The sequence below is a fragment of the Pinus tabuliformis genome, chromosome J, assembly GCF_031772625.1.
Source record: "Pinus tabuliformis cultivar Carrire ecotype Pingquan chromosome J, CPIR1, whole genome shotgun sequence".
Classification (NCBI taxonomy): Eukaryota; Viridiplantae; Streptophyta; class Pinopsida; order Pinales; family Pinaceae; genus Pinus; species Pinus tabuliformis.
In genome coordinates this window covers 523,563,651-523,707,829 of record NC_142295.1, presented here as the reverse complement: position 1 = coordinate 523,707,829, position 144,179 = coordinate 523,563,651, and the positions used below count along the sequence as shown (strand labels likewise).

At 36.2% G+C, this 144,179-nt stretch overlaps 1 protein-coding gene across 1 annotated transcript; it reads right to left on the bottom strand.

Annotated features, from left to right (window-relative positions):
• Positions 1-44,591: 44,591 nt before the first annotated feature.
• LOC149228047 (uncharacterized) lies at positions 44,592-47,820 on the bottom strand. Its single transcript, XM_089375624.1, has 3 exons — positions 47,642-47,820; positions 46,150-46,279; positions 44,592-45,995 (listed from the first exon to the last, which is right to left on the bottom strand). The coding sequence occupies exons 1-3, from the start codon at positions 47,775-47,777 to the stop codon at positions 45,155-45,157; spliced, it is 1,107 nt and encodes a 368-aa protein (XP_089231750.1). The 5' UTR covers positions 47,778-47,820; the 3' UTR covers positions 44,592-45,154.
• Between the last annotated feature and the right edge of the window lie 96,359 nt (positions 47,821-144,179).

Genomic DNA, 144,179 nt, shown 5'->3' with positions numbered 1-144,179 from the left:
AACGGCAATTGGTCGAGTTTCTTGGTGTTTTTTCCAATTGAAATGTGCCAAATACATGCATAAGCCTAGGTTTACACAAGTCAAACACAGTTTGTTATAGTTAAAGCAGATTAGGAATTATTAAAGCATCCACAGAGGAACTCAAGAGCTGATTAACAGTGCCGAAAAACCAACAATCATTTTCGTCTTCTAAGTTTAGTTATTTCCTATTATTTCATGTTTTATGAGGTGTCTTTTACCCTCTGTGTAATTTTTCTTAATAGTTTTTACTTCAGATAGTTATGGAAGCAGTTTAATAGTTTGATAGTTTCAAAGATCAGAAACTTTTTCACAAGGTATAAAAAGAGGAAAATTTATAGAAAGGGGTATCCGGAGACAAGGCCATTGTATTCATGATATAATTGTTGAATAATGAAGAATCAAAAGTTTCCATGCATTTTTTTTTGGTATGATTTTGTTAATTATTTGTTATGTGCCATCTTATGTTTTCTTCCTTCAAGTATGGTAATGAAGCTGTAGGTCTTTATTTTCTTAGGTAGAGAAAGTTAAAGTTCCTTAAAAGAGTGCTCTTGTACTTGAAATTTTCACCTTTCTTTCTAAGTTATCGATAGTAGTTTCTGTGCAAGGCAGCATACTATTTTTAACTTCTCCAAGAGTCATAGATAGTAGGTTTTGTGTTAAATAGCATATTATCCATGATTCAGTTCTCACCTTCATAATTCTTCTAAGTTACAGATAGTAGTTTCTGCATAAGGCAGCATACTATTTTGAGCCTCTTCAAGCTTTATTGATTTATCATTCATATTCAGCTAATCAAATGGAATTCTAATATTTCCTGGTCACCTAAGTATTGAGAGTAAAAACCATGTCTCCAGGTCCTTCATTTGAGAATACAACAAACAATAAAGTGACAAATAAGTGACAACAAACAATAATCATTAATGTCTTAAGTGCAATTTCTCCACAACCACGAAATTCATTTCTTAAGGTACAACATAGCCGCTAAACATTTGATGAGCAAGATGGATGTTAATGTTAGGTTAATTAGATGGTTATTATTGTTATAACAATTTGATTTGACTATTATTGACAAATCTGGGAAAGAAAATGTGGTTGAAATTTTTTTGTCCAGTTTAACCTCGCCTACAAGTAATGAAGAGATGGCGGATAATAAAATTCCATATGAGAACCTATTTTCCATCTCGGTGCTTTCTCGTTGGTTTTATGACATAGAAAACTACTTGGTTGTTGGGAGGTTCCCTCCTAGTATATCATCCAGGGAGAAAAGCAAGATTACAAGGAAAAGCTCTCATTTCACATGGATTGGCGGCAATCTCTTTAGATTGAGACCATATCAAATTTTAAGGAGATGTGTAAGAGGGGAGGATTACTTTGACATCCTCTCAGCATGTCATGATGGGCCTTATGGAGGTCATTTTCCTGTAAAAAGGAAAACTTTTAAGGTTTTACAGGATGGTTACTATTGGTCTACCCTACATCAAGATGCAAGGAGATATACCACTAGATGTGATGAGTGTCAAAGGATGGGAAAACCCACACCCAGGGAAGAAATTCCCCTACAACCTCAAGTGGCATTAGAGCAAATTGAAAAGTGGGGCATGGATTACATTGGGTCAATGGATCCACCATCAGGACATAAAAAGTATATCATTTTATGCACTGATTACTTGACAAAATGGGTTGATACAAAGGAATTCAAAGAAACAACTGAGCATAAAGTGGTAGAATGTTTAACAGGAAACATCTTCTACAAGTTTGGTTATCCAAGGGATGTAGTCACTGATCAAGGAGCATAATTCACATCTAATTTGATTGAAGATCTCATGAGCAAGTACCATATCAAGAAAAAAGGCTTCCACTACCTATCACCCTCAATAAAGTGGGCAAGTAAGACGTCACAAAAAGAGAATTGGAGAGCATCCTCACTAAGGTTGTTAGCAACCACAGGAAATATTGGGTAGAGAGACTAGTAGAGGCCACCTGGGCCTAAAATACCACTTGGAAAACCACAACTGAATTCACTCCATATGATTTGGTTTATGGGAACAAGGGTTTTCTTTCTATTGAGTTTGAATATAACACTTTGAGAATGAAAAATCAGTTGGACTTACATGTCACCACAAAACAACAAGAAAGGTTGTTCTAACTAAATGGCTTAGATGAGTTCATAATGTAATCTCTCTTACACATTGAAGTCATACAACTACAAAGGAAGGTCTATCATGACAAGCATATCAAGGAAAATAATTTTCAAGAAGGACATTGGCCGTGTTATATGATTCTAGGTTCAAAGATTTTAAAGGGAAGTTGATGACAGGATGGTTGGGCCCATACCTAGTAGAAACGTGTCATGAAATTGGATTCTTCCATATTAGAAGCATTGATGAGGAATGAATTCCATTACTTGTTAATGGTTATAGGTTTAATCTATATAAAATAATTTTTTCTAAGAAAGAATTGATCAGTCCAGTTAGAAAAGAATTAAGTGTAACTGGGAGTTTCATAGCTTCTAGTTCACAACATTCCTATGAATTTGAAAAAATAAAAATAAAAATAAAAAGGCCTAGATGAAAAACTCTATGAGGAATCTGACGCCAACTCCAGGGTTGAAAATCTCTCCGAAGGAACTTGGGAGAAAAAACAAAAAAAGAAAAATAAATATCCCTTGGTGAAAACCTCCTTTGAGGCACCTCTGGAAGGCATATAAGTTGAAAACCTCCTCTCTGGAAGTCTATGTGTCTCAAAATAAATAATAATAATAATAATAATAATAATAATAATAATAATAATAATAATAATAATAATAATAAAAAGAAGAAAAGGAGAACATGTAAGAGCCTTATATCATGTTTTCTAACCTTTCTCTTGTTTTACAAGGTTGTACACCATGGAAGATTTCATGGCTACAGGCCAAAACCTAAAAGCTATCATCCATCCCTCCATCCATACATCTCAGATCGATCCTATCCATTAATATTGCTATCTCTCTCTAGCATCCCATCATCAATGAATCAAAATTTCACCTCCTCTATGTGATGTTATAGGAAGGACTTGTATTACTACGAGAGGTCCTGTAATGTTATAGGAGGGAGATACAAGTAGGAGAATAGACTAAAAAGGCCATTATGACTCTAAGAAATGATAAAGAGGGTCCTCCTATGACTTTTCTATCCTTCACCCATCACTCATCCACTCCATTTGACAAAAAAATTTCTCAAGTTCTCCATTGTGTCCTACCTTAAGAAAAAACAGAGAACATTATTCTCTATTTCTATAATGTCTACACTACTCCTTCATGACTCTAACCCTATCTTATTGTCTTATCATCATCTACCTCATCTCGCTCATGCAAACTAAATACTTCAAGGGGAGACCAAAAGAATGCAATAAGAAGAAACTCCTCCTGTAGTAGCATGTACAATCACAACAACAATCACTGATATTATTTTTCTTCCACCACTAGAAGGGATGATGAAGCTTTGTTTGCAACTATTAAGAGAGACCTCATTCTTAGGTAGGCTTTGTACCAACAACAATAGGTTCAACATCAACATCTACAAACACAACAAAAACAACAATCAATATATAATCAAGAATGAAGACATGCATAGGAAATATGTCAAAGAGGTCAAATCCCTTGATCATAATCATATATGGTACAAATCCAACATGCAAACCTCTACGACAGTTTGATCCAAAGGTAGGCTTAGGTATGGAAACCCTAACCTCTTCCCTCTACATAAAAATGACTAAAATGTGTTTTGAGCGAGTAAAGGTGTTTTAGTAGGCTGGAGGTGGCCAATGAACTTGGCCACCCTCAACTACTAAACTCAAGTGCGAGTTAAGTCACCCATGTAACGTGGAAATTTTAACTCAAAAAAAAGTGTTGTCCTTGAACAGTGGGGTGATAATCACGAGGAGAGGAAATGATTGTAGTTAGGGGGACAACAATCCAAAAGAGGAAACTTGTTTAATGAAATCTCACTAGAGCGCTCCAAGATTTTAACCAAAAGAGGATATTACCTGTTGGCTCGACTTCATTTTCACCATCACTCATCCCAAAAGTAGGTAGAATTCATATGATCTAGTGCATTGAGTGACCTAGAGTGCCACCGAGAATTTCCGAACCCTGTCTGCAAGTGCTATAGGAGAAAGCTACAGGAAGACCTATAATTGCAATAGAATGGGAGAGAGGAGCTACAAGTGGATTTTGGAGGATAAAAAGGAGTCATAGTGGCTCGACACTATCTCAAAACCTTCATTCACACGCATTATTTCTTTGACAATAAGTAAGTGACACCATGCTTCCCTGTTTCTACACACAATTGTAGGATACGTTTTCTTGAAATTAAGATCCTATAATGTCCAATTGATCAGTAGGAGGTATTTTTGAAGTTTTTTTGTGGTTTAGAGAAGATAAAATAGTTCTTTTTATATCAATTAAACAACCCATGTTCCTCATTAATAACAAGCACTTTCCCACTGTTTCATCACTGAGACTATTTGAATTTTTTTCAATTCCACACCTATATAGCATAAAGGAGTAATAAAGAAGAAATTGGGGGAGGATTTAACACAAGGGAACCCTTAGACACCAGAAGAATTCACCAACACCCTCCTATAATTGACATATTTAGAAGACACGAGTGTTGACCTAGGTTGTCATTGATGTCAATATGGCAATATTCTGGACACTAGAGGATGACATGAAGCCAAGGGGAAGCCGAGCAAATCCATGAAGAGACAGGAGGAACTATATATGCAAGGAGGTCTTTGAAAGATACTTCCAAACCAGAGGAGCAGATGGAGACGAGAGGAGCAGACAGAGCCACCAAAGAAGTAGATGGAAATGAGAGGAGCCACATTGGAGCAAGAGGAGCTACAAGAGGAACCATATAGAAAGGAGGCATATCAGAGTAAGAGGAGCCATATCGGAAGAGAGCTACATTTAATACATGCCCACGAAGAACCTACAAGAGGAGCCACAAAAATATATAATATAATATATATGCCAAAGAAGGGGAGCAAACAGGAGCCAAGAGGAGCCAAGAGGAGCAGACAGATCCAAGAGGAGCAAACGGAGGAGCCATATATATAACACACACACACACACACACACACACACACACACACACACACACACACACACACACACACACACACACACACACATATATATATATATATATATATATATATATATATATATATATATATATATATATGCCATATATATGCCAAAGAAAAGGAGACGAGAGGAGCAGACAGAGCCAAAGAAGAGGAGCACACAGAGCTATTGGTAGTCCATAACATTATCGGTAGCCAAAAAAAACCATATAAATATGCATTTAAGGCAAACAGAGGAGGAAGACTTCATTATATATGCAGATACACCATCGGCAACAAAAACTATGCATATATGTGTTTAACACTATCGGAGGCGCAAATGGAGGCTAAGGCATGTACATAGGCAAATACACTATCGGAGGCAGAAAGTGGACTTGAATTTTTTATGGACGGGAGTGTTAAGTCCTATCGGGTCCGGCACACAATATCGCATCGGGACTTCGGGAGGAAAGTCATACAATGTTAAGCGGCCCTTTACTTGCGATCGTCGATAGCGATTATCGCATCAGGATTTCAGAGCGAAGGTAATTACAGTGTTAAGTGACCCTGTGCGACTTGCGATCACCGATAGCGATATCGCATCGGACGACAGCCAAGGGCAAGCGCCGATTGCGATTGGAAGACTGAACCCAATGCAACATTATAGACGGGCTTAATATAATATCACGTCTAGTGGTGAATCGGCCATCAACCATCGGCAATGTCATGAGCTCGACTTATAAAAGACTTCCAGAAGCCACGATTGCCGATTGAGATAATGTTGTGGAGGAGCGGACCTGATGGGCATATAAAACATGCTTCAATGCAATATCAGATCTGCAAGTGGATCGGCCATTGGCGATGTCATGGGGTCGATATATAAAAGACCCCTGGAAGCCTCAAATCACCGATTGCGATTAAATTTGTGGACCCAATACAGGCATAGTTGCGGGTGAATTAATATTGAAGTCTGCCCCTTAGTCTCTTGACTGTTTTTATCATATTGCCTGTGTATTTGATATTTTTCGTGCGTTGGGTTTTTGAGGAAAAAATACATTAAGGAATGGTCCCAATATTTCAGGAGGCTGAATCATGGCGATTATGATTGCGATAGGATGTGGCTTTTCATTAAATGAAGCAGTCCCTGTGTATGCCTGCGATTATGAGAAAACAGGAGCGTTGTTACAATTTTGATATATGTGTCCTCTGCGTATGACTCAGTTTTTGCCATTGAATCAATGTGTCCTGTGAGCATGGATAGACAAAGGAAACAAAAAGCTGGGAAGCTGAAGAAGCAAGCGAGCACAAAGGAAATGATAGTGAGCACAAAGGAATTCTAAGAGGCGGTGTAAGCGGAAATGAATGGATGAATGCATGGGAATGTATAAAATAGTAAAAACAAAGGACTGTGGTGGCTATTGGTGTTGCGAAGAACCAGAGTGTGAGATAGCAGAAGCAGCAGTGATGAATGTTGTTGAAGTCTGTTGAACGCTGTGGAAATAATCTGGAGGAGATAGAGGCAGCGAGAGGATCCAGCAGAACAGAAAGAGGGCCGAAGGGCCAACAGGATAGCAGCCAGTCAAAGGGGAGAAGTAGCCAGTAGAGAACATAAGCTTGAATAAGAAGTTATTCTTTATGCAGAGCTTAGTGCAGCTAACAATAGACTGACTAGAGCTGTGTGAAGACATTATCAGAGAGCATGAAGGCTATTGGAGACTATGTGTGGGCAGTGTGCAGAATTGTAAAGACTCATTCATAAGAAGACTGGTTGTCATTGATACTGTAGTTTGGAGACTACAGTGAAGTTGTAAATAGACAAAACTCAGCAGAGGAGAGTTCTGAGAATAGAACATTATTATCAAAAGTTCCTTGATACGATTGGATTCCTTGGGGCTGGTGCCTCAAAAGCAAGAAGGATAGGAGTCCTTGGGGCTGGTGCCTCAAAAGCAGGAAGGATAGGAGTCTTTGGGGCTGGTGCCTTAGAAGTGAGAAGGATTGGAGTCCTTGGGATTGATGCCTCAGAAGTAGGAACGATTGAAGTCCTTGGGAGTTTGTGCTCCTAAGTCCAGGATTGGTGTCTTCGCGAAATAGAGTTGGTGCTCTAGAGGTTGGAGCCTCAACAAAGTCCAAGTTGGAGCTTGGAAACTGATTAATCATCTATATATTGTACCTATTTTACTACACAATTTATATTAAGAAAAGCATTTATTCTTGATGTTCATCTTGTGTTGTGAATATCTATGTTTTAACTAGTGAAACAATAGTGGGAAAAAGAAATACTGATTCACCCCCCCTCAATATTTCCAACAATTGGTACCAGAGCAGGTACCTTCATTCAAAGCTTAACAGCTTGAAGGTCGAACCTTAGAACACAAATGGTGAAGTCAGGGAAGAAAGTCTCCAATCCTCCTAAGAATGTGTTTCCCTCCACTACTAAAATAGAAGACAATCAATTTGAAGAGGCTCCAAGGCTCAATGGGAACTTTAATATATGGGAAGCAAGAATGAGGAATTTGTTGCAGACTCAAGGCATTGAAATCTAGAAATTAGTGATTGAATATAGTAGGATGGATAGAGAATCCAAGGAGTACAATGCAAAAGCAGTAAAGGAAATCTTGAATGGGCTCCCTAATTCTGTAAAGAACAATCTAGGAAAAGGTTCATCAGCAAAGGGCATATGGGAAAAACTTCATGATCTTCACTCAAAAGGAGCATTGAACATCAGTCAAGAAGATGATGGAAATCTAGAAAGAAATCTGGAACCCATCATAGAAGCTGGAAATGAGAATGATGACATCAAGGCTGAAGCAGACCTAGAAGATGAAGAGAATGAAAAAGACTTTGTAGAAGAAATCCTCGCTCAACTTATGATTGCCATGGAAGAGATTAACAATTTGAAAAAGGAAAATGAGGCACTTAAGAAGATAGCTCCAGTTGGTGACCAAGATCAAAAAAGAGAGAAATTTGACCTCATCAATCTTCAAATACAAGAAAGGGATGAAGAGCTTGCCAAGCTTAAGAAGGAATTTCATCAAAGCAAAAGGAAGCATCATGAAGAAGTCATATCCAAGAAAAATAAATTGAATAAAGCAAATAAGTAGGAAAATACCTTGTCAAGTCAACTTGAACAAAGGCACAAGAGCATGAACAAACTTGAAGAATAGATTGGTCAGTACAAGGTAGAGGTATCCTCCCTTAAGTCTCAATTGTAAGAAGCCAGGAAACAGGCATAAGGAGCTGAGAAGAGAATGGAGAGCAGTCAAGCAAAGAATGAAGAAATCTTCAAAATGAAGTCAGATATCATCTCCCTTAAAATAGTAGCAGCTGAAGCTACTCGTAGCAAGGAAGAAACTGAGGAACAACTTGAAAAGAAGAATAGTGAGTGTGAAAGATTGGAAGAGGAGATTGTCCTCCTCAGAAAAAAGGTTGAAGGGATGAACAAAATCTTGAAGAGCTCTCAAGCCTTGGATGACATGCTCAGCTGCCACAGATGTCCATCTGATAAATCAGGTCTCAGGTATGCAGGTGAACCCTCAAACATTAATGAAAATGCCTCAAACAAAAGAGATTTGAAGAATTCAGAAAGAAATGGTGATACTCCCAGTTCCAGCAAAGGAAAGGAGAAAAATAAAGGCTACAATAGAATAAATCCTGCTCCAAGAAGAAACCCGGCTCCAAGAAGAAATGTAGATGATGTCAAAGATGCAAGATGCAATGGTTATCATCAAAGGATCTCAAGGCAGAAAGGCTTCAGAAGTACATCAAGGAAACCTCCATCTCCTAGGTACCAAAGTTGATTTTTTGGTTATTGTTATTTTTTTTCAAACTTTGGTCACATGGAAAAATACTGTAAAGCATATCATAAAGATAGATGTTATGGTCCCCAACTATCTCATAGAGATAGATGTTGTAGTCTCCAGCAATCTACTAGAAACAATTTTGCAAGAAGAAATCATGAATTCTTATTCATGAACAATGTAGAATGCTTCAAGTGTCATAACATTGGTCATATGGCACGTGATTGTAAGTTAACCTGGGCTCTTACACAAGCTAGAACCATGCAAAAGAAGGAAGTTACACAAGTGTGGAGAAGGAAATACAATCCAAAAGTCCCTTGAGTTCTTCAGCCAACAACATATGTCGTTGGCCTGAATTTTGCCAATCTAAGCATTTTATGAGTAGACTCTGCCCAAAAGTGATGATGCATACAATTAGGGGGAGCCTGTAAGTCTTGATCACTATTGCAGAAGCTATTAATGAAAAGGGTCCTGATGAAATCCTTGTTGAACTATATTAAAAATCATTCTTTGATGAAGATCATGTCTCAGGAGCACTCCATTGAAGCATACGATTCTATAACCATTCTTTGGACTGTTGTTAAAGAAATAGGGAAAACAACCATGGTGCTATTATCACAGAAGATTATGTCTTAACTCAGGGATTTAATGTGAGAACAGATAAATTATGGACACTAATAGAGGGAGTCTTCAAACAAACAGATACATTTGGAATGGAGTTTGAAGTAAGAGCAGCTGGCAGCATATAACAAAATTGAAGCATTGCATGAAGATGCAAATCAACAGAATAAATTTAAAGGATAGTCACAGATTGGATATCTGAATCTACAGAGATATGTACAAGAACACAAGAAAAATATGGCTCATAGGAAGGAGAATTTTGTGCAATCAAGCATAACTTAAGCTGATATAGATCACTTAAGAAATATTGCAACAGTAAGGCACAACCCCTCACACTTTTGTCCAAACACAATGATGATTAAATACTAGATGGCAGTAACTTAAGAAGAAGCACAGAGACACAGAGGAACTCAGATCTGAAAAAAGATAGCAAGAAAGACAATCTCAAGAGCATTTTCTCTTGATTCGGACTATGAAGGTTCTCAATTCTGCCTATGGAGACATCAATATGGATTGAAGAATCAAAGCCTGGACTTGGACACTTGGTGTATGGCCGTTTGCAATCTAAATGAAAGAATTAAAGTAGAGCATCCTTAAGCATTGTTGAAGCCATGATAAAGCAGTTCTGAGAGATGAAGAGGGAATAATGTGCAAATTAATGATAAAACATCAATCCTTATATCTTGGGTAAAAAGAAGAAAATCACTATGACAGGGGGAGTCACAGACCCATGAAGATCTATCATTCATGAAGAACAGAAGAAGTTTGATAGGGGGAGTCCCAGAGCACTCCTTTGCCATTGATGTCAATGGGGGAGAGAAGAAGAATATTGCCATCAATAACAAAGGGGGAGATTGTTGACCTAGGTTGTCATTGATGTCAATATAGCAATATTCTGGATACTAGAGGATGACATGAAGCCAAGGGGAAGCCGATCAAATCCATGAAGAGACAGGAGGAACTATATATGCAAGAAGGTATTTGAAAGACACTGCCAAGCCAGAGGAGCAGATGGAGATGAGAGGAGCAGACAGAGCCAGCAAAGGAGCAGATGGAAACGAGAGGAGCCACATTGGAGCAAGAGGAGCTAGAGGAGGAACCATATATGAAGGAGGCATATCAGAGCAAGAGGAGCCATATCGGAAGAGCGCTGCATGTAATACATGCCCACAAAGAACCTACAAGAGGAGACAAACATATATATAATATAATATGTATGCCAAAGAAGGGGAGCAAACAGAGCCAAGAGGAGCAAACAGAGGAGCCATATATATATATAACATATATATATGCCATATATATTCCAAAGAAAAGGAGACGAGAGGAGCAGATAGAGCCAAAGAAGAGGAGCACACAGACCTATCGAGAGTCCATAACATTATCGGCGGCCAGAAAAAACCATATAAATATGCATTTAGTGCAAATAGAGGCGGAAGACTTGGTTATATATGCAAATACACCATTGTCAACAAAAACTATGCATATACATGTTTAACACTATCGGAGGCGCAAACGGAGGCTAAGGCATGTACATAGGTAAATACAATATCGGAGGCAGAAAGCGAACATGATTTTTTATGAATGGGAGTGTTAAGTCCTATCAGGTTCGGCACACAATATCATATCGGGACTTCGGGAGGGAAGTCATACAATGTTAAGTGGCCCTTTACTTGCGATCACTGATAGCAATTATTACATCGGGATTTTGGAGCAAAGGTAATTATAGTGTTAAGCAACCCTGTGCGACTTGCGATCGCCGATAGCGATATCGCATCGGACAACAGCAAAGGGCAAGCGCCGATTGCGATTGGAAGACCGAACCCGATGCAACATTATAGACGGGCTTAATATAATATCGCGTCCAGTGGTGAATCGGCCATCGACCATCGATAATGTCATGAGCTCAACTTATAAAAGACTTCCAAAAGCCATGATTGCCGATTGTGATAATGTTGTGGAGGAGCGGACCCGACGGGCATATATAACATGCTTCAATGCAATATCATATCTTCAAGTGGATCAGCCATCGGCAATGTCATGGGGTCGATATATAAAAGACCCCTGAAAGCCTCAAATCACTAATTGCGATTTAATTTGCGGACCCGATACAGGCATAGTTGCGGCTGAATTAATATTGAAGTCCGCCCCTTAGTCTCTTGGCTGTTTTTATCATATGGCCTGTGTATTTGATATTTACCGTGCGTTGGGTTTTTGAGGCAAAAATACATTAAGGAACGGTCACAATAGTTCAGGAGGCTGAATCATGGTGATTATGATTGCGATAGGATGTGGTTGTACATTAAATGAAGTAGCCCCTGTGTATGCCTACGATTATGAGAAAACAGGAGCGTTGTTACAATTTTGATATATGTGTCCTCTGCGTATGACTCAGTTCTTGCCATTGAATCAACATGTCCTGTGAGCACGAATAGACAAAGGAAACCGAAAGCTGGGAAGCTGAAGAAGAAAGCGAGCACAAAGGAAATGACAGCGAACACAGAGGAAGTCTAAGAGGTGGTGTAAGTGGAAACGAATGGACGAAGGCATGGGAATGTATAAAACAATAAAAACAAAGGACTGTGGTGGCTGTTGGTGTTGCGAAGAACCAGAGTGTGAGATAGCAGAAGCAGCAGTGGTGAATGCTATTGAAGGTTGTTGAACGCTGTGGAAATAATCTGGAGGAGACAGAGGCAGCGAGAGGATCCAGCGGAACAGAAAGAGGGCCGAAGGGCCAATAAGATAGCAGACAATCGAAGGGGAGAAGTAGCCAGTAGAGAACATAAGCTTGAACAAGAAGTTGTTCTTTATGCAGAGCTTAGTGCAACTAACAGTAGACTGACTAGGGCTGTGTGAAGACATTATCAGAGAGCATGAAGGCTATTGGAGACTATGCGTGGGCAGTGTGTAGAATTGTCAAGACTCATTCATAAGAAGACTGGTTGTCATTGATACTGTAGTTTGGAGACTATAATGAAGTTGTAAATAGAAAAAACTCAGCAGAGGAGAGTTCTGAGAATAGAACATTATTATCAAAAGTGCCTTGACAGGATTGGAGTCCTTGGGGCTGGTGCCTCAAAAGCAAGAATGATAGGAGTCCTTGGGGCTGGTGCCGCAAAAGCAAGAAGGATAGGAGTCTTTGGGGCTGGTGCCTAAAAAGTGAGAAGGATTAGAGTCCTTGGGGTTGATGCCTCAGAAGTAGGAACGATTGATGTCCTTGGGAGTTTGTTCTCCTAAGTCCAAGATTGGTATCTTGGCGAAATAGAGTTGGTGCTCTGGAGGTTGGAACCTCACCAAAGTCCAAGTTGGAGCTTGGCAACTGATTAATCATCTATATATTGTACCTATTTTACTGCACAGTTTATATTAATAAAAGCATTTATTCTTGTTTCTCATCTTGTGTTTTGAATATATATGTTTTAACTCGTGAAACAGTAGTGGGAAAAATAAATACTGATTCACCCCCCCTCTCAGTATTTCCAACAATGAGCCGTTGGATTTCTCTGAGTTGTTGAAGGGGTATGATGATGATCTTGCCCATGAATTTTCCATGGAATTACAATCTCAAGAGGAAGACAATGCTACAATTTCTATCAGATGGTTGGCCATATCTCTAATTCCTGAAACCATTAGTAAAGTGGCCACCTTGCCTCTAGGAATTAGATGGAGAAATGAAGACTAGAACGTAAGTGTCATAGCTAGGAAAAAAATGTTCCTTTCAAAAGAGGAGCTTGTGGAAGGAAAGAATGGAGTGATAAGATAAATTTTACATTTCCCTTGGGATGAGATAGCTTACCATATCCTTAAATATATATCTTGGGAAGGGAGATTAAGTGTGGTTTATTCCTACCACTTAAGGCTACCCCAGGAGCTGAGATTCAAGGTTTAATTACCCCTTTCTTAAAGACTTAGTGTCCCTCATTTCCTCCTACAATCAATCATGGATATGAGTCAAAAGGTGAGTGAAAGAATACACCAAAATTTATCTCACCATGGCCTCATCAAGTTGATAGTAGTGAATGCTCTGAACCACTTGAGAATCCATGTCATATGGAACAAATTCGTGGACATGGATATGGAGACTTTCATAGAAACACAAACCCTTACACAAGGAGAGACTCCAACCTCCAATATTAGAGGAAGAGAAGAAAAAATAAAGAAAGAAGAAGGAGCAAAGATAGAGGAGGAAAAGGCAACCTGAACAAAAGAGGAATAAATAAAAATAGAGGAAAAAGAGGTAGCAAAGATAGTGGAAGGAGAAGAAGAGATGAAAGGAGAAGAGACGATGAGGAAAGGAGAAGAAATAATAAGCCCTAACGAGAGTTCTCGACCCAAAGGAGCAGAAGATACTGAACATGAAGTAGCTGCAACATTAGCTACATTAGGTACTCCTATCAATTGCAAGAGGAAGTAATAAAGAAAAAGTTAAATGTATTTTAGAACCAGGAAGAGCACTAGAATTAGACACTCCTACAAATGTTCTTATAATTATTGATCAGTCACTAAGAAAAAACGAAGAAATAGGACCAAGTGAAGGAAATATAGAGGAGGTCACTCCTCCTAAAACGAAAACCAAGTCACCTATAGCACTTGTGACTAGTTCTACTAATAGGTCAGCCACCTTCAAGAATCCATGGACACAATCTGGCTTTGAGAAAGATGAAAAAGAGAAGCTATAGGAGGATCATGGTTTTCTATAGGAGAGACAAGGTTTGTCACGGGAGGGGCAAAGTCTGCTACAAATAGGATAGGGAAGCTACAAGAGCATAAGAAGGAGTTACAAAAGGAAGCCACCACCTCAAAGACTATTGGAAAATACCTACAAGAATCCTAAGAACCTAGCCCACAACCTAGCTTAGGGTCCTACTATATATTTATTGAAGGAGGAAGGATTATCCCTGAAAAATTTGCAATCCCACTCCTTTATGAGACAGAGATAGAGAGAGGCAGAACCCATATGTGGATTCAAATTTCTAAACCTAGAAATGTGGAGGATGTAGGCCTCATGGAAGAGAAGGTCATTGAAATGGGAAAATAGTTAAGTGATTTGAGAATGAGAGAGTCTACGATGAATGAGAAACTACATGAAGAAAACATTAGGTTTGAGAGAGAGGATGCAAGAGAAAGAAGCACAACTTTCCAGCATGGAAAGTCTCTCCATGGAAGCCTTACAATGCATAGATCCATTAAAGTCTTATGCACTCTTTCTCAAAAAATAGTCGCTGCAGCTCCAAATCAAAACATTGGCAAAATACGGATCTCTTCGTTTTCAAGACTACAGGTAGTAAATTCAATTTTGCAATTAAACTGAAATGGAAGACAAGGAAAAATTGGCTGAATTGTATATGCACAACCTCACTTTGAAAAATATGAATTTTTGTGATCCCAATTCAAGATTGCGATATACGCAGATAATGCCTTTAGGATCATGGATGACTCAAGAGGAGACAAGATCTGAGGAGGTTAAAAAGGTAATGAAAGAAAAAGAGAAGGAACAATTGTATGTTAGAGAAGATCTAGTGAGCCCTAAGGTTGTCATTAGAAATCATAGAATCATCTCCAATGATGCCACTTTAGCACCCAACTACATTGCTACCCAGAAGAAATCTATTCTACCCTTTGAAGAAACATTTTGGACGTTGGGAACAAAATGTCTGGAAGCCTACCAAAGAATATGGAATGCCTTACCCCACAACCTATAGATTAGAGAATATCACTCTCTTGAAAGGCTAAGGAATGCCTTGGAGGGACCATTGTAGAAGAGGACCATAGAGGGGATGAAAGTTAGGTTGATAGGACTCAAACTCAGTCCACCCTTGATGCTAGGCTTATAAGAAGCAAGAGGTGAAGCATAAGAGTAGAAGGAGTCGAAAGAGATAGAGAATAATGCAGGTTTTTACCCACAAAAGGGCACACCATCTGAGGAGCCTTGGGATGTCAGGGAGACCACCAGGGCCATGAAAGAGCTTGACATAGATCAGTGAGTTTATCTAAGGATGAGCAACATCTTAAGAACTGAGGGATGATGAGTCCCATCAATAGGTACATTTTGAAGATCATTATGCCATCCTTTAGCCTTAAGACTATCGTTCTCTTACATTAATTCAAAATTTTTGTTATATTATGCTTAGTAAGAAGAGTAAAAGGTGTTTGTCATATTATATGGCCTAAGGTGGTTTAATTGTAGGAAAATGAAGCATTTTTAGGATATTACTATGCAGGGTCTTGATGGAGACAACTAGGAGAGAATCTAGGGGGTTTGTCCACCTCCTTAACTCCATAAAATCATCTTGGGATCACGATATCCTCTCTCACTAGTTCAAATTCACTGGCAGTCGAGTGACTCCTAGTCGAAGTGAAGAACAAGAGTGAGAAGATCCACCATTTTCGAGATCAAGGAGGGAACAACTCCTACTTTCAAGGGAGTTGCTTCAACAACCCTTTTTGTATAAATGAACTCGAATGAGAGCTAATTAGGATTTGACGTTTTTGTTCATCTAGGTGTAGCTATTTAGCTTCAAGCTTGACATTGTTACTTTAAACTTTTATGTGATGTATTAGACCTTCACTTTTTGATAATTAGAAGCTGGATTTTAAGTTGCATATGAGTTAGTTTTAGAGGGTTTAGGCCCAACCTAGAGGCTTTGGTCCCTCTTTTTGTACTTATGTTTCTTCATGAATCCAAATAGTTAATAGTTTCTTTCATTTCAGTAGAGATTAATGTATAAAAACTTTTGGTTACAATCTATACATCACCTCTCTTGTGGGAGAATGAGTCGAACGATTCAAAACCACAGTCCAAAAATATTGGGTTTATTATTTCTCGGAATAATATTATTCTTTTCACGTTGTTTTACATATTTTTTTTTGTAGCTTAGAAGTAATTTTAGTGATTAGATCAGTTTTGTGGCAAAAAATAGATGTTATTTAACTTAAATTCATATTTTGCATCATAATTTATTTCATTTTTTAATGATAAATGGATGCATGTATGTGATCGACTGCAAGGTTTTGTTGATTTGCAGGGAAGGGAACCTTTACCACTTCGAAATTTTGTCCCAAAAGCCCATTTCATAAGTCATTTTTCCTAGTTTACTGAGAGCACTCATCCTAGTGCAAGACATGCCTCTGAAAATTCCTAAGCTTAGCTAAGGCCTCAAACCAACCTCGCTCCATTTGTTGCCACTTCCATCCACCTCTCCATACTCTCAACACATCATTTTCACCTTCAAAATCCACTAATATGCCCTCATGTAGCATTACATACCTTCCTGTATCATTAGAGTCCTATTGTAGCAATCTCCTATACCAAACTTGTAACATTGCTTTCCTTCATCATTTTTTATCTCCACTACAACTTATACCTATTCTAGATGAATAATGATCCCAACTATGGTTTCATGATCAGGGGAAGCTCCTAGGCCAATCTAAAAATTCTTTTTTTTTTCGCTACAAAATCATAGTAGAGTTAGTCATTCTATCATAGGTATGATGCAAATAGGTTAATGATTTATAAGCAAGTGTGAACTAGGAAGAAGGTACATGAAATTCTGATTAGTAGTTCGATGAATTTTGCAAGATAAAATAATTTCCTTTCTGGAAGTATATTTGGCAATTTGATGGATTTTGAAAGATAAACAAAAAATTATTTTTGTAAGTATATTAGCCTTTGTCCTTTCATGAATTGATTAGCTACAATTTACAAGTCAAGTCAATGGAATTTCCAGTTTGATAGCTAGGATTAATTTCCAATTGTACCTGTATCAACAACCTTTCATTCTAATTTGGTAGGAGGGATGGTCTCTAAGCACTTTTCATCTAATTTCATAACTAAGGGTGGCATGAGTGGAATCCTATCTGTTGTACATATAGATCTGTCACCTCTAAGTTTGTACGAACCTCGTGTTGATAATTTGAGTTGAGGAGCCCTTGGGAGTTGCAATATTCTTGGTGTAATACCAAGGCTCACCAATTATTTTTCTATCTTGTTTATTTGTCATTATTTTATGCAATTAAATATTTCTATTGGTTATTCTTTCACTACTCGAATCAATGACAATTATAAGGTAAAGTATAGTGTTGGAAATGGCCTTATTGGTTTTGATTCAAGGTCGATAGAGTTTGTGTTTTATTTCAGTGTGGTTACCCAGAAGAGAGTGTGTTTTGTGATTCTACTTATTTATTTATCATTAAAAATGAGGTAGCCTCTTCATGTAAAGGAAATGTCTCATCACTTGTTCGTTGCTCTTCTCACAAACATTATCAAAGTTCTTACTAGTATTGGATTTATAGAGCATTGGTATTACAAATAAATTTTTACATGATTCAATAATTGTGCATAGAAGATGCAAAGTATGAAAAAAATGTTATTCCATCAACCATATTGGTGTTTAAAGAGGGATAATTTTCTAAAATTGATTCTTGTTTTGAGAAAAAGGTTTACAAACTTGTTGTGAGAAACCTGGTTGTTCCATCAAAGGAATTTTCTAAAAAATTATTATGGTATCAAAGAAAGATAAATTTTTAAATGTCCTTTTTGAATCCCTCAGTCTTTTTCCTATTCTTGCAATGGCATTGGAAGGTCTATGGGTATCAAGTACATGCACAAATTAATAGGTGTCACTAAGCTGCAAAATTCAAAATCTATCACCATTATAGGTGATGTTGCCATAATTTCTAGAAGGAACGTCATTCATGGAAGAAATAAGCCAAAAATTAAATAAACGAGATCAACCTATGGTTTACCCTAGAAGATCTAGTCAATTATTCTCATAATAGAGAGAAGTGGGTGCATGGAATGAACAAATTACGATGAGAAGATTCCATGGTTCCACAAGTAGATCTAGTGGAACCAGATGCCCTCATTTTATGTCATGTTTTTCTTTGTTCCGCAAACATGTGGATGGTATTGTTCAGCTCTTTTTCCTATGGAAACATAAGTGTATGCTAGATAAGGATATGGAATAACTAAATTAGCAATTTCTTAATAGTGATGGGTGTGGGCCTCCATATGTATCTAGAAGTATTGTTGATAGAATTCTAATAATGAGCATCATAGAGTAGAATTTTTGTAATTGACATGAATAATTCTATCGATTGGATGGAAAAAAATCAGTAAACAAGTGAAAAGGGGTTTTTGGCAGTTGTTCTTATATGGTATGGCGACCTTTTAGATATATTTATTTATATGAATATTGGCAACTTTTATGGTGAAATCATATTGGAGCTATGATGATATAAAGATTAGAAACCTCAATAAGTGGGTATAATTTTTTTTATTTTTAATTTTCTACTCTGACAAATGACAAGTGAAACATGAGGATCTTAGAAAAATAATTAACAAATATGTGGGACATATAATAAAATAATATTTAGTAAAATATGTTAAGTATGCACATCATTCCAAAGGAGGAGGATATTTTTCATATTACGTGTTATGTATGTCTTGCTGGTATTTTTTGCGTTGCAATTTTTTTTTTTTTTTTTTTTTTATGTAAACATCATTCCTTAGTATGAAAAGTAAGAAGTGTTGTAGATGGAGGGTATTGTAGCTAAGATATTCCCCCCCATAAACTTTTTGTTGAGTGGTGCATTATAAGGCTTGATTGTAATGTGGAGAGAATATACAGTTTACATGGATACATTCCATAACTAGACTACTTATGTATATAACTAGCCAGTATAATGGATAATATCCATGCACCTGAGCAGATGGAAGTAGGTCCACATGATGGCTATTGAATCAATCCTCTTGGTTAGTTGATGTTAGGACCTAGAGTACAATAGCTTACCAATCAATTTGAGGTATCAGTGGTATTTTTTTCAACTGGTACAAGACAATAGTTTTTCAAATAATCAGGGACCATAGACATTTTTTGAGGTGAACGTGAGTTTTATTGTTATTGGATGAGAAAACCATGTGTTGGTTGTATGCTTCATTTTTTTCAGTGAAGTGGGGAGTTTGAAGCAAGGAGGATAAAGAGGTTCTGATATAGTAGATAAATTGGTGCTCATGTGATTGTCTTACAGATAAGAGAGCATATAAAACAGATACAAACATGTTTAGAAGAGAGAATAATGGTTGTAGTGGGAACATAGATTAAATGATGGTGGAAAATTTTATATGGTGCTTTGAATACTAAAATTGATTCATGACCATATTGTAGTACAATTCACACATTGTAGCTAGAACAAGTCTATATATAATGTATTTGATTTTATGTATTTTTCCTTAAAATTTTATGTACCTAGTATATCCATGAGTGGAGTTTATCGTTGAATGTACTTGAGTAAGTTATGATGCACACCTGATGAGGCATGTGTATCCTCGTGCATTTCATCATAATATAAAAACCACTTTGTAAGTGTAGGTTTCGAGTAAGGATAAATCATATGAGGATTATATGAAGTTTGTGAGAGAGAGGGAACATATGGATAGGGATTCTTGTACAGTGTTGTTGTTCCTTGGGAGTGTGATGTAGGAGCATCAAGATCATGGTTAAGGTTAGGCTGAAAAAACCAAGAGCATAGTTGAGTGTAAATTTATAAAACCCATAATATGGTTATGGGTGAGTCGTAAAAAACCCAAGATGATCCTGATGGTGATGTAAGGGGAGTTAAAGGTACCAATATTTGTATGAAAAAATGATGATTGAATGAACCATGCACATGAAGGACATCCTAGTAGACTATCAGTTGCAACACTGAGGTACCCATGCATTATGGTGGATGGTTGTTTCTTTATATGCACATCCACATTTTCATCATGTTTATAAAGACCAAGTTGGAGAATAGATAGACTTCACTAATTGAGATTAAGGAAAATATTCATTAAGGAGGATTCTTAGAAAATATAACTCCAACTTTCCATGTGTATGTTAAGTAACTTGAGCAGAAGTGTGTTCCTAGTTTGTAGGAGGTCATTAGATTTAATTAGGCTGACATATGTTTTCCATCAACTAGATTACTATATTGGTGTGAGGCTGAGAGGTATACAAAACTAATTAATTATGTGATCAAGATAGTTTCTATCTTAAAAAATCATTCATGTATTCATATTTTTACATTATTTAATTAATGAAAGTGTACTTATGAAATATGAATTAAAATCTCATTCCACTTGAGAGATAATAAAGACTATATGAACACTACATCCATGAAGCATTTCCTGATGGCTCTGAAATTTAAAATCTCATCATTCAACACGATAATCTATACCTTATTTGAAGCATTAAATCCATAAATAGAAAGCTTACAACATTTATAATTAAAAAACTTTTTAAAATGATATAAAACAACAAATTTGTGGATCAAATGTTTTCCTCAAATAATGTGTTATCACAATTTGACATTTTATCTTAAAGTTTGAGGAACTCGAATTGTTTGTTCAATATTTTACTTTTTTTTTTTAATATTGAAAGTGTTGACAATTAATTCATCAGCCCTATTTTAAAATTTTTATAAGAGAATTGTTGACAAATCAAATGACAACGATATGGTCCATATGCTAAAATGAAGGTGTTTCCTGTAACACCCTTCCCACACATCTACCCAACTAACTAGCACTCTAGGGTAAACATGTGACGAGAGGCTACTATGATTGGATTAGAGTTCCTATGTGACCTTAAGGAAGTTGAATCGATGAAAAACACCAATCAACCTATCCACATCTGCAACAAACCCTTAGGAGACATGTCAGCCACTCAGAGATCCTGTCCCTGGGTCCCACTGATGTTTTAGACATCCTAAGCCTTATTTGATCTCATGCTATAGGCATGAGAGAATCGAGAAACCCAAATTCCCTCTCACAAGCTTGCCAGCTAGCATCTAGAGACCCAATTTTCTAGTGTTATGCCAGTGTCTGAGGGGTTTGAGCGACTTTTTCAGGCCCAGAGCCCAGGTCTCTTCCTAAAATGGAATGATAACTTAGGAGCGATAAAAGAATAGGGAAGCACTGATGCAAAAGAAATAAGTTAAGAAATACCTTAATCAGACCCCTACTCGCCATGACAACCATTTCATCAAACATGTTGCAAGAATGTAATCTATACATGTATCCAACAAAATTAAACATAGGGATCTTTTACATATCTGAAAATCGTTAAGAATTGTTGCTTCCTCATTTCATTTACTTCATTACCATATATTAGGCCATATATACATTATCCATTCATTTACAACTAAAAACATGCTGAGAGCCATGCATAACTATTGCTATAAAATACACATATAACCAACATAATAACATAAAAAATAGTCATGAAAGTACAAACATATAAACCATATATAATCCATCAAAATTCTCGTAGAAATACAAGGAGAAATAACCCTTCATTAATGATAAAAAATGCAAACCCAAGATGGGACTTCCACATTCCACCCAACCATAGAATTGCTGAGCCAAATCTCTCTTCAACCATTGACCCCCATGCAATATTCCAAGCTTGAATGTGGGACTTACACCAAAAGAACCAACTAGGGCATACACGAGGCTAAACCACCTCACCCTTATTAATAGAAACCAGGCTTTACTGTAATCCATTCGGATTACTAGGCCAATGTAATGAACACATCATAAAAGGCTTTACTATGATCTCTGCCCAATCACTAGGACAAACAAGCATGAAGGCCACCAGATTTCTCCACCTACACTGAGGGGAATTTTCCTGCCTCCTAGTCTCTCAGGCTTTACCACAATCCAAAATCAGACCACAAGGCCCTAAATCAAGACCCACTCACTAAGCTTTACCACATATTCCAAACTCGAGATCACTAGGGTCAGTGGAGAGAAAACCACCTCTTGGATTTACCGTATAGCATGCCATTCACTAGGAAGGATTCCTATGCCATTGGAGGCAACACAAAATCTGACTTTACCACAACCCACTTCCCAGTTTAGGGCTTGCTAGGCCATTTTTTTATCATTTTATAGATCCACCTCAGTCAGCTTCAAATCCATTCGCCAATCCAGCTCAACCAACACATAAGAACACCATCACAGCATGGCTATCTGAAAATGGCAAGGCTAGGCTAAAAACACTATTATACCTCGAAAAACCCATGCCATAATAGCAAAAGAGCCACATGCAATACCATCCATGCAAAATCTAGCAAGGAAAATACACATGAAAATAGATACCTACAATGAATCTTGTTGTAGATGTTTAATCCTGCCTTTCCCTGCTTGACGTTTGCTTCCGCTTGCCTTCTTTTCCTTTCTTGCTCCAATGCCAAAATGCTTCAAGAAAATTCTAAGTGTCCACGGGTGAGTGAGAGAGAGAGAATAATGAGAGAGCTCCAAAACTCAATTGACAAAAGGTTACCAACTGATCCTCATAAGCCTTTTTATGAATGAGGCCTCTATTTTCTTCATTTTCCATTATATTCCTTTAATTTCATCCTCACATGCAACATGTGATATTTCACCACCCTTTTCTCCTAATTTCCATTATTGTCATAAATAAATGTGCCAAACATGCCATTTTTCCTTTCCAAATCGTTAGCCATTTCCTTTCCAATTTCCTTAGGAATAATAAACCAAATGAACACCCCCTAGGATATATTTCACAACTTTTAGCTTGGAATAAGTGTCCCATCAATTGTGGTTATTATTTTTTCCTTCATTAACTTTTATTATATGGAATTTTTACCAGGGCTATTACAAAATCCTCCCCCTTTAGGAACACCATCCCCAGTGTTAAACCACACCAAGACCTCAGTAAAACCACTGAAAATAAAACATATTGCCCATGGATATTCATAATATAGCTCGATGCAGTATTTACAATGATCACCTTGCTGAAAATAAAACCAACATAACAACATAATAACATGACACCATAATGACATGACACCCATAGTGATTATTGGAGCTTTATAACTTAGCTCATCATAGTATTTACATTCTTATACATATGTACATATAGAAAAATTATCAAAACATATACTAGAACATATACCAAAGCATATAACAAAATCACACCAAAACATCAAGCTAAAACTGCTTTGCCTCAACTGGGAAACAAGGAAGGATACATAGCCCACATCTGATCCACCAACTCCCATGTAGCTTCATTAGGCCCAAGGTGCTTCCATCACACTTTAACTTAATATATTGCTCAGTTCCATAGCATGAGAACCATTTTCTCGAATATACACTGATGGTCCAGCTGGAATTCTCCATCTAGTTCCACCTGCAATACAGGCCACTCAATGACATGATCAGCATATTTAACATACGTCTTAAGAAATGGTACATGGAAAACATCACGGACATTCACTTTCATAGGCGGTGCAATTCAATAGGCTACTTGCATAATCCTCTCAACAATACAGAAGTGTCCAAAAAACTGTGGTGCCAGCTTGGCACATGATCCAATTTTTATGAAGATCTTCTTTGGTTTGATGTGCAAGTACACCTATTCCCCCACCAGGAACTCCTTGGAAAACTTGTTCCAATATGAATATCTATTCTGTGTATCGTTTGTTACCTTTAGACTTTTCTTGATCACCTACATTTCCTATTCCATGTCTGTCAACATCTCTGGTCCAATCAACACCCTATTAACTGGATCACTCCAACTGATGGGAGTATTGTAACTCTACCCATACAATGCCTCAAAAGGACTTATCCTCAATGACTCCTAATAATCTTTGTTGTATGCAAACTCAACCAAGGGGAGATACTCTTCCCATTTCCACTGTTGATGCATCACATACATCCTCAACATGTCCTCCAATATCATTTTTACCCTCTCTATCTCTCAATCTATCTACAGATGATAAGTTGTGTTGAAGGCCAAATCTATACCCAAACCTGTAAATAACTCCTTCCAAAACTTGGAAGTGAACTTTGCATCCCTATCTAACACAATTTTATTTAGAACACTATGTAGCCTAACCACATATCTGATGAATACATGTGCCACGTCGTTAGATGAGAATGTGGACTTCATTGGAATTAAGTGTGCAGCCTTTTTCAACCTATCCATAACAACCATGATGGAATCATGTTGTCTCACTGTCCTCAGCAACCATGCGATGAATTCCATCGAAATGAGTTCCAATTTACACTATGGAATTGCGATTGGTTGTAGCATTCCTCATGGATGTTTACACTCAAATCAAAACACCTAGCCATAAACTTTGCTACATTCCTCTTCATATTTGGCCAATAAATAAATTTCTTCACTGCAATCAATGTCTTCTAATAACTTGGGTGACCTGAATATGGTTTCGCATAAAATCCCCTAAGGATCACCTTCTTAAGCTCACTTTTATTTGACACCTATATCCTATCTCTGAATATGACCAATCAATCTGTTGTAAGACAATAATCCATACCCTATGAACCTGCACCTATACCTATACCTATACATGTACTTATGCAAGCACCCTGCTGCAACCTACGTACAATCCCCATATACCTGACATCCTGCAGACCTCCCTGTAATATCATATCTTATAATTCTTTCCCATACAAGCTCATAGCTTCTAAGTGATTTACATGTACTTGCCTACTGAGAGCATCTACCACCCTGTGCTCTTTTCCTTTAATGTATCTGATCTTGAAGTCAAACTCACTGATCATTGTCAAGCATCTAACCTATCTGTCATTTAGATTCAATTGGTCAAACAAATACTTCAACCCAATATGACAAATCATCACTAGAAACCTCCTTCCATGAAGATAATGTCATGTGTTGGGTAGTTTTGCTCATGCTTGTTTAGTTTTCATGACTCATAGCATACCACCTATCCATGGTGCATAAGGACTCTACCAATTCCTCTCCTGAAAGTATTTGTGCACACTACAAACTCTTTGTCTAAATTTGTAATATGTAACACTAGTGCATGTGTCAACAACTTTTTAAGCTCCTCAAAACTACCCTTGCACTCCTCTATCCATTTAAACTTCTTATCCCATGAAATATCTCACCTCATCCACACTCTTAGGACCTACCCACTCCATGATGGCTCTTATCTTCTCTAGATCTACTGCAATTCTCTCCTTGGAGACAACATGCCCCATGTAATGTACGTCATTGTGAAAGAAACTGCGCTTGATAATCTTAGCATACAATTAATTCTCCCTCGGCAACCTCAACATAGCTGCTAAATGTTCGCCATTCTCTTCCTCATTTTTAGAATATACCAGTATATAATCAATGAACATAATAAAAAACTTATCCAAATATGGATGCAACACATTATTCATCAAACACATAAACATAGTTTGACAATTAGTTAAGCAAAATGGAACTACAACAAACTCATAATTATCATACCTAGTCCTGAATGCAATATTATAAACATCCTTCTCTTTAATGCATAACTGATGGTATCCGGATGTCAAATCGATCTATGAGAACACTTCTGCTCCCTTTAGCTAATTGAATAAGTCATCAACACTTTGCAAAGTGTACCTGTTCTTGATGGTCACTTTGTTCAACTATCGGTAGTCAATGCATAATCTCAGAGATCGATATTTCTTCTTCACGAATAATATCAGTGTGCCCCAAGGTGATATACTTGGCCTAATGTATCCCTTATCCAACATTTCCTTCCACTATATCTTCAACTCAACCAACACAGGTGTGCCCATCCTTTAGGTGCTTTTGATGCGGCAGCTTCCCCTGACACTAACTCAATAGAAACGGCTACCTCCATGTGTGGTGGAAACTCTATAATGTCCTCAGGAAATACATCCTAAAGCTGTTGCAAAACAACGTACCTTATCAACAAATTTCCATCCTCAGCCTCCTTACCCTTGTCACTACAAATGTCTACTAAAAATAATATACATTGTATCCTGTGACTACACTTTACTTGCATAGCTATCACCATCATAATTCATGTGGCTTTCTTCTTACACTGTAAGACTCTTGGCTCCCCATTGTCATCAACACACTCAATATATTTTTCATAAGATTCTACCTTGGTTCTATGAAGATACAACCAATCCATGCCCAAAAATGTATTTTATGATCCCAACACTAATACATTCAAATGTGCTTCCGTAGGCATACCATTCAAATCAAATGCACAAGATCTTACCCAATGATGAAGTCACTTATTTGTACTTGAGGAAAATGCACTAACCAAGACTCTACATGCAACTCCTTACTCAAACAACACTTATCTACCAAGTCAGGACTAACATAGCTATAATTAGATCCAGGGTCAATCAAAATAGAAATATCTTAATCATAAATCATATTGTCCATGTCAATGACAGATGCATAACAATCTACTTGCGTATTGTCCACTGCTACATAGATATGTGGTATACTCTGACCAACATCCCTCAAATTTTGTCCTCTTGCACACTATATATCTGAGCCCTACCACCTTGATTTTGTGGACAATCTCTCTTAAGATGCTCCTTACCACATGTCCAACACTCCAATAAACTAGTACCAACACAGTATGTTGTGATTGTGACCCATGTCCCGGTCTAGCTGCATTAACCTCTTTTGTGGTGCCATAATTTATTTTTCATCTGCATTCTGAAGCATTTTTCTCTTAGGCTTCTATTTTCCTTTACTTTTGTCTTTTCCCTTCCATCATTTCTGAGATTCATTCTTGCACTTTGAATGTTCATAGCAATTCTTCAATTTCCCAATAACTTCCTCAAGTGACTGAGGCTCATCATACTCAATCTGATATCTAAATGCTAATGGAAAACCACTAACAAATCACTGGACTTTAGCCTTCTCATCGGTAAGATATAGTGCATACCTCAATAGCTCCAGAAACTTGGTCATGTACTCTTCGTCTGTCATTGCTCCCATCTTTATCTCATAGAATTCTTTAGCCTTACTGTCATAATACCTTTTTGACGAGTAATTATTCTTGAAAATCCTCTTGAACTCATGGCAACTCAAATCATCCATCTCGATTTCTCTGAACCGCTTCACATCTTCCCACCAAATGTTTGCTTTACCTTTCAATATGAAGATCACTAGTTTGGCCTTCATGTTATCTCTGTAATTATGCAACTCAAATAATTTTTTCGTCCCAAGTATCCAAGCCTCTGCATCCTTGGGCCTCTCAATATCTCCACCAAAAGTGGGTGGCTTCACTTTCTTAAAATCATTGGGAAAGTATCACCTATCATTCCTCCTATATGGATGATAGCGATGACGACCATGATTTCTATTAGAAACAGAAATAGAATAGTACCGTTATCCATCAACTCTTCCATTCAGGGTATCCAAAAACCTTCCATCTTTCACCATGTCAGATCTATTTGACATGTGTCTACTAGGAGACCCACTGCCATATGCCCCATTAATTCTATTCTCATGTCGATGTATGATCCAAAGTGGCCCTTCTCATTGCAATTCTGAAAAACTTTGAAGAAGTATAACATTAACCTCTTCTTGTTTCTCTTGTGCCTATATAATCCTATCATTCTCAGCCTTACAACTCCTTATTTCTTCTTTCAGGCTTCTCAATGTCTCTTCCAAATCAGAAGAGTGCCCCACACCATGCTTCTCATCTGATGCATAGGGAGATTCTATGTAGTCTACCACCTTGCTAGCTATTTGATCTCTTTCTTGTAATGCATAATATGTCAGATAAACCAAACCACAATAAATCAATGTACCTTAGTATAATTCAAAGAAGATACCTTGTCTACAATATCAGCAATCAACGTGATACATGTATAGCATAATCATAATAGCATATAGAAATACACAAATAAATATATCAACACATAAACATATTTCTAGTTAGGGTCTAATCATAATTGCAAGGCCATATGAACAATGCATGTTATGACATCATGCATGGAAAGAACCATTATTCCATTGTACACATTTCCACATGAAACTATCAACATGCATAAGCAATGACTAATCAACTACTCATACGGATAAATGCATGTAGTCGAGCATAAATGATCAATTATTTTAATCAACATACAAGACTGATACTTGTAATCAAGATATTCAAGAATTCACCTGATATACAAGGACGTAGTCAAGTGATATATAATCAAGATGTAAGTGACATATAATGATATGAAACTAGTCATATACTAATAACGATGCATTCCTCAAAACCAATAATCAAGTTCCTAATGACAACACTACTACCGTCATGATCAACATCAAGCAAATGCAACAAGAACATGGAATGCAAGTGTAAGAGACACATCATGCTTGACAAACACATATCCCATCGGGTCCGAGGAGTGAGCCATGCTATGATACCACTCTGTAATACCCTCCTCCCACATTGACCCAAGTAACCATCCAAACGGGCTAAACATGAGACAAGAGGCTACTATGATTTGATTCAATTTCCTATGTTACCTTAAGGAAGTTGAATTGATGGAACACATCAACCAACCTATCCACATCAGCAACGGAACCCTCAGGAGACATGTCAGCCACTCAGATATCATGTCCCTAGGCCCCACTGATGTTCTAGGAATCTTAAACCATAGTCGTTGTCATCATATAGGCATGTGAGTGTCCAAAAACCCCAAGTCACTCTCACAAGCTTTCCTGCCAACGTCTAGAAACCCAATTTACCATTACAAGCATCCCCTAGATTTGAGCCACTTTTTTGGGCCCAGAGCCCATGTCATTTCCCAAAATGGAATGATAAATTAGGAGTAGTAAAATAATAGGGAAATAATGATGTAAAAGCAATAAGTTAAGTAAGACCTTAATTATACCCCTACTAGCCATGACAAGATTTTTGTCAGACATGTAGCAAGCATGAAATCTACAGGTGTAACCAACATAATTAAACATATGGATCTTTTACTTATCTGAGAATTGCTAAGAACCATTGTTCTCTCATGTCATTTTTGGCATTACCATCTATTAGGCCATAGATACGTTATCCATTCACTTTCAAGTAAAAAATTGTTGAGAGCCATACATAGTTGCTGTCATAAAACACACATATAACCAACATAACAACAACAATAATACTCATCAAAGTACAGCCATATAGACCACATATAATACATCAAAATTCTCATAGAAATACAAGGAGAAATAATCTTTCATTAATGATGCAAAAACCAAACCTATGATGGGACTTCTATGTTCCACCTGACCATAGAATGGTTGGGCCAACTCTCTCTTCAACCATTTGCCATTGTTCCATATTCCAAGCATGAATGTGGGACTTAGACCAAAAGAACCAGCCAAGGCATAACGAAGCTAAACCACCTCACCCTCATCAATAAAGACCAGGATTTACCATAATCCATCCTGGATCTCTAGGCCAACTGAATGAACACATCACAACAAGCTTTTTGTGATATCTACCCAATCACTAGGCCAAACAAGCATGGATGCCACCAAATTTCTCCACCTACACCGTGAGGAATTTTCCTACCTCTTAGTCTCTCAGGCTTTGCCGCATTCCGAACATGGATCACTAGGTCCTAAATCGAGACCCACTCTCTAGGCTTTACCGCGTATCCCAAAACCAGGATTACTAGGCCTAATTCAGAGCAAACCACACTCTTGTCATTCACTGGCAAGGATTCTTAGGCCATTAGAGAGAACACAAAATCCACCTTTACCACAACCCTTAGTACAATTCAAGGGTTATTAGACCATGTGTTCTATCATTTCGTAGATCCACCTACCTCAGCTTCTAATCGATCAAACAAGCCAACACAACCAACAGATGAAAACCCCATCACACCATGGTTATCCAGAAATGGAAAGGCTAGGCTAAAGAAATTGTTACACTTGGAAAAACCCATGCCATAAAAATAAAAGAACCACATGCAATACCATGCATGCCAAATCTAGAAAGGAAAATTCACATGAAAATCGATAACTGCAATGAATCCTATTGCAGCTTCTTGATCCTTCCTTTCCCTACTTGATCTTTGCTTCCTCTTGCCTTCTTTGCCTTTCTTACTGCAATGCCAAAATTCTCCAAGAAAACTCTAAGTGTCCAAGAGTGAGAGAGAGAGAGAGAATAATGAGATAGCTCCAAAACTAAATTGACAAAAGGTTACCAACTAATCCTCATAAATCCATTTTATGTATGAGGCCTCTATTTTCTTCATTTTCCATTATTTTCCTTCAATTTACTCCTCACATGCAACTTGTGACATTTCACCTCCCTTTTCTCCTAATTTCCATTATTTTCATAAAAAAAATGTTCCAAAAATTCCATTTTTCCTTTCCAAAGCCTTAGCCATTGCCTTTGCCAATTTTGTTAGCCATAATAAGCCAAATGAGCACCATCTAGGATGTATTTCCAAAAATTAAGCTTGGAATAAGTGTCCCATCAACTGTGATTATTATTTTTTCCTTTATTAACTTTTATTACATGGACGTTTTACGAGGGTTATTACATTGCCAAATTAATAATCAATGTAGCCTATTATTCAGTGACAGTTGGCACTGACAAATCGAATGTCAACGACATGATTTGATGATTTCTCCAAAGTGCTTTGTTGATAGTTGATATGATTCTCTCCCAAGCTACGTGTCTAGTCATCATGAATTCATTACAGGGGAGTGACAAATGTGATCATTAAGCAATACGACATATATTTTGTTATCATTCCAACCAAACAGGAAAAAAATTAGTTTCGTCATGACTTAGGAGGATCATTTATGTTGTTTTCATTCCAAATATTAGTGCCACCATTCCAACGTCGTCTACAGATTTGTGGCCTATTGTTAGCAACCGTGGGAAAAGGAGGTCATTTCTAGAGAGGAAAATTAGGATGCCTTGAGATCCTAGAACCCGTCCCAAAACTTTGGGAGCAATTTTAGCAGGCAGGATCAGAAGAGTTCTATCTCATATCTGATGGCTATCATAATGGAGTGGGTCAAGATTTTGTAGAGGGGTTCGATGGGGAAAATGTTAGCGTCACTGTCATTTCCTTCCTAGTCACAAATGGAACAATTTAAGAGGAAACATGCCTCCTAATCAATGTAGAGTGATGGTTGAGGAACCAAACTCTGGCATGTATTGACATTCCATATTTTCTCAAAGATGAGCACAAAGATGAACCCTGACAGTTAGTTGTGCAGAATTCCTAGCTTAAACAAGAGTGGCATAAGACTCTGAATGTTACTTAGAAATATTTCACCCGCAAAAGGTGGTACCACATAATGGGTATGTACCACTATAAATTTGTAGCACACATTTCTAGGCAAGTGTGTATGAATATGATGTATTCTTTGTTGTCAATATTGAGAAAGATGTTGGCTAAAGTTTGAGTTATGTCAAAGTCATATGTTTTTCATAAGGCCCTAATTAATTGCTATTTTTTTATCATCAAAGAGGATAAATATAACATACGAACATTTTATATTTTGTGGAGGCTTCATCGAGACAATGAACCCTAATCTTGAAACTAGCAAACATAGGAAACATAAGGGTTTTGTTAAAGTTGTTAAAGCCTCAGGGGAATCCTCTTCCATTCAAACTAGAAGTAAAGGGAATGTGTCATAACATGAAATGTCTATTCCAATACCTACATTAAAAAGGATTTATACAAGGAAGGAGAAAAGGGCCATTAGAGTGAAAACCTTGTCACCTCCCTAGGAACCAGAGCAAGATGAGGTTGCCAACGCTCCATAACAAATGCCTGTAGATGAACCAATTGAGATGGCAGAAAATGGACCTAGTGAAATAGGGGAGGTTAAATTTGACACAATGTAGGGGAAGAGGAAAATGGAACATACCCTAGTTAAAATTTATAGGATTTGAAAGCCCCATATTAAACCTGTAAGCAAACTTAGGCTTAAGTTTAAACTAAAGAAAAGCCACGGCCTAGTATATCAGGTTATTGAGTTAGATGATTTAGCATTAAAGGTATGGTGATAATGAAGGAAAAGACTTCTAGTTCAAAGAAGCAAAAGAAAGGCCCCAAGGTCAAGGGAAAAGAAACTAAAAGGGTGAAAGTAAATCAAACAAATGAGGTAAACATTTTACTTAGGGTAGTAGAGCAACTCGAATGAAAACTTTTGAACCATGATGCCAATTAATTTTTCAACGTTCCTTTTGAACGTTTTACAAGGAGCGTTGGAAATTATTTTGTCAATGCTAGTTTGTCATGTTTTGTGCTGACAATTGTTTTTTTAGTGCTAGTTTTGCTATGTTTTGGTAGCGCATTGCAGGATTAACTCCCGATATATATTGCCAATTATTTTTCCAATGCCTACATGTTTTGCAGGATTTTGGCAATGATAAAAAGATCAATTTTGTTAGGTTTATCTACAGGATATGTTTACAGATTTGATATCATTCTTGAAGATTAGATAAGAGGTCTAAAGAGATGGGTTATTTTGAGCATAGTAATTAATTTTTGAGAATGATTGTGAGGCATAAAATAGAGGATTGCCAAATTTCATGGAAAAATATTAGTAACCTATTTTCATTCCTTTTCATCAATAGTGTACGAGTTACAACTCCACTTTTTATTGCGAACAATTTTTCATACACCATGAAAATAGGAGACAACGTATTAAGCATTTATGTTTTGAAGACACATATTAGTTTTATTATAAGAGATAGGATATATTTTCTAAAAATAGTTTGTAATTAAAATTTCCTAGAAACATGGATTCGGTTTGTAAACGGTTCTCTATAAAGATATTCCATAAGACAGAACAGCGGTTCGTAATTTTTTGAAAAAAACCACACCTTGTGTTTACCTTTGATATTAATACAATTTTCTATAGGCATGTTTACTTGTGCAAATTTTCATAGATTTATATGCGAATGGGTTTCTCTCTGTTTTTATACTGTGTTTCTTTTCTGCTTAGCTAAAATTTTGATCATTAAGTCTTTAGAATTTGGAAAGAGCCATATAAATTTGAAATCTTACTGAATGCTAAAATTCATGTTTTTCAAGTTATTTATGTGTATTTCATCTTCTATATCATTAGCAAAAAACATACAACTTTGTTTGTGGTATTTATTTTGCACTTTTTTCTACCATACCTCAATGATGATTTGCCTAAAAAACTATAATCTATATATTTTTCTAACTTTGTTCATATTAAGTGTGGATAACACATTTTTCTCTCAAATACTCCATGCCAAATGGTCGTTTATCAATCAAATACTCCATGCCAAACAGTCCCTTTCTGTCCATTCCAAAATAATTGCATGTGTTACCAATTAAATCTTGCCAATGAGCTTAGTGATCTTGAGTGGTAGAATTAAAGAGATATTGTTACCGGGAATAGTGTCTATGCAGAACTGTTAATTCCACTAAGGCTGTAGCTACCTTAGAAACAAACAAAGTAAAACTACTTTCGTTTTCCTTTATGAAAGATAGATGAGAGAAGAATAAAAGAGACCAACCTCTATCTTGCGCTTGGTTCTTTGTTTGATTCCTCTCTCTTCTGATAGTCCTTTTCTACTTGCTTTCTTGTATACCCAGCTTCACAGAGTACCTGTAGAATCAAAGCAGCATAACACTATACAAGAACATAGATCTATTATCATAAACAATTTAGGATCAGATGTAAATTGACCATACAAATGCATAAAAAATGAATCACACAAGAGTATGGAGGAAAACTTGAATAGATTTTTTGATAATAAAGAAAGAGCCAAGAGAGTTACAACCAATTGTTCTGACCCAGCATCATCCTCTCAGCAAGTAAGCCCTTATTCACCTCATGAAAAGCTTAGATCACCCAACACTATGATGTTGCCTGAAGAAACCAACAACAATTCCTTACAAGATGCAAAATTCCTGCCTCCGGATCTCTGGGATGAGGGATCCATATATAGATGTCTGCAAGGGAGATGAGTTAGCTTGTGATTTGATTAGTGTCTTCCCTCTTATAGTTTTTAATTACACTTGGAGATTGATGATCTGTTATTCATCCCTGGTCAAATTCAGAGAGGCAAGTGTCACAGGAGAAGTTTCTGGAAGATTCCATGCTTCTCCACCTTGCGGATTGACCCTGCCATTTCTCTCTTCTCGCCCATCGCACCCCATAGAAGGGCTTTTTGAAATGAAAGGCACCTACTGCGTGTATTTAGGTGAGATGCAACACACTTTGCCTATGGAGTAGGTGAAATGGTCCAGTTTTGACCAGTTCTGAGCAGTTTTTCATGGAGAACTTCTGGGAGAAGCTGTAATCAGTTGACCTTGTTCTTTTAGGGGTTGGAACAACAACTTTAGGGACTTAGGAGCCCTTAGTTTATGGACATTTATGCTTTGGGGTTGCAGTGCCCAAAAATGTCTATAACAGTTTCCCCCTAAAGCATGAGGTCGTTAATCTTTTTGATGTCGGGTGAAATGCTTTATCATGAGGATCCGAAGTTCTTTCAAGCTTGAAGGAGACCTGTAATAAGATACAATACAATACATTATCTTCATAATATTTTCATGATCTAGTTGAGGCGGGCATTCCCATGCTCAACTTTATAAATTCATTTTCATGTACATAGGATAGACAATCGTTTGAGTGTAGACTGATGATTTTGGTAGAGCCATCATCCCTTAGATTGGATGATTATCTGTGCAACAATGATGTACATTTGATGTCTTTATTTTCCTGAATATATATCGTAGCCCGGCTGGATGAAACTAGATCCGAGGTCTTCAATCTCGTTCGATCTTCACTCAAAGTACAAGTCGATCCATGTGAGAGATGTTTTGGAGTCGAACATGGAAAGACATCGCCTGATTACCAACCAATGGTGTAAGTTGTTAACAGGCACGAGAGGAATCACCGATAATGATAATGATCCTCAAGGTACTGCAGTACATTTCACGTGGTGTGAATAAGGGACTTGGCATCGAACACCACGTAAAATCTTTCGGTTGAAGGCCATTGATGTAAACCTGTCGCCGGAAGTGAGAAACTTGCCATTGAGGTATGCAAGCTTCAAAGTACTGAAAGGGGTGTTCCTAGATCGACTTCCTGGGTAATGAGCTGATGTCGACAAGAAGTGATCCGTCATAGGAGGGCATTAATGAATCCCACATCGATGACACGGAACGGAGCAAATGATTTTAATGGAGGTGAAAACGATATGGTGATATAAGGTTCAGGGTGGCAATCATGAAAGGATGGAGCGTAAATGTATTGCAGCGGGTGAGACACAGGTGGATTCTCTGAGTGACTTTTCTTGAACATATCGGCGACACTGACATGATGGATTGGTAGCATTAACCCCAAATGTGGATGGTGTGATGTGACCATGGTGATGTGACCAGTGAATGGAACAACCCAACCCGACTTGGATGCGGAGTGAAAGTGTCATGTTCAAGAGTGACTTGCTACCAACAAAGTTTCTTCAAGTTTTCTTCCCAATTTTTCCCCAGTCATTGCTGACCAGTACCTCTTTATTTTTGTCAAGTTTGAGGACGATAACATATGCTTGTTGTATAATTTGCCCTTCGGGCAAACCCATCGCTATGTTTTAACGAGCCTAGCGATAGTGAAACTCATTCTTGTCTATTATGGACAAGTTTTATCGCTATTAGGTTTTAGTGAGTTTAACAACAAAGATAACTTGGTCCTTTTCAATTTTAGAGAAACTGAAAAGGGACGTAAAGGAAAATCCAAAAATCCTTTTTCGTCATCTAATTCCTTAGGTCCGAAAAAGTATAAAATAATACAGAAGGGATGAATTTTCGGTACTTTTAACAAGCCGAACAAAACAAGCGCTCGATATTTTTGTGTAATAATCCCTCAGGTCCAAAAAGATTAAAAATCTAAAGGAGGGATAGCACTTTCGGTCTCTTTAATGAGATGGAGAGGCCAATGGCTCGGCAATATTTTCATATTTTACGATTCAGTTGAAAAGAGCTTAAAGGAGACTCATCTTTGAGGAACGAGTGATAAATTCAGGTAGCAGCTGATTCGAGGTAAGGTTTGAATTTCCCAATCACGGCAGTGTTACAAGGATGGCTAACAGGATCACTCTTCACAGCTGTTCCTCAAAAGGGGTAAACAATCAAGTGGAGGTGAATGATCGGCCAATACAAAGTGGAGGTGATGATGAGAACACGACCAAGGCTTCAAAGGCTGAAGTACTACATTCAAGATGGTTATTTACCGTAAATTGGTTCATTTTTTAATGAGCTTAAATGTTGGGGGAAACATTTGCTCATTGGTTATGTTTATTTTTAATGAGCATGAAGTCCGTGTTAAAACTGCTCGATTAATCCAGTCGTATAATAAGAATGTCTCATATATAAAAACGACATTATTTGAAAGTTTTGCCCCACATCCTTTCTTTATGAAAGTTAGGAAATGACCAATCCTACGAGTTTAAAGGAGTAGAGGACCTACAAATTTAAAAATATAAATGCTCGCTCTTCGCTTGCATGCCAAAAGGTTTGCATGCCCCTAGGTATAGAGACATAGAGTTTCAAGGTTACCTCGCAACTTCGCAGACATAACATTTGTTTTACCGAAAAGGCCTACCTCTTTCAGGTTACCAAAGATTGTTCTATTTGTACCATAAACAAAACACCCCTTCAGCGATGTCTACTAAAATAGACAAAGGCGAGTGGCTCAGACGCCTCCACTCACATAACTTTGACGAGGGAATCTTATTCCAGTCTAACCCCATTTTCCAATTACGGATGGGAGTGTCAGACTAGTCAGATATCCTTCGCGGAAACCTATGCTATACCTGAAGTTTTTCCTGCCGAAGCAGACCAGGGTGCATGCCCCTTGGGTTTCAGGCGTGTCCCCCGAATCACTCGCGGTCATTAGGTGGACGGACTGGGGATTGATGAGACATTCCTTCCATGAAAAGACCATTCAGGGATGGTATATGACTATTCGCTATGCGTGAACCGGGGAATGAAAGCCGGTCTATGAGCTTGACCACTCTTCCTTCGTGTGGAAAACACATTACTCTAAAGAGTGAGGATACAATGGCTCCCATGCAATAAATATAGTCTCGCCCAAGGAGTAGATTATAATCCAGGGGTCCTTGGACTACCATTACGTTCATGTGAATGATTTTCCCTCTCAATGTTATGGGCACATTGGGAAGGATCCCTAACGGTCGACTAGTTCCTTTTTCAAAGCCTGTTAAATTTCTCATCTCAGGCAAAAGCGATGGCCAACCAAGCGCTTTCCAAGCAGTCGAGGAAAGGATACTCACAGAAGCCCCTTCATCTATGATGGTACCAGCCATGACCATTCTATATATTTAAGCAATGATTAGAAATGGTACACTAGCCGGTAAATGGGGTCTGCCTAGTTAATTCCAGTCGAAGGAAACAACCAGGTTTCTTGGAGGTGGGACTGAATAGACGGCCGGGTACGACTCTGACGAACTTCCTTCCTGTGGTAAAGGAATGGGTAAGTTGCCCCCATGTTCTTCGGAGTCTGTGCTTATGAAAAGAATTTAGACGGTGTCATCCTTATTCTCTTCGATGAGTGTATCATCTGAAGATGGAACCTCGACCTTTTGACTTTCCTCTAGCGTGGATTCAGATGGTTTTTCTTAATTGATAGATACTTCGACCAACCACAAGGGCGTGTCAGCTGAGTATTTCAACTAGTCATGGACTAGGAAAGAGTTTTTTATATCCAAGAGGGAGTCGTAACGGTGAAACCGGACGGTCGTCCAAAACTCTTTTAGCCTCATCTAAGAAGGGACAATGGTGGACGGCGTGATCGCCTTCACACAGTTTACAAGGAAATTTGCATTTTCCTTTCTGTCCAGGGGCTTCACTTTCACTAGTTGACGGTGTATTTTCAACATGATCATCAGAGGTTGACAACACTGGGTTGTGCAAACGAGGAGACCAGTCCCTTGAGATTTGAGGGAGGCAAGGACAATCTCTATGATAGTGGTCTCCTTTGCAAATGACACATGGTGATTTAGGCCTCGTTAGTGCAGTGCGTGGATTTTCGCTAGACGACGCTTGGTTGCCCCTTTTCGCCTTTGGCTCCTTCTTCTTCTCTTTCTTCTTCTTTTCCTTCTTCTTCTCAAGAACTTTATTCTTGGCTTTACCAGCTTCATCAAGCGAAGAGGAAGAAGGAGAGGAAGAAATGGACGAAGTAGAGGGTTGGGGGGTAATTCTTGAATCATCTAGTTGCTGACTCGATTGTTCAGGAACCGCGGTGTTCTGAACGACAGAGGTTGAGAAGAGCCATATGGGCAAGCCGATTGTCAATCCTGGAAGTGACAATGTGGCTATGTGGGGTGCACCAACATCTCCCCAAGAGGAGAAGGGACTAGGATTTCCTCCAAGAGGAATTCCTTGGTTAGCGGACTCCATTTTCCTCAACCCAAGACCAACGTAGGAAAGGTGATAATTATTCCATTCAAAATAAATTTTAGACGCTTTGAAACAACTTGTTTTTCCAATTTTAAAGAGTCGAGAAAAAACAAAAGATGACTCTAGTAGCCTTCGATTTTTAATGAGCCTGAAGTGACAAGTGCTCAGATGGACCTTTTCCGTTAAGAAGTCTAAAAGGGAACGAAAGGGACTGCTCTGGAAATCTAGACAGAGGGATTACCAAACCAATTGCAAAACTGCAGAATACTTTTTATGGTACGACAGTCAATCTTCCCAAATGTTGTGTTCGGTGCATTGCGATCGATAGGGCGACAGACACGGCTTCCTATGGATAAAGGATTAAGCCTGTTGTGGTCTCCCAAAATATACTCGACGGTACGTGGGAGCACAAGTCCGTACTAGCACTTATCGTCTCAAAGTGGAGGAATCACCCAACCAACAGTGAAAACAATAGTTACCAGGCTTTACGATGCCAGAATGTGTCTCTAGCCTAGACTTCTAGATGTTGTGCGTTAGGTTCCAAAGCGTTGTTAGATTCATTAAATTTATTTTATAGTTGATCTTGCTTAAGAAATTTTCCTTTCAGGTTCACCGCATGATGTAGAGGTACAATTCCTAAAATGCAATCTAAGATGATAAACAGTCGTTTAATCTTCTTTGTGCAATGAAAATCCTAGCTACTAAGGAAAAAGAGATAATATTCTTTCAACAAAGAGAAAAGATCACACACTATATGCACTGTCCTAAATCAAACCAATCAAACAGTCTAAATGCAAATGCACATGCATGTATTTTTTTTCAGCCTTCTTAATATGTGAATGATAAAAGGAAAGCTAATGTGCAAATCTGAATTATTTTCAAAGTGACAATTACTAACAAGTTTCTTTTCAAAATCAAAATGAAGACAATGACAACACTTTGTGATTTGGAAATGAAAACTTGCTTTGGACACTATAAAAACTACAAATTTAGATCAAATACAATAGTAACAGGGTAATTGACTATCAAGAGCAATCAGACTCTCTTCTATGACTGAAAATGACACTTGCGACACTCTCAAATCAAGAAATGACAGTACAATTACATTACTTCTTTGTAAAGGAGAACTGAAAATGACTCAAAAAATACATAAAAACATTTACAGTTCTTTGCACAATGGAGGCAGAATAACAATAAGGGGTTTCAAATAGAGGTGTATTGACTACAGGCAGCAAAACTCTTGAATAGATCTAAAAAGAGTGAACACAGAAACCAAAATTTAGGAACAATGCCTAGTCTGATCAGCGCGCATGTAACACAGTGAAACTGAAATGCAACGCACCTACTACACTCCAGAAGTGCGCTGAATTTGAGATTCACAGAATAGACAGTGCGCTGGACCAGGGACAAGACTTTGATCGGGTTCTGGGCCACAGTTTGCAGTTCAGTTCAGGGATTTTGGCCGAGCAGGTGGTAATCAGTAAATCAATCACAGGGGTAGATCCAAGGAGGTTACTAGAGCCACCACAAGGGCAATTAGAGAGCTTGCAAATCAGTTGTTTAAATCATAAACAAAACCCGGAGATTGACTGAAGCAACGTTGATCTACTTTGCACTTGCATAGCAAATGTAGTTTGAAGGATAGCTCGCTTGACTTCAGGCTCCATCTGTAAGTTTATAAAGTAAAAAAATGTAGATGAACAAACAATCTACTCGCTCCCCAGCGCAGTCACCATTTTGTTACCGGGAATAGTGTCTATGCAGAACTGTTAATGCCACTCAAGCTGGTAGCTACCTTAGAAACAAACAATGTAAAACTACTTTCGTTTTCCTTTATGAAAGATAGATGAGAGAAGAATAAAAGAGACCAACCCCTGTCTTGTGCTTGGTTCTTTGTTTGATTCCTCTCTCTTTTGATATTCCTTTGCTACTTGCTTTCTTGTATACCCAGCTTCACAGAGTACCTGTAGAATCAAAGCAACATAACACTATACAATAACATAGATCTATTATCATAAACAATTTAGGATCAGATGTAAATTGACCATACAAATGCATAAAGAATGAATCACACAAGAGTATGGAAGAAAACTTGAATAGCTTTATTGATAATCAAGAAAGAGCCAAGAGAGTTACAACCAATTGTTCTAACCCAGCATCATCTTCTCAGCAAGTAAGCCCTTCTTCACCTCATGAAAAGCTTAGATCACCCAACACTATGATGTTGCCTCAAGAAACCAACAACAATTCCTTACAAGATGCAAAATTCCAGCCTCCGGATCTGTGGGATGAGGGATCCATATATAGATGTCTGCAAGGGAGATGAGTCAGCTTGTGATTTGATTAGTGTCTTCCCTCGGATAGTTGTTGATTCCACTTGGAGATTGATGATCTCTTACTCATCCCTGGTCGAATTCAGAGAGGCAAGTGTCACAGGAGAAGTTTCTGGAAGATTCCATGCTTTTCCACCTTGCAGATTGACCCTGCCATTTGTCTCTTCTCGCCCATCGCACCCCATAGAAGGGCTTTTTGAAATGCAACGCACCTAATGTGTGTATTTAGGTGAGATGCAATGCACTTTTCCTATGGAGCAGGTGAAATGGTCCAGTTTTGACCAGTTCTGAGCAGTTTTTCATGGAGAACTTCTGGGAGAAGCTATAATCAGTTGACCTTGTTCTTTTAGGGGTTGGAACAACACCTTTAGGGACTTAGGAGCCCTTAGTTTATGGACATTTATGCTTGGGGTTGCAGTGCCCAAAAATATCTATAACAGATATCCCTCTCCATATTGAAGGGTCAACCTTCAATCTCTGAAAGTTTTTTCAATGATTTTCCTTCCACAACTTAAGAAAACTCCTGAGTGATAAGATAATGCATACAACTAAACATCAAATTTTAATAGTTAAAAAAGGCTTAAAGTTCACAACAACCCATAAATAATATTCATATTTTAAACCTATACCATAAAAACAAAAATAAAAATAAAAAAAATAATAAATTATTAAAAAAATAAATAGTGAATTTTTTATAATTAAAAGATAATAAAATCTAAAATAATATATATATATGAAAATAATGAAATTAGTTTACATAAGAACAAAATTAGGAAATTGATACCTAACCAGATAAAAAAATTAACGAAATCTCAAGTTAATAAAAATTTATAGAAGCGGTGAATCAATCGAAATCCAAAATATCAATAATATTGATAAATATTCTAATAATAACATAAATTCAATCAAAGCTAATACAAATATCGAATTTTCACTGCAATGGCTTTCGCGATTATCAACATCTCGGTCCATCAAAGACAGCTTGTAAAAGTTAAAAAATGTTTTGGGTAAAGATTCAACATCTTTGTCGTTCATGTCTTTAATTTACAGATGTAAATGTAATGGAAAGATGGAAATAGAATTACTAGTGAATTCCTTTGTGCTTCTTCAAATGTTTTAATAATAAAAATACTAACGAACTAGAAATTTAGTTTTCTAGAAATCTGTATTTCAGATAAGGACAAAATAAACTACAACTCGCATTTTTCCAGTTTGACAAAATAAAATGCAATTCCCCATTTCCGCACTTTTTTTGCGGGCCTAACATATCTCTAGATATGTACACTTTTTAACTTATTGAATAAGATGGAGATCTTTATGTCATTTAAGAGAAGCATTTAAGTCTTGTAAAGGGAGCAAGGTGCATCTTAAAAAAAATGGGAGATAGAAAAGTCTTAGGAAAAGAAATGGAGAATCATTATGTTGAAAGGAATTAAATAAGTTGGTTGATGGATAGGATAATTTTTTTTTACATTGTAAAATTAAATTTAAGAAACGTTTTAAATGAAGTGAATTTCCATATATAATGAAAAACAGTGAGGATTTATATTATTACTGTGAAAAACGTTTTAAATGATGTGAATCTCCATATTTAATGAAAAAAATTGAGGATTTATATTTTTAGTGCGAAAATAAAGGATGTACATAAGAGGGATATGTCTGGGAGAATCTTTATATGGTATATATTATCGATTTTATATACATGTTTTTCTGCATAGCCATTTTCACAATTGGATTTTTATAATAAAAAATGGTCACTTGAAAAAAAATGTATGTAGGTTTGGAATAAGGGAAAAAATGCATAGTCTGCAAAAAAATGGTCACTTTAAAAAATATTTTGTATGTAGGTTTGGAATAAGGACAAAATGCATAGTTTGTAAAGAAAAATGGTCACTTTAAAAAATATTGTGTATGTAGGTTTGGAATAAGGACAAAATGCATATTCTGCACTGCTTGCATACAAATAACTACAGAGACAGGGAGAAAAGTACTATGACAAGAAACACCAAAAGAAGCAGGGAGAAAAGTAGTAGGACAAGAAACAAATAACTACAGAGGCAGGGAGAAAAGTACTATGACAAGAAACACCAAAAGAAGCAGGGAGAAAAGTAGTAGGACAAGAAACATCGAATTTACTCGCATGCTAAAGGGGATTAAATACATTGGTGGATGGATGACATAAGTCATTTTTGCATTGTAAAGTAAGAGCTAACAAAGAATTAAAGAAAGTGAATCTAAGCATATAACAAGAAGCTAAGAGAATTTATATTTTTATTGTGCAAAATAAAATATATGTAAAAAAAAAAATATTTTACACACATCTCCAAACTTCATACACTTGTTCTACACACCTACTTCAACAATTAGAACTTTTATAAATAAAAAGTATCACTTAAATATATATACATAAAAGTAAGTTTCGGAAAAAACAAAATACAAACCCATATTATCAACATATCCATATACCAAAAAGGTATGCACCACCAGTATTTGTAACTAATAATAAGGTCTTTGTGAAAATGGTGTTACATTGTCTTGTAAAAGGTATTGGTAGCATATTATGGCCTTGATATATATATATATATATTGAAAATAAAGTTATTTTATTTGATAAGTTATGTATTATTTGATTGATGTTTTGTATATATTGTTAATGAATTAATTGTAAATATTTTATATATTTTAATTTATTTGTTAAAATTTATTATTAGATAAATTTCATATTATTATATTTCATAATTTGTTTATGGTTTATAATATTAAGTAATTTATAATATTTTCTCATAATAAAATGTACTTAAATTGACTTATAACATTTATATTGTAAAATATAATAATAATTTTATTTACCATATTTAGAAATAATAAAGCACTATTTAAAATGAAAAGGTACCTCATGATGATTGTTACTGGGTTGTAATGTTATATTATAAGTTTGTTTAACCATAAACCTCCATACCTGTCATCGAACAACGTTTTTTTAAAGAATTTTAAAGATTATAAAATAATTATTTTATTTATATTATATATAAAAGTATATAATAAAATTATATTTTAATTAAAAGTTAACGGATTAGTAATCAACCTTAAATCTATTGCGTATTGCTGTATTTCTAACCACGTGGAACTAGTAAATTTAAACACTATTATATTATTGGTTTATATTTTAATATTTCATTTTGATACTCGTAGATAGTTATAAAATGTAAAATGTAACTTATCTAAAACAGAATTACATAAATGAGACAGTTGAAAGATTAAAGGAAAAGCCAAATGGTCTATTTTTTTTGGTCTGAAAACATGAATTTAATTAAAAAGTAAAAATACAAAACAAAAGATAACATTTAATAAAAAAGGAAAAAACAAAACAAAAATAACATGAATACAACGCTTGAAATATAAAATACATGAAATGTAGGGAGGGAGCACCCTTCGCTGATATAATAATAATATATTTTCAATTCTATTTAAACCAAAAGACGCTATTGTCTGGGACAAGTTTTGCCTATGTACATTTCAATTACTGCTACAATGTCCAATGTAAAAGAATATAGTTCGCTATCAGTCTTTGAATAAATTTTCAGTATGTACACATAACATCCAAAATTAGGTGGCCAACCTGTTTTTCCCTCTTTGTCAACTTTTCTTGGTAGATTGTGAAGCATCTAAATAAATCAATCCAAAATCAATAGCATCCAAAATTAGGTGGCCAACCTTCTTTTCCCTCTTTGTCAACTTTTCCTGGTACCTTGTGAAAGCATCTAAAAATATCAATCAAAAATCAATAGCAGGGATGGAAAAGGTCAACGGTGGCTTGTTTGTAGAATATGTGCCCACGCGCTATGGTTCTCTGCAACAGAACTACGCCAACGGTACAGAACCTCCATCCCCAGTTGTTCCTTCGAATAAAAATCACAAATAAGTGCACTGTCAATGAATGAGCAAAAATAATTATTATGCGCCTTCAAGCAGTGGGAAATGATAAGGCACGTCACATGCGGACTGTCGAATACTCTGGAACATAAAACCGTGCAAAGAAATTTCCACAACACATGCTCTTACTGACTAGGGAGTGGTAACCTTATACATTGATTAAGGTCAGGAGTGCTGTCCTCCATTGAATTTAACAAGTTAACCCAGTAGTTGTTTTCGTCTTCCTGTAGATCTATCATTGCTGCTGGCAGCGACAAGGCTGCTGTAGTACAGTACAGATGATCATTCTTATCAGGATTGCTGGATGGCATCAGAATGGGCATTGTATTCCAATCAATAATTTCTGTCTCAAAAGCTGAGGGCCGCTCCTCTGTCAAGGATGGTGCGGTGCTGAAATCATTTCCGTGATCAGTACTGATGGGTAGGTCTATTCCTTCTGATTTCTTTTCCAGGTCGGAAAATTGTAGAGACCCTTCTGAAGACGTATTATACTCGGTAGAATCATCCCTCGACCCTGAAACGAATCCCTGATTGATCTGGTTCTGCAAGATATGAAGCGATCTTAATGCATCGGGCTGGAGGAATTGATCAGTTGAAGTCGAAGTCAATGATCCCGTTGGATGTGCCGACACCTGGTTGTTATGTGTGCCCAATAACTCCAGAATTTGGAGTAGCTGCCACGAGTAGTGATCAGCACTGCTAGCATGAACATGATGAGGAATTATATTCAGATAGTCTCTGGCAAGTTGTCCTAATTGAGCTTCGACCAATGCACTGTTCAATCGAGCAGCTATGGCAGTCGAAGACGACGCCATGAAAGATGATAGCATATCTGGCGTAGGCAATGAACTGTGGGTAACTGGATCGATTCCCATCAATAGCAGTTTTTTTCTCATTTTAGTGTTCCAGTGATTCTTGATCTCATTATCCGTTCTTCCAGGAAGATGTGATGCTATAGCAGACCATCTAAAATTCAGAAAGCAAATTAGAGGAATTGAATATTTTTGTAGGAGAAGAAAAGCATTTGCAATATTGTAAATGAATCCTTCTAAACCTATGCGTGGAAAGTGTAAAACAATAGAATTACATAATAGGGTAGGGGTAGAAGTTAAGGCATTACTTATTTCCAAGAGCAGCATGGAGACGAATGATGGTAAGATCTTCATGCATGGAGAAGGCTCCACGCTTGATGTCAGGTCGCAAATAGTTCGCCCATCTTAGCCTACAGCTCTTTCCACATCTGGATAGTCCTGCACCCGAGACCAAAAGAACATCACTTGAGCTCGCCCCTATTAACTCAAAAGCTAGCCTAATTTTATTCTTTATAAGTAGAAGACATACTAACATATTTTTGATATTTAATAGGAAATCAAAAATAGACAAGGAAAAATATATTTTTTAATTGATCTGAGAATAATTTTGAGAGAAATTACATTGGTAGATTTAGGTGACGAGTTTCGAACCAATCAGTGTGATTGATTATTGAGACTAGATAAACCACACTAGTTTGAACGGGTTGATGTAAATCTAGCAATGTGATTTCTTCAGAAATTATTTTTAAAGCAAGATATAGATCACAGAAGATTGAATTTGATTATATTTTTAATTTTCAAAAATACATTTTTTTTAATTGCATAGCAGCATATTTGATAAACTAGCTTAAAAAAAAAAAAAAAAATATGTTAAACTTTAAACATATCTCTAAATTTATATTATTAAATTTTGAAAATAATCTAAAATTTATAAATTACTAATATTTACTATATATTTTTTAAGATGATTTATATTATTCATTAAAATTTTAATTTTTTTTCAAATCAGTAAAAACATTATTTGTTTTTAATTTTGAAAATAATCTAAAATTTATAAATTACTAATATTTACTATATATTTTTTAAGATGATTTATATTATTCATTAAAATTTTAATTTTTTTTCAAATCAGTAAAAACATTATTTGAAAAAACATTTTGAAAGTGTATTAAAAAATTTAAAGACATTAAGATTTAGAAACCTCACAAAAATATTCTTACAATTCAAACCTAGTGCCAGTAATTTACCATTTAAATGTTTATGTGCAATTGTTTGTAATCCACAGATTAATTCCACAAATCACAAACACTATAACTTGAAGAACACTTTTATCAATTTTATATTACAAACACTATAACTTCAAGAACACTTTTATCAATTTTATATTAGTTTAATTTTATGTTTTCTAAAAATAAATTAGAAATTTGTTGGAGTTAAAAACTTACTTTAATTTATCATATCATTGACAAAATCAAAATTTAGGCCAAAATTGTATTTTAAAATTGAATATAAATGTGAAGGGTTATTAATACAACTAGTTGAGGATGGGTTTTTTTAGCAATGTCATATAAGATCAAACATCAGGGGTGGTTGTGTCAGGAAGGATGGTTGTGCCCTGTGCTAGGAGAGGAAACATGGTTAAAATTTTTAAGCAAATAAAAGCTGATGTAGCATAGGCCTAGTACAATCACCCACTTTGATTGTTTATACTCCCTGGATAAGGGCTCCTCAAGCTACAGTTCAGACCTAGATAATGACACACAACTTACACACAAACAAAAATTGAATATAAATAGATACCTGCAAGTTTGGGAAGGGCGGGCCAATTGCCCAGGCCATGGCGTTGAACATGGTCGATGAGCTTCTGGTCCTCTTCGGCCGTCCAGGGTCCTCTCTTCAGTCCTTCATGATCACCACAACAAGGTGATCGTCCCATGATTAGTTTCTTAACTGCCTCTCTACTTTGCAACTGAATAATTATAATTTCCTTCTCGAGCTTCCTGTCCAATATTTGGACATATATATAAGAGCCGTTACACAGGCGCCGCCCTAATATATTGTCACATGTTGCGTATAATGTTTGGAGTTTGATTGTATGGTTGGTAGCATCGAATCTTCGGGGCAGGCCTCTCATCGTTCTTTCCCACCATAATGACAACCCAAATGACATAACGAGAAAGATTTTGAAGAAACCCAGAAAGAGATGATCGTTTCAAACAAAATTCTGACAACGATACTTTCAATTTTTTAACGGGAAGCCCTTCCTAATTACTACGACTTTTCTGCCGGGATGTCTTCTAATTTCATACGTTGTTACCTAATCAACCTGAAAATAATGTCTTTGTATAAATGAATTTGTTTTTTTCTTGTCCGTTTGCCTTTCTTACTCGGAAGTATGTGAGCTCATCCTTTGAACTACATTATACCCAATCGAAGTAATTTGTCTTCAGACTTTAACAAGTGATTACTGCAACCAAATCATCCAGTAAAACTATAAACTCGAACAGAAGAAACTATAAATTATGAACCGTTGACATAGCGCTTACATATGTTAAAACAACATTCATTTTCATTCGAGAATCTCCACGTCAAATTTTACCGAGTCAGTTGTTCCAAGTTCGTATAAAACAGGTTTATACCAACTTGCTTAGGATAAATAATATAAAAAAATTAACTTGTTGGCAAATAATTGAAAAGGGTTAACTCTGAACCATTGACTCAGGTTTGCGTTAGTTAAAACATCTATTTTCATCATAGATAAATTCTCACCTAAACACACCTTTACATTAATTTGGTTTAAATTTAATATAACTAAAAGGTATTCCTTCCCCAAAGCTTACAAAATCCCATCGACATCCTAAATTAAGTACTCAGATCTTTGTAGCATATGAGTTCACATTGATTCGTTTATTATCGTTAATTAAGAATACTTAACTAACTGGAAAAAGAAATAATATATATTTAATTTTGATTAGTATATTTTCATAGTTTTAAAAAAGACTAGAAACATTACACAAATAAAAATTTATGAAATTATGATTATATTAATGATGTACGGTTCACTTGCATTTTATTGAGTTGGGAGGGTCATTCTACAACTAATTATGACTGAATGTGTAAGTTCCATTGTCTCCTTTAAAATAGAAATAAAAATTATGTTCTAAATAGAATAATAATGTCGGCTATAATAATAAAAAAAGAATATGTTGTAAAGTAATTAGAATTAAAAAAAAGTTTTAGTTTCATGTTTAAATCTTATAGTTTTCGAAAAAAATTGTACAAGAAATTTAAATAAACTATTTGAAGGCCTATGTTAACTAATTTATGTAGATATCAACTTCATATATATCTATATATAGAAAAAAATTGTTAAAATAAAATATTTTAATGTTATATATAAAAAATAGTCAATGTGGGTTAGCAATAAAATATTTTAATACTAATTAATGTTGACATATACTTAAAAATGCATTAATAACAAAAAATCATTTTAATTTGCGTGGTAAAATGTTTACATGATATGTAAAATATTTTAATGCCATTTACTTATATATTATATATTGTTTTACAAAATTTATGTATATATCATGAAAAATTTAAGTTTTTATGATTAAAATAATTATTTGGTCCTATATATACTCTATTTAGCATTCAAAAATACAATTTAAACAATGAAAAATAACATTGTATTTTGTACTCTAAAGAACTTTGCACGTGAAGAAATTTGATCTCTCTTGACTCATGTTAGATTCATCCCTCTTAACTCATCTTAGATATGTACTTAACATGAATCTAAGCCACTGAAATAATCTTCAATCTTTTTCTTTATTCACATTTTTTTAAACTTCTTGCTACTAAAAAGAGCTATAGTAACTAATCTATAGTTAAACAGAAATAGATTAGAATTATTATAAGCAACTATTTCCTTATTTGAATTAAAGAACAATGATGTTATTACATTCCTTTTGGAGTGTTGTTAGTACCCACAACCTCTTTTGAGGCAAAAGTTTAGTATCTATTTCATTTAAAAAAAACTTATAGATAGATAAAAATGAGTGGATTCCATAATTGGCACTTACAAATCCCAATTTACTTAATTTCAGTCAAGTTCAATATTTGAACTTGGCTTCTCCTAAAAATTCTATATTTTTGGCTTTAACTTAGCTCCCTTTCTCTAGAATGATAAGTTCTAAGATGAGGACAATTGGCTCGTATATTTCCTTAAAGATGACATGTCTTTCACCAAAATGTTGAAATTCATGTGTTTAAATTTCTTTCACGTGACGATGATTTTGTTCAAGAGACCCTTGGTAAGCTCGATCTCAACGCAAATGTTTGAATGAATGTATAAATATGCACCAATTCTCTCGAGATATAATTTTATGTAAGGACCCAAATTATTTTCAATATCCTTACAATTAATAAATACCCAAAGAAAATATTGGTAAATTGTGTAGAGGTGAAACAAAAGTGACAATCTAGTAAACATAGTGTAAGAGTCGAATTTATGAAATCAAGGAGCTATAAAAAATTGTTCAATTTAAAAAAAATATGTATTATTTTTTAACAATTTCCCATAATCAAATTTGTCATAGAATCAAACTATTTAAAATCTTAGTGGATAAATATATAACACAATTTTATCAAATTCAAATGAGTCCAATGAAGCAATGGTGATGTAGGAGGCTAATACAAATCCTTTTCATACCCTGAATTGGAAAATTTTAGTATCCATTCGATCAACTTTATCACTAAAATTGGTGTGGATTCCCAAATTGACACTAGAAAATCAGGGCTTACCTTAATTTGATCAAGCTTGGCATTTGAATTTGGTTCCTATAGAGAATTTTCTTTACTTAGTTTTTATTTGGCTCCTTTCTTCCTAAAATGATGATCTTAAGCACGGAGACAAGTTGTAAATTTCCTAGAGGACAACCTATCTTACATTACAATCTTGTGCTTAAATTCTTTCTTGTGAAAACCATTTTATTTAGAACACCCTTAATAAGGTCTACAGTAGCATCGATACATGCACATGTACACAAATCAACTATAGCTCTCTCAAGTTCTAATTTTATGTAAGTGCTAAGAGATATCCAATTTTCCTAAAAACTAATAAAACAAAAGGAATGTAATGGAAAATTCCATAGATAGACTCAAGCTTGCTCTCTAGTAATTGAGATTATTATAGGATCAAATTTTGGGAACTAAAGGCTCATAAAAATTCTATACTTCCTCCTTGTAGCTAGGGATTGTGCTAAAAACAAGCTAGAAAAATAAAATCCTTGGAGCATAAAGAGCCTCAAATTTATTTTTCCAAAAAATACAGTTCAATAATCATAAAATATTTTCCATATAATGAATATAAAGGGGTTACCTTTCGTTTTGTGATCACTACCAATGGAACTCTTCATTATGCTCCACTATCTAAGAACTACGAATAGGAAATTGTTATGAAGCATTTTTATCTATAGATATATTTATTCAAATTCATAAGTGATGCAAATTTGGGTGTCAATAGCCAATCGATAGTTGAATCGCTTCATAGGTTATAATAAAACATCATATATTTTTCTTCCAATTTTTTTATAGAAATGCAATGTTGATAAAATGTGTGACTATTAATTTAAATATAAAATTCATCAAACACTTAGGCTTGCAAATATTCTTTTATATATTTGAGTAAAAGAATTTTATCAAAAAATTCAAAATCATGTCTTTTATAATCACATGGTAGCCTTCCTAGGCTCCCTTAAATAATATATAAAAACATTCTTTAGCTCACCAAAAATGATGTCAATAAACCTTTTTGGATGGTTTCTTGGCATATGACCTACCAAACATCAAGTTCACCACCTTGGAGTTGTGAATAGGTTTTTCGTTCTTCAACGATGCTGATTTTGCATCTTTATATTCACCTCCATTATCCATTTCCTTTGGAATTATCAAGGAATATAAATCTCACTTGTCATGTGCCTACTAAGGAAGAATGTTTCTCCTAGTTTGTAAGAGGTTAGATCTAGTTATATGTTTCTCCATTAACTAAGAGGTTAGATCTAGAAGTGTTTTATAATCTATAGTTTCCATATCTAGTTGATTATACAATCCATATAGTTATATCTTGAAAAATCATTCATTCACATAACTAGATTAACTTATAGAATATTAATGTTTTGAGTGTTCATATATTTTCTTAGCTGGTTGATTATACAATCCATATAGTTTCCATATCTTGAAAAATCATTCACATATCGTAACATTATTTGATTAACAATGTGTGCTTATAGAATATTAATTTTGTATTTGAGTGTTTTTGGCCTACTCCTAATGTGACGGACTATGATCAAGAAGAGTAAAGTAATTGGTTGTGTGTGTTCATTTTTCCATCACTTAAGTCTTTCTTTCATTCGATACTCAAGAATTCTATACAACATCGTGAAGATTTGAAGAGAGTGATGAGAGGATTGATATGTCGTTGGAGTTTCTCATAGATGAGATTATCTAAAACATGACGTTTTTGGAATGTAGCAGGAATCTTATAATAATGAAAAGGGGGTAAAATTTGGAAATATGTAGAGCCAAATATGAAAATAGAGCCAAAATTCGTAAGGAAGGATCAACCCTAGATTTGTCTTGGAGTAAAGCTTATGGTATCAGTAAAGATAAAATAGATGGAGATAGAATTGTAATCAAGTTGAGCCGAAGGGTGAAACGCTTTCTATGTTTTTTTTATTCATCTCGTTATTCTCATTATTTCTATGCCTGACCCTTTCACATTTTTAGTTTGATGAACTTAAATCAATAAAGAAATGAAAAAATTATAAGGTAAAGTACTCCCTTGGAAATGGCCTTGCTGGTTTCCATTTAGGGTCGATAGAGTTGGTGGTTTTAATTTTGTTTGGTTATCAAGAATAAAGGGTCATTCTTGATTCTATTTTTTCATTTATCATTCAAAATGAGGTAGGATCTTCATGTAGAGGTAAGGTCATATCACTTGTTAGTCTCTTTTTTTACGAGGATTATAAAAGAACGTACTGAATAATGGATTACTAAAGAATTGTTATTAAAATAAATTTTGTATATGATTAAAGGTCCATCCATAGATGTTAAAAATATTGAATAAAATTTTATTTCCATTAAACATGGTGATGTGCAAAGAAAACTAATTTTCTAGAAGTTTTTTCTTGTTTTCAGTAGAAGGGTTACAAACTTGTTGTGGCCAATTTTGTTGTTGCATCAAAATAATTTGCTAAGAAACAATATTATGATTTGAAAGAGAGAACATTTTTTCAATGGCCTTTGCGAATCCCTAAGTTTTGGTACTATGCTTGCAATAGTATGGGAAGGTGAAAGAGTCATCAATTACAAGCATAAATTAATAGGTGTAACTAAGCCGCAAACTTTAGAACCTGTCACCATTGAAGGTGACATTGCTATAATTGTTGGAAGGAATATCATTAATAGAAGAAAAGATATAAAAATAAAAAATATTGAGATCAACCTAAGGTTCAAGCTAGAGGAGCCAATCAATTACACTCACTATAGAGAGAAGTGGGTGCATGGAATGCCAAAATTATGATGGGAGGATACCACCAATCCATAAGTAGATCCAATAAACCATAATGACATAATTTGATGTCTTTTCATCATCTTCTTCTTTTATGCAATCATGTGGATCACGGTGTTAATATATTTTTCCTATGTAACCACAATTATACGCTACATAAAGTTATGGACTAACTAATTTAGAAATTTCCTAATGGTGATAATTGTGGGCATTCATCTACATCCAAAAGTATTTTTTATATAATCATAATGGTGAGGATCATAGAGTAATCTATATCCAAAAGTATTATTGATACAACGATAATGGTGAGGATCATAGAGTAAGATTTCTGTAAATGACAAGGAAAATTCTATTGATTGTATGCACCAACATTAGCAAAAAAGAGAAAGGGGGATGTTGGCAAGTTCTCTTATAAAAACAAGACAACCTTTTACATCTATTTCTTTATATGAATATTTATAGTTTTTATGGTGAATTTGTCTTATAGTTATAAAGATATTGAGAGTAGCTACCTCAATAAAAAAGTAGATTATTTTATTTTTAATTTTCTACTCTAACAAATGAGAGGTGAAACATTATGATACAAGGCAAAGGCTAAATAAACATGTGGAAGATCTAATTAAGTATGTTAGGTATGTAAATGACGCTAGAGGAGGAGTATAGTTTTCCTTTTATGTGTTATGTATCTCTTGTTGTTATTTTGTTGTGATGCAACAATTTTTTGATGTAAACGTGATTTATTAGTCTATAAGGTAAGTGTTGTGGTTAGAAGGGTGTCCTAGATATGGGTTTTTTCCCCATGAACTTTTTGTCTAGTGGTGCACTATAAGTCTTAATTGGTAGGTGTAAAGAATGCAAGACTAAGATGGATATGTCTCATATCTAGACTACTTTCCTACATAACTAGCTAGTATAGTAGATGACACCCATGTAACTCCATAGATGGTGGTAGGTCCATAGATTGGTTACTGAATCAATCTTCATGGTTAGTTTATGTTGGAGCCTAGAGGAAAACATGTAGTCAGTCAATGTCAGGTATCAATAGTATTCTTTTTTTCCAACTTCTATAAGACAATAGTTTTTTAGATAATGTAAGAGCATGGGAAGTTTTTGAGGTGGAAGTGAGTTTTATTGTTCTTCCTTAAGAAAAATAAGGGTTCATTATAGGCTTAAATTTTTGGAGTCTATTGATGAGTTTGAATCGGGGGGCATAAAGAGGTCTTTCATATGATAGAGATATTGGTACTCATGTGATTGTGGTGCAGCTAAGAAAGAATAGAAAATAGAGATAGTGTGTTTGGACACACTATGGAAGCATAGAGTAATGGTTGTAATAGCAACAAAGATTAAATGATGGCGGGAAGTATTATGTCATGTTTGGACTAATATAATAGACTCATGACCATATTGTAGTATGAGTTTCACCTTTTAGTTATAACAAGTTTATATATAATGTATTGATTTTATGTATTGCTCCTTAAAATAATTGATCTACCTGACATCTCCATGAGTAGATATTCTCATTAAATGTTCCTAAGTCAACTGATGTAAGCTTGATGAAGCATGTGTACCCTTTTGTAGTTCACAATAATTTAAAAGTCACATCATAAGTGTAAGTTTCTAGTATGTGGAAATCACATGAGGATGTTATGATGTTTGTGAGAGAGAGGGAACATATGGATATGTATTCTTGTATAGTGTTGTTGTTCCCTGGGGGTGTGATGTAGGAGAATAGAGAGCATGGTTGAAGGAAAACCGATCAAACCCAAAACATGGTTTACTGTAAGTTGACAAAACCCATATCATGGTTACAGGTCAGCCAACAAAACCTAAGGTGATGATGATGGTGATGTAAGGGAGTTAAAGGCACATGTATATATATGATGATATGATGACCGAATCAACTAGCTACACGAAGGACATCCTAGTAGATTGGTTTTTGTAGTGATTAGGTAGCCATGCATTCTAGAGGATGGTTGTTTCTTTATATGGATGTCAAAATTTTTACAATATTTGTAACCATCAAGTTGGACCATAAATAAACTTTGGTTACTGAGATTAAGAAAAATAGTCATTAAAGGGAGAAAATATAACTCCTAATTCTCTTCTATGTGCTCCATAGCTTGAAAATAAGTGTGTTTCTAGTTTGTAATAATTTATTAGATCTAGCTAAATAAAGATATATTCTCCACTAACTAAATTCCTATATAGATATGAGGTTGAAATATTTACTTAATTAGTTTGATTATACTATAATGGAAATAATTACTATATCTTGAAAAGCCACATTATTAGATTAATACAAATATACTTATAAAATATTAATTGAAATCTGAAAATTTTACACACTACATCCATGAAATTTTTCACCTCGCTCTGAAATTCAAAAGATGTTAACGATATCGTGTATATTTTATTGGAAGCTTTAAATCCATAAATAGATTCTTACAACATTGATATAATTAAGACAATTTTAAAATGATATAAAAAAACAAATTGGTGGATTAAATGTTCTCGTGAAATAATGCATACAACAAAATTTTAAAATTTAATAGTTAAAAGTTGCACTTTAGTTAAATTAACCCACGAATAATGTTTATATTCTAAATATATATGATAGGTAAGAAAAAGAAAAATAAAAAATTTATGTGAAATATAATAGTTTAAAGTTGGTCTTTAGTTAATATTAACCATGAATAATGTTTATATCCTAAACATATACGACAAACGAAAGGTAGAGTGAATCTATATATATATATATATTAAATGAATAAATAATGAGATCTTGTATAATAAAATAAGTAAAATTTAAATTGATTTATTAATATTTTATTAAAAATATTATTATATATATAAAACGTAAAAATAATTATATAAAATAAAATTAGTGAAATGATACTTAAAAAACATAAACCATCCAAAATATTAAAAATATCCCTGGCATGTTAAATAATAATTTAACTAATACAAATTTAATGAAATCACATGTTAAAAAAAGATTTTTAAAGATGATGAGATAATGGTAATTAGAAATATCAATATTGACAAGTATTTTATGAATAATATAAATAATGGAAAGTAGTGTATGAAGTATTGAATATTTGGTGAATAGTGATATTGTTAAAGTATTATTAAATTAATTAAAAAATTAAAATAAAATTAAAAGAAAGTTAATGAGATATTGAATTATATATATATATATATATATATATATATATATATATATATATATATAGAAATTTATGGAGATATGAAATTAGTAGATAAATTTAATATTTAATATTCTAAATTCATATCATATGTTAATTTTATTATATTAAATGATAAAAGAGTTAGAATTTTTAAAAACATGAATCATCTTAGTGTTGTATGGACACAAGTTTTATATGGATCCTAGTTAGTCTATATTTTAAGATGTGATGTATATGTGTATATATGATTATTACGATTGATAGTTGTGTCTATTTAATTATTAATAATTATTATTTGGATGATAGAGATTTAACCTTGACATAATATGCCAAAAAAATTTAATAGTAGCCATAAATGAAGGGTTAAGATTTGTCTCCAAGTTAGTTTATTATTTTTTTAATTAATTTGTCTTATATTAATTAATTAAAGAAAATGTCATATCAACATGTGTCCTATTGGGTATGTGCTAATGATAAACCTATTTAACTGCTACGAATTTCCATGGTAAAGTGGAGTTGAATCTCCATAGGGAAGGATATTGTTACATGTGTTTTTTTAAATGTATATATTTTTAACCCATATATTATTTTTAATCATAATAATAATAATAATAATAATGTGAGCTCTACAAATTTGTGATGTACACTAAAATCATAACTATTGAGTGTCTTGGGTGGCTCCTCAACTGCTCTTTCCACAACTAGTTTTAGTAGAGGGAGTGAAGCTCCATACAGTTGAACTGTAGTAGCCAATAATCATACTGGACAATGTTCTACCTCAAATCCTCATTTTTTTATCAAAACCCTAATAGTGTACATCAAAATGGTTTATTTCCCAACTCTCAACTAGGGAAATGTACACTAGGTATCTATGTTACACAACATTTTGTCACTATCCTTGTACTCCCTGTTCCATGGTCCTGGAGGACCTCTACAGTGAACCCTACATGCTTCCCCTTCATGAAGAAACTCCCATTGTGTCCCTCTCCATGAGCAGAACAATTCCCTTTTGAATCATTTCCCAAAAGTCTTTTGTTTTTCCTGGTTTACAAGACCGGTGCTAATGACCAGTGTCCTCCTCATGCCGAAATGCAGGGATTAACATTGTCCCTAGCATCGACCAGAGCGACTGAGCCTTGTTCCAGTTGCACCGATCCTTTTTTGGAAAGTTTTTTAAATAAGGAGTTGAAGCTTTCAGCTCTAGAAGCTTCGTAATGGAAGTCTGGTAAATGGTTAGGCTGGATGGAGTTGAGGATGTAAGTTTGGGCTCCTTTCCCCTATTAGGATGGAGCTGACTCAAGAGATAAGAACTTCCACCATGAGAAGAGGAACCATCTCCCATCCATTCATGTTGTATAAACCTCCTTCTTTCCTAAACACAAGCTAGTGTTAATGTTGGTGTGCTAGTGCTAATTAAGTTTGGAGTAATCAGCAAGTTATTCATAGTTGTAGCTCTCTAGTTGTGTGTGTGGGAGAATTTTGAATTTGGTTTAGTGTGAAAACTAAGTGGAAGAGCCTTAAAACTATAATTGTTCAGGTTACCATGGAATGCTAATGGAAGTGTGTGAAACGTCAAGACAACGGTTGTAATCTCTTCTTGATTTAATATATATGCAACTTTCGATTGATTTCCTACATAATGTGTCATCTCACATGTTTATGGCTTAATGCTTCCTGACTTGTTAAGTAGGTTGAATTACAATTTGTCTATTATCATGGTTTTTCTTTGTTATTGTCTACTTGTTTCAAGTGTTCAAAGAAGGAAACGAGAGATAGCTGGAGTGAGAAAGCAAGGTCATCACCAAACGAGATAAGCATACTAAGGGGTAGGCCCTCTTAATTGCTTCTAACCTAAGGAAATCTCCATAGAATGTATTATTTGTGGGTAGACCCACTATCGGGCTAGAGGAATTGTTTGTGTCCGCACATAGAATTTTACTTCACCACAAATTGGCGACTCTGCTGGGGACCCAATCCTTCTGTTTATTTGATTGAGAATTTCATGGTTTTGTCTGAACTTTTCTAGTTTCGCCATTTCCCTTTAGCTCTGTCTGCTTTTCTTTGTTTACTACTCTAGGTTTCAAATTCACAGTAGCAAGTATGGTCTGAACTTTTGAAACATTTTATTTTTTTCTTTGCATCCTTGCTCAACATGGTTATTTTGCTGACAGTTATGCCGATCGACATGATATGGTGATAAAAAGTTGTGTTGACCCCCTTCTGGCTCTTGTTGTCAGTTAGGTAGTTGTGTCGATGCCTGCATATGAAGATTAGTGTTCACCGCAGATCTTGGCCAGTGTGTCTTGCTCTCTTGATTTTTGCCTTATAAGTTGTTTAGACCGTCCTCTCGCTGACTAGAAAGTTGATTTTCATTTGGTTTATTTGCTTGTTGATTTGCCTTCTTTTCGCTTGATTTCTTACGTCATTGGACGGTTTGTGGTCCTAGGGTGTCTAGGTTGTCATCCATTCAGCTGATTGTGGACTCAGTGAGTCAAGTTGTTGGTGCATTTACTCCTTGCATTTCGTTTGTGGTCCTGCTATGGCTTTGATTTCCATTACACAAGTTTGAAAAGTTTTGTTTACTTGTATAAACATCTCTTTTCCAACATAGATCACATTTCTTGCCTTGTTTTTAGTGAAGTCGTTGCATCATTAGTCTAAAAGAGATTCTCTTTTTGTGTTTTTCATTTGCTTGAGAATCGATTGCCTCGAAACATTTCATTGGAGTGTTTTATGAGAAATTCATCTTGTCATTTCATGAAGAGTATAAAATTCTAGTTTGTTGCATCAATATGTTACGGTAGTTAGCATCATTGAAGACTAGGATTTCATTTGCATTTGAAAAGAAAAAGAATTCTCTTTACTTCTGAAAGGACTATTGGAGTGTGCCTACTAGGAAATTAGGAATTCGAATGAATGTTTCATTAGTTTATTTTCTCAAAAATTGAAGTAGTGAAAAATCATTTTACTTTAGATTGCTTGGTTGTTTGCATTTGGTTGTGTTTTATACCCTCTCTAATGTAGACAATTCATCATATTGCAAGGGTCTTGTCTCATTTAGTTGCATTTAGGGCTTCTCGAGTAACATCGCTAAGGCCTAAAAATCGAGATAGAATTCAATATAAACTTTAAAATGAACTCAATTAACCCAAGGCAAATTTGAAACCTAACGATCACATCTATAAGGTCTAGGCTAGAAACATGTTCCAACATCTTTAAACCTAGTAGTCGTCATTAACTTTAGCACTAGACAACGATAGTATGGATTTGTGCTCCCGGTATCGTTGAGTATATAATGGGAGACCCCTCTAGGATGAAATCCTTTATCCATAGGAAGTTGAGCCTGCCACCTTGCAAACATGATACACTGAACACAACACTTAGGGAGATTACTTGCCTATACTTCTTGATTCGCCTGGAGGAATTCTGCAATTCATGATTTCTTGGTAATATTTTCACCTGGTAATCTTTTTGACTCATTAAACCTAAAATATCATTCAAGCGCTTGTACTTTCGAGCCTGTTTCCAATCGAAAGTGATAGAGTCATCTTTGCCTCTTTCTCGACTCTTAAAACATGAAAGAGCACTAGTTAATTTATGCATCTTAAAAAATTCTTGCCCACGATATTATAACATCATGTTAGTCTTTTCTAGACAAAATCGTGAGTTTTCCCTAAAGTAGATTTTAAAGCCTTGAAATTTATCTCTCTTTTCCTGTTAACTAAGACAAGGTCATCGTGGCTGAACCATTTGGTTCACCTAGTTCCTTTTCCTCTCCTCCATCTGAAAGATTGTCTAAGGAGCCTTTTCCTGAATTACCAAAGTCACTCGAGTACCAAGGTGCTGAACTCGGAATCGTTTTGAGAATTCAACCTTTGTCATCTCGTCCTCTGCCTACTTCAGATATTGGGTCACTTGTTGATATTTGCTTGAAATCTCCAAACAATCTGATCTAGACTCCTGAGAGTTTTCTGACTACTAATGGTTAGCTTGGATTGGTTATATATAATATGAATCCTTTGTTTGACCTGTTGTGATATCATCGTAGTGTCTATACCGTCCATATGATCAACCGAGTGTTCCTTTGGAATTATTCCCTCATACATCTTGACTCCTGAGAGTTTCCTGACTACTAATGGTCAGCTTGGATTGGTTATATATAATATGAATCCTTTGTTTGACCTGTTGTGATATCATCACAGTCTCTATACAGTCCATATGATCAACCGAGTTTTCCTTTGGAATTATTCGCTCATACATCTTTGGTCATTTGTCGGTGTCTTTTCCCAGCTATGGAACCCAAAGGCGAGGCTTGAGTTATCTCTCTGGATCAATCAGAAGTTTCTACTTCACACATTGTCAAAGAGGAAGAACATCAATTTCCTCCTCAAGGTTTCGCCTATATGGGGATAATTCCCATCAGTGTATATCAGGATTTGCCACTTAATTATGTGACTTTAGCACAGTTGGTCTCAGGTACACCTAGTTCCTTATCACTTTATCACAACCCCGTTTGGGCATCTGGAACCATGCCTACTATAGGTCCATTCTTTCAGAGCCAGACCTCCCAACAGGCCGTTACCTTAGTCCCAGTGCAACCCACCATTCCAAACCCTCTAGTCTCGTCCATCCCAGTCACCTATTCAATTCGAACGATAGCCTCAAGGTATGTTGTTGTTAGTTCTTCAACCCCTCTAGTAAGTGGACAAGCTGTGGCACCGCCTAGGGGGTAGAATTTAAGTATTCCTATGATGTCAGGCACGACCAATGTGAGTAGCTCACAAGCTCACATGGTTGGGATGAACCAGCCTTCTTTTGGTGTTATCCAAAACGCTGTTGGTCCTACTGGAACAAGCAAAGTCGAGAGCCAACAGGTTCAAAATTTCGTTGGTCCGTCGGGGTCAAGTAATTTCCAATATGAGCAGCCTTATGAGGCTTAGGTTTAGTACCAAACTCCTTATGTTCCATTTGGTTCTCAAGGAATGGTCAATCTTCCTTATGTCCTTTAGTCTAGGTAGTATGTTCAGCCTGGTCCATCCGCTTTTCAGGGCTGCTATTGCCAGATATAGTTCAATTTTTTTTAGGAAATGTTTAAGTACCTCTGCAACAATAAGGACAGCCTCTACAACAAAAATGGAAACCTTTGTTGTAGCAAGGGCCATCCGCGCAACAATTACGGAAGATGATACTGCAGGAAGGACAACTACAACAATCGTAGGGGCAACACTCACAACAGATGCAGCAAACCATACAGCAGGAGATGCAGTATGCTCCGCAAACCTCCCAACCTATGTCTTCACAAGGCCAACCTCTATAGCCACAGGGATAACCTTTGCAACCGCAAGGTCAATCCTTGCAGCACCAGAGCCAACTCGGGCAGCAGCAACCCTTATATACATATCAACGGGGTCAACCCTTGCAAGGACAAGGCCAGGGTCAACTCCTACAGCAACAGGCCCAAAATCCTAATATCTTGGGGCAACAGGTACATAATCCTTTTGTCCAAGGGTAGCAGGTCCAAAATCCTTACGTCCAAGGATAGCAAGTGCAGAATCCTTATGTCCAAGGAAAACAGGTCCAAAATCGTCTTGTTCAGGGGCAACAAGTTCAAAACCAATAGGTTTAGGGACAATTGGTGCAATATCCATATGTCAAAGGTCAACAGACTCAATAGCCTCTTAACCCATATGTTTCTTATTAGAAACCTACGGCCAGATAGTTCGATGGTGTTCAAGATCAAAATCCTCCCTATGGCTAAGGTAACCTACATTAGGGGAAGAATCAAATGCCATATGGCCAAAACCCTCCACTATGGGGGTAAAATCCTTACCAGCAGGGATGGGCTCCTCTGGTTGGACCTGCTTATCGACCTCCAATGCCTTTCCATACTCAATTATCATTATTTGCCACACTAGAGTTCCCAGATGTGTGTCGACTCATGAATGATCCAATTCTTCATTCACCATACTAGCCTCCGGTTCCATCCAAGATCCCAAGCAATTGTCCTAAGTTCGATGGGAAAGCAAAAGAAGATCCTCAAGCTCATGTGATGACATATCTCCTTTGGTGCTCTTCTAATTCCTACGTTGATGATTCTGTTTGTCTCTGTCTTTTCCAATGAACCCTTACAGGTGCTGCAGCTAAGTGGTACATCGAGCACCTTTGAAGTACTTACCATGACTTCAACTCTTTAAACATGGCTTTCCTCACACATTTCCAGTTGTCGGTTCGCTATGAAACTAACACCTATTTGCTCACATCGCTTAAGCAAGATACTGCGACACACATCTCCAATCACATCCATGAATGGAGACGTAGATGTCACCTAATTAGATTCGAGATTGTTGAATAGTTTCTTACCAAATGGTTTACCAAGCCATTTTTGGCTCTAATTTCTTGCCATATAGCTATGGGTGGATGCATCACAAAAGAACAAGCCATTTCTCCTGCCCAGTACTTTGAACTTCTTTATTCTCAGTCTGGAACTTTATGTGAGCTATTATCCGATGCTCCACGACCATCATATAACCCAATGACATCGAAATCATAGGCTACACCTCCTATTGATAGAGTAATTGGTTTAGTGTCCCAGACCCTTGCCAAACCTTCTTCTGAAAATAAGTTGCTTTCGAACACTGCTTCCAATAGTTCCTTCAAAAATCCATCTAGCCCTCGTAAAACCTCAACGGTCCATGCTTTCGAGTCTACCATAGTAGACAAATCCGTGAAAGGTAAGAAGAAAGGCAAAGGCAAGGGTAAAGTTGATGCCCAAAAACAGGGTCCTCCAAAGTCCTCTGCTGGTCATTCTTCACAGTGGAAGCCTAAGTATCCGTGCCTCATTTGCAAGGAGGATCACTATACTAAGGATTGTCCCCGATGGTCCGAAGTTAGTCATTTTCTCAAACGGACCCTAGCTGTCCTGAGAGATCCATTTCTGTCTCAGCAGACTCAAATTGTAGACCAACCTCAATCATCTTCTTCCTCAGAATCTCAAGTGTTCATGATGAGTATGCCTATTAATGTGGTACTAGATCAAAACATTATCAAACTCCTACTCTGACAACTCGAAAGGAGAAAGAGGCCCCCCCTTCTTCTCTAGCCCATAGTTCTGGACCTCTTCATATCGAGTACCCTAGCCATGATTCAGCCATTCGACCACCTTCTCGAGGTGTGCTAAGGAAGTCCTCATACAATCCCAACACTCGAGCTGCACAGCACTATAATATTGTTGAAGATTTGGCTCAGGCGCCATCAACTATGTCTTCTCTCGAGGTACTCCAAAGATGTTCGTCTCAGCAGAAATCCTTGTTGTCAGCTATTGGAGGTATTGATCCTACTGATTCCAATTTGATATGTTTTGATCTAGAAAACCATGTTCCATGCTTGACTCATCAAATTTCATTTCTCATTTAGGTAATCGTCAATGAGAAAACCATTCATAAGACCGCCATTGATGAAGGTGCTTCTACTTGCATCATACAGCTATGGAACCTAGAGGTGAGGCTCAAGTTACCTCTTCGGATCAATCAGAAGTTTCTACTCCACACACTATCAAAGACGATGAACAACAATTTCCTCCTGAAGGTTTCCCCTATATGGGGAGAATTCCCATCAATTTATATCAGGATTTTCCACCTAATTATGTGACTTTAGCATAATTGGTCTTAGGTACACCTAGTGCCTCACCATTTTATCACATCCCTATTTGGGTGTCTAGCACCATGCCTACTACAGGTCCGTTCATTTGGAATCAGACTTTCCAGTAGGTTGTTACCTTAGTCCCAGTGCAACCCACCATTCCGAACCCTCTTGTCTTGTCTGTCTTAGTCACCTGTCCAATTCAAACTATGGTCTCGAGGCATGTTGCTATCAGTTCTTTGACACCTCTAGTAAGTGGACAAGTTGTGCCACCTCCTGGGGGGTAGAATTTAAGTGTTCCTATGATGTGAGGAATTACAAATGTGAGTATCTCATAGGCTCACATGGTTGAGATGACCCATCCTTCTTCTGGTGTTCTCCAAAACCCTCTTGGTCCTACTAGATCAAGCAATGTCCACAACTAACAAGTTAAAAATCCTGTTGGTCCGTCTGGGTCAAGCAATTTCCAGAATCAGTAGCCTTATGAGGCTCACTTTCAGTACCAAACTCCTTATGTTACATATGGTTCTCAAGGAATGGTCAGTCCACCTTACATCCTTCAGTCTGGGCAGTGTGTTCAGCCTGGTCCATCCACTTTTCAGGGTGGCTATGGCTAGATACAGTTTGTAAATTTTTTGAGAACTATTTAAGTATTTCTATAACAACAAGGACATCCTCTACAACAACAAGGGAAACCTTTGTTGCATCAAGGTCCATCCACGCAACAACAGGAACAGATGATACCACAACAAGGACAACTGCAACAACCGTAGGGGAAACCCTCACAACAGTTGTAGCAAACCATACAACAGGAGATGCAGTATGCTCCACAAACCTCCTAGCCTATGTCTTCACAAGGCCAACCTCTGCAACTGCAGGGGCAACCTTTGCAGCCGCAAGGTCAATCCTTACAGCAGCAGAGCCAACCCGGGTAGCAGCAACCCTTATATACATATCAATAGGGTAAACCCTTGCAAGGACAAGGCCAGGGTCAACTCCTACAGCAACAGGACCAAAATCCTAATGTCTTGGGGCAACATGTACATAATCTGATTGCCTAAGGGTAGTAGGTCCAAAATCCCTATGTCTAAGGACAACAAGTGAAAAATCCTTATTTCTAAGGACAACAGGTCCAAAATCTTCTTGTTAAGGGGCAACAAGTTCAAAACCCATATGTTTGGGGACAACAGGTGTAATATCCATATGTCCAAGTTCAACATGCTCAACAGACTCTTAACCCATATGTTTCTTATTAGCAACCTATGGTTGGATAGTTCCATAGTGTTCAAGGTCAAAATCCTCCCTATAGCTAAGGTAACATACAGTGGGAGAAAAATCAAATGCCATATGGCCAAAACCATCCACTATGGGGGAAAAATTCTTACCAGGAGGGATGGACTCCTCCGGTTTGATGTGATTATCGACCTCTAATGCCTTTCAATACTCAATTTTCGTTCTTGGACTCACTAGAGTTGCCATATGTGTCTCCACTCATGAATGATACAATTCTTAATTCGCCATATTGGCCTCCAGTTCTGTCCAAGATCCCAAGCGATTGCCTTAAGTTCTATGGGAAAGCAAAAGAAGATCCTTAAGCCCATGTGATGACATATCACCTCTGGTGCTCTTCTAATTCCTACGTTGATGATTTTTCTCGTCTCCATCTTTTACAATGAACCCTTATAGATGTTTCAGCTAAGTGGTACATCGAGCTCCCTCAAAGTACTTACCATGACTTCAACTCTTTAAGCATGGCTTTCCCCATGCATTTCCAGTTGTCGATTCGCTATGAAACTAACACATATTTGCTCACATCGCTTAAGTAAGATATCACGCCACACATCTTCGATCACATCCATGAATGGAGACGTAGATGTCACCCAATCAAATTTGAGATTGGTTATTAGTTGCTTACCGAATGGATTACCAAGTCATTCATCGCTCTAAGCGTTCGTGATATAGCTATGGGTTGATGCGTTACCAAAGAACATGCCACTTCTCGTGCCAATTACTTTGACCTTGTTTATTCTCAGTGTCAAACTTTATATGAGCTATTACCCAATGCTCCATAGCCATCATCTAACCCAGCGACATTGAAGTCACAGGCTACAATCCTGTTAATAGAGTAATTGGTTCAGTGTCCCAAACCCCTACCAAACCTTTTTCCAAACATAAGTCACTCTTGAACACTACTTCCAATAGTTCCTCCAAGAATCCACCTAGCTCTTGTAAAACCTTAAGGGTCCATGCTTTCCAGTCGACCACAACAGAAAAATCTGCGAAAGGTAAGATGAAAGGCAAAGGCAAGGGTAAAGCCGATGCCCCAAAACAGGTTCATCCCAAGTCCTCTATTGGTGATTCTTCATAATGGAAGCCTAAGTATCCGTGCCTAATTTGTGAGATAGATCGCTATACTAAGGATTGTCCTTGACAGTCCAAAGTTAGTCATTTGCTTAAAGGGACCCTAGTTGTCCTGAGAGAGCCATTTCTGTCTTAGCAGACTCAAATGGTAGACCATCCTCAATCATCTACTTGCTCAGGATCTCAAGTGTTCATGATTAGTATGCCTATTAATGTGGCTACTAGATCAAAAGATTATCAAACACCTGCTCCGACAGTCGAGAAGGAGAAAGAGGCCCCCCCTTCTACTTCGGCCCCTAGTTTTGGCCCTCTTCATATTGAGTACCCTAACCCTGATTCCGCCATTCAACCACTTTCTTGTGGTGTGCCAAGGAAGTCCTTGTATAATTCCAATGCTTGAGTCACTTAGCACTATAATATTGTTGAAGATTTGGCTCAGGCGCCATCAACTATGTCTGCTGTTGAGGTACTCCAAAGCTGTCCGTCTCAGCGGAAATCCTTATTGTCGGCTAATGGAGGTATTGATCCTACCGATTCTAATTTTATATGTTTTATCTAGAAAACCATGTTCCAGACCTGAATCATGAGATTTCCTTTCTCATTTTGGTAATCGTTAATTAGAAAACCATTCATAGGACCATCATCAATGAAGATTCTTTTTCCTGCATCATCTCAATCACCTACTAGAAGGAAATTGGTTCTCCTCCTTTAAACCAATCCCCTAATAATTTTGAAGCTTTCGACGAGCGCGATTCGTGACCCTTCGGTGTATTACCCAGCCTTTCCATTACTTTGTAGGGCAAGAGAGTACGCGTCGAGGTAGAGATTGTTGACTCTAATCTCAATTATAATATTCTACTCAGACAGAGTTTGACCCATGCCATGCATGTTGTAGCTCCTCCCTATTCTGTGTGATTCGTTTTCCCCATGAAGGGAGGATCGTCATAGTCGACCAACTATCTTTCTTTGCCTCTTCCTTGGATGAAAATGTTCCATATGTCAAGCACACTGGTACCCCCTACGAGAGTGTGGGGGCATGACCTTTTAAAGCTTCTGCTTTGATGGGAATTCTTCCACTCCCACTAGCTCATGTTTCCTCTATCAACATGATCTTAGTCAGTTTTGATGCCTGGTTCATACCCTCATCGAATCTTGTTGATTCCTGTGGCAAGGTTATGCCACTTAGTCCTGTCGAAATCAATTACGTGGAAATTGTTACAGCCTCAAGTTCTGTATCCTCTAATTTTCCTATTCCGAGGACTTCCATTGATACATATTCTCAATCCCCGTGGCTTGGAGATTCGAAATCTCCTGATCCCTTAGCCGAAATTTTTCTTGCTGACGAGAGTATCATGGAAGTATGTCTTTGGAGGAACCACCTTGAAATGATACTCGTCATTGTTCCTCATTCTTGCATAGCCTGATGGTCATGTCTATGTGTCTTGAGAAGTTTTCTTCTCTGCTCTCTATTGATGTGTCAGTTTCGCCTGACATTGTCAAGATATTTCAACTCAAGGCACCTTTATCTCTTCATGCATTTAGGTTTTTTATCCCTCTCCGAGTTTTTACCAATTTCACATTATTGCAATGGGGTTTTCATCTAACTCATAACCCTCCCTCACCCAAGGGGCATGGGGGAAAAGACTTATATAAGTTCTACTCTATTATGTGGTCGAGTCGATTCTTACTCGTCATGACAATGGAAAAACTTCAACGTTCATCTATGTTGATTGACTACCCGAGTCCAATCATATACTCCCTCAAAAAGTAATATGCTTAAGTTATTTTGCATGGTTACTTGTGTACATTAGTGTGTCATTCATTTTTGTGTTGTGTGGTTTGGTGTGTTAGTTTTCAAATAGCTTTTCTATTTACTATGTTTTTCCCTGCTTTGTAGATGTCTCTGACTCCTCACATAGGTTTCACTGGTGGTGCTTGTCGTAGTACCCGAAATCTATCCTCCACATCTTGGGCCATTTACGACCCTCATGGTGAGTTGATTGATCTTCAGGGTATTTGTTTAGGTCACACAACTAATAACATTATTGAATACAATGCAGACATTGAATTGTTGTTAGAAGCCATCGCTCTTGACATTAGGGAATTAGTGGTCAACCTAAATTCACAGCTTGTTTTTCTTCAACTCAACAGGAAATATCCCGTTAGAAACCCTCAAATATTGAGAATTTAACTACGTATTCGTCTACTAGAAAGAAATTTTTATTACATTACATATCATCATATTCCTAGACACATGAATACATTGACAGATGCATTAGCTAATTATGTGTCTGGTAGACATTTATGAAACATTTGAAAAGCTAAAACAAATCATTTGTACCATAGTAAGCAAGAAAATACAACATATATATCTGTATATGTATATGTATATGTATATGTATATATATATACATATAGATACATATACATATACGTATATACATATATATATACGTATACGTATACATATATGTATATGTATCTGTATGTATATATATATACATATACATATACATATACATATATATATATATTCATATATATATATATATATATATATATATATATAGATGTATGTATTTTCTTGCTTACTATGGTTATATATATATATATATATATATATATATATATATGGTGATAAGGTTTGATACATAAAAACCCAAAAAACTAATATGTGTGTTAAAATAACATCAGTGGCTCGAAAGCCTCATATATCTGTGGCATGCACACCTAAAAAATGTGAATGCTAGACCTAGGAACTAATCAGCATGGTGATCGTGGTAACATGAAACTGCTTGTGAAACACAAGTTAGCAATTAGTAAATCCGGTCCGATACCCCCACTGTATGCCTCTGGTACTGTCGTGGGATGTCTCCCCCTTCAGGCATACTCTGGGATACCATGAATCAACCCCTCAAGGTTCCTCATGATCTCCTACTCATTGTCACTCCCCTTCTGATAAGGAGTGACATCAAACTGGTGAGCGATGCGCCTGGCTATCAGGGACATCCCATTGGGATGCTTTGGTCCAACATCTGCGTTGATAAAAAAAAATGTTATAAACACATGTATATATATAAAAAAAAATCCAAAAATTAAAAATTGACTTTTTACCTTCATTGTCGAAATCCTCCCCATCTGGAAGCAACATGTCCGGATCTTTGCCAAAGTTAGTATCATTGTATGGTCAATCCTCTGTTATGATCAGTTGTCGTTGTAGCCATGAAACGAACGCAAGCCTGTAGGACATATGCTGGCCCCCATTGGTCCTAGGCATCAAATGAATCCAATGGACCATCCATGGGTCTCATGGCATCAATGGATCTACCTTAGTCAGCTGGTAGTGGAACAATGAATCCATTCCAAGAAGAAAGTCACTAGTAAAGATCTGAAGCAAAATTGCTTTAGATTCCCCGCCTTAGCTTTTGAGAGCTGGTGTTTCATGTTGTTCTTCACAACTTCTGCCTAATTGAAGATTGCTGATGCTATACAGTCAATAACATAGGGAAATTTTGACTTGTTAGTCTCATGCTCTGCTTGGAACCCAACCACTCTGTTGATAGTCAACAGTAGCACTCTTAGTGTTAGATCTCTCACGGTGGCAATTTCAATCTTATCTCCCTTGGATTTGAGGGCTTCTAGGCAATGTTCGGCAAGTAGTGTGGATATGCTTGCCCCAATCAGTAATGACCCATATAGGTTCACTGGTTCCCCTCTCCGGGACAGTCTTGTGATGAAGTAGATGTTTGAAGTTTCTAACTCCAACTCCTACTCAACAATGATAGTTATTTCCTAATTTATGTCCTAGACACTAATCAGGTATCGAAGCAGCTCAAGTTGAGCCCGCATCCTTGTTGTGAGAAATAACTTGAGGAGCCCATAATTCCTCAAGACATCAAAGCAATTTTCATCATTCATTGCTTGAGTGTCCACATCTTCGTGCTCATGTTCTTTCCAGTCTACAATTTTCAATGATTCTTTCCTGAAAAAACCATGTATTCAAGTCAATAATCATTTTTCCAAGTAAAATTTGGATTCAAATAGTAGACATGAGAGGAAAGTTCCTTTCTCATTGTTCACGTTGCCGGCACGGTTGAGCGTTTTAACAACCCTCGACCAGCACGATTTCGTGCCCGGAAATCACATTGACCAGGGGCGATTTTTTTCCAAAACCTCCCTCGAAAATATAAAAAAAATATAAAAGAAGGAATAAATAGTATGGAAATGGAGCTTAGGGACTTGGCTCTTACCTGTAACTGGTGGCTCGATGAATGACCTTCCAGATCTGCCGCAATCTGCTCCAGAACAATTAGGGAAGAAGTGGGTGAAAAGTTTTTCACAACAAGGTAAAATGCTAAATGGTAAAAAAATATTTAATTTTCTCTCCTTTTATTCAGTTTTTCATGAAATATTAGGGTTTTTAAGCATTTTTGACCTATTTCTCCCCAAGAATTGGATAATGCACTTTACCTTTTTGCACAACAACAGGTGATGGATGTTCGATGATGTTGTTGAGTCACATTTCAGATCTTTCCTCGACTCATCAAACTCAAATGAAAATATCGCCAAGTATTTTTTCCTTTTGACTCATAAAAGAGAATAAAATGGGGAGTCCGCTTTCAAGCTCTTTTCCGACCCTTTAAATACGAAAATATTGTCGTGCTCTTGTTGTTTCAAACTTGTTAATGGATGCGAAATGTCATATGCCTAGTATACGTTTACCCCTTTTTTGGTTTGGGATGAACTATTTATGATAAAGGTACTCCTTGACTAAAATTGTCAAATAATTCTCTTAAGTATCATTTTCTACCTTTTCAAGCTCGAGAGACACAAATTTATGAAAAGGGACCATGTGGTGTATTCTTTTGCATGTCTTTTTCAAATTCTCTAAACATGATTCAAAATGGATTTTCGATAGATTCCTAAGTCAAGGTGTTCCTCATAGAGGAAAAATGAAATTCTAAGGAATTTCTTAGAACTAGCCCCATTGCAGAGATCATCTCATTCTGAATCTGCTGCAACTTGAATGGGAAAAAATAGACTTAGGATGCAAAAGTTATTGTAAAAAGAAGATGCCTTGTTCTTTGGGAAGAGAGGCAAAAATCCTTTAAAAATGGGAAAAAGACCCTTATAAGGGAAAATCACATTACATGAGGAAAATAGGACCACTTAAGGTCGGGTGGAAGGCAACCCCGATCAGCGATCTCCAATGATCAGATTGGCGGTTCAAATCGGAGGCAGGCAGTGTATACCCAAGGCAAAGGTCACAGTCAATGCGATATTGTGAAATGTCGATCACCGAAATTCGCCGATCGGCATCGGCGATGGCCATGACACGAGGCAAAGGTGAGACCCCGCGCTGAGCAATGTCACGATCACGGATATTGGTTGATCACAATTAGCGATGCCACGGGGCAAAGGCGGGACCTAGGGCCAAGCGATAATGCGATTGTCGATATCAGCATCGGAAAATCGCGTCAACATAGGCCATGCTATCTGGCTTACCCTGGTTCCACGCGATATTGCGACTTGAGATACATATTCGGACCTGACAGGTTTATGAATACAAATATATAATACATCAAGTCCACCATAAGGTCCTCCGATGGGATTTTGAAATGTTTAATGTATTTTTAAAAATACAAAAGAAAGCCATTGAATGCGCCTATGTGACTTGCGACGGTGATTAAAAGGTGGACCCAATAAAAGATAAGGTGGAATTCATAATATTTGAAGTCCAAAAGAACGGTAGATCGACGATTTTTCCTATGTTTAATATTTCTCTATGTAAATAGGGAATGCTATTGTTATGGGAAAATTTAGTGTTTCTTCAAATGACTAACCCCTGGACCTAGTAGCAAGTCTAGAACAATAGCTAAAGTAATTCCATTGCTTTTCCTATAGCTAACAGATAAAAGAAAGAGGAACAAAAGAACCAACATGTATCTCTCACTCGATCCCTCATTCCTTTGACTGCTTTCGCCACTCCCTTCCATACTTAACTTGCTTGGAAGGTACCTGCACACAAGCCGAGGCAGAAAACCATCAAAGCATACATATCTATTTGTTAACTAAACATATTATAGAATCAAAAGTAAAATATACATCATATAAAACTTGAAAAGATTACAACCCATGTAGATGCATGTCCAATTCAATGTCATCCTTCCAACTTCAAACCCTTCTCTCCTCATGAAGCAACAAATTGACATGATAACATTACTTTCTCTACTAATCTCATTCAAATAGAAATTCCTTAGCTCAAGAAGTTCCAACCTAGACCAACCTTTGAATGCTTGGTCCTTTTATATCTGAATGGAAGAGTTTAAGCCATTAATGGCCCTCATGAATGCTTTTCCATAATTTGGAAGTGGTTCCATGGAGGAAGGGATAACGGATTAAAGTTCATTCATCATCTTCCTCATCCAAATGTGAGCCCAATCCATCCAGAAACTTCCGGAAGGATCCATTGGATGAGGAATCCAATGGATTCATTACAAAAATCGATGAATCTCGCTCATTACAGGTGAAACAAAGGCTAGGTGTGATGCATAGCACCCAGATAGTGTAGTTCCTGCAATGCATTACAAGTAGACAGAAGGTTGCCTGAGATGATCTCCTTAGGGGCATTTTTTGGATGAATGGTGACATGAAACTCTTGGGAGGCAAGCGTTATGTAGGTTAACTTCATTAGGGAATGAAAACAACTGAATTAAGGGTCGATGGAAACTAATAATATGGATCTGGAAGTCGGGGTTGACGTGCCCAAATTTTCCTGTAACAGTTTCCCCCTAAAGCATGAAGTCGAAAATAAAAATGGTGAGTGAGATGCTTTACCCCTTGGAGAGAAGGTTTCGAAATGGAAGGAGACCTGCATCAATTACAATACATTTATCATGATACTTCGATTTTTTCTCAAAATTTAGCTGAGGGAAGGCACACACATGCTCAACTTTATAAACTTTCATTACATGTACAAATATAGTTGTCTACAGATATGGACCCATGAATGGATGACCATGAATGGAAGGCCATTGTACATTTGATGTAGTACTCCTGAAAAATATATCACAGCTCGGATGGATGAAACTAGATCTGGGGTCTTCAATCTTCAATCTCATCCAATCTTTCAGTCAAGTACAAGTCTAACCATGTGAATAGATGATCTAAAGTTGAACATGGAGAGACATTGTCTAATTACCAGCCAATGATGTAAGCCATTAATAGATGTGAGAGGAATCACCGATAATGATAATGACCCTCAGGGTATTGCAGTACATTCTGCATAGTGTGAATAAATGATTTGATGTCGAACACCATATGAATTCTTTCGGTCGAAGGCCAGTGATGTCAACCTATTGCTGGAAGTGAGAAACCTGCCATTGATTTATGAAAGCCTTAAGGTACTGAAGGGGCGTTTCTAAGTCAACTTCTTGGATGATGTGCTAATGTCGACAAGAAGTGACTCGTCGCAGGAGGGCCTTGATGTATCCCACACCAACGACACAAAACGAGGTAAAAGATTTTTAGAGATGAAACATCAACTGACGACACAAGGTTCAGGAATGACAGGCATGAAAATGAAGGTTTATTGTATTACAAAGGATGGAGTTTTGAACTGAATGACTTCTCTTGAACATATCAACAACACTGAAGTGAATTGGTAGCATTGACCCAAAGAAAAGTGATGGATGGTATGATAGACCAACTGTATGATAACCATCAAGCTGAATGACCCAACCCACATAGTCACGGTGATGAGGTGGAAGTGTCATGTTCAAGAGCAACCTACTACCATAAAGTGTTCCCAACTTTTTCCATTTTCCCAAGATATTTTTGACCAGTACCTCTTTATTTTTAATCAAGCTTGAGGAGGATAACATATATGCTTGTTCTATAATTTCACCCTTCGAGTGAATCCATCGCTATTTGATGATTTAACGAGTCTAGTGAAGGTGAGGCTCGGTCTTGTCTAGATGGACAAGTTTGTCACTATTAAATGTTATTTAATGAGTTTAATGACAAAGATAACTTGGTCCTTTCACATTTAGACAGTCTAAAAAGGGACTAAAAGGAAACTCCAAAAATTCTTTCTCGTAAATTTGTCTCTCAAGTCCAAAAAAGCATAAAAGAATACAAGAGAGAACCTATTGATCATGTTTGACCAACAAGTACCTTTTTCATAATTAATCTATCTAGACCCAAAGAAGGGGTAAAACTATACTCAGTAGATATCGATTCTAATCCATTAACGAGTTAGAAACGACAAGTGCTCAACAACCTTTTCATGTTTAGAGAGTCTAAAAAGAGCTTAAAGAGGACTTCATTTTGAGGAAGGAGTGGTGTCTAAGGTAGCAACTAGTTTCAGTGATGTTGGAACTTCTCAAAACATGTTGATTAGTGTGAAGAGGCTGGCTAATAAGACCACTTATTGCAACTATCCGTCAAAAAGGTAAAACAACCAAGTGGAAGCGTATGATTGGCCAAAGAGATGGTGGTGATGGAATGAAACAACCAAGGCTCATCTGACTAAAGAGGTCGATAGAATGGCAATCACAAGGGTTAAAATGGAAATCAGTTCATTTTTACACAATATTGAGCCATAGGGAACTATGCTTGGATTCAGTTTCATGTTTACACAATCTTGAAACAAAAACTATGCTTGGATTCAGTTTCATTTTTACACAAGCTTAAAGCGAAAAAACTATGCTTGGATTTAGCTTGATTTTTACACAAGCTTGAAACAAAAAACTATGCTGAAGATTGGTTTACATGCCCCCAACATGATGAAAGGGAGAGTCTCCTGTAACTAGATGGAAGTTGATGTGGTGATGCAGGACAGTTATCCAACACCTTTTTGGCTTCGTCTAGATAGACAAAGGTGAATGGGGTGATTCCCTTCTCATAACCTGCAAGGAAACTTAACTTTAACACTAGGTGCATGCCGCCCAAGCATCATTACATTCACCTAAATATACTACTCATGGCTATCAGGTGGATGGAATGAAGGTTCTTTTACGAGATTAAGTGAAAGACTCGACTGGGATTTTATGAGATCTAATCAAAGACTCAACTTGCAACTTGCTCTAGGGGACCTTGTTTCATTTTTTAATGAGCTTGACACAAGACAAGGAATATTGCTCAGATTGCTTTTTTCATTTTTTAACGAGGTTGACACAAGACCAGGAACTATCCTCATATTGATGTTTTCATGTTTTAACGAGGTTAACACAAGACTAGGAACCATCCTAATATTCCTAGTTTCATTTTTTAATGAGGTTGACACAAGAAAATGAACTATCCTCCAAGACCCTTGTTTCATTTTTTAAAGAGGTTGACACAAGAAAATGAACACTCCTCGGACCTTTGATCACAACTCATAAGTGGTCATGAAGGAGAGATCTGGTTCCAATTCCCCCAGTACATGATGTACAACATCGCTGAATTGATCGTTAGTTGATGTAGGTATGGAATAGGTTGCCACATAATTAACCTATGCCGGGGATGATACCATTGGTATAAATGCACCATTTAGGGAGGATGGCTGACTAGGAGCTATATTTGGAATGGGAAATGAAAGCTGGTTAATGGTGACAATTCCGCCTTCATGCAGGAAACACATCACTCGAAAGAGTGTGGAAACAGTAGCTCCCATGCCATAAATATAGTCACGCCCAAGTAGTAAGTTATAATCTAAAGGGACTGGGACTACCATCACGTTCAGATAAATGGTTTTTCCTCCCAAAGTAATAGGTAATTGAGGGAGGATCCCTAATGCAAAAGGTATGATTTATTGAAGGTGAAATTGGGTCAATGGTTACCTCGACTTGTTGATTTGGGTCGGGTATAGACTTAGAGGATTCACTTTCAGAGAGAGTGGCTTTTACTGACGGTTGATTTTGGTGAGTCAATTCATCAACTAGTGATTAATTTAGGGAGAGTTTCCTCTAACTAGATGGAAATCACTGCGGTGAAGCAAGATGGTTATCCAACACTCTTTTGGCTTCATCTAGATAGGGACAAAGGTGAATGGGGTGATTCCCTTCACATAACCTACAGGAAAACTTAACTTTACCTTTGTTTCCATGAACTTTATTACCACTAGTTGATGGTGTGACACCAACGTGATCTCCAAGGGTTGATGGAATAGGATGATGCGAATGAGAAGACCATTCTTCTAAGATATGAGGAATATCAGGACAACTTCGGAGAAGATGGTCTCCTCCACAAATTTTGCATGGATATCGAACTTTGTGAGGTTTGATGGATGGTTTCTCATCATATGTTGCATTCAAAGCAATGGTTTCTTGGTTTCCCTTCTACTGAATTTGCTTCTTCTTCTTCTTCTTCTTCCCTTTCTTATTCTTCTTGGAAACCTAGTTACTAGTACCAATACTTTCACCAAGTGAAGAGGAAGAAGGGGAGGAAGAAAAAACAGGGGAAGAAGGCAAAGGGTCAAATTTAGGATCAATTAAAGGTTGATTCTTTCCAGTTGGAGGTGTACTCGATTGTGGATAAATCACGACATTTTTAACCAAGTAGGTTGAAAACAACCATACTGGCAAGCCAATGGTATATCCCAAAAGGGATAATGTAGCCATATATGGAGCACCAATATTTCCAAATGGAGGAAGAGGACTAGGATTGCCATTAAAAGGAATTCCTTGATTGGTGGACTCTAGATTCATCACCATATGTTTCAACCTAAGATCAACTAAGGAGTGAGCATGGATGATGTTATCCGCATTCAATTAATTTTTACGACACTAGAACACAACTTCACTTTTTCATTTTTAAAGAGTTGAGAAAAAGCAAAAGATGAGAGTAGACACTTTCAATAATGAGCCCAAAAGGACAAGTGCTCAAATAGACCTTTTCTTTTAAGGAGTCAAAAAGGAACAAAAGTGACTGCTCTGGAGATACTAGACAAGAGGGTTTACCAAACTAATCACAAAACTGCAATATACACCTTGGTTGTAAATGAAAGAGAAATTACCAAGGATTTACTGTATGACAGTTAGTCTTCCCGAATGTTGTGTTCGGTGCATTGTGATCAATAAGGTGGTAGATGCGTCTTCCTAGGGATAAAGGATTTCAAACTATTGGGGTATCCCACTATATACTCGACGGTATAGGGAGCTCAAGTCCATACTAGTACTTATCAAATCAAAGAGTAGGAATCACCCAACCTCAATGAAAACGACAGCCACTAGGTTTCAAGACACCGAAACATGTCTCTATCCTAGACACCTCTATATGTTTGCGTTATGTTCCAATGCATTATTAGGTTAATTGATGTAAATTTTAGGTTGATCTTGCTTAAAATTTTCCTTTGAGGGTTCATCGTGAGATGTTTTCTAAAATTCCTAAGAATGCAACTAGAATGAGAAGCACTCTTTCCATTTGTTCGCAATAATAAAAATCCTAGCTATGAGGGATAGAGCATACAAATACTTTTTGGATCAAACAACAAAGAGGACAAACTAATGCAATTCCCTAAACCATTCCTTTTAAGCACTCACAAACTTTAATATGCACAATGCATGATTTTTCTTTTCAGTTTCTCTTAATGTGAATGATGCAATAAGAAAAACTAATGCACAAATGATTCAGAACACTTTTCATACAAAATGATGATTTACAACAATTTCTTTTAAAAGGAATGGAATATTGTACGAAAATTTCGATTTTAAATAAATGAAGATTTTCGACACTTTAAATGAAAATAAAAATCAAATGCACACATCAATCAATCAATCTTTTATGAATGAAGACTTTACGACAATTCAGTTTTCGAAGGAAAAGAAAACTTTACGACACTTTCTTTCAACAAAGATCAATCGATGATATTCTAACTTTGACTATATATTGATAATTACGAAGAAAACATTAAAGAAACATTAATCAATCCAATCAAAGTAGGGTTGGTTTGCTAAGGAGATGAACAGACTGTTTTTAGAGATAAGAGATCATTGATTTTCAGTAAGCAAGAAATCAAAAGAATTTTTGAAAACTCAAACCAAAGGTGGGAATTTAACCTAAAGTTGATCAATGCAGGTGAAAGAGGGGCTAATTGCGCTGCATGGCACTGTCTCTCATTAAAAACTGCTTTGATTTCAATGAATTGAAAACTGATCAGTGTAGGTCAAAGAGGGGCAATCTGCAATTACCAGCGTAGGCCAAAGCGGGAAAATTTGCACTGATTAAAATATTCTGTTTTTAATCATCACCGGTAAAATAAGGCCTAAGTGAAATGCATAGCACTGTCTCTAAGGATAGCCTACATCGATTCCTGTGCAGCCACTCAAGAGTCATCTAACCTCAAATTTTGACCGAAATTCAATGCAAAAGGCTAATTTACAACAAGTAATGTATGTCAAGGTGTCTAAAGAGGTGGATAAGCTAGTAAAACAGTTAAAATGATCCCCAGTGGAGTCACCATTTTGTTATGGGAAAATTTAGTGTTTCTTCAAACAGCTAACCCCTAGACCTAGTAGCAAGTCTAGAACAATAGCTAAAGTAATTCCATTGCTTTTCATATAGCTAACAGATAAAAGAAAGAGGAACAAAAGAACCAATATGTATCTCTCACTCGATCCCTCTTCCCTTTGACCGCTTTCACCACTCCCTTCCGTACTTAACTTACTTGGAAGATACTTGCACACAAGTCGAGACAGAAAACCATCAAATCATACATATCGATCTGTTAACTACACATATTATAGAATCAAAAGAACAATATACATCATATAAAACATGAATGGGTAAAAGCATAGAACTCTTTATTAATATAAGGAAAGATTACAACCCATGTAGATGCATGTCCAATTCAATGTCATCCTTCCAGCTTCAAACCCTTCTCTCCTCATGAAGCAACAATTTGACATGATAACATTACCTTCTCTACTAATCTCATTCAAATAACATTTCCTTATCTCAAGAAGTTCCAACCTAGACCAGCCTCTAAATGCTTGGTCCTTTTATAGCTGAATGGAGGAGGTTAAGCCATTAATGGCCCTCATGAATAATTTTCCATAATTGGGAAGTGGTTCCATGGAGGAATGGATAATGGATTAAAGTTCATTCATCATCTTCCTCATCCAAATGTGAGCCCAATCCATCTGGAAACTTCCAGAAGGATCTAATGGATGAGGAATCCAATGGATTCATTATAAAAATTCGATGAATCTCCCTCATCGCAGGTGAAACAAAGGCTAGGTGCGATGCATAGCACCTAGACAGTGTAGTTCCTGCAATGCATTGTAGCCAGAAAGAAGGCTGCCTGAGATGATCTCCTTAGGGGAATTTTTTGGAAGAATGGTGACATGAAACTCTTGGGAGGAAAGCATGATGTAGGTTAACTTCATTAGGGAATGAAAACAACTGAATTAGGGGTTGATGGATGCTAATAATACGGATCTGGAAGTTGGGGTTGATGTGCCCAAATTTTCATGTAACAACTATTCTGGGGGATTTCAAAGGCCCGAAGATCCTTTCCATTGTGGAATAGGTGGCCACCTCCCCTAAAGACGTTATGTAGTGATTGCTAACACTCAGAAGAGGGATTCGAGCGGACAGAGGCCGGAAGCTAGAGAGCCCAAGAGGGAAAATGAATAGACAATGCTAATTGGCTAAAATCCATAGAATGACAAAAAAAGAAAACAATAAGCAGTGCTGAGAGAGAGAGAGCTCAATTGAGTAGAGGGAATGAAAACAAGCAACACAGAAAGTAAAAGTTGAAGCGCAGAGCAGCCAAGGGAGTCACTTGGAGTTCAACTGAAAATCTAGAGAGCTGTAAATTGTAGAGAGTTGTAAATTGCAGAGAGCCAAAGAAGCCAGAGTCGAAGAGTTAGAGCCAGAGCTAGAGCTAAGAACCAGAGTAGAGCCGAGAGACAGAAAGGTGAGAGCTTCAAGAGCCAGGGAGAGATGGTGTTTTGAGGCCATTGTTCCTATGTAAAACAGTGGAGTTGAGCCAAGAGCTTGTTAAAGGTCCTGCCATAATCCTAGAGAGCCTAGTCAAGTTGACTAGAGGTCAAGGAGACGTAGCCCAAGAACTTTGGGTGAACTCCAAGTTAAATTTCTTTCTTATGTGTTTGTTTTACTGCTACATCATTTACTGTTATATGTATTTATATATCAGTTTCATTACATTAATTTATAGCACTTGAATAGTTTAAAAAAATACTAGCATACACCTTACTATTAATTCGCATTGGTTAATCAATAACACTTGGGAATATTTAAAGCTTTGGGAGTGGGAGAGGTTCTTGTAAGTTGGACAAGAAGCCTAAGTGCCCCATTTTCATATCAGGTGGTATCAGAGCTTAAGTTTGATTAAACCCACCTTCAAAGGAGGTTATATCAAAATGCTTGATTGACAGAGCAAAGATTGCTTGTCTGAAAGGTGTTTGGGCAGTCAAGGATTGACTGTCTAATTGATGTATGCTTGTTGCAGACTGACTTTTTTCTATGTTTACAGAGGTGAAGGGAAAGTTGTTGATAGCTCAGTCCGGGAGGGACAAGAAGGAAGAAGGGATAAAGGCATTCTTCTATTCCAAAGGACCTCAAAGCAATCCTTGAAGCACAAGAGGTTTGTTGCAAAAGGTTGCTTAATAAAACACTTTATTAATCTTGTTTGAAGTTCGTTTGTTCATTGGTATAATAAAAACTTCTACAAGTGACTCCTCGAATTCTTCTTTCTTCATCACAAGACTCTTTGATGAAGATATGAAGCAAGAATTGTCCACCATGATGGATATGGTGAGATAAATATATGAGGATGGAAGGAAGAGTAGCATACTTAGAGAGTAGTTAAATTCCATGAAGGAAGAGAAGCAGTTGCTTTATGAAAAATTGCTAGAAATGGAGAGGCAACTTCATATTACAAATATGAACCTAAAAAGGATGCATGAGTTGGAGACACAACTCTTTGTTGCCCAAGAATCTTTAGTCAAGTATCAGCTTGAAGAGTAGGTAAACCATTCCAGTTTGTCTTCGAATTCCTCTGAGAATGCTTATAATGGTTCTTTTGAAAAACATACTAAGGCATAGTTTCCAAGCTAATGTCCAAGATGGGCTATGAAGGAAAGGGCTTGGGAAAGCATGCACAAGGTATTGTTGAACCAATAATGATTGAGGAAAGGCTTAAGTATTTGGGTCTTGGCTATGGACAGTCTTATGGAGAGAGTTCCAAAGCTGCCATGAAGGCCATTGAAATAGCTCCAAGGAGGGCTTGCAATGCAGAGTGTGAAGATTGTGTTCAGGAAGAACACAATAGCTTGAAACATCACTTGCAGGATCAAGGTGTATAGAAGCACACACTTGAAATAGAGAGTTGTGGAAACTCTAACAACCTTGAAGAGATTGATGGTGTTCCAAATGGAGCCACTTCTTCATTTGCTTCACCTCCTCTTGAAGGAAATAAAGGTGAAAGAGGCAAGTATAAATTTGGTTCTAAACACATCCCTTTTTATTTTGCAAAGCATGGTAAATTTCCACATAAGCATGGGAATTGCATGTTCCTTTTGTGGTTTGGATAACCATCATGTTTCTAGATGTTGGAAGAGAATGGCCACATACAGGAAACTTTTCAAGGAAAAGAAGAAAAAAGCCAAAGGTCCATTGGACAAGGAAAATCATGCTATGAAGAGGATGCACATGTGTTGCACTTACTGCCATAAGCAAGGGAATCTTGCTGAAAGGTGTTGGACTCTGAATCCAACAATGCTTCCACCAAAGTTGAAGAAAGTGGAAAGGGAAGATTGCAGAAATGGAAAGGAAGTTTCCATAAATAATGTGTTTCAAAATGATTCATGTGTTGATGTTGATGTGCAGACAAAGGAAAAACCTTTGAACTAGATTGGTAAGAAATGGTTAGAGTTCTTTTCCAATTAAGGATTGCATCTATTTGCATTTCTTTGTTGATGAGATGCAAGTTGTAGGTTTCTACCAAGATGGTGAATGGAAAAGATTGAGTGGGAGACTCACTTTGTTGCTGCAACATTATATTTCATTTTAGCTTCAAAAGTACAGTGTGCTTAAGTGAAAGTTGAAGGATGAAATGCATGCATAAGCATGATGTGCATGAACACAGGAATGTTGATATTTTCCTTGTTTTGAAGATGTATGTGTAATTAAGTTGAAGGGCTCATGCTTTAAACATGCATGTAATGTTGACTTGAAAGAAGTTAACTTGGCCTCCAAGATGGAGATAGTGATGAAATGTTTTATCTTTTAAAAAGAGTCCTAATGGTCCTTTTCTGCATGCTTGACTTGAAGGGTCATTTGTTTTTAAAGGCATGTTTTGTAGGCTTATTGTCTAGTCCATCATTTGTATGAAGATACAAGACATGGAGGTGTTCAGAAGATGTGAAATCTATTTCTTTTGTTGAAGAAGGAGTTTAGTCCATCCAGTTGTTGTCTACATGCCTATTGTTGTTAACAATTGTTGTTGGCAGCCTTTCAAACAAGTACAAATGAATGTTTTGTGGAGCAGATGAACTTCACATTTGTTTGATCCACCTTGGATCAATGGTCAGGGTAGGGAAATTCAAACTACCTTCTGTGACTATTCAGTTAATTTAATGTCCTAAATTGATACATAAATTATCAATCCGGGTATTGTAAGCTAATGAAGGGTAGTGCACTATATGTGCTAGATGACCCTTTCTTACCTCACTATTTTTATGTTTATGTTTTCTGGGGGGTTTTGTTATTTTGATTCCTAATGTTCTGCAACATAATCAAAATCTTAATGTACTGTTGCTCAGCACCTAGAGAAATGAAGTGAGAGCTAAAAGTGCTTTTAGGCCAAATTTGTAAGTAAATTTTTTAGAAAAGAAAGTGAAAATAGAGCTTCTCTTCTTGTTGTTATGATTGTTTCTAAAATATGAACTGAAAGGACTTGAAACTACTATCTACTCAATTATAAAACCAAAGCTTTAAATGAGAAAATGAAATGGCAGCTATCTATGATAAATCAAAAATGAAATACTGGAAATAAATTTACTTCTACTGTCTAATCTACTTGCAAAATTAAAGCTTAATAAACAACTGAAGATGGAACTGCAGCTAAACTAAATGAAAAAAACTACAAATGGAATTGCAACTATTCTATTATGAAAGCAAGGCTAAATGAGATATTGTTGTCACTCTGCTACATAATTCAAGGAGAACTACCTCCTTATGATTGCAATTCTGAGAGATTTCATTCTTCATTCTAAGAAAATTAAACATGAAAGTGCAAAGAAAAAGGACTCATTCATAAATACAACATTTCACCATTTAGTTTTAGGATTTACCATCAACGAAAGGCTTTTGGAAAAATTCATTTATATCATGAGTGACTACACTAATAAGAAAAACGTATTGAACAAAAAACTAATGAACAACAATTGTAATGAAAGACTCATTCATAAATACAACATTTCACCATTTAATTTGAGGATTAACCATCAACGAAAGGCTTTTCGAAACATTCGTTTATATCATGAGTGACTACATTAATAAGAAAATGGAATTGAACAACTTAATTTAAAATCTAGAAACTCAAATTATGCTATTGACATCAATTTAAAAACTATAGTTAAGAGACTAGAAAGAAATGAAAACTAAAGGACTATTCTACGCTAAAATGCAACTACTATGAGTTAGTGAAAATAAATGACACAAGTTGCAATATACACAGTGTTAGAAAACTATTATGAACATGATGAAAAACACAGTAAATGTACAATTAAACTAAGAAAGACATACAGAAAAAAAATGTACAGAAATACAATGTACCCTTGACCACGCAGGGGCCCTCTGCAAGGTCTCGGATTATCAACACGGAATCAACACTTCACACGCTTCAGGCATCCACTAAAAATATAGTTGTTATATTAAAATAGAGCACTCAGTTTCTCACACTACAAAGCGGAAATATGCACTATTACATAAGCAAAAACTTGAACTAAACTTGAACTTGTTTAGTGTTCTAAACGCTGGTATTTATAGGAAAAAATATACAACTGTTTGAACAGAGAAGTCATCTACAAAAAAACATGTAGACAGGTAATGTATCCGAAATTCTGGTCTTTGGTTGCCTTGAGACATAAATATTCTAATAGTGGCTATTGGATTTTGTTTATGTAGGTGGCAGATGGAGTCCTGAGCTTCAGGAGAATGCCTCAGATCCATGACTGAGAATCATGTGAAAATAGAGTCCTACTTGCTATAGGTTTCTTCAGTTGACTCCCCTTTGACTGGAGTCCTCCTCATCGATTTTGGCCAAATGGATAGGATACCATCCATGCTTAGAAATTTTCCTAGCTACCCATGTGGTCCGTTTCCTCTCTTGACACCTGTAACCTACAAAAGTGTGGAGATGGTTGTGGAATAGCCAGTTAGCTGTGGAATATAGCTGCATTCCGTAGCTGAAAAACAAAAACCTATTCAAATAACAAACATAACAATATAACTTGTAAATCACTGAAATATACTCCTTGAGGCAATGTGTAATGGCTTATGATGATTAAGGATGCATTTTTCATGGAAAAGCAAAGGAAGAAGGATGAGAAAGTTTCTTAAGAAAGAGGCTGTTTTGGAACTCAACATACCCCCACTGCGAGACTATTGCATGTCCCCATGCAATCAAAATTGTAAACACCCTTCTTCTACTACATCTGCTCTGAGACTTTAGCCAAAACATCCAACCTTTTCTTGATTATCTTTGCTGCAACTGCCATCCTAGGCTTCCTCATGAGGAATCTATATTTGAGGTTAATGAGAGCCCAATTTAGCTTCTTATTTTTCCTCTTTAATTTTCTATTCTTCTTATGCCACAGACCCAAATGAAGCATGATGTTATCATGAATGATCTTATTCAGCTTGTTTCGTTCTTTTAAAGCTTTATTTTCCTTCTGAATATGCCTATTTAAGACGTCTAGCTAATAGATTTCGTACTTAAGTGATCTAATCAAAGTCTCTTGTGATGTAGCTGGCTGCTCAGTGTTGGATGAAGTCCCTTGATCTACTGATGTATTCCTTTGCTCCAATGACTCAATATAATCATAAATCTGTTGTTGGATTGGGTCAATCTCTGGAGATACTCTCTTTGGACTACTTTCAAAGTTTTGTTGAGGAGAATGTTGTGGGCTCTGCTCAAATGAGATGTTATCTTGGGACCGAGTTGGAGTTTCTTCTCCCAAGTCTATGAACTGAGCCTCTGTTGATTTTGCTTTCTTCATTCTGCCCTTAAGTTTGGAACTTCTCCTCAAACTTTGTGAGCCTATGTTTTCTTCTTCTATAACATGTCTTCTCTTCCTCTTCTCCTTCTCTTTCTTGGACTGTTCCTTGATGTTGACTAATTTCTTAGAAAGTAATTTCTTATCCTTTGATGAAGGTTGAGAGGTATTTTTATGGATTTCTTCAACGTTTTCCTTCATCTTTCTCCTCCTTTTTGTCTGCTTTTTGATATTTGTTAATGTTTCAGAGATAGGCTCTTCTTCACTAATTTCTTTTGCTAAAGTTGTAGGAGTGTTTTGAATTGTAAGACTAGTTTTCCTTCTCCTACTCTTTTTCACTAAGTTTACTTAAGGTAATCCTGATGGATCTTGAAAAACGTTTCTGAGCTGAAAATTCTCCCATGTGTCTCCTACACTATTTAAGTGATATTCAACTAGAATTTTTATGAGACCATGGTGATAAAGATGAGGTTCTATGTCTTCTATCTTCTTTTTAACAGTAGTGGACATTCTCCTTAAGCTATTCAACAGAAAGAATGGGAGATTGATGGTTCTGTTTTCAAGGAAATTCATCAACAATCTTATGTGATATACATACATGGAACCATATATATATATACATACATGTGATAATTTTTTGCAAAATCAATATCATGCTACTCCATTTACCCTTAAGTGCAAAGATGGGAATTCCTCTTTTAAAAATTGAAGTGTCCATACATGGCTTTTGGAGAATGACTTTCCAAGTTTCATCATGGAATTCTTTATTCTTGAACTTCCTCTCTCCAAATTTTGGTAGCTCGGTTGCTGCTGCAATGAAAGACTCAGTCACTGCAAACATTATGTCAACAATCTCCACATCCATCCCATCAAATGATCTAGCAAATGACTTGGTGATTTCTTTATGATGTCCATTGAATTTTTCAATGAAGCTCAGCCAACCAGTTTTCTTCAACATCCCTTTCAACTGAGGATATCCTTCCATATATTTCACTCCTATAGGTTATGTTCTTACAATGGGACACATCACTCTTGTTCTCTGCTTTTCTTCAAATTTCCTTCATTGTTTGTGTGTAGAAGACTATGTATACGATAGTGGTATATGGAAGAAAAAGCAGTTATAGATACTGGAATGAAATAACAGAGTATGTGGAAGGAAAATGATAGATATGGGGATGAAACGTATAGGGAATATGAAACAAGGAAATTGTATGTGGGAAATAGTGTAGAAACTGTATGGAATGGAGTGGCTGCACACGTATACTATATGGAAAACGGAGTTATGCTATACACAGAGAGAAAATCGAAAAGAGAACGAATGATTTTGTGCTCACTGTATCTGAATGCTTGTATACATATGAAGGCTGCGGAAGTAAAATCGAGGAACTCAGTGTAATAAAGGAACAATAGGGTTGTGAAGAGCCGTTTCCAATTGGGTTAAGTCGTGTAATTAGCCGTTAAACAGGTGTAATGGAGAAGTACAGTGAAGTACGAGTTAAAATCGGAGATCAAATCATGAGACCGTTAGGCATTAAAGTCGGAAGGCATGATGGAATAATCACGGTAATCAAATCGCATGATGACAAGTCAAGGAGTAGTGTGATTATAAAAATTATATAACTTATGTTTTATATTGCTATTTGAAATAGGTTTTTATTCCCACCTCTAGAACCATACCTTCCGACTTGCTAACCTTTTGTTGTTTTCTTTTTCAGGTGCATAGATCTTCATATGTCTTCAAAAGTTGTTTTCTCCTCCTCCAATACCTGCATATGAAATTTATTATGAACTGGCCCTTTTATTTTTTTGAGCTAATGATCAAATTGTTACTTCAGAGTTAGATTGGCTACAGAATAGGATTAGCTGCAGAACTGGAACAACTGCGGAACATGAGAACAACTGCAGAATGTAAAACAGAGAATAAAATGTGACTTTATGAATGAATGAAATGGAGATGACTGTGTGGATGAAAATATGACAGAATGAAAATGAGAAATGGATATGGAAGAAATGTTGAAGAAGAAAAATTTATTGGTGGAATGTGGTGGTGGAGTGGAGTGAAACTTGCAGAAATAAAATAGAATAAAAATGAAGTAAAACAATGAATTTCAGAATGAAAAATGAGTCACCATTTTTCGGAAAATAAAGGGTGTCAGAATCTTCTAATTTTCACTTTGTATTTTTTGTATAAGCATGCCGATTAGTGATTGGTTTTCAACCTTATACAATTATTATTATTATTATTATTATTTAAGCAATGATGAAAAGAACAAAGACTATTTTGTGGAGAAGAAAGATTCTTCTTCACCAACTTCATTTCAGAATTATTTTGAAAGACCTTGATGAAATCCTCTTTTGAGATTGGTTTTTGATAAATTTTCAACCTATGACCATTCACAATGAGGGGAGTTTGATGCTCATTTATTGTTTTGATTCTTACTTCTTCATTATTGAAATCTTTTTTAAACTCATATGGCCCAAGCCAATGAGTTTGAAACTTTCCTTGAAAATCCTTAAACTTTGAATCAAATAACAGTGCCCAATCTCCCTCTTGAAACCATTTGTCCTTGATGTACCTGTCATGCCACTTAGCCCTTTGTTGCTGAACTAGACCAGTCCATTGAACAGATTCTTGTTTGATTTCATCAAGTTCATTTCACTGCTCCAGTCTATGCTTTTGAGCTTCTGATAAATCCATCCCCAACTTGACCACCATATTGAAAGTTTTAACTTGGAACTCTATGGGGAGCAAGACTTGCTTTCCATAAACAAGTTCATAAGGTGTATGTCCTGTTGTGTTCCTCCATGTAGTTCTATAGGCCCATAAGGCTTCAATAAGCCTATCTGTCCAATCTCTTCTATGTAGATGCACAATCTTGGTGAGGATTCCTTCAATCACTTTATTTGTAGACTCCACTTGACCATTTTCTTGTGGATGATAGGGAGTGGATTTCCTATGCTTGATATTGTACTCTTCCATAAGCCTCTCCATCATTTTGGATGTGAATTGAGTTCCTTGATCTGTCACTATTTCTCTTGGAACACCAAAGTAAGTAAAAATATCCTCAAAAATAAAAATAACTACAGATTTTTCATTAGCAAAAAATAATGCTCTGGCTTCTACACATTTGGTGACATATTTAGCGCATACTGATATATACTTTTTCTGCTTGGATGGAGGATTAATAGGTCCAATAAATTCTAAAGCCCATTTTTCAAAGGGTTTGATAAGTACCTAAGGTTGTAATGGCATTTCATTTGAGGGGGAAGGTTACCCTACCCTTTGGCAACTGTCGCACCTTCTGACATATTCTTTAGCATCTTTGAAGATGGATGGCCAATAATGTCCTAATGAAAGGATTTTATAGGTTGTCCTCTTGTCAACAAAGTGTCCACCATATGGCTCATCATAACATGCCTTGAGAATATTAGGCATTTCATCTTCCTTGACACACCTTCTGATCATAAGATCTGGCCCTGTTTTATAAAATTCATTAGTGATCCATGAATTTCTTGCACTATTTTGAATAATCTTTGTTTTCCCTCTAAGAAATAAATGTTGAGGTAACTTCCATGTAACCAAGTAGTTAGCAAAATCTGAAAACCAAGGAGTTTGAGTAGTTACTGCAAATAGATATTCATAAGGAAACTCATCCTCAACCGAAGGGTCTTCTTTGATATTCTGAATCCTGGACAAGAAATCAACAACCGTGTTTTGTTTTCCATGTCTATCTAGCATGGAATGGTATTCTCATTGGAAATGTGGTCTCTAGAAAACTAAAATGAATTTCAGCTCCATCCCAAAAACAATATAAGAATGTTCTTATCCTTTTTGTTGCAAGCTCGATAGAAGGTTTCTTGCAACCTCGATAGAAGGTTTGTGTTGCGTTCTCTTTTTTATTCTTCTAGAGTTGATGCTTCTTTCAAAATTGCGGCTTAATTCGATTTTAGAAAATAGATCATGCCTTTTCATATTTTTTTCATCTTCAAACCTCCTCTTCATTTTTTTCGTTTCGTAGCTATGGAATTTCCCTCTTCCTTTCATCCCAATGATTACTCCTCACTCTTAGCCATTTCATTGCATCTTGCTCCTGAACAGGTGTGTTACCTCATTACCTTCTCATTTTTCCCTTCCTTATCCTTTTTGTTTTTTTGTCTATTCCTTCAACATTTATGTATTTTGTGGAGGATTTTCCTTGTGTTTGTGGGGCTATAATCTCATTCCAATTTGGAGGCATGTCTCTAACTCCTCATTGTGTCTATCCTCTAAGTTCCTTGAAACCCTTTCACTCTCGCTATGTTAGCCCTAAATAATCCCAAATCCTTTTTGGTGTTCTACATCCTTCTCCCCTAAATCCATATGGTGCCTTTTTGTGTCCTTCTTTTGCCCCTTAAAAGACACCTTTTTCATCCTTTGCTTCACACATTGAACACATCCAATGGGTGTAGTTGTTAAACATTCTTGGCATGTGTTGGACCTCTTCTTCATTAGTTACACTCTTTATCTACTATTTTATCTTGGGATTGCCCCTCCTTTTGACTTGAACCATCCCCTGAGGAAGATGATAGTGACAAAGAAAATGTAGAAATATCAGTTCAAAAACCTCCAATTCTAGAGCTAAGCGGGTTGCAGAAAATTATTCTAGAACCTATCACAGTAAGACTCTTTTAGCTTCGCAAATTGCAATAAAATTTCTAGAGATAAACTAGAATCTAACAAAGATTCATCTCTAATGAAGATGTTTTGCCACAGGTAGAAAATTGGATTCTTGATACAAGCACAACCAAGACCAAAACCAAGAATATAAGGTATGTGCAAACAATGGATAAATATTGGTAGTTAAAGACGATAATGGTGAAAGTTTTAATAGAGAGATCGAAGGAGAAATAGGAAATTCTTCTCTACCTAGATGAGACCCTCAAGCTAGTTAGGAAATTGGATACCTAAGTGACAAAGATGGCCATGAAATTGAATGACTTGGAGCTCTTGGGCTTAGAAGAAGACCACATGTTTTAATCCAACCAGATTCCCCTACTTAGTAATGGTTTTTACTCATCATCTATGTTGATATAATTTGGAATAATAAATAGCTTAGTTTTAAGTCAATCAAGAAGACAATTATAGATATATTTTCACTTTAGACTCAAAAAAATAGCCAAGATGAAAAAGATTTATAAGTTATCCTTTTTTCTTTCTCTTCATTTTTCGAAGTAATGCAATATTAGCATAGTCATATCAATTAAATAGATGGTAAATTTCGATAGATTAATGGTATGTGTGAAGACACCTCATTGTACATTACACATTAGAAATATTAAAAAAGAACATATTTTTTTTTAAATTATAACTTTACTATATATAGAGAAAGATTGATTTTGTAAGTAGATGAAATGACACTAAATTATTATTATTAATTATAGAATGAATTGATATATTAGTTAAAAATAAATACATTAAAATAACATGCAACAAGAAAAGTACAATAAATCAACAATAACAAACAGTGTTCAATTAGTATAGTAAATCAGCAATAATAACAATTACACTTTTTCTCTTGACATTTTTTTAATTAAATTGAAAAGCAAAATTTGCATAACTACTAACGATTACAAAAACTATTCAATAAATATTTGGTAGAGATTAAATCTCTTCCATTAACTTAATAATTATTCTTAATTAAATTAAAATTCTAAAAAAATTATTCCAAAATAAACACTCCCATGATTATAATAATTCATCTATATAATATATACTCCAAATTATAAAACCACAATTCCATATTATATACATATATAAACATAATAATCCATTAATTAAAAAAATTAACACCAATAAAAATTTATAAGATTGAATTTAAAAATCAATCATATATCATTAATGCAATGTCATTATGTATTCACTAATATTCACATAACCTAATAAAAACACCCCCACAAATTTTGTATTACTATTTTTCTCTTCAACATTAAAACTCCGCCCTATTAAACTTAAATTATTTTAAAAATATAAAACTAAAAATATGTAAAAGCAAGTGTCATCATTTTGTAAAATAATGACGAGTGATATGCCATAACGGAGAACGATTTTGCTTACCAAGTTATCACTAGATTGTGACCAATTCGGTGAATGATTTTTTTTAATAAACGTTGAGTAATAAGTCGTTCCTGTGACATTTTTTCGGCCTCATACTTTGTTACGTATTCAAACATAACACTATGAATGCATGCATTTATCGGAGTTAAAGGGAAAAATTCATGGTATCCGACAAAAAATTTCAGTCAAAAGCATATTTAAACCTTGACTTTTTAGTAAATAATTCACATTATCTTTAAACTATAGGTGGAAATATGTTGGTTGAATATTTCGTTATAAATATAATTCAACCGTGAGATTAAATCTCGGGGGAATATGCCCCCATATGCTTCAGATGGACGGCTCTTGGTGAGGGGCAGTGAATGGACTGGAAATAAAATTTTGAAAGCTATAAAATTATTTATATCGGTGGTGACGTTTGTGGAGAAAAATTGACTTGAAGAACCGGTCGTCAAGTGACTCGAAGTGCGGGAAACCCAAATTAGGGTTGCACGTTATTAGAAGACATGTAAATTAGAAGAAATGGTATTAGAAATTGTAATTGCTGTGGTATGTTAGGATTGGTTAAATTTAGGAGTTAATTAATTGAGTCAAGTGAGTTTGAGTTAATTTATAATTTGGAAAAAGTCGAATTAAATATTTCTCTAGTCAATTATAATAATCAAATTTGTGTGATCAATCTAGAATAAAAACAACTCATATTGTGTGTAAATTATTTATGTTATTTTATATTTTAGTCTTCAGAAGAAACTGATTAACCACAATCCGTGTAAATTATTTATGTTATTTTATATTTTTAGTCTTCAGAAGAAACTGATTAACCACAATCCGTGAAAAACAAGGGGAAAAATATTTTTGGAATTGTTCGAACTATACCGCACCTTGCAATGGTACACAAGTAATTATAACACTCATAACCCACAAGACCTCCGCGTTAACGGCATTTCATGCTCGCCGCCCTCCAATCATACCTGCGGCGTTAAATCTTTAACGCACCCAACCCCTGTCATAAGTAGCTAGGGTTTGCACGTGACCAAATTAAGTTTCAACTCCTGATTATTACGAAGATTAAAAGGTTTGAAAAATAAGTCACGTGGGCCTTCGATTAATATAAAGGTTCCTGAACCATTATAATGTTTATGCTTGAAGCTACGAGGCTTTATAATGTTTATACAATGTTTTATTAAAAAGAAAAGGGAGTTATTAAAGTTTTGTTCATTAAAAAAATTATAAAATGTTTTTGGAAAAGGTTGTAAAAGGCTTTCATAAGATATTTAAAAGAGGACCATTTTAAGAAGTTTTTTTTAAAAGTTAATAAAGGAGGTTTGTAAAGTTATTTTTGAAAAGACTTTTACAAAAATAAAAAATAAATGGTATTATTTTTTTTAGGAAGAGTTTGAGATTTTGTAAAGGTTTGTGTCAACTTTTTTTTGTTAAGTATGACCATGTTTTGGGTGAAGATTGTGTTTTATAGGGTACATATTAAAAATCATAATTTTTTTAGAGGGTGATATAAAAGATAGATACATGCAGTAAAGTAGCTGTAAGGCAAAGGAAATACCGCAGTCATGGGTCACAAAGCACGAGTGAAAAAGACTGAGAAAGGACAAAGATTGTTGTCGTGTTTGGAGAGGTTCAGGCCACAGTTGAGGAATTGAGAAGTCTACTAAAGGATAAATAAGAAGTCGAGGTTGATTGGTGTAGCGTGGGTCTGCTACCACTTCCTATATCTATTGATGCCCTAGGTTTGAGTTTTATTGAGCAAGCCATGGGTGAAACCATTCTATGCAAGGTAGAAAAAACTACAACTTCTAACAAAGCATGGAAGATCTTGGAAGAATAATTTGGCACATGGGGGAGTGACAAGCAGCTACAAGTTATCTGCCATGCAAATAAGTTAGCCGCTCATTTGAGAGTATATGAGCAACACTCTGAGCGGACCACAGAGCTTGGACAATCCCACTCAAAAGTGGATGATGGTCATGAAGACTATAAAATTGAAATCCAATATATGGATGAAGAAGATGAAACAAATATTGCAGAGAGAGAAGTTGAAGCTTATGTGTGTGAAGAAGAGCAAGAGCATATAAATGCTCAAGGACTCCACTGTAACATGGATGGTGCAGATGATGGTGAATCCCACTATTGAAAAACACATGTGGATGATGACTATAAAGTAAGATCTGCGTTGGTGAGTCCAACCACAATTGATGAATTTGGTGAAGCCGAAATTGTTAATGAGCACATCCATGCTCGAATATCCCACCATAGTGTGGATGATCATTATGTTGATGCTATGTGATTGTGACAATATGGTAAGCACCATGTTCGATGAAGCATTGAAGATTGAAGTTGTCTCTGTAGCAGTGAGATATGAAGTAGTTGTAACTATTTATAAAACAATATGTGATCTAGCAACAAGTAATGATTAAGAAGGGGATAAAGTGATTAAAGAGTTTTTTATGAGAATATCCATTGACCGCATCACAGTGGAAGATATAATTAATGCAACTAAAAAGAAGGCAGAAAAGGAAGAGGTAGAGAAGGAAGTTCTCACTGAAGAGAAATATAAAGATGTTTTTAACATTGTTTTTGAAAATGCAAGTGTTCAGAATAGCATGGTTGAAAAAGTTGAAAACAAAGTTCCTAATTGATGTACATTTGAAGCTCATTAAAGAATGGATTCAAAAACAAATTGAAAAAATTGATGCGATTCTTAAAGCAGTAGTTGGAATAAAAGAATTGAATGAAATGGCGAATAATGATCTTGAATGTGCATATTACAAGAAGAAAACAACAATACCTGATGATGAAAGTGAAGAGAATGATATGGAAGTTTTTGAAAACAATGAAGAATGCATTAAAACCATTTTTCAACAATGGATTCAAGAAGAGATAAGATTCTTCTATCAAGAAATATGGCAGAAAGAAAGTCAAGACTATGAAGCACAAGAAGTAGCATGAACAAGACAATTTCAAGATGAAGAGTTCTAGCAGCAATCCATGAGTGAACAGACACTTGAAGAGGAAGTTGTAGAAGATTGACTTAGATCAAATTCAAGACATGTCAAAGAAACATTATAGCACCAACAAGTAAATGAATATGGAGCATATAGTAAGAAGGCGGAACAAAGAATGAAGCAATTTCGAGGATATAGAAGTTAGAAGAAAATATAAAGAAAATGCAAAATCGTAAAAGTTTGGAGTCATTGTAAGCTTACATGAGACATAGACCAATAGTCATGTTTGATGATAATTGAGTCAATTTCTATAGTAATCCTAGCAAGCATACTTAAGTCAAGTTCATTCATGTTTGACTTATGTTGAGCCATACGATCATAATTAACGGGTAGTACTAGAAATTGTAATTACTCCTCCATACCAAAGTTGGCTAAATTTAGGAGAGTTAGTTAACTGAGTCAAGTCAAGTGAGTTTGAGTTAAGTTATATTTTGGGAAAAGTCTAATTTAGAGTGTATGTGCATGTCAAGTTAGTTTAGGCAAGCCCTTAGTTGAAAAATGTTTAAATACCCCTCATCGGGTTCATTGTAATAATCGAATTTGTGTGATCAATAGAAAGAGCAACAAATCATGTTATTGCGTGTGAACTATTTGTGTTATTTTGTTTCTTTCCTCCTCTTCCTTACTGAAAAGTAAATGATCTTATTCCAAAGACTTCAAACAGAGTAGACAAACATGAAAAAAATCAAAAGATATAAAATTGGGAAAGAACAATGACAAGAATATCACCACGACATTCCAGAATTGATAGTGGAAAGGGGACTTAAGCATTACCTATCTAGGGAGTCGGAGGAAGACAATGGTTGTAACTCCTTGGAAACCCTACAAGAAGAATGCGTGAAGGAAAATTGAGAAATAACTTAGTGAAAAAATTTGGTAATGGTGGTCCTAGATGGAGCAAGGAAGCTAGAAGATTACTTCACCAAAGGCAGGTGAAAGATAACCAAAGCTTCACTATGGTTTTCCATGAGGAATCACTCGATAAACACTTCGAACTTTGGCTAAAACCGCGAAAAAGAAGCACAAAATTACACTCACTACCAATCATAGTTGAACCAGAAAATAAAAAGGTTATTCAACTATGGAAGAGGGGCAAGATTTCAGGTTACCTTTGGTGTCGAAGTCTAAGAGTAGAGTTTTAAAGTTGCACAGATAATCCTCGAACTTGCAAAGCATAGAATTCTCAGAGGCCACAAGGGAGGGAGGGGTAGTTAATTTGGTAACTTCCTAGTCCCAATCTATGGCTACAAATTAACTTGAAAATCATCTCTCCGTAGGATGAGCACCAACACAACAGCTATATGGATGCCTACCATAAGAATGACATGGTTACAACTAATTTCTAGAAGTTTCGAAAGGGATTTGTTTTATAAAGTCAAGCCACTAACTATGGTTTGGAGGGATCCCAAGGATTAATTTAAAAATAAAGACTTACAGGTGACATAGTAATAATAATGATATAATTGTGAAAATATTTAACAAAAAATTATTTAAGTATAAGAACTGGTAGATTGAATTAACCAAGAAATATATAAAATTTATAAATGTAGTAACACAACAATTCTATAGCAATACCTTATATTGACCATCATAAAACAATTAACAAGGGAACTTCTCTTCACAAGAATGTTAATATTGAATCTTGCATTATGAATTGAAGTTGGGTACTCAAATCAGTAATAAATCCATGTGAAATAACTAAATATCAAATATTATTAATTAATTGACTATTAATTAATAATGATTAGTTATAAAATAATTATTTATTATCTATTAATAAAAGTCTTTCTACCGAAATACTTTTCTTAATTCATTATCAATCACAGAAGCATGGATTCAAAATATTAATTATCTATTATTAATAATTAATTAATTAGTTAGTTAGTTAGTTTATTATTTCCTAATTAGTTAATTTCCTAATTATTAATTAATTATAAATTAATATATTATGAATTATAAATTATAAATTAGTTCTTAATCAATCAATTAATCAATCTATAACTGATTAATTATTAATTAATTTATTCAAAATATATACTAAATTAATTGATTAATTATTAATTAATTAATAACTTATTCATTATTTATTTGTTACTTAATTAATTAATCATGGTCAAGCATGGTCTAATGTTGCATTGTGACAAAGATTACCTCATTATAAAAATCAAATATGTTCAACCATCATCAACCTTGGTCAATCATAATTAGCCATGGTCCAACATCACATTGTTACTAAGGTTGTCTCAATATGAAAATCAACCATAGTCAACCATGGTTAACTATGGTCCAACGACGTATTGTTATAAAGATTGTTTGAATATGAAAGTCAACCATCATTAACCATGGTTAACTATGGTCCAACGTCACATTGTGATAAAGATTGTATGAATATGAAAATCAATGGCGATCATTGATGGCTAATCATGGTGACCAATAATATTCAATAAGAAAATCAACCATTGTCAACCTTGGTTCAACGTCACATTGTGACAAAGATTATGTCAATAAAAAAATCAATCATGGTTAGCCATCGTTAACCATGGTTAACCATAGTTAATCATGGTCAACCATGGTGCAACATCACATTGTGACAAAGATTGTCTTAATATGAAAATACAACATGGTCAACCATGGTGCAAAATTCCATTGTGACAAATATTGTCTCAATATGAAAATGAACCATGATCAACCATGGTCAATCACCATTGTCACATTGTTAGAAATATGGTCTCATGGTCCAACATCACATTGTAGCAATCATTGTCATCCATGGTCTACCATTGTTGACCATGGTCCAACGTCACATTGTGACATGGTCAACCATAGTCCAATGTCGCATTGTGACAACCATGGTCAATGTTCGACTCATTCATTATTATTGTGGTAATTAATTATTATAAATTAATTTACTTCTAAGTAGCTATATAATATAAATAAATAAATTAATAACTATTATCTATTTATTATGGAATTAATTTAGTAATTAATTAATTAACTGATTAATTAATATAACTAATTAATTACTAATTAATTAATTAATTACTAATTATTAATAATCAATTAATTAATTACCAAATATTTATTTATTTATTTACCTTAGGGTTTATATCACTTGGGTTTATCATATTTATCCCTTCGTTTTGGGACACAGATTTTCTCTATATTGAAACCAATCATGGTTAGTCATGGTCAATCATAGTCAACATTGTTCAAACATGGTCAACCATGATTATTTTAGGGCTTATATACCTTTGGTTTATAATATTAACCGCTTGAGTTTACTATTATTCTCTTTGGTTTGTAATCCCTTAGGGTTTTAGTATTAATCCCTTGGGTTTATTATTTACTTGGATTTATAATAACAATTCCTTGGTTTATTAATCTAAGAGTTCATATTTCCAGGGTATAATATTATTCCTAGGGTTTATAATATTAATCCTAGGGCTTATAATATTAATGTTGGGGTTTATTATAAATCCCTTCGGTTTATAATCATGGTGAACCATGGTCCCATATCACATTGTGACAAAGATTATCTTGATATGAGAACCAATCATGGTCAACCATCATTGTTCATGGTCAACCATGGTCCAATGTAATTTTGTGACAAAGTTTCTGTCAATATGAAAATAAACCATGGTCAAGCATGGTACAACATCGCATTGTGATAGAGATTGCCTCAATATGAAAATCAACCGTTATCAACCATGCTCAAACATGTTTGTTTTAAGGTTTATAATATTTATCTTACAATTTATGTACTTTGAGATTACAATATTAATCCTTTGGGTTTAATAGTATTGCCTAGGTTCTCAGTATTAATCCCTTGGATTTATTAGTGCTATGGGTTTAAAATATCAATCATTTTGTTTTATTAATCTAAGGGTTCATATTCCGAGGGTTTAATATTATTGATAGGTTTTGTAATATTATTTCTAAGGTTTAATATCAATCCATTCGGTTTATAATCCATTGAGTTTATAATATAAATTACTTAGGTTTATTAATCACATTGTGATAAATATTGTCTCGATATGAAATTCAACCATAGTCAACCATGGTCTGATGTCGCATTGTGACAATGATTGTTTGAATATTAAAATCAACCATTGTTAACCATGTTTATTTTAGGGTTTATATACCTTTGGTTTATAATATTAATCCCTTGGGTTTAGAATATCAATTCTTTGGGTTTATTAATCTAAGCATTAATATTATTAGGTTATAATATTATTCATAGGGTTCATAATATTAATCTTAGGGTTTTATATAAATCTCTTTGGTGTATAATCACTATCAAACATGGTTAACTATGGTCCAACATCAATTTATGACAAATATTTTCTCAATATGAAAATCAACCATGGTCCACCAAGGTTAGTCATCATTAATCGTGGTCAAACATGGTCCAACCTTTCATTGTGACAAATATTATCGCAATATGAAAATGAACCATGGTCAACCATGGTTAACTGTGGTCAATAACCATGTTTACATTGTGACAAAGATTATCTCATGGTCCGACGTCACATTGTGACAACCATGGTCATCCATGGTGACCATGATCAACCATGGTCCAACGTCACAGTCACAAAGATTGTCACAAATATCATCACAATATGAAAATCAGCCATTTCCAAACATGGTCAATCATGGTTGGCCATGGTCAACCATATTGCAACATCACATTGTGACAAACATTCTCTCAATATGAAAATCAATCATGCTCCACCACGGTCCAACATCGTATTGTTACACATATTGTCTTAATATGAAAATCACTCATGGTCAACCATATTTGTTTTATGGTTAATAAAATTTATCTTAGGGTTTATGTACCTTCGAGTTACAATATTTATCCTTTCGGTTTAATATTATTCACATGGAATTTTAGCTTTAATCCCTAATTCCTCGGCCTTATTGGTATCTTATGTTTATTACATCAATCCCTTGGGGTTATTAATCTAAGGGTTCATATTCCTAGGGTTTAGGGTTTAATATTATTAATAGGGTTTATAATATTAATCCTAGGGTTTAATATAAACCCATTGGGTTTATAATCCATTAGGTTACTAATCCATTGGGTTTATAATATAGATTCCTTTGGTTTATTTATCACATTGTGATAAAGATAGTCTCAATATGAAAATCAATCATGGTTAACCATGGTCCAATATCACATTATGACAGGAATTGTCTGAATATGAAAATCATCCATGCTCAATCAATTTTTTTTATGGTTTATAGTATTTATTTTAGGGTTTATATACCTTTGGTTTATAATATTAATCCCTTGGTTTTATAATATCAATCCCTTGGGTTTAGTGATCCAAGGATTAATATTTTTAGGGTATAATATTATTCTTAAGGTTTATAATATTAATCATGGGGTTTAATATAAATCCCTTCGGTTTGCAATTACGGTCAACCATGGTCCAACGTCAAAACATGGTAAACCATGGTCAACCATGGTCCAACGTCAAAACATGGTAAACCATGGTCAACCATGTTTATTTAGGGTTTATAATATTTAATCTAGGGTTTATATGAAAATCAACCATGCTTAACAACAATCAACCATGTTTATTTTAGGATTTATAGTATTTGTTCTAGGGTTTATATAAATTTGGTTTATAATATTAATCACTTGTGTTTAATATTATTCCCTTGGTTTTATAATCCCTTGGGGTTTAATTATTAATCCCTTGGGTTTATTATTCCCTCAGGTTTATTAATCTAAGGGTTCATATTTTTTGGGGTAAAAAATTATTCCTAAGGTTTGTAATATTAATCCTCAGTTTATTATTGCATTGGTTTATAATATCAATCATTTCGGTTTATTAATATAAGGGTTCATATTCCGAGGGTTTAATATTATTAATAGGGTTTATTTTATTAATTTTAAGGTTTAATATAAATGTGTTGGGTTTTTAATATAAATTCTTTGGGTTTATTAATCGCATTGTGACAAATATTGTCTCGATATGAAATTCAATCATGGTCAACCATAGACCAATGTCACATTGTGACCAGGATTGTCTAAATACGAAAATAAACCATGGTCAACCATGTTTATTTTAGGGTTTATTTACCTTTGGTTTATAATGTTAATCCCTTTGGTTTAATATTGTTCCCTTGGGTTTATTAATGTAAGGGTTCATATTCCTAGGGTATAATATTATTCATAGGGTTTATAATATTAATAATATGGTTTTATATAAATCCGTTTGGTCAAACATGGTCCAACGTCACATTGTGACAAAGATTTCCTCAATATGAAAATCAACCATGGTCAACCATGGTCGAATGTCACATTGTGACAAAGATTGTCTTAATAAAAATGAACCATGGTCAATGTTGGTCAACCATAGTTAGCAACCATGGTCACATTTTGACAAATATTATACCAAGGTCCAAAGTCACATTGTGACAACCATGGTCATCCATGGTGTCCATGATAAACCACAGTGCAACGTCAGATTGTGACAATGATTATCCCAATATGAGAATCAACCATGGTCAAGCATGGTCATTCATGGATGACCATAGTCAACCATGTTGCAACATCGCATTGTGACAAAGATTCTTTCAATATAAAAATAAATCATAATCAACCATGATCAACCATGCTCCAACATTGCATTGTGTCAAAGATTGTATCAATATGAAAATCAAACATGGTCAATAACAGTTAACCATGTTTGTTTTAAGGTTTATAATATTTATCTTAGGGTTTATGTACCTTTGGTTTACACTATTTATCTTTTGTGTTTAATATTATTCCCTCGGGTTTTTAGTGTTAATCCTTTGGGTTTATTATTTCATTCGGTTTATAATATTATTTGCTCGGGTTTTTAGTATTAATCCTTTGGTTTTATTATTTCATTCGGTTTATAATATCAATCCCTTGGGTTTATTAATCTAAGGGTTCATATTCCTAGGGTTTAGTTTTATTGATCGGGCTTATAATATTAATCCTTGCGTTAAATATAAATCCATTGGGTTTATAATATAGATTCCTTAGTTTTATCAATCCCTTGGTTTTATTTATCACATTGTGACAAAGATTGTCTCCATATGAAAATAAATCATTGTCCAATATCACATTGTGACAAGGATTGTCTCAATATGAAAGTAAACCATAGTCAACCAGGGTCAACCATGTTTATTTTAGGGTTTATAACATTTTTTTAGGGTATATATAACCTTGGTTTATAATATTAATCCCTTGGGTTTATAATCTCAATACCATGGGTTTATTAATCTAAGGGTTCATATTTCTAGGGTATAATATTATTCCTATGGTTTATAGTATTAATCCCAAGGTTTAATATAAATCCTCTCAGTTTACAATTGTGGTCAACCATGGTCAGACATCAAACCATGCTTAAACATGGTCAACCATGTTTATTTTAGGCTTCATAAGATTTATTTTAGGGTTTATATGGAAATCATCGATGCTTAACTATGGTAAACAATGTTTTATTCTAAGGTTTATAATATTTATTTTAAGGTTTATATACATTGTGCTTATAATATTTAACCCTTGGGTTTAATATTATTCCCTTCCATTTATAATCCCTTGGGGTTTTAGAATTAAGCCCTTGGGTTTATTACTCCCTTTTGTTTATAATATCAATCCCTTGGGTTTATTAATCTAGAGGTTTATATTTCTAGGGTCTAAGATTATTACTAATGTTTATAATATTAATCCTTCGCTTATTAGTGCCTTGGGTTTATTAATCTAAGGGTTCATATTTCTAGGGTCTAATATTATTACTAAGAATTATAATATTAATCCTTGGCTTATTAGTGCAATGGGTTTATTAATTTAAGGGTTCACATTTCTACGTTATAATATTATTCCTAGGGTTTGTGATATTAATCCTAGGTTTATTAGTGCCTTGGGTTTATAATATGAATCCATTGGGTTTATTAATATAAGGGTTCATATTCCTAGGGTCTAATATTATTGACATGGTTTATAATGTTAATCCTAATGTTTAATATAAATCAATTGGATTCATAATATTAATCCCTTAGGTTTATTAATCACACTATGATAAAAATTGTCTCGATATGAAATTGAATCATGTTCAACCATGGTCCAACATTACATTGTGACAAGGATTGACTCAATATGTAAATCAACCATGCTCAACCATGTTTTTTTTAGTGTTTATAATATTCATTTTAGGGTTTATATACCTTTGGTTTATAATATTAATCCCTTCAGTTTAATATTATTCCCTTGTTTTTATAATATGGTTGGGTTTTAGTATTAATTCCTTGGATTTAGAATATCAATCCCTTGGGGTTCGAATATTAATCCTTTGGTTTTATTAATCTAAGGGTTCATAATCCTAGGGTATAATATTATTCACATGGTTTATAATATTAATCCTATGGTTTTAGATAAATCCCTTTGGTGTATAATCATTATCAACCATGGTCCAACATCACATTGTGACAAAGATTGTCTCAATATGAAAACAAACCATTGTCAACCATGGTTAATCATGGTCAACCATGGTCCAACATTATATTGTGACAAAGATTGTCTCAATATGAAAATTAACCATGGTCAACTATGGTCAATAACCATGGTCACATTGTGACAAAGATTGTCTCATAGTCTAATGTCACATTGTGACAACCATGGTCATCCATGGTGATCATGATCAACCATGGCACAACATCGTATTGTGACAAAGTCCCAATATGAATATCAGCCATGGTAAAACATGGTCGATCATCGTCAACCATGTTCAACCATATTGCAACATCTCGTTATGACAAAGATTTTCTCAATATGAAAATTAATCATGGTCAACCATGCTCAACCATGGTCTAATGTCACATTGTGACACAAATTACTTTAATATGAAAATAAACCATGGACAACCATGTTTATTTTAGGGTTTATAATATTTATCTTAGGGTTTATGTACCTTCATTTTACAATATTTATCCTTTGGGTTTAGTACTATTCCGTTGGGTTCTTAGTATCAATCCCTTTGGTTTATCACTTCCTTGGGTTTGTAATATTAATCCCTTGGGTTTATTAATATAACGGTTCATATTCCTAGGGTTTAATATTATAGTTAGGGTTGATAATATTAATCCTAGGGTTTAATATAAATCCATTGGCTTCATAATATAGATTCCTCGGTCTTATTAATCTCTTAGGTTTATTTATCGAATTGTCACAAAGATTGTCTCGATATGAAAATTAATCATGGTCAACCATGGTCCAACATTGCATTTTGACAAGGATTGTCTAAATATGACAACAAACCATGGTAAAACATGGTTGACCATGTTTATTTTAAGGTTTTTTTGACAGTGCTGGACCCGCCAACATGTCAAGTAATCTCCTCAATAAGAAGTCCCAACTAGACCTCAGACTATTTGGAGTAGGATTCTTGGAAGTTGGTAGTAAAGTACTGCCTTTTGCCGCGGTAGTGCGCAGAGGTAAGTATGATAACTTTGTCGGCAACAAGTGTGTCACCTTGTAGCAAATGAAGTGAGATACATGGGGTTTCTAACACATAGAGGGGGAAAGGAAGCGTGTCCCTTAGAACACAGTAATAGTACGTACCTTGAAATGAACACATGAGCAGAATGACATCACAAGATGGAAGTGGAATAGTCCACAATACAAAGTGATGGGTTAATCCAACAACACGTCTTCAATAACATTCATACAATTTCATACAAAATAGTTCATAGGCAAATGCCTAAGTTAAATAACATGCATTTCTAATGTAACTAGAATATTTGAACTACAATAACAACATATTCATGAAAATGTGTTGGCTCTGTTATATTATTACATGAAAGTTCCATCCATACATACACCATTGACAACCACTAGACCCAATAGTGGAACTTTACAGTCATTGCCACCTGATCCTCCAAAGAGATGTACTTTATCTACACTATGGAGAAGTCAAGGCTCATCACAATACTCTCCAAGCCTTCTCTGCCTAGGAAAAAGCTTGGCTCCCAGCAGCCTGATCTATGAGTTATGAGGTTCTATTTATAACAAAGGGTGGGGTGACCCTTGAAATTCCCCTTTGTGACTCTCGAATACCCTCATGACTCTTCAACTTCTTTACAAATAACTCTTTACATTACATAGTGACTGTTGACATTACACTAATGACACCTGGAATTTCACTTACAACATATTTACAAATAATATAAATTTTCCACAGGTGCCCATGTGAGAAAAAATAGGCTAGAGACAACCTAACAGGACACAACACTATGAGTCTTAAGTTTAGGGCACGACCAACTCAATAACATCCACTTGATGATTCATGGCCATGTACTAATGCAAAGCTTGGTAATATGATATGATGTCCCAAAACATTGAAGGTGTATTCATGATAACAGACTCTTGCCTCCAAAGATTCTGGATATATGGTCTCTGAACCTGTGTCCATCTCATCCTAAAGCATGTGCAATATGGTGTAGACCATGATAGGACCACTTGTGTGCCTCTGCATGTTTGGTGTGCTTAGCACCAAGTCATCCTTGGTGGCCTCTCACCTTTGCTGTTCCATGTACCTGTCAACCTATAACAGGACTTGGTTCTTGTGCTTAGCTTTGGTGAGGGAACCTGCATCTATTCACTCTCTTACTCAACTACTGGATTTTCTGTCTCATGGACCTGTATTGATGTTCTTTATTATGTCATTATATCTTGCCTTTGTTCTTTTTCATGTTTTCGCTTCTTTTACTATTCTTTCCTTTGGTTCTTATTCTTCTTGTTGGGATCTTAGTTCTTCTACTTGCAAGCTCTGCTCTTATCTCTTCCTCTAGTATGTTGTTTGTGTCCTTTGCTTCCTTTTGCTTATGTTGTCAAAGATTTTTGCATGGATATTGAATGCACTTTCACTCTAAAGCTTTATTCTCCCTTTATTATGTTAGCAATTTCCTCTTTCCCTGATCCTGTATTAGACTACTACCTTCTGCCACTACTGCTTGTCTTGGTGCCATGTTAGTGTTGATTCATTTTCTATAAACAATTGGGTTTCTGCATGTATGGGGAAGTTAACTAGCAATTTCCCAACTTTTTCTCCAGTATTTTTTCAGTGGTCTCTCTTGAACCAGCTCCCTTTGGCGCCATGGTACAATGACTAGTGGAGAGAGGTGCTTCACGAGTGTGGTACCTGTGGGAAAAAATGGACACTCATGGAAAGAAAACACTAGCTCTTACAAATCTAACTTCACAACATGACCAAGCAGCAACTAGGGCATCTAATGAGAGGAATTGCGCAATTTTGACTGACAAGGGTGACTAACTAACTATGGGAACTACACAGAATGCAATCAAGAAAGTTAGTGAGTAAGCTTGATGATTGGAACTGCACAGTGCGTAGTTAGTCTGGGTTAGGGCCTGGGAGAGACTACGCATTGCAGAGTCTCAATGACCAAGCTGTAAGACTATCTCCTGGAACTATGCAGTGCACAATTGGAGCCAACTCAGGATAGGCTTTGAACAATTAAAGAAGCCAAGGAAGAGGCTTTGAACTCCCAGATTATGCAGCGCATGCAGTAAAGTGTGAGGTCTGGGCAAGGGGAGCCCATATCTATCAACGGGGAGTGTGCAAACAAGCATATCTAAATGATGATGTAAGGAGTACTGAATATCTGATTAAGTGTAAATGAATGCATGTAAAACAAGTGAAACAATGGATCAAACTAAACGAAAATGAATCATGCAAAGTAAGTTGTCGCAATGATGACCATTGGTGCAAAATGGGAAAACCCATGTGACACATGGGGAAGGTAATGTATAAGTTGAAGCAACACTTCTACAAGCTAAAACATGTTAAAACACCATCACTCATTCAAAAAAATGAGTGACATAGCACTCACACAAGCTAAAGAAAGAAAAGAGACAGAAAAAGCAACGAAAGGCGATAAAAGAAAAACTCACCCAAAAAAGAAATGACAATGCTCTGAAGGCTACTTACTCTCTTAGGGAAGCTAGAGCATCATGATCGAATGTATAAGTTAGTTCTAGAGGCATCCATTACATATATTTGAGCAAAATGGAGTTCATGCCCGTATTCTTGAGATTAAGGACAACAACGAAACTTGGCAGAAACTTCTAAAGATGGTAATGGGTCACTTTTGAGAAACTAATAATAGATCCCTACTTCCTGGGGATTCTTTTCCTCTTAGATTATTTCTTTTAGGGAAAAATACCATGCACTACCTGGAAATATTGCGTAGTTTTGGGAAGGACAAAGAAACTCTTTGGTTCATGTACTGAGTCGTTTTTGAGCACAGTAGGTTTTGCGCAATTTATGGGCTCAGTGGGTCTAGGATGCCTCTCACTATCTACACAATTTCGTAGATGAAGGAAAGCTGTTAGCTCACTCTGTGTAATTCTGGAGCTAAAGGCTCACTTTTTGGCTTGGACTGCTCTACGAAGTTTTCCAGCTGAAGATAGTTTTCCAGCTTGGTCTATGCAATTTTGGAGACGAAGCTCACTATGGTCCTGAACTTCACAGTTCGTAAGAGCAAGTTTGGTTTCCCTCTAGGATTTAAGAGATAACCAAGGCAGTGCTAGAAGCAGATTGAAACCAAGTGAAGAGATCAGCTTGTGGGTAGATAAGAAAGAAAGTAAGAAAACACAAGCTATAAATTGAAAGATAAAAATCAAGTGAAAGCACAAGTACCTGGATAGTGTTAGATAAGTTGTTGGGACTTTAGTAGGGAGGATCCAAAATGAAGCATAGGAAAAATTTTGGAGGGAGGTTGCAACCGCTACAATAGTGGCGACACACTGGTAGAACTCCAGCTCTTAGTATGGACCTTTTCTCATGTAAATTAAGTCTAACTCTTCTGGGATTATTGTTTGATTCTTTGGTTGTCATGGTTCCTTCACTAGATTTAGTTAAAGATATAGTCCCTACCATTCTCTTTTATTGGTAGCACATATAGTCAACTGAGTTGTTTTGATTGGGGATGACGGGTATATTAACGCACAAGTAATATATACTGTTAGAATTTAAGTTTCATCTCTGGTGTTGCTTCACTGCCACCATACCTCTAAAGTACCTCGATGGAGTCACTTTAGGAACACAAGAATTGCTCTGCTGCAAGTGAGCTTGGGCAGTACCCCTGTGGAGTTACTTGCTTCACCTCTCTCTGCATGAAGCCTTTCTCTTCTTTTGCCATTATTTTACTTTAACTTTTTCATTTTTCAATTTTCAAAGAATTGTGCACAGGCACTTATTTATTTCATGAGGCGGAAGAGGCATTGTGACTTATTGAGAGCAGAAGAGGTTGTTCCTTTATAGAATATGTTATATATATACCTCTGACATACTTGTTAAGGTTTCCCCCCTCAGCTTACTCTACTTGATTGAGTTGACATGGATTAACATAAAATAGAAAAATTATTAGAGTAGGTGATACTAGTTAAAATTGCAAGCGTTGTGTTTTCACCAAGACTCACTCTGAAAGGAACGTATTTTCCATCATGGTATCATCAAATGAAATAACACAAGATATTCACAAAGAGATGGAATAGAAAAATAACCAAATATTGATAATTTTACAAGTCCTCTTATATTTCACCCTTCTTGTATCAAGAATCCAAACATGGTTTCATGAGAAAGCTAATCCTACGGGTGCATAAACAAACAAAAAAGAAAAAGAAGTGAAGTAAAAAAAAGGAAAAACAAGTAAGAGAAAGAAAAACATGAAATAAAACACTACTCTTATTCCTAAGCTAAAAAGTGCATGGGCCTACTAATGTCAAGTTATATTTCTAATGCAACCACAAACACATTGATTGGCCCATGTAAGTGAAGACATGGTTAACAAGAAAGATATTCAGGAAAACTAACAAGAAAGAAAGGTAAAACAATGAAAACCAACACGCTCAAAATTTGAATGCGTCCACAAAAAGGAAAAGAGTAAAAGCACATGATAGACACTCTGTGGACATATGATGTTGTGGTAATAGATTGTGAACAGATGAAAAATATGTACACTCTTTCAACCTTGACAAATGAGAAAACATGCAGAAAGAATAAAACTTTCGTTTTGCAACATGACTTGCAACGTATGACTCTTCCAATGCATGAGTGATATGATCGTGTGATTCTGGTGGAGAATTTGAAAATTATAGACTAGATTGATCTTCAATGCAAAAAAAGGTGTGATGAGGAGCCTCAAGTGTTTTGACAGTTTTCTAATAGGAAGCGAAACTATCCTCAGGACTATGAGAACCTGATATAACCATTAGCTTGGGTTAAAGTGCCTCGGTAGCTTGAGGGTTTTCCACTTTATCAGAATAAGTATCATCAAATACTAGTGGCTTAGAAAAATCAATAGCAATTCAATCTAAACCATGATCGAATGAGTGAGTGAAGAGATCATGATAGCCACAATTAGAAAATTCAAGATGTGCATTGGAATTCTCATGATCTGACGAATCATATAGAGGAGTTGATGAGAGGAAAAAAATTTCACCCTTTGAATTTCCAAAAAGAAAAGATAACATATTGGATGGATTCAGAAAGAAATATTTGTCCTCACTGTAATCAAATGATGGACTAACATCTTCTGTGTCTTGTGAATGTTTCAAAATATAAACATCCGGGAATGAATTTTCACAAGAAAAATCAGAAATTGTAGGATCACAGAAGATGTTAGGATAAAGCAGATGAGGTGCGAAAAGAAGGAGGTCATCCTTCACTACATATTGTTCTTCAATTCCCACACATACTCATCAAAAATGATAGCGCAGGTTGGCTTCTCAACACCAACTCCATCGACAACTTGATCCTCATGAAAATTAGATGTCGAGTCATGAACGAGTGAACACAACACATTAAAATCTAGAGCATCATAGGAACCAGAGGATGAAGGTTGAGAAACTAAGATCACGTGATATCCATCAGTGTTGTAGTCCAAATATACACAGATATCAAGAGCATGTATGTTAGGTCTCTATACTACTAGTGTAACCCATTATTGTTATTAGTAAAACCCCCTTATTATATTGTTCTACCCATGTAGTCCCCATATTGTTATTATTGTGCCCTATAGAAACCCACCATTGTTATTATTGTGCCCTTACATTATTATTGTTATGTCGGCTTTGATTATATTATGACCCCTTAGACCCATATATATTGAAAGGAGGTCTTGTCATTTGTATCATCTAAGAATTGTTCATTTGTTTAATGTAAAGGAGGTTTCCCCCTTGAAGAGGCTTATTTGTAAGGCATCTATCTATCTTTTCTATCTTTTTGTGTGCTAGTTTCATAACATTTGGTATCAGAGCTTTGGATTCTAGGGTTTTTGCTGCTCCAAATAGGTCATCGTGGAATTTTTGCTATAACTTTGTTTTTGCGACATTTCAGAAGCCAAAAAGAAAACCCATTTGAGAAGAAGTCTCCCTGAACCATGGGCCCAAATTTTAGAGTTTGTCTTTCTAAATTTTCAGAGATGTGATCTACGGAAGTTATTGTTTTTTCAAGCTCCAGAATTTCATCAAAAACAAGTCATCATGGAATTTTCGCTATAACATTTTCTCTATGAATTTTTAGAAGCTAAAACAAAAACCCATTTGAGAAGAAATTGGTCTAAACCTTGGATCTAAATTTCAAATCTTGTCTCACTATAATTTCAGATATATGATCTGAGGAAGTTATGGTTTTGGCAGACTCCTGAATTACATCTTAAATAGGCGACCTTGGGAAAATCGTCACAACTTTCTCTTTGAGAATCAGATTGAAATTTTGTAAGAAGTTAAAAAAAGCAGACAAACTGCAATTTCTTGTATGTATTTTTCAGATCCGAAGTTGAAAACAGTGACACGTGGTACATCATACAATTTCGCTATTCTGAAAAGGTGCATAATCAAGTCATCTTGGGAGATTGTGCATAATGCTTTCTTGGAGAATCCAATTTCAATCAGACTAGTGGCATTAGAAAGAGGACATAGAGGACTACTGTAGATCATGATTTTAGAATGGAAGATTCAAAATTACAGGGTTACAATCGTTTCAAGATCGAGATCCTAAATCAAGAAAAATCAAGATGAGGAAGTTTGATGGCAAGGATCTGGTAAATTGGATACTACAGATGGAGAAATATTTTGATCTACATGGTGTACCATTATTACAAAATGTATGTATTGCATCTAATTATTTAGAACCAAATCAATTTTTATGGTATAAAGGGCTTTGTTCTCGTAAACCACTTGTCACGTGGTCAATTTTCACAGAGGAAATGATAGCACATTATGAGGATACAAAGAGAAACACCTTCTTTAACCAATTGATAAATCTCAAACAAAAGTGTTCAATGGCAGAGCACATTGAGGACTTTCAAAAATTGAATATAAGGGAAAATGATATTCCAGAGAAGCAGAGGATTGATGTCTCCATAGGGACTTTAAAGGATAACATTCAACATGAGGTTCATCTTTGGGAACCTGATTCATTGGAGAAGGCATTCAGGTTGGCAAGAAAAGTGGAAAGAAAAATTATGGAAACAAGGAATTCTACCCCTCACAACTATAAACATGGAAGTGTTGCTTCTCGTATCCTTCGAAAACCTACAAGGGTGACACCACAACAATTAGAAGAAAAAAGAGAAAAAGGAATTTCTTACAATTGTGATAGCAAATGCACGAAAGGTCATAAGTGTGCAGAGAAGAAATTATTTTACATAGATTATGAAGAGAAGGAAGAAAAGGATCAAGAAACATCAAAAGAAGAGGATATACACCAAGAACCAACCCCAGCGAAAGAAGAAATGAATCCGACCATATCTTGTAAAGCATTGGCAAGAATTACCACTCCTCAAACTCTCAATATAGAAGGACATACGAAGAAGAAAAACGTTCGAGAAGTGAAAGATCACATTGAGCATCAAGAAATGAATCTAAACATATCTTGTAAAGCATTCGAAGAAATTACCATTCCTCAAACTCTAAAGGTAGAAGGAAATATCAAGAAGTAAAATGTTGAAGCAGTGAAAGATCACATCAAGCATCAACGCCAAGTTCTCCAACTTTTAAAGGATAATGCCACTTTTTTGCAGAATCAAATGAAACAATAGGTAGATCAACATCACAGTGAAAAATGATTTGATATAGGTGATTAGGTATTTTTACGGCTACATCTAAAGCAAACTATTTATGAGAAGGAAATGTTGGCAATACTACATGCACTTAAGAAATGGCAACCTTATCCAATGGAAAGACATTTCAAGGTAAAAATGGATCATGATAGTCTTAAATAATTTTAGAACAAATATTATATTTAGAAGAACAAAAAAAATGGGTCAAAAATATGTTGGGTTATGAGTTTGACATCATCTATAGAAAAGGGAAGCAAAATTTTATTGCAGATGCACTCTCAAGAAAGGATGAGGATGTGGAAGCATTATTTTGTGCTATTTCTATTATCCAACCAAATTGGATAAACAAAGTAAGGGATGAATGGAAGAAGGACGAAGAAGTGTGGCCACTCATTCAAAAGTTGCAGAAGATCCCAATTCAAACAATATTGCCAAACTTGAAGAGGAAAGAAAAATCATATTGGAAGCTGGAGCAGTCACAAAAACAAGAACCCGACAGCTACGAAATTGATCAATTTCAAAGTATCTCATTAAGTGGAAGAACTTACCCACTGAAGATTCCACATAGGAGGACAATAATTTTATATAGAAGCATCGAGAACTACTCAAGCGTTGAGGACAACACTTTTTGAAGGAGAGGGGCATGTTAGGCCCCTATACTACTAGTGTAACCCCTTATTGTTATTAGTACAAACCCCTTATTATATTATTGTACCCATGTAGTCCCCATATTGTTACTATTGTGCCCCATAGAAGCCCACTATTGTTATTATTGTGCCCTTACATCATTATTGTTATGTCGGCTCCGATTATATTATGACCCCTTAGACTCCTATATAGTAATGAGGTCTTGTCATTTGTATCACCCAAGAATTGTTCATTTTTTTAATGTAAAGGAGGTTGCCCCCTTGAAGAGGCTTATTTTTTAGGTGTTCATCTATCTTTTCTATCTTTTTGTGAATTGGTTTCATAACAAGGTAGAGTGGGAGGAGGTGACATTTCAACAGATTGGTTCACAACTTCTCCCACCGCCCCTTGCAGAGCTAGATATATTTGATGAGAAGAGGATGGAGGGTCGCTTGTGACAATGACCTTGTCCATATTAGATTTGGAAGTTATAGCACTGAAGTATGCTAAGAGGGATTTGAGAGATTCTAACTCATGTGGGTTTTTAGATATGTGAAGAAGATACTAAAATATTTCTTTGAGAAATTCCCAATCAATATCCTCTTCAGGGATTTGAAAAGAAATATTACGAAAGTGATCGAAAATGTGTGCAATAGATTCTTCAGGTGCTTTCCATAATTCCAGAATTTTTTTATTAAGTGTTTTACGGTCATAATGAAATAAATAACTACTTAACTCTCTAATCATATGATTAAATGAGTGAAGAGAGGTTGTGCAAAATGTGTGACACCATTGCTCAACATGCCCTTTGAACATGTAATTGAACATCCCATAGGCAATGTCATCCAAGGTGAGTTCATTCCTCTCATAGAAGCTTTAGAAGGAAAATTCATGTCTTAGCAGGGCTATTCTGCCTTCACCATTTTATTTGATTCATGACAGGTTATCGATGACATCCTTCGGTGCTTTAAAATCATGTGTATGAGAAAAACATGCCAGAGTTGAGATTGTAATGTAAGTCATGAATGATGTGTAGATATTAAAAATAGACTTTGAGGGCTCAACTTGTCATCTGGCCCTCCTTCTAGCACCAGACATGTTAACAGTACTGGAGCTGCCAACATGTCAAGGGATCTCCCTAGTAATAAGTCCCAACTATACCTCATACTGTTTGGAGTAGGAGTCCCCACAGTGGGTAGTAAATTAGTGCATTGATCGGGGTAGCGCGTAGAGGTAAGTATGATAACTATGTTGGAAGCAAGTGTGTGACCTTGCAGTGAGTCAAGTGAGATGCATGGGGGTTCTAACACATAGAGGGGAAAAGGAAGTGTGTCCCTTAGAACCATATAATAGTACACAGCTTGAAAATAACACACAAACAGAATGACATCACAAGCTACAAGTGGAATAGTCCACAATCCAAAGTGATGGGTTAATACAACAACATGTCTTCAACCAAATTCGTATCATTGCATACAAAATATTTCATACACAAATGCATAAGTTAAATAACATACATTGCTAAAGTAACCAGAATAGTCGAACTACAATAACAACATATGCATGGAAATGTGATGGCTCAGTTATATTACTAAGTGAAATTTCCATCCATACATATATCATTGAGAGCCACTAGCCCTAATAGTGGAACATTACAGTCAACACCTCCTACTGCTCCAAAGAGTTGTACTCTCTCTACATTGTGGAGAAGCCAAGGCTTGTTAGAATACTCTCCAAGCCTTCTCTAAGTAATGCCTAGCCAAAAGCTTGGCTTCCAAAATCCCAATCTATGAGCTATGAGATTCTCTTTATAACAAAGTGTGGGGTGACCCTTGACATTCCCCTTTGTGATTCTTCAACTACCCTGATGACTCTTCAACTTGTCTACAAATAGCTATTTACATTGCATTGTGACTATTCACATTCCATTAATGACATTTAAAATTTAACTTACAACATATTTACAAATAATATGCATTTTCCACATGTACCCATGTGAGACAAAATCAGCTAGAGACAGCCTAACAAGACACAACACTATGACTCCAAAGTTTGTGGCAAGACCATCTTTAAAACCTTCGCTTTGTGATTCATGGTCAAGTGCTGATGCCAAGCTTGGTACTATGCTACAAAGTCCCCAAACTTCTTGATGGTGTCTTCCCGATAGTGGACTATTGCCTCAATAGCTTCTAGGTATTTGGTCTTGGAACCTGTGTTTGTCTCATTCTTAAGCATGTGCAGCATGGTGTAGACCATGTAGAACCACTAGTTTACTTCTGCATCTTTGGTGTGTTCAACTCCAAGTCAATCCTGGGTGCCTCTCTCCTTAGCTACTCTATGTACTTGTCAACCACTAACCAGATTTGGTTCTTGTGCTTAGACTTGGTGAGGGAACCTACATATTTTCACTCTCTTCCCTAGCTGCTGGCTTTTTTCTCTCATCAACCTATATTGGTGTTGTTTTCTATGTCATTGTGCCTTTCCTTTATTCTTCTTCCTATTTCTTCTTCGTTTCCAATTATTTCCTTCGTTTCTTTTTCTGCTTACTGTGATATGATTTCTGCTACCTACAATCTCAACCCTTCTCTCTTCCTCAGCTCTATTGTTCGTGTCCTCTACTTCATTTTTCTTTTGTTGTTAAAGATGCATGCATGGAGATTGAATGTGCTTTCGATCTGAAGCTTTATTCTCCCTTTATTATTTGAGAAATTTCCTCTTTCCATGGTCCTGTACTAGATTGATGCCTTCTGCCACTGTTATTGGTCTTGTTGGCATGTTAGTGTTGATTCCTTTTGTGTAACTAGTTGGTTGTCCAAATGTATTTTCAAGTTAACTGGCACTTGCCCAATTGTTTTCAGTGGTCTCTCTTGAAGCAAATATCTTTGATTCCATGGTACAATTACTGTTGGAGATAAGTGCTTCACAAGTGTGGTACCCGTGGGACATAATGGACACTCATGGGAAGCCAACATTAGCTATTACAAATCTAACTTCACAACACGATCAAGAAACAACTAGGGCATCCAATGAGAGGAATTGTGTAATTTTTACTAATAGGAGTGATTGAGTGACTATGGGAATAGTGCACTATGTAGTCCCAGTAGTTAGTGCAGAGGCTTGATGATCAGAAATGTGCAATGTGCAGTTCAGTCAGGGCGAGGGCCTCGGAGAGACTGTGCATTGCGTAGTCTCAATAACCAAGCTGGGAGACTAGCTCTTGGAACTCTGTAGTACATAGTTGGAGCTAGTCTAGTACTAGCTCTGTGCAATTCCAAAAGCTAAGGCAGAGGTCCTAAGCTCCCATATTGTGCACTGCATGTAGTGAATTGTGAGATCCAGGCATGCAGCGCCGAAATTTGTCCGTGGGGAGTGTGTAGACAAGCATATATGAAGGATGATGTAAGGATGAGTGTAGATCTAACTAAGTGTATATGTGCAACAATGGATCAAACTAAAGGAACACGAAGCATGTGAAAGGAGTCAATGCAATGACGACCATTGGTGCAAAATTGGAAAACTCATGAGACGCTTGGGGAAGGCATTGTATAACTTTAAAAAAAACTTCTAAAATCTAAAATGATTTAAATCGCCAGTGGTCATTTAAAGAAAAGAGTGAAACAAAGCTCTCATAAGCTAAACGAAAAAAATTGTCAGAAAAAAGTAGCAAAAGGTGACAAAAGAAAAAATCACCCCAAAAAGCGATGGCAATGTTGCAAAGGTTCCTTGATCTCCTAGGGAATCTAGAGCTTGATGATCAAATGTATAAGTGATCTCTAGAGGAATCCACTACATATATTTGAGAAAAATGGTGTTCATTATGCATATGCTTGAGATCAAGGACAACAATGACACTTGTAAGAAAATTCTAAAGATGCCAATGTGTCACCTTTGGGAAACTAATAATAGATCCCTACTTCCTAGGTATGTGTTTCCTCTTAGAGTCTTCCTTTTCGGGAAAAATACCATGCAATGCATGGAAATATTGTGCAGTTCTGGGATGGACTGGGAAAATATATGGTTCAAGCACTGAGAAGTGTCTAAGCACAGTAGGTTGTGTGCAATTTCTGGGTTAAGTGGCTTTCAGATACCTCTCAAGCTCTGTGAGATTTTCTAGCTGAAGGTAGGATGTCAGCTGGCTATATATAATTATGGATTTGAAGACTCACTTTATCGCTTGGACTGCTTTGCGTAGTTTCCAAGCTGAAGATAGGCTACCTACTAGGTTTGAAAAATTCTAGAGCTGAAGCTCATTGTGGGCTTGAACTATGCATTTCCTGAGAAAGTACTAGAATTGGATTGCAACCATGTGAAGAGGCCATCTTGTGGTTCTATAACAAAGAAAGAAAGCAAACACAAGATGTAAAGTGAAATATAAAACTCAAATGAAAGAATAAGTACCTAGGCAGTGTAAGATAAGTTGTTATGAATTTAGTAGGGAGGCTCCAAAATGAAGCCTAGGAAAAAATTTGGATGGTGGTCGTAGCCGATACAATAGGTTTATAATATTTATTTTAGGGTTTATATACCTTTGGTTAATGATATTAATTCCCTAGCTTTACAATATCAATCCCTACAAATTATTAGATGATTGGCCTCTAAATTAGACACAAATTAAGGCCCAGCTAACCATCATTTGACACATTAAACTTCTCCTTTTACAATAGATGAGACATTTCTAGCTTTAATATGTTCACTACGAAGGTTTAGAGATAATTGCATATTTGTGCCTAATATTATTTATTTTTGCAGAATATTGAGAGAATATTGAGTAAATCCTAAATGAGATAATATAGAGACTTTCTCCCTACTACAAGATGGACCTAGATTTGATAATAAATGAACAAAATATCATGAAATTATTGAAAAAGTATGGAGCTCTAGTGATTGATAAAATCTAGGAATTTGACCCCTATCATTTAATCAAGATTTCTAGTGTTATGAACCTAATCCATTTTTTGAGGGATTTTGGAGGGGAAAGTTTACTCCTTTCAAGGAGAATGGTTCCTTATCACTTTTTATAAGTAAAAATTCGATTTTTCCTCTAGGGGCATGTATGTCTTAGACCTGTTGTGGAGAGAACTTATTATTTAGCAGCTCCACTTTTATTTCTAGCCGAGATGTACTTGGACTGATTTAAATAATGAATTTTGGTGTCATTTTTAGCTTCTAAAGCTTGGTTTCCTTCATAGGACTCTGAGTATAATTTTGTTTGGCCATTAAAGGAGCCTCAAAGCCCTCTTGTACAATCTCTTTATTCCCTTTGAATGCCTTTTCCACTTGCATCTCTAATTTCTGCATTTAGTGTTCATGTATCTTTCGGTGTAGGATATATTGGTTAAATGATTGAAGTGATTTTTTTTTTCTAGTTTATTTACTGATTCACAAGCATGATTCATCCTTAGAACAACTTTTAAAATTCATATTCATCATTAAGCTACTTGGATTGGTTTACTAGTTCACAAATCTAGAATTTCTAGAATTCCCTTCTAGAAAAATTGTACTAATTTTCTATTTTTTTTTTTTATAACATGTTAATGAGATTTATTTGAGTTGATTCGACTTGTATTGTGTCAAAAACAAATTCAAGTTAATAAAAAAAAATTACCCCATATAATTTTCACTTCATTAGGCTAGGAATTTTGTAGGTGTGACTAGCTCACTAATTCTTGAATTTCTGGTTTTTAGAGTAGTAATTTTCTATTATTTTTTAGCTGATGTAAATAGTTGTATCTTTTAGTGATTCCACCTTTAATGGGGTCCTAGGACATTCTAATTTATATAAAAAAAAATTCCATCTCATTTTAACTTGATTTGATTGGGCATTCAACAAGTTATATCGAGGAGTAGCAATCATGTATCACGTGTAAACTTGACTAGATTGGATCCAAATGCTTGGTTCGTGTACCTTAGGCTTGAATAATGAATCCTAGGCTCTGAATACATGATTGATTAATAACAAATAAATTTTAATAATTTTCTCTTCTCCATTGCGATTCACCTATGCAATTTGGGTTAGTGGACAGATTTATGAATTACATAACACAATAATGATTTTATTAATGAACTTTGTTAATCGATATAAACTCTTTGGAATGCAGTGATTGATTACATGTTCTTTCCCTCACGCAAGTTATATTAGTTTTCTTTATTTATTCTTAATCTATGGTTTCAATTTCAAGCATTGTTGTTTCCATTCCATATACTAGGTTTCCTTTCAATACGACATTTACATTTTGCTAGCTTATTTTTTACATTTTTACGAATACTATACCCTTTACATTTCATCAGTTAGGACCAACATTTCCTTTTCTTACAAATAGAGTAACATTTCAAATTCTACAATTAGTTTAGGCTTTGCTTTCATGAAATCCACTCCATTATATCAGATCAACTAAACAATGACACATTGAATGTTGCACATATAGAATCGACACTTATTAAGTTTGTACAAAGCCCGGGTTGATAATTTAAGTCGATAGCCTTGGCAGTTGTAGCATTCTTGTTGCAATACTTGGGCTCATCACATTTTTGCGTCATTGTCAGCGAGGTATCAAAGAATGCATTGTTTTCTTCCCTAGTTGATTCATTTCTTTTACTTTCTGCGAAAAAAAATAAAAATAAATAAATAAATTCCATGTTTCATTGCATTAGCATTCTTATTAGAAAAATTATCCAACAAAAAACCCCCCATTTAACCCTATGGTGTAGTAAGAACCACATCACCATCCATGTTTGCAGGTAGAAGAAGAAGAGGTGGCAGAAAAGGTAGAATAAATGGATGGAGATGATGACAATGAAGAAGATCCACTTGGATTTCCCATTCAAGATAGCGATATTAGTGTTCATAGGAATATTATCCCTCCATATTCCCTCCCAAACTTCCGTGGTATGAGGTTAGAGGATTCAAAAAAATTTCTCTTTGAATTTGAAATCCTTCGTAGATATTATGGTTACTTACTAAACGCGCAAAAATTTAGATTGTTTCCAGCAGCATTGAAGGATAGATCTCTTAAGTGGTTCATGAGTTTAGCGACTAATTCAATAAGATCATGGAATGATATGAAAAATATATTTCTAGAAGAATATAAATATCGTGATCTTAAAGAATAAATATTTAGATTGACTAAAAAATAAGATGAGGGCCTCGAGGATCTAATAGAGATATTTATGTATAATGTTAAGAGTGAAAAATTACATCATTTAGTATTTGACACACTAAAAATCCTCTTACTTAGAACAATTAGAGATAAGTGGATTGATCTCCTTCATATCATGATTAGAGGTTATGTATACCAATTATCATTTAAAGAAATCTGTTAAATATGAAAACACATATCAAGAGGAAAAGAAAGAGTAAGTAAATCAATATGGACACTGGTAAGTCAAGATGACCTAGGAAATTTGCTTGATAACTTTAAAACTTAAATTCTGAGAAATCTAAGTGAAAAAGTAGAAATGTTAAGAATGAAAATGAGCAAAAAGAAGATGATCATATTTGTGTTATCCATGCAAAATCACATGCTACTAAATATTTCTCATCTCTACCAAGGTTGAGGGAATTTTACCAAGAAGACAATGGAGCAAGTCAATCACTAAAGTAGCTCTGTTATGTAACTCCAAGAGGACCATGGCAACCTAGTCAACCTAGTATGATGCAAGAACCTAATTCACAATTTCAAGGTTATGCATATCAATCTCAAAGTAATTGTAGCACAACCTTTCCTTGGAAACATTCTCCATCTCAACTCCAAGACCAATATTGGCAACAAGGTTAGCAAGGACCTTATGGGAGAAATCCCCAAAACTCTCAACATTTTCCTCAATATTCTTCATACCCAACTCCATGTTATCCCTACCATCCACCTCTGCCATAACCACAATCTCAACCACATCCATCTCAAAGATCCACTCCCACTCAACTACTTGTACCACCATTTCCAAACCCACACAAGGAAGTAACTCAACCCACTTACAATGTAGAGATACAATACTTCCAAACAACTCCTCTTAATCTAAATGGTATTCATCTTAGACCAAGAAGAGTGTTGCAGAAAATTGATTCTCTTGATTTCATTGAAGGACAACATTACAAAATAGATGATTCACATGAGATTGAGAAAGTTCCATCATGTTACCATCAAATCCTCTACATGTTCAAGAAAATAATTAGTAAATAGTATAATATTTGAATGACACTAAAAACTAAGACATGAAGGATGATCTAGACGAGAAAGAAAAATAAGGGTACCAAATTTATATTGAGGTTTGGTTGCATAAAATAAACAAGATGGAGAATGACTCTCGTCTTCAACAATGTTTGGTATCATCACAATCAAAGCAGTTAGTCTCTCATATTTAGCTACATGTCAAAGCATATATTTCGAGCCTACACATGAGTTTATATGTCATCTCGTTATGCACATGGATCCATTGGAAGTATTCCTAAACTGGAAAGAGGTTTTATTTTTTCAAGTATAGTAGGATAGAGGAATAAGAAAAAAGGAAAAACAGGAAAATAAAATAAGTGAAAAATAAAATCTAATGGAAATACCTCCTTTGAAGCACCTAAGTATACCCACTAGTTGAAAAACTCATGGAGGTAGCTAGTACGCCTAAGAAAAGGGGAAAAAAATGAAAAAATATGAAAAGGGATTTGTTTTTTCTCCATGTATCTCTCTCTGATGAATGTACATGTTCTTCAACCTTTCCAAGAAACAATAACAAGTTAGCACCAAAAGAAAAAATGTTGATAAAAAACTTAGTCAAGGAAAGTCAAACTTAGTCTTTCTCCTCCTTCATTGAGAAGCCCCACTAGGACCAAGGCCATGTCAATCCATAAACCTTGTCCATTTTCAACATCCACCTATCATTCCCAAACCTTTCTCATTCATTCTCCTTCATTTCCCTAAAGTGTTACAAGAAGATTTTGTTTTGTTATAGGACTACCAAAATACACAGGGAATAGTTTTCTTTACCATATCTGAAAAACTATATATATTATTTTTGATATTTTTCATGGGGAGATGAATAAGGACTATTTTAACATGCTCAAGGAATTTTAGCAAAGTCTAGTGTGTAATTTTCAAGAAATTGGCCTCCATCGCCTATAATCACTTTCCATTTATCTCAAGATTCATACATTTGCTAGCCAAGATGTTCTATGGGGAGATGAATAAGGATGATGGAAATATGCTCAAAATTTTCTAGGTCAATGCAATATATAATTTGATAGATATGGATAAAATAATTCTGCTATAGGAGTGTTCCATAATTGCTACAAGAGTGATGAGAATTGCTAAAGGATTGTGAATGACAAATATAGAGTAGTCAGATCCTATGTTTTCCTTGGGGAAATGAAAAAATAAGTCTATCACACCTCCATCATCCATCGTCCAGAACATTTAGTCAAATTTCCATCCAAAAATTCATTGTTGTTCAGGAAATACCCCATTTTCACCCCTTTTCCCATAGTTTTCATCAACAGTGAAACTTCTAGTCCCAACCCATGAGCCCACCATGAATTAGAAAATGTTTTGAATGCATTGCACAAATAGTATTATGATATTGGAGGAATTTGGGTGAGTGCTACCAGAAACAATCCAGTCTTGTAGCAGCCTACACAAACCCTACAAAACCATAGTTAGGGACACTTGATGTAACACCCTCCTCTAACACTTTCCCAAGCTTATCGATCCAGTGGGGTAAATATGTGAAAAAGAGATACTAAGATATGATTCAAATACCTAAGTGTAGTTAAGTAATTGGAACCGATGAACAAACACTTTACAACATCCCTCAGGTGCTATAGAACCCCAATAGCTAATCCACCAATAGAGGTGTCCAACCCTTGAGTTAACCTCGCCTTTCAATGAATAACACCACAAGTCACTTCCATGACATGGGCATGCATGCGACTGTGACCCTCCATTTTCTCCCACAATGTTTTCAAGTGGTATACTGTAGTCTTTTTCAACAAGTTTTGTGCAAGATACTGTGATATTTAAGCCACTTTTTGAGGGCTAGTCTCCAAACCATTGCCTGAAACTTGATGACACTTTCTAAGAAAATAAATGACACCAATAAAAATCCTCTAACATGAAAATTTATCAAGTACTTGACATATCCAAGCCCAACCATGAGAGTCATTTCGTCAAAGATATCGCAAATACGTAATCTACTGGTCATAGAAATATATCTGAGCATAGGGGTAACATACTTATACGAGAATATCTAAGAAGCATTAATGCCCTACCTCAATAGTCGAATATCATATATTAGGTCATATAACCATTGTTCATTCACTTATTAAAAATAATAATCAAGAGCCAAACATCATCATAGTCATAAAACATGCTCATAAACAACATATAACGACCATAATGAAAATGATAAAAAAAACATCATCATCACATAATAACAGACATTTACCCATCAATTACTAGAGGAAAAGAGTTCATATTAACATATGAAAAATTCATCCAGGTTTGGGACTGTTATGAATCACTAGATGATAGACTAGGCTAAAACAAATATTGCTTTCAACTAGTCACCATCATGCCATATTCAAGCATTAATGTGGGATCTCATGGAATAGATCCAAAAAGACAAACCAGGGCTTTAGAGGTCAAAGCACCTCAATCCTCAATTAGTGATTCCATGTCACAGTAAAAAATCACTAACCATCATCAGATTCGTCTCTACCAAAGTTATCTAGAGCTCCATATCATTTGTTCCAACCCAACTTCCAAGACTAGTAACTCAACCCCCAACTATCGTCGGGCTTCCACAAAGTTTGTCCAACCAAGGCTTCCAAGACTAGTAACTCAACCTAGAGTTGTCATTGGGCTTCCATAGCATTTTTCCAACCAAGGCTTCCGGGACTAGTAGCTCAATCCACCAAGGGATTCTATATCATTTGTCCAACCAAGGCTTCCAGGACTAGTAACTCAACCTAAGTTGTTATAGGGCTTCAAGAGTGTTTCTCCAACCAAGGCTTCGAGCTATTAACTCAACCCAAGTTGTTACAAGGCTTCCAGATCATTTTTCCAACCAAGGCTCCAGGAACTCATAACTCAACCCACATCCATAAGGAACATGAGCACTAACGAAAAAATAAAGGTAAACCCACAACACCATGGCTATTCAAGAATTGGCAAGGCTAGGAAAAAACACTATTAATCTAGACAATCCCCCATGCCAATGAAAGATCATAACCAAGAAACCACATGCATGTATTATGCATGCTAAAACTAGCAAGAAAGCTATACATGCAACTTGATACCTACAAATAAATCTAGTTGTAGCCACTGATCTTTCTCTTCGTTTTCCTTCTTGCTCCAAATCCCAAGTATGGCACACTTCTCTAAGAGTGCTCCAGTCAAACTCTAAGTGTCCATGAGTAGGAGAGAGAGAGAATAGAAGAGATCTCCACCAAAACCTATAAAAAGGGCTATCAACTGATCCTCAGAAGCCTTTTTAACAATCAGGCCTCTATTTTCTTTATTTTCCATTATTTTCCTTCATTTTCCTCCTCACAGGCAACATTTCACGTTCCTTTAATCCTAATTTCCATTATTTTCATAAATAAATTCCAATTAATGCCTCTTGCCATTCGAAAGCCTTTTCCATTTCCTTTGCTAATTTCCTTAGCCATTAATAAACCAAATTGACACCCCACTACGATGTTTTTCCCACCATTTAGCTTGGAATATGTGTCCCATGATTGTTGTCTTATATATTTTACATGGATTTTTAGCCAGGGTTGTTATATAACCCTCCCCCTTGGGGGCATATCGTCGTTGGTGTTCAATGACACCTACAACCATTAAGACTGTTTGGAGAAAAACATACTACCCATGGATCTTTATAACATAACTCATTGCAATATTTCCAATGACATCCTACTGAAACATGACAAACGTACCATTTATTGGAGCTTTATAACACAAGTCATTACAATATTTACAATAACCACATATGCTTATGCACATTTTCTTCAACCAACAAATAATCATACTATCTATGGAGATTTATAAATCCATGTCAATAAACATTGAAAAATACATTTGTTAATATCGCTCTCCAACTTTTGGGCTAGGGTTTCTAGCCTCCCTGCTACGGCGCTGCACACTACAAATTTTTCTGCCAACAATCTCTCACCCAGTCCTCATTCGGGCTGTTACACCTACCGATCCCTCTCAATGGCAGTGTCTCAGTGGGAGGCTCTCAATGCCTCCCCAACGTCAATGCTGATATGACCCAAAAGATGTGAGCCGACACAAAGCAACCTACTCAAGGGAATGTACAAAGCTCTGCAACAGGCCAAAAACTGTAGGATAACAATACACACAAGATTCCACTGGGCGATAAGTTGGATAGTAAAGAGGACAAAACGATGGAAGCACAAGGTACCACAGAGGTACCCAAAGCCACCTATGCTACCTGTAGACCAATAGCAATGGAACGTCCCAAAATCGAGCTACCGAGCCATAGGATCAATGCCCAGATCCAGTACATGAGAGACCACGCGCTGATTGGAAAATTAGTCGGGTTCTGGCCAACTCAAAAGGCCCTACATGGATGGATTAGGGCCAAATGGAAGCCAAAAGGGCAAGTAACACTGTAACTCGGACCCAAAGGATTCTTCACTGCCATTTTAACTGCCTCGAAGACAAGAATCAAGTCATGGATGAGGGCCCCTACCTTTTCAACTCCTCAGGTCTCTATCTCCGTGACTAGATCGAAAGATTCAACCCGGATAAAGAGGACTTTAGCTAGGCTCCTATCTAGATTCGACTCTACTCCCTGCCAGTAGAATATTGGGATGAAGAATCCCTAAAGGATATTGGCAATGATCTTGGCGAATTCATTAAAATTACAGAGGAAACAAAGCTCAGGAAGTACACCTCCTATGCTCAGATCTACGTCTTCATGCACCTCGCGCAAGCTCTCCCCGACTCAGTAAGTCTCTATCATGATGATTAAGAATGGGTACAAACCATAGATTATGAACATGTGCCTTTTAGATGCAGGAAATGCCATACCCATGGCCATTTATTCCGTGATTGTCCTCTGAATGCGCCTCCTTGTAAGCCCTCGGATCTTGCCTCTACCCCTGATGCTGAAGGCTTCACTAAAGTCTAGAACCAGCACCACCACAACAAGAAATCCTCTCCTTTGAACCTCAGACCCCCCTCTCAAGCTTCGATTCCACCCTCTCCCAGCAATAGTTTTGAAATCCTAGCCACCCCTATTTCTGATATTCCCCTCTCAGAAGCCACCCCCAAGCCCCCACTTAACTTGACGCCTGAACCTAGCTCTGGCCTTCTTTATAACATGGAGGTTGACACTAATGGGGCTAATGAGAGCAAGATCACTCCCATGGAAGATGGAAATGAAATGGTCGATATAGGTGACATAGACATCTTCACTCTAGAGCAAGCATGCAAAAAAAAGGATTTTGACCAGATCTCGGAGAAGCAAATCGAGAACCTAACTGTGGCTCTTGACCACACACAGCAGCATAAAAAATCCCTAGGCATCTAGCAGGCAAGCCCATGGGATGGGAAGAAACTCTTTGAAGACTCAAAGAAGAGAGGGAGGAAATTTGATCTACATAGGACTATCCTCCTGGGGGAGATGGTTGTAGAATCTGGTAGGTATCCCAAACTTACCAAGTTTTTCCCGCTCTGTGAAGGAAGTTCTCAATGAAACTCATATCATGGAATATAAGGGGTCTAAACGGCCCCTCAAAACTCCGTATGATAAAAAATATGATACAGATGGAAAGACCTCAAGTCTCTTTCCTGCAGGAAACTAAATGCACAAGTCAAACCCTTGGCCCCATTCTTTCAAAAGCCTGGCTAAGGTGTCACTCTGTTGCGATAGATGCCTCTGGAGCCTCAGGCGGTCTAGCCATCGCTTGGGATCCGAAAGCTGTTTCAATAAATTATGACCACGTTGCTCATAATCTAATTCAGGCCTCTTTCCACATCCATGGGACCAATCTACTTGGGCATCTATCTAATGCATATTTCCCTCAGGAGGCTGCAAGGAAAATCGCTCTGTTAAAGACGGTAGAACAACTCAATTCTACCAGAGCTCACCCCCTCTAGATCTTGGGGGGCGATTTTAACATGATAAGCAGCATGGAAGAAAAAAAAGGTGGTAGAGCAAAACTAGAGGTGGACAGCACCCATTTCAAAGACTTCATCCAGTGGAACTGGTTGATCGATATTCCTTTTGCCAATGGAAATCAAACCTGGAACAACAAGAGAGTGGGCACACAACAGATAGTATAAAACTGGATATATTTCTCCTTTCTGACAATGCTATACATATTGGAGGCAATTTCCAAGCCACAATATTTCCTTTTTCAAGGTTGGACCACTGGCCTATTTCTCTGCAATGGTCCAGACCAGGGGACCGCATCAAAAGACCCTTCGGATTTGAGGCTTTCTGGATCTCCCACCTAAGCTTCAAGGAAAGGGTTCACTCTGCTTGGCGGGCTTTCATTCCTCCTCTAGGTTCCAAGATGTTCCAGTTTTAACAGCACCTCAAAGATCTCAAAGCCTGCATTAAAGACTGGAACCATTCCACCGGTGGCAACATTTTCCAACAGCAATAGCTCCTAGAACAAGAAATGGTGGAGCTACAGCTTCGCATCATCCAAGAAGGACGCAATGAAGAATATGACCTGAAAGAGCAAAGTCTCCTCAAACAGTTGGAGGAAAGAAGGCAGTAAGAAGAGATTCTTTGAAAACGAAAATCCTGGATCAGATGGTAAAAGGAAGGGGAATGGAATACTAAATTTTTCCACCGTTTTACCATTCAACGTAGGATGTGTAACAATATTAACTTTCTCCTTAGCCCAACAAGAGAAAGACTGGAGAAACATTAGGCCATAGAAGCTGAATTGGTTTCTCATCTCAAATCGGTGGTGCAGGAAGACCAGTTTGACATGCGACGAGCAATTAACAAAATCTTGCAACACATACCAAAGCTAATCACAGAGGAGCACAATCAACAACTTGTTCGCCCTGTCACTCTTTTGGAAGTTGAACAGGCTATCCTCCAAAATAAGGAAGGTAAAGCTCCAGGACCTGATGGCTTCACTTCCAACTTCTTCCATCATTTCTGGGATTTGACCAAAGATGAGATCTGGCAGTTAGTGAAGGAGTCCAGATCCATGCATTGGCTTATCCCATCTATTAATGCTACTTTCATAACCATGATCCCCAAGGAGGACCAAGTAGCCATGCCTCAAAAATTTCACCCTATTTCCCTCTGCAATGTCATCTACAAGATCATCTCCAAAGTAATTGCCAACAGGTTAAAGCCATTGCTTCCTTTGCTCATCTCTCCTGAGCAAACTGGTTATGTAGAGGGGCGAAAAATCCTTGATGGCATCATTCTCACTCATGAGATTATTTATTCACTGAAGCGGACCAAAAATCCAGGTATGCTCCTTAAGATTGATTTATCAAAAGCTTTTGACAAACTTAATTGGAATTTCATTCAACAGATGTTAGCAGCTTTTGGTTTCAGCCCTCCTTGGATAAGATGGGTCATGAGCTTGATCTCTCTTCCTTTTTCTTCGTCCTGGTCAATGGTATCCCTTCTCATCCCTTCTCCCCCTCTCGTGGCATTCTCCAAGGCGATCCCCTGTCCCCCTTTCTCTTTTTTCTCATGGCGGAGGGGCTAGGTCATACCATCAATCATGCCCTTCATTCGCATCAGCTCCGTGGCATCTTCGTTAATGAGACCCCAGCCACACCCACCAGCAATTCGTGGATGACACTATGCTGTTTGGTCATCCTTCTGCCCAGGAAGCCTCTGCCTTCAAGGTCTTACTTGATTTGTTTGCTGAAGCTTCAGGAATTATTGTCAATGCCTCCAAGTCACAAATCTTCTTCTTTAACACTGCTCTGCTCATTCAACAACGCATTGCTAGAATCCTCAGATTCTCCATTGCCAAGTTGCTCGCCAAGTACCTTGGAGCCCCCTTGATTGTCTCAGTTCTCAAGCACTCTTCTTGGAGAACTCTCTTGGATAAACTCGAAGCTAAATTATCCTCCTGGACGTTTCGCACCCTCAACCTTCCTAGTAGACTTATTCTAGTCAAGTCTATCCTTCAATCCATGCCCCTCTATCTCTTCTTGGTCCTTGCGGCCCCAAAATGGGTCCTCAAGTAGATCAGATCTCTTTAGCACAACTTCCTATGGGGAGCATCTGGAAATAATAGAAAATGGGCCTTGGTCAAGTGGAATATGATCTGCAAGCCAAATTTAGCGGGGGTTCTGGGCCTCTGCAATCCTCAGCATAGCAATGCTATCATGGGGGCTAAGATCTGGTGGCAATGGCTATCCTCCCCCTCCTCCCCATGGGCAAGACTCTAGAATGCCAAATATGCCAACCATAGACCCCATTTAGAGCTCATTCAACTGTCTATTGCGGAAGCAGGCTCACTGATCTGGAACGCTGCTAAACAACACCCTCTTCTTATTCAGGAACATAGTTACTAGGAGTTTTGCAACGGTTGCACAGCTCGATTCTGGATAGACTCATGGCAAAAGCAACCCAAGCTCCTGTCAACCATCAAACCGCCCCTCCAGTTTGATTTTATCACTCCTCTGGAAGCCACGGTTAACCAATTCTGGGAGGAAAACCATGCTCATGGGTACAGGCACTGGAAAACGGCTGCAAGCTATTTGAACAACCAGCAAGTTCAGGCTCATCCAGCGCTAGAAGCTGAACTAATCAGCAGGAAAATTAGATACATGGACAAGCAGGATGTCATTCGTTAGGGACACTCTCCCAAAGGCAAGTTCACCACTTAGGAAGCCTATGCCCTGATGACCCAGACTCACGACCCCCTTGACCCCATCTGGAAAGAGTTGTGGTCATCGCAGCTTTGGCTCAAGGTTTCCTCATTCTTGTGGCTGCTTTGTCACAATAAAATCCTCACATGGGACAATTTAATGAAGAGAGGCTTCACTGGGCCTTCTAGATGCCCCAACTGTAATAATCAAGAGGAGACCATTCAACATCTTATGTTGACTTGCCCTCTGGCTGCCTTCTTTTGGGAAAGTGTTAGCTCTAAGTTCAGAAGGGACGACCGATAGTCTGAGGACTTAAATACTATCATTCGTATCTGGCCAGCTGCACCCTACCGATGCAATCTGCTCAACTCTATCTCGAGGAACACTCTAGGTCTCACCTTATGGCATATCTGGAAGGAGAGGAATAGATGGATCTTTAAGAACCAGTCCACCCCTCTGGAAATCCTTTGGTTCAATTATTGCAGTAATCTCCAGGAAACCTTAGCGCTACAAAAATGGAAACAGGAAGACTTCCCCACTCTGCCCCTGGAGCAACAAGTTTGGAACAATTGGCAGCTCAAGCTCAATCTGAGTCCTGTCGATTGGTCAACGAGTCCCAAAGGAAAATTCTAGTGATAAATGGGTCCCCCCCCAGATGACGTCATAAAGCTTAACTTTGATGGAGCCTCCAAAGGCAATCCTGGGGAGGCGGGTTTTGGGGGAATTTTTCGCAACCATAAAGGGGACCCTATGCTCGTTTACTATGGCTCTATCGGATGGGATACCAATAACTCTGCAGAACTAGAAGGTCTATGGCAAGGTATGCAGCTAGCCCAGCTCTATAATTTTCTCCCCATCGAGATTGAGGGTGACTCCTAAATCCTCATCAACATGATTAGTAAGATCCTCTAAGGCTCCCCTCCCTCTAGCGTAGCGGACAGTTGGAGACTCATGGCAAGATTGGAACTCATAGCTGATTGGTTGCAAGAGCACATAACTATCTACCTCAAACACACTAGAAGATCTGGCAACAAAGTGCAGATCTGCTAGCTAACAAAGGGGTAATGAATGCCTAGACCCTCTCTGTAGGGCCCCTCTCCAGTCTCAATGATAGCAAACTCCTTCAGGAATGCACTCAGCTGGTGCATCAGGACAACTTCACCTTGGATGCAGGTGGGCAATGACGTTATGAGGGTTATGATCCAGCAGGCGGGCGCATGGCAAGCCCACTGGTTTGCCTGCAGAAGGCATTTACTCACATCCAAAACAATAAATTTGATTGGTCGTCACCCTACGCGAAATTTATGTCGGTGGGGAGGTCGAGACACCAAGAGCTTCAATACGAAGCCTCCGGCCCCTTCGTCCCCATCCTCAGTTGAGAATTCAGATGATTTGATTTGGAACTGTGGTGCTTTACTGGTCTCGATGTCGAGGCAGCTCTTGCCTGTAGGTTCTTGCTGTTCACAAGAAGCTGAAGTTCACAGCCTTTGCACCACTGTTGGAAGGCACTGCCCGCTAGCCTCCTGCATTAGTTTTATCCCTGGTTACCATTACTTGCACAACCCATTCTGTGCTCGGCACCTCCCTACTCTGTTCGGCTCCTCCCTGCTCTGTTCGGCTTTTGCCCCCACCTTCCTCCGCTGGGACCCTCTGTCAATTTTGCCTTCTCTCACGATTTCTGTGTTGTAATGCCAAGGCTGAGGCATCATCTTAGATTCTGTAGGGGAGGCTCCAGGAGTTGTCTCTCCCCTTCCCCTTCCTCTCACTTTTCCTCCTCTCGTAGCCCAGTGAAAGTGCTCCCCGTCGTCTTCGTGGCAGTGGCCAAGATCGTCGCCTTCCTCCCTCCCCGCGGAATGATACCTTCACCTCTCACCATTCCTTTCAACCTCAGCCTTCTTTCACTGCCTCTGTTCGGAATCCTTCCACCGATGTCTTTCATTACCATTGCCCTGCCCCTTGGTCATTGCGATGATTATTGTTTCTTTCAAAGAGATACCCGAGGTTATTCCTACTCCCCCGTCTTCTACGCCCCCTATTAGCTCGCAGGCCTCTCCCTCTGTACCGCCTATTTCTCTGCCCATAGACAAAGGTCCCTCTCACTTGGCAGGTGAAAGCAGCTCTAGCCCACTCCAGGCCACCGGGATGCCTGCAGGTGAGCATGAAGCAGTGGATGCCGCTCCTCAAAGGGTTCCAGGTCCAGATCTTGATGAAAAGGAAGGATGGTGGTGCAGAATTGAAGAGGAATCACCCTTGGGTGACTATGGACTCTAGCGCTACTGCTTTTTTTCTTGCCATCATGTCTAGTATTTTGAGCATTTTGTTGGTTTTATTGCCTACATATCTTAGCTTGTCTAAACTGATCTTTGTAGTTAAATTCGTCCTAAATCTTTGTACGATTCGGTTTCCCCTCGTGGGCGGCTCAGATTTTTGGCTCACTGTTGTTAAGTCAAGGCTGGTTTCCTCTTGCGAGGCAGCTCCCAAACGCTTCTTGGGCCGATTTCCCCTTGCGAGCAGCTCAATTTTTGATATCTTGTTGACTGTATGGCGACACTGTGATGCGTAGAACTCTTTGTACCATATGTTACATTAATAGATTTAAGCTTAATTAGAAAAAAAATAATCCAGGTCAATACAATATTTACAATAATATACACATACATTTATTCACATTTTCCCAACCAACAAATAACCATACTCTCTATGGAACTTTATAAATCCAGCTCAATACATTTTTACAACAATATACACATATCCACATTTTCCCAACTAGAAAATAAAATGATATTATGCATGCATCCACAACAAGGGAGTCCAGAGGATCACACCTCCTTGCTCAAAGTAATATCAGTAGTCACCTCCTTCCCAGGAATTCCATAATCCACTACCAAAGTTATTGCATCCAATGTCCAATGCTACAATCTTGCACCACTTGTCCTCTTAGTGAATAATTACTAGCTCAATATTCCACGACACACTCCCAATGTGTAGTTGATTCCATCTAGCAATGATAGTGAACAAAATAAATCCGTCCCCGACCATCCCTTCTCTACTACATAGTCCCTCAGAAATCTAGTCAGCCCCTTCCGTGGAGTCACGAACCTTCCAAGTTCCGTCGACGTCCCCTTCTCTGCTACATGGTCCCTTGGGTGACCCCTCCCTTAGCAAGGTTTCCTCACATCAGAATGTACAAAACCAAGGAATATCCTTACCTCAAGAACATCATACTGGTCATAGAATGCTCATGGCAATCAATGGACACTATTGGGTACCAGTGTCCCACAATAACCCTGCTCCTAAATTGATTTACTAGCATATTGCTACATGTTCCAATTCCTTTCATTGTTGCTGCTAATTCTTGTAGTCAGTTTCAAACACCCAACTTGGGCATTTTCCATGCTATCCTACACCAAGAACATAGTGTCCATTGGATTTAAAATAAATTGAAATAAAATCACACCATACCTCATTGGTAGCTCATCAATAAGCTAGACATGAAATTCTATTTAATTCCTGTCACAAGAAGTCAATCTAGATATTTGATTAAATCATCATGTATAAACACATCACATCTGGCTAGCTCAAAACAAAACCATCATAGATCAAAATCATGAATCGCATGAAATCATCATAATCTATAACCATAAATCACATGTAACCATCATAAACCATAAGCATAGATCACATGCATAATGAAACTGAAATGAAATATCGATACTTGTCCTTTAATCTATCCTTACTCCTACCTTAATTCTTTCTATACAAACATCAAATCAGTTGCCATAGCCGACAAGCACCCAGTGCCTTTGCTTCACTTGAATCACACACACACAGAGTGTAAATAACAACATGTACATCCACACAGGGGGTAAAACACCATATAATATGTACACCCACACCTCACACACAAGACAACATATACACCTACATAGAGCATACGCCACCAAAAAATACATACACCTACACCTGATGTACAACACCAAAAAATTCATGTACCTACACCTGGCATACAAAACAACACAATATATGTACTACACAAAGTATAACACAATGAATACACATGTCACAATACCACAAGTACACAATGCACATACATAGTACCACATGGCCGCAACACAACATGCATGACATGCACACAATACCACATGTACGCCAATACCATATGTACAACATGTACACAATACCACCTGTACACACCACCACCTTCACAACATGTGCACAACATCACATGTATATGAAACCACCTGCACAATGTGTACCTAACGCCACATGTACACTGCACCACCTATACAACGTGTACACAATAATGCATGTAGACACCACCACATATCCAATATGCACAACACGCCATATGCACACAACACCACATATCCATTATTCATACACTACAATATGTACACAACACTGCATATCTAGCATTGCATATGCAATATACACATAACACCATATATACAATAGGAAAACAACATCATATGCACAATATGTACAACATATGCATAATACGAGTACTTCACATTCATAGACCATACACTGACTATACCAAGCAACTTACTTTTAGGGTCCTTTTGCTATTCATGCTTGTCCTAGCATGCCACAGATCACACCTTTTTCCTTCAACTAATGTACCCCTCAGCATGATCTATCCATAACATAAACATAGGCATAGCACAAGAATATAATCTCAATTCATATCCACATGATATTGACCTTAAAAATATGTCAAGGTTACTCTTCCCACTTGATTCCTAATAAGCCATGAACCTATCTTCATGTCGTTCACCAGCATAAGAAATAATTCCTCCACAAGAATGATCCTTGATGACCCTGTTAAACAGGAATGTACATACATACATATATACATAACAACATACATACAAAAATGCATACATATAGATACATTAACATAATCATGTTCACAACATAATTACTAGATACCATAAGGTCAAGGTTAAGATAACTCCCTTTATCTATGCAACACATGCACAACATCGTGAACAACAATTCCAAACAAAGCCAAGGCATCTAACACCTCCAATCCATTTACTTTACCTTTCTCATGATTTTTCTTTCATTGTCCATTTATTCCAATGAACCCATCCAATCCAATCCACTTTCATACTCTTGCGTTTAACTTCCCTTATACATGGATCGACCTCATCTCAGTCTTACATTTCCTGCTAGATTTAATTCATCTCTCCCAGAGCTCCACCAACTCCCTCTTTCCCAACCAATTCCAAATACCCACAAAACATAAGAGGAAATAACAAATCAAACATGAAGAAACCATAAAAACAAATAGTAATAAGACACCAAAAAAAAAGTTGCAACACCTTGCATGAGATGCAATCGAAACCCATAAATCAAGTTCAAATAAATAAAAAAATACAGAAGGAAAAATTCTAAACAAACCACATGACTCAACCCCTTGGGTTCTTAATGCCTCCAATGGAAATTCAACGTAAGCCTTCTTCAATATTTCATGGCAGTCTCTTTTCCATGCAATTTCCTACATTGTATTGACATACACACATAATTGTCTGTGTATAAACACATATAACAATATACTGACTATCTTACTTTTTTGTGCCAAGCATGTTTCCTTGTAGATAAACACATATTTTCCATCTCTTAAGGGACTCCTATTCCCTTGAAATATCTAGCCATAACTAGACACTAGATGTTATACTTGTGAAATGAATGTCCATGAATATAGCACATATCCACATAATTTAAGACAATATTAGGGTTAAGAAGGCTTCTTGTATTCAAATAATTCATTCATGTGGAATTGTAGTTTCCAAAATAGCCAAAGGAATTCTCACCCAATTCATTTCTTTTACCTTTTTACCTTATTTCAATCGAGCTTACTATGTATTATCACATCAAACAACTATTAGTTATATAAGCACATGAACTATTACCTTGTCACACTAATACTAAGCATGTTTCCCTGCAACTGCTCACACATGTCGATCACACATTCCAAAGGTCAAGACATGTATATACTAATCTAAAATCAACCTTTACCAAGTCTAACAACCATGTCATAATAAAAAATCAATTGACATTTATCACTCATAAAACATAATGCTACAAGTACTACCTACTTACACTCAAGTACATATCAATTGTCTCAACACATAAGTATTAGTACAACCATCTTACAACATTATCATTTATTCATGCAATATTACATAAAAATACTCATATTTCTCAATTAATCAACCATTCAAAAAACATATAGACGACATAATAAACACCAAACACTCAAACACCAAATAGACGACTTAATAAAACATTCAAGCACCAAGTAGATGACTTAATAAAACATTCAAGCACCAAGTAGACAACATAAGAAAAATCATATGTTAATATATCTCTAGGGAGGCTATCTTGTCTACAGAATCAACCTATTTTAGCACGATATACCTTCACAACATATGAAGTCAAACATAAATAATATCATGATATCCATAACAATAACTAGCTAACATGTTCACATCTTAAGCTCATCAAAAAATTGTTCATGCATAACAATCACATATGCACAATCAATCTAGATTAATACAACACAATATCATAATCATATCAACTCATATCAACTCATACCTGAATACCATAACCCTAACCATCTTCATAGGCCAATCCAATTTAGCATGGTACATATAACATCAATATCTTAATGAAAAATCCCTAATCATCAAGTTAACTAACATAAAACAACCACATCAATGCATACAACCACATGTTACTATCATTCATGATCCTTTGACACATGCATATGACTACACTAATCAACTAGCATCTATCAAGCATGTAACCATAATACAATATAATGACAAGCATATAAGTAACCATAATTCTTATAACAACCCTTAACCACATACCTGCATGCCAAATATATAAACCTATATGACGATCTAATCTTACCCCGAATTCAGTGTCGCAACCTCACTCTCATGGTTTGCGTCTCCTACTCTATCTCAACGAACACATCCACGTCAAAATAACAAATAACATCATGATGACACAAAATACTTACAATTACCTCACAATGCATGTTTGACCTACTATAAACATATAACCATAACCATGAAAGTGCATGTATAACAACATATAGACATTGGCATGCATAACAAATGCATATACAACTAACATGTATTCATGACTAAAGCATCCCAACAACTAAATCAGCAAATCCTACATGGAACGAAAATTGTAACAATGACCACTACCACACATACATAACAAGCACATATACAACCTGCATGCATGCATGAAAAACACATTGTGCCCATCCAGTCCAAGTGTTGAACAATGCTCTCGTACCACTTTGTAACACCATCCTCCAACACTTACCCAAGCTTATTGGTCCACTGGGGTAAATATGTGATGAATAATTACTATGATATGATTCAACTCCTAAAGTGTAGTTAAGGAAGCAGAACCGACATACCAACACTTTACAGACATCCCTCGGGTGCTATAGCACCTTGTTGAAGCCTTGAAATTCCGTTGCAACAACATGGGGGATAACCACCTGGTCTAGATCTTGGAAGCAACTCCTTTTTCATTTGGTATGGTGGCTCTGACTGGGGATAATGGGACTGGTTTCCCAGCAAGAATTGATATGATGATGATGTTGGGTTGATATAAGGTATGATGGGTAATGACCTAACTAAAATGATCTATTTAAACAATGAAACACATTCATATATATATTCTAACATTATCTTACTATATAGACGAGAATAACTTAATTCATTTGATCTAGAAAAATATCTTAGAGAAATAGGTAATAAAGATCATTCACCTGCCATGAGAGAAGAAATCGTTAATGATGATTATTATGACTAAATAGTTAGGCAAAATAACTATGGAAACTATATCGCATATATCAATTTCTCATGTACTCAATAAGGAATCACAGCTAAAACATTTTACAAAAGTGCAATAATGTCAAACTGTAGCTCAGATTTCATGCATAAGACAATATAAGGAAAGATTAATGCTAATTCATAAACAAAACACAACCATAAAGATATAAGTACCAGATATGAGAGGTTCTACTCATGAAGTTAGCAAATTATATTGATTTTCTTCTTTTCAACTAAATATACTTCTAAAGTACAAAACTGCAAATTGAATAGAGTATGCTTCAATCTCTAAGAAAATCAAGATCTTGTTCCAATTATCTCATCAAGGCAGTTACAAAATTATAGTAGTGCAAGCCTTTGCAAAACGTTTTTGATAAAAAATTTGACTGCTCTCTAAATGCATGAGAGAGGTTTAAATAATACAAATTATGTATTGAAAATATATTATTACATAAAAAGCTGAGAAGGTTTCAAACAACCTTCCCCAGAATAAGTAAAATAAAAACTAAAATAGAAAATAAAATGATGACAAGTTTCTTGAAATTGAATGGTTCTAGTCAGTGATTCGGTCCTTGAGTTCACAGATATCTATCATTGCCTTCACCTAGGGTGGCTAGCCAATTCTATATCTTAATTGTCCCATAAATACAACATTAGAGAGTGGTGGAAACATATTTTTAGTAGAATTTGTTAGATGGTGCAGAGTCATCCATTGACTATGTGGTTTCACTAAAAACTATAATTAAGTTTCCCAGTCAAGCTTAGATAGTTGTTTGATTGCCTCAACTTGAGTTTTGGCAGTATCTTTCCACTACTTCTCTAACTATTTTATGTACGGGAGAGCTTCCGGCCTGCATTCTTTGATGAGATTGAAAGTATGAAGGTTTTTGTTCACAAACTCAATTATGTTGTTGGATGTACTAGCTCCTCTTTCTTCTGTCCTTTCTTCTTGCTTCAAATGTATGCCCCAATCTATAAATAAAATATACTTTTGGGACTACTCAATCTTTGGCAGATCAACTTTTCTACCTTCTTCATATTCCTGCCACGAAATAAATTATGAAATTCTCTTATTGATTTCTTCATATTCTAATCTCTGGTCAACCACTTGGTTGGATAATTTATCAATTGTTTCACAATAGTGATTGATCAATGAGATTTTTTGGCAAAAGAATTCATGTTGCTGTGACAACAAAGACTTTAGTTCAAGTGCCTCTTTAATGAATTCCTCTATTTGAGGGATGTATTCAAATTTATCCATTATAGCCTGCATTTGTTGAATTTATGAATCCTCTTCTTGGATGTTTGTTTGATGTTGTAATCTTATTTTCTCAAAATATTTTGGAAGTTTTATCATTTGCATCTATGCTTTCCTGTTAGTGCTCTGTCTCTCTCATTCAAGTTGTTGTTCTAACGTCTAAACTCTTTCTTCTTCTTCTTTAACCAAAACTTAAACTTCTGATGCCTTATCAATTGTTATAGTTGCATAGGTGCCTGCAAATTTTGATAGCTTTGTAAGATTTTCTGATGGATCAATGGGGATGTCTTTCCATACTATCTCTGTTGATTCACATCCAAGAGTTTTTGCTATTGATGCATCCAATTTTCTTTTCTTCCTTTGCTTATTTACTATAGCCTTATGTGTTGGGATGTAGAAGATGTCTAGTGGGGGTATTTCCTCAACCTTTAAAACAATTTCTGAAGTTGGGTGTGCTAGGATGATTTGAATATCCTTAGTTATAACTCATTGTATGTTTGCTTCTGGGTTTACAGCCTGTTGAGTCTGTTTAGGAGTCTCAAATCCAGACGTTCCTTCAAGACTGGTCTTTGTTTGCTGCGTTTGGAGCATTTTATTAAATTTCTCACATTCATGATCCAGATCAGTGACTTTGATCTTTTATGTTTGAACTTGTGTGGATCTAGTCCCTATGTGTTCCTTAGCAGAGGTCTTTTCAGTCATTTCTTTAGAAATTTTCTCTGTGTTCTTCTCAGGGTATTTCTTATCAAAAATGGTTTGGAAAATTGGAAACATAATGCCATGACAAATTATATAAAAATGGGAGCTAACCTATGATTCCCACAAAACTTTATTATAAACATGGATGGGAGTAGCGTCCTATAGAGTCCATTTCCAGCACATGTCTAGAAAATTTGACCAAAATCATATATCATCCATGACATAAGCACTCATGTAAAAGGGAGGGATAACCCAAGAGGAGATAATTCATTTTGAATGCATTCTCTAATGGCCATAGCCAAATTCTCTAACAAAATATTGCTCCATTTCATAATTGTAGCATTAACAACCGCATCAATCAACGAAATCCATTCAATTGAAAAATTGGTGGTATCATCCTTTCCAAATAGCCTACACAGCAATGCAACTCCAAAATTATCCGTGGCTGACAAAGGTGCAATTGTTTACTTACCAATTTTCTCCCACCCGAACTTATTGCAGCGAGACCTCCAATTATGTATGACATCTGTCGAGTCTTCATTTTCTTTGGAAAAATGATTAATAAAGGCTTTATCGTAAAGATTTCGTGGTTCTGGTAGATGGTACATTCGGCATAAATTGTCTGGTTTAAATGACTGCATGACTTCTTGCCTAGAATTCCTGAATGTTCTATCTGAAATATCCACATTGCCAATGATCCATTTGACCATATTAGTGTATGGAAATATTTTAGGCCTAGAAGCTATTTTGTGTATTAAAGAACATTACTCTTCAAAATAGAAGCCTTGAATGAGTCCTCGACTTTTTTTGTTGCTTTAGTTTCAAGGACCTTTGGGTTTTCTTCCTCTAGTAAATTATACATTGCCTCCCATGATATAGTCTCGTTGTCTTTGTTTCGTGTTGTATCACAGAAGAGTGGAAGCATGTCTGAATCCTCAGAAATAGTAGCCTCTGTAGTCTTTTTTCCTTTCTTAACCATTTTTTCGAGCACTTTCTTCTTCAAACTTTTCCTGAAATTTGGGCAATGGAGAAAACAGGATAAAAAGTAGAGCAACAATGAAAGCGGAAACACAATGACACAGTGAATTCTGAAAGAATGCAAGGATGGAGCTTTTATTTCAAATACAGATAAAAATATATAAATCTTCTCGAGTCATTAAAAGAATAAATGCATTTAAAACTCATTAAACATTCATTAAAACATACATGTGATCTCCTTTATGACTCATCAAATATTGCATCGCAAATTCTAAATGATATTTCAAATTGGTGTGTGTTATGTGCGATGTTGATCATGCGATTGCGATGAATCGTAATATCACAATATCACAAATCACAAATCGCAAATCATAATATTGCAAATTGCAATATCGGTGGTCATGAATAGACCAATTTAAAGTTGTTTTGGTGTTTTGTGATTTGCAATGAGTGACATACCTTTTACTTTTTGAAGTCCGCTTCTTTTATGCAGAGGATTATTCATTTAAAACAATTATTCATGATATGTTGGACCTGATTGAAGGATATAATAGTTTTAATATTCTGTTGGGTCTGTAACACATCACAATCCACATTTTCTTATGGTTTGCATGTTTGCGACTTTGTAAAAAGTCACGATGTGATTACGATCAATACTTTATTTTATAAGGAATATTCCAAGCCATAAGTTTTATAAACAAGTTCAACACTGCCTTCGGTCTTTTAAGGGAGGTCTTTAGTCACATTTTACAAACTCTCGTTCACGACTAACCTTTGTTACTTTTGATCACACGATTTGCGATAAAGTTAGAATGCCTAGTCATAAAGTGACTTAGCTTAATATCTTAAGTTTGTCTAAGGTTTTATTCCGAATGTTTTCAAAATGCAAGCTTTTATTTGCTAAGTTTTTTGAAATTTTTTAAAAGGTCCCCATTTATTAATACAATACTAACTATTTATAAAATAAATTAGGGGAGGGGGTTGTTGAACAGTACAACAAACCCCCAGGAGTGAATGCACCACTCTAGGTGCCCAACCCTTGATTTAACCTAACCTTTTAATGAATTAAACCCTTAGCTACTCCAATGAAATGGGTATGCATCTGACTGGGACCCTCCAGTCGCTCCCACAATACCTACAAGGGAGAGACTGCAGTCTTTTTCAGCCATTTCTATGCTAGAGATTGCAATATTTAAGCCACTTTTTTAGGGCTAATCTCCAAACCACTACCTCGAACCTGATGAGACTTTCTGAGAAAGTAAATGACACAAAGACAAAGCCTCTAACATGAAAATTTATCAAGTACTTGACCTAAACAATCCCAACGATGCCACTCATTTTGTTAAATATATCACAAATATGTAATCTAAAGGTCATAACATTAGATATGAGCACAAGGGTCTCATACTTACCTGAGAATCACTAAGAAGCATTGATGACCTATCAAAATAGCTACAATATCATCTATTAGGTCATATTTCCATTATTCATTCATTTACTAATCAAAACCTGTCAAGATCCAAACTCCATCACTCTCATAAAGCATGCTCATAAGCAATAGAATAACAATGACAAAACAACCATCAAGATAACATAATAGAAAGTAAATTTACCAATATTTTACAACTAGAAAGGAGATCTTATTAACATATGAAAAATGCAACTAGGTCTGGGACTTCCACGAACCACCTGACCATAGACTAGGTGTTATCGGGAAAACTAGTGTCCATCCAGAGCTGCTAGTCCCACTAAGATGGGTAGCTATCTTAGAAAAAAACAAAATAAAGTTGCTTGTGTTTTCCTCTATGAGAGATAGATGAGAGAGAAGCAGAGAGTACCAACCTCAGTCTTTCACTTGTCTCCTTGCTTGTTTCCTCCCTCCTTTGACAGAGCTTCGCCACTCCTTTCTCACTTGTCCCGCTTCAAAGAACACCTGTAGAGTCAAAGCAACATAATACCATCAAAGCATAGAGATCTATAGCCATAAACAATATAGGATCAGATGTATATTAACCATACAAATGCATACACGAATACAAGATTCAGAAATATATAAGTATATGGAGGGAAACTCAAATAGCTATATTGATAGAAGTAGTAAAAGAGAGGATTACAACCCAATGGTCTGATCCAGCGCCATCCTCCCAGCATGAAAGCCCTCTTCACCTCATGAAAAGCTAGATCACCCAACACTATAATGTTTCACAGAGAAACCAACAACACTTCCTTAAAAAATACAAAATTCTAGCCTCAGGATCTTTAGGATGAGGGATCCATATATAGATATTTGGAGGTGGGTGAGTTAGATTTTGGGATTTTGATTAGTGTCATTTCACTGATAGTTCTTGGTTCCACTTGGAGATTTCATGATCTCTTACTCATCCCTGGGCGAATTCAGAGAGCTAAGTGTCAAATGAGCAGTTTCTAGAAAATTCTCTAGTTTTCCACCTAGCAAAATGCCTCTTCCATTTTTCTACTCACTCATCGCACCCTATAGAAGGGATTTTCAGTATGCATGACACCCTTTGCATGTGAAAGGTGAGATGCATCACACCCTCAGCATGGAGCAGTCTGTATGGTCCAGTTTTGACCAGTTTTGAGCAGTTTTTCAGGAAAAACTTCTGGGAAATGATGTAATCAGTTGATATTGTTCCTTCAGGGTGTGAAACAACAATTTTAGGGGTTTATAAGCCCTTGGTTTATGGAAATATGTGATTGGGGTTGCAGTGCCCAAATATGTCTATAACAGTTGCCCCTAAAGCAGGAGGTTGTAAATCTTTTGATGTTGGGTGAAATGCTTTATCATGAGGATCCGAGGTTTTTCGAACTGGAAGGTGACCTATAATAAGATACAATACAATACATTATCTTAATAATATTTTCATGATCTAGCTGAGACGGGCATTCCCATGCTTAGTGTCAAGCCATAAAAAGGGTTTTTTTCACCTCTATTTACCCCACATTAACTTATCAATCCAGGAATGATTTGTTATCTCAAAGAGTGTACTCAGTTTGAGGCAGTCATTTGTTAGAGTAATGCTAGTAGTATAGTGCTCAAAATACAAGAGTAAACGGATGCTTAAAACAAGATCTACTTACAGCAAAGCACTTTAAGACTTAAATCATGCATTCAGAAAACTAAGCGAATTATCAGTCAAGGGTACAGTAACAGTAACTCATCCCTCTGTAAACTGATGTAACTAAAGATAATCAAGGAACAGATCATCAACCTGGGAACTAGACAACAAATGTCAATGCTCACTACAGTCTCAGATCGTTCAAAGTAATGACAACACAAATAACAGGAAATGGAACAACAACTATAAATGGAACAACAACTAGGAAATGGAACAGCAACTAGGAAATGGAACAACAACTAGTTCTTATAAATAGCGAAACCTTATTCTAAGGAAATAAAGGTAGCAATTGTATCCTACAGAAATCAGATAGCAATCTTTACTCTAAGAATGAATCGGACAGCAAATGGAAATAGAACGACAATTGATTAGCAATGAAATATAGAACAACACTTAGAGCCAAATGTAAATGTACAGTAAACCAAAATAAATAACACACACAACATGCCTTGATATTGAGAGAAATAGTAATCTGACTTCGATACCACAAATATCAATCTTAGTTACAAAGAATAATGATTGTAATTCGTAATGGAACAACAATGTCAGTTGAACAACAATCGCAATTAAGTGTAAACCATAGATGAATACAGTAATACCAACTTATGAATGTTACAACCCGATTACTCTGTAATTGAACATCAATATAATTCTATAAGGAACAGTAATGTTATGTCAATGATTAAAGGAACAGAAATGCATTACAAAGTCAGAATGAACAATA

Bases quoted from the DNA above. Each gene is read 5' to 3' on its own strand.
- LOC149228047 (XM_089375624.1), bottom strand. From the start codon at position 47,777: ATGGGACGATCACCTTGTTGTGGTGATCATGAAGGACTGAAGAGAGGA. The intron at 46,280-47,641 runs GTATCTATTTAT...TCTCGGGTGCAG, and splicing joins CGCCCTTCCCAAACTTGCAG to GACTATCCAGATGTGGAAAG. The intron at 45,996-46,149 runs GTAATGCCTTAA...TCTGAATTTTAG, and splicing joins CATGCTGCTCTTGGAAATAA to ATGGTCTGCTATAGCATCAC.